This window comes from Anabrus simplex, chromosome 1 (assembly GCF_040414725.1).
Source record: "Anabrus simplex isolate iqAnaSimp1 chromosome 1, ASM4041472v1, whole genome shotgun sequence".
Lineage (NCBI taxonomy): Eukaryota > Metazoa > Arthropoda > Insecta > Orthoptera > Tettigoniidae > Anabrus > Anabrus simplex.
Genome location: NC_090265.1, coordinates 1,158,994,521 through 1,159,138,699, shown reverse-complemented (window position 1 = coordinate 1,159,138,699; position 144,179 = coordinate 1,158,994,521). Strand labels below are relative to the sequence as shown.

The 144,179-nt window shown below is 40.4% G+C and overlaps 1 protein-coding gene across 2 annotated transcripts; it reads left to right on the top strand.

Annotated features, from left to right (window-relative positions):
* The first annotated feature begins 65,395 nt into the window (after positions 1-65,395).
* LOC136877044 (kielin/chordin-like protein) lies at positions 65,396-136,004 on the top strand. Of its 2 annotated transcripts, none has more exons than XM_067150851.2 (8): positions 65,396-65,476; positions 76,165-76,263; positions 82,786-82,927; positions 86,315-86,427; positions 98,299-98,418; positions 114,183-114,335; positions 114,425-114,466; positions 135,668-136,002. In XM_067150851.2, the coding sequence occupies exons 1-8, from the start codon at positions 65,428-65,430 to the stop codon at positions 135,793-135,795; spliced, it is 846 nt and encodes a 281-aa protein (XP_067006952.2). In that variant the 5' UTR covers positions 65,396-65,427; the 3' UTR covers positions 135,796-136,002. The 2 variants fall into 2 exon arrangements, with proteins under 2 accessions (XP_067006952.2, XP_067006960.2); XM_067150859.2 differs by having other exon boundaries at positions 65,411-65,476; positions 76,168-76,263; positions 135,668-136,004.
* The last annotated feature ends 8,175 nt before the right edge of the window (positions 136,005-144,179 follow it).

Here is a 144,179-nt window from a genome sequence, read left to right as displayed (position 1 = left end):
AAGGATTTGTCGATATTGCGATGTACGGCACAGTGGCGTTTCCTGAATCGGAAGTTCAGGCGTTGTTATATATGAAATTAATGGTTTATATATAAGCCCGTACACTTCATCTCCTCTAGCCCCCCTCCCCCGGCCACGCTATTCCTTCAGATTATTCAGATCACGAAATGAATTTAATAGAAAGACATGGTGAAAAAAGATATAGTTCGCAGAGAATTTTCTTTCAAAAGTGAAATACGTACTTTGACATGTTCAGTTACTTCACCATTGTTAAATACTGTAATAATATAGGCCTAATATTCTAAAGTAAAGTACATAAAATTAACAAACCACCGTCAGCAGCTCTGAAAATGACTGAACATGGTCGCCACTGTCAATCATTTGTTTCTTTTCACTATAAGAGAGTGATGAAAAACTAGTGTTTAATAATAGTTTTACTATGCATTCACTACCCATATTAAAACATTACGACTTGGTTGCTTAAGCAAATATTAATACACTCGTGCGGAACTCGAAAACAAAAATCAAACTGAAACAACGCCTCGGTCGGGTTTAAGAAGCACAAGGCAATGAGAGTGAGAACATATGCGTGCATGCATGATTCTAAAGAGTGAAGCTGCCGTGTCGTTGGAAACAGAACCAATGCCTTGTCAGTGTGGCAGACTGGTAGACAGTTGCGGACGATGTTGAGAGTATATATAATTTCGTGTGGCTATATCTAGCCGAGTGCAGCCCTTGTAAGGCAGACCCTCCGATGAGGGTGCGCGGCATCTGCCATGTGTAGGTGATTGCGTGTTATTGTGGTGGAGGATAGTGTTATGTGTGGTGTGTGAGTTGCAGGGATGTTGGGGACAGCACAAATACCCAGCCCCCGAGCCATTGGAATTAACCAATGAAGGTTAAAATCCCAGACCCGGCCGGGAATCGAACCCAGGACCCTCTGAACCGAAGGCCAGTACGCTGACCATTCAGCCAACGAGTCGAACGATCTTGAGAGTAACTGCAGTATATTGAGCGGAACAGCGAACGATAATGAAGATTGAACACACTATAATGTAACATTGCATTTAAATAAATGAAATAATTTATTATTTTTCTTTCGATTTGGGTGTTGACATACAACTTACACACCCTGAGGAAACGCTACTGGTACGGACAAACTTTCAGATGATGACACTCACTGATGGAATTGTGCATAGGCTTTCCATTAGTCGGGTGCCAGACTACAGTGCTTTCCGTTTGATTTTTGGTTCCCACTCTAACAATATCGGACAACAAGTTTGGCTGTGATTTTACTCGAGATATTCTTGTACTGCGCCTAAGAGGTCCATTTGATCTTGCTCGAGCCGTCCTACCTGAGGATATATATTATTGTCTTCAATTTGGTGTAGTGCAATTACTTCTGTTTTCGTGAGGAACACACCAGAAATCTTTCACTACTTGTGCCTTCATCGATATCACCGACTAAGGAACCGTACTGCTACTTGTTCGAACTATTTTATTATTTGTATGAAACAGCCACCTACCGGGCGAGTTGACCATGCGGTAAGGGGCGCACAGCTATAAGCTTGCATGCGGGAGATAGTGGGTTCGAACCCCCACTGTCGGCAGCCCTGGTTTTCCGTGGTTTCCCATTTTCACACCAGGCAAATGCTGGGGCTGTACCTTAATTATGGCCACGGCCACTTACTTCCCATTCCTAAGCCTTTCCTGTCCCATCATCGCCATAAGACCTATATCTGTCGGTACGACGTAAAACAAATAGAAAAATAAAACAGCCACCCAGCCAGTAATTCAGAGCTTGAAGCTTATGAAGCTAACGTTAACTTCGGTCACTATTCCTTCCTTTACTACTTCCTTCCTGTACATTAATGCCAGTACTAGTAGAGAAAGTAACCTTTATACCCACAAGTTCGTTATCTGTCAATAGGCTAAGTGAAACGACATAAGGGGCCACGTACGAACAATTACATATGTATAGGTATGGCAGGGAAAATACAGGGACTGTATAACTAGTACAGATGAAAATATATGTCAGACTAGCAATCCATATCCGAGAAATAATAATAGTTAAAATTTAATTTGACCCCCAAGGGAATCTTACGTCGCAAGCTCAAGTTGATAGATTCGAACCATTCAATGTGATATGGAGATAACTTTGCACTTTGGTGGTAATAATAATTTCGTGTGGCTATTTCTAGCCGAGTGCAGCCCTTGTAAGGCAGACCCTCCGATGAGGGTGGGCGGCGTCTGCCATGTAGGTAACTGCGTGTTAGTGTGGTGGAGGATAGTGTTATGTGTGGTGTGTGAGTTGCAGGGATGTTGGGGACAGCACAGACACCCAGCCCCCGGGCCACTGGAATTAACCAATGAAGGTTAAAATCCCCGACCCGGCCGGGAATCGAACCCGGGACCCTCTGAACCGAAGGCCAGTACGCTGATCATTCAGCCAGCGAGTCGGACACTTTGGTGGTACTGGTGTCGGACTAGTTATGTTGTTGATAACGAAGTGTTATCCTGAAACCATTAAATTAACCAATATTCTGAATAACAGTTAATCTTTGAACAATTTCAAAGGGAATTCTCTTTACTCACCGACTTGGAAGTCATAGGAATAAATAATCGAAAGCAAGCGTATAGTTCCAAGACCGGGTCACATTACTAGACCCAATGATGATCCCCCAACAAATCTGAAATGGAAATGTTCCCTCTAGGGCTCGGGACGGCTTGGGAGAGATTGGTCAGTGAGAACACTCCAAGGTTCAGTTACCTCAGCTCAACTCAGGTAGTAGAGCGCTGATCTTCGAAGCTCAAGTTGATGGATTCGAACCTTTCTCAGTTCGATGGTATTTGAAGGTGCTCAAATACGCCAGCTTCTCATCTATAGATATATCGGAATGTAAAGGCATATTGATCGTCTTGCAGTGTTACCAGATCCTCCGACATTTCGGAAGATCTTCCGATTTTTACACTCCAGAAAATACGAAATTAGATGGAAATCTTCCGATTTTTACGTTCTTACTAACAAATACAAGCTACTAGGCAGGAGTAGTTTACATGGCTACATATCAATGCAGTAAAACATGCCAATGATACGGGTCATTCACACATAAGCAGTCTTAAATGGCAGCCGACTGAGTTGGGATATCAGGACATGACCTACCACATAATTCCTAGGGGTAATCGAAGAGAAGAAACCTGATAAGGTTCCGACCTTGATACGTCTGACGAACAGCTACATCTATGAGCGCAAAGAGAAAGAAGAAGGGGATCCTGGATGACACGATCCTTTAAACCACAATAATCATCGTCATAAGAAAGAGAAAGATACTTAGAAGAATGGCTCACAGTTATTCACTTCTATCGCTCGATTTTAATAAACTGTATGATCACACTTACTTTTTAGTCAATTAATTGAAACATTTCTTAACATCTTCCAAAATGGTGACTAAATATATCGAGATATATTTTAGATCTGGCAACACTAGCAGGGCTCGGCATGGCTTGCGAGGGATCGGGTAGTGGGAACACCCACAGGCTCAGTTATTTACCTCACCAGCCGCGCTGAGTAGTTCAGGCAGTAGAGCGCTGACCTAAGCTCAAGTCCATGGATTCGAACCTGGGTCAGTCCACAAGGTGTTCAAATACATCAACCTCGTGTCGGTAGATTTATAGGCATATAAGATAAATCCTGTGGGACAAAATTCCTGCACCTCAGCTTCTACGAAACCGTAAAAGTGGATAGTGGTAGGTAAAACCAAAAATATTTTTATTACTTCAAATACTCAGAACGTTTGTCAGCCACTGTGATGCATTATCGGAATGAAGTGTTCATCTTCTTCAAGGTATCCCAAAACGCGCACGGGGGGTATGCGGAAATATTGATGGATTCCGCTTCGACATCTACCAGTTTTCCCTACAGTGTGAAATTCTCCTCATTATTTTCGTTTTCTTAAACTGTTATGTAGTCAAAACCGTGGTGGTGTCCACTTTCTATTCCGTTCTCCTCTTTTCTCAAAATGAGTACATTTTTTGTTAAGCTGCCACGACTAATATGAATGTGTAGGTCCCGGACATGAACTTGATCAGCACGGCACGATAAACACAACGTGCTCGCACTTTCCGTGATCTTAGGCATGCAACCTCCAGTTGTACGTAGATTCAAAACCAGAAGGACGTGAATATTCACTTCCCAATCCCACATACATTGGCCACGTTTTAAACCGCAGACAACTTCATAACGATGCTACCTGGCTATTGGTTTGCTAATAATGTATAAAAATAGCATTACCTAAACTATGCACTTTTGGAGTAAATTGTCGCTTTATTAAATGACTGTCTAACTTCCGCTCATATGAACTAAATCATAATATGACCTAATTTCTAATATTTAGTGAGTAATTTTCGACCATTCTGTAAAACTTAATTCTGTTTCAATAATTTCCGAACTTCATCAACGGAACGATGATGACCTTTTAGAACGCTATCACATATCCCCGCACTGTTTGATGAGGGCACTCATAAAAGCAACTAAGTAGATTTTAAGTACTTTTCATGAAATTTATTCCCAAGTTATCTCAATAAGAAAAGTATGATTTGTGCGATATTATGAAGCGTAAAATATTACTGTTATCAATTAAGTTACTGTAAGAAACATTCTTTAAATTTAATATACAAACTAAAGTTTCAGATGAGAATACATGGATGCGTTCTTGGTGACAAAGCGTGACCAACAGAATTCTATCTGGTGCTGTACAGTGTTATTCAGGAGGCAGCATGCAGCTCACAATCAGTAAAGTAACAGGTGCTTCGAGAAGTAGATTTTCAGTCTAAACTCCCGATGTAAGTTCGATACCTCTTTGCTTTATCAATGCAGTTAACTCTGAAGGAGAAAGCATCGTGTAATGGAATGAAGAAAACCTTAAATTAACAGTGCCATTTGGTTACTGTGCGAAAACACTTTATTTAAAAATTATGTTTAAAATTCCCACCTTCTTGTTTTGCCTCATAACGTTTTCTTGCAGCGTCGACAGCATGAAGGTTGTAACATTTTCGCTTACTGTCCTAATCCTCCTCACTATATCATCCTTGTTAGCAGGTAATGTTGCATAATTATGTCACGCATGTAACCCCATCAAGAGAAATCCATTGTTTTCATCTTCCCCGTACACAAACAGCATATTTACCAACTCATTGTTACTCTCCTGCACTGTTCAATAACATACAACATGAAAAGGATCTCTTACTAACGTCCTATTGTGAGCAGAGCTACGACGTCGACAATATTCCTCTCACCTCTTGCGCAATGCGTTAATCCATTATACAGTGAGCGTTTGTTACTAAGTCTAGGTTTGCTACTAACATGAACCTTCAGTATTCGCCTTTAGTAAGAGAAGACCGTCCCCCTGCACAAGTAAAACTGATAAACTGCCAACAAATCTGGAGTTTGACATGAAAATCTACACGACGGTTATCAGGTAAAATACTGTACCCCTCATTTATGGCATTTTTGAGAGGAAACACAAAAAATTATTACACACTTACGAAACTTATACACAGATTGAAACTTTGTAGGGTGTTATTTGTTATTCTTCCACATATACATAGCAAGTTATTCGGCACAAACAACACGATTGAAGCATCTAAAAATTGTTAACAATCACACAAAATATGGGTTACCGCATTTTACTGATCAGTAAATCCGATGCATTTCAGGCGTAACCCACTTCACAATATTTTTTCTTAACACAGATAGCACACACTTAACCAAATTCTCACGTACGAATGCTCTGGATACTCGATATTTGTGGTGGAAAATATAACGAGGAATTTCAGTGAAGCGTTTCTTCCAATTAGGCGATAGATTTAGTGAAATAACAGTTACTTCATTAATGGGTTAAAACATTAAACACATTTTTACATCACGTGAGTCTCTCTGCAGTGGAAGTTCGTTAGGAAAATATTTAGGACAGTAGTCCACAAAGATTTGTGCTAATAATATGTCATCAAAATGTGCTGGTTTATAATCAGTGACTGACACGTTTACCGAACGTGCTGTTAATTTCAGATAGTAACAGACAGTTCATAATGTACTCGAACCCTCAGCGGTCACTGTCATTGATGTGGCCTCATTTCTACTTACTAATTCTTTGACACAATACAACATTCCCTCAAAATCTTGAAATCTTAAAGAAAAATATTCATCGAATGATTTAAAGTTTGCTTACATTACTTTAAAAACACATCTTCACTGTAATGATATGTAATGATTTACGTCGGTAATTCTTTTTTGTTGTTGTATACAGAGACCTATATCTGATCTAATTTACTGACACGACTGGATCCAACTAAAAATTCAATCACATAAACAAACACAACTAGCTGTCTAATTACTATATTCCACCAACAAGGTAATTCACGTTAACAAAATCACGTTAATAATAACTCTGTATCGAAGGATCCTACGTGATATAAACAGACAAAATCCACCAAAAACTTATAACTACATTGGCTTTACTGCAGTGGGAATGAAACCCCTGCCTCAAACACATAGCAACCATATGGAACTGTGTCCACAAGCAAGAAATTACCACAATCACAAAACAGAACTTGTGTTGTCAAATACACATACACGAAATGTAAACCACACATGTAAACAGATAAATCCACGATGACAACCATCAATGAAAACCCAAGTCCAGTAACCTGATCGAGAATCGAAACGATGTCCCTCAAGAATCATGGCTCTCCAGACTCTGTAAGCCCATTTGCACCACAATTTCTTGTGATGGAGGATTGTTTAACTCCTGGAGTATTATAATGTCCGTTGGTGTTTGCCACTACGTCCTAAAGTTGAAATTATAATGGAAGAAGGTATAATCCTCTTCGATATTACGTCTATGATCGAATCGCTAGATGGATCATAATAGACCACCCAATATGGGCACAGACACCTTTGATAACCGCTCCTAACATGGGGAACAGACGCTTTCAGTTTCATCAAAACAATTTATTCGAATCACTGGGCTGTTTCTTCCACCACCCATGTTATACCGAAGGCTACCCTCTCCACCACAGTTGGCATTGAGGACTTCGCCGTAACACTGGCAAAGGGCTCTTACATGGAACTGCCAGCCGGGCCACCTGGACCAAGGTTTTTTTTAATGAGGTGCTACTCCTCTATCACTCACCCTATGTCCTGGCTTGTGAAAGGCATTGCCTGGCTACCCAGACATTGGGTCCAGGTTGACGGTATTATTATTATTATTATTATTATTATTATTATTATTATTATTATTATTATTATTATTATTATTATTATTATTATTATTATTATTATTATTATTATTATTATTATTATTACACACGTTGGGAAAAACCTAGAAAGAAGAAATGCTCTGATTGATAAAATTGGAGGGAGAAATAGGCTTAAGATTTATAATTTTCTTTACTATAGCTTTAGACCAAAGGGCGAAGATATTTTGTTATTCAGGTGTGACGTAACTTTCGATGTAAGTCAAAATAAAATACTCCCCGGTGAGGTTTACAGAAAGGAACTTTGGAACAGCGACGAAGGAAACGTATTGTAGAATACATATATACAACATGGTGTCATGTAGCAAAACCTGCACTAAGCATATACTGTATTATTGTGTTCGCGTTATGCGCGGAAAGCAATATCCCGAAATCAGAAGAAATAGATGTAGTTTTGTTGTCGCTCGAGACTGGGAGCAATATTCGTTGGACACAGACCGTTAGGGACCTCTGGACACAATAATTACTCACTGCACTTCCACTAGACTATCACATACACGTCTCCATACACACATAGGCTTAAACACGAACATGAAGGAAAAATCATCCTCCTCACTTTGCTATCCTTAGTATTTTCTAAATAAACCGAAATTATAATGCTGTTTCACATGAAATAACTGTGTTATCATTGTAATAATAATAATAATAATAATAATAATAATAATAATAATAATAATAATAATAATAATAATAATAATAATAATAATAGTCCTCTCGCTCTATCTACCATATGCAAGTATTTTAATTTGATGCCATTTAGGCTACCTTCATGTCATATTCGACGTTCCATTTTGTTCTACGAGATGGAAGAGAAACCAGTTTTTTCCTGGGCGGTCTAAGGCGGAGTTGATTATGTTGGTTAAAACACCACATATATCAATCGAGATGGAGTCGGACTTCTTTCGACCTTCAAAATTTCGATTATCTCTGCTAGATTTGAAACCACGATCATGGGATCCAGAGGCCGACACTCTACCACTGATCAACAATATAATTATTAATAATATTTATTATTATTATTATTATTATTATTATTATTATTATTATTATTATTATTATTATTATTATTATTATTATTATTATTATTACTTCTTTGCTAGTGGTTTTACATCGCACCGACACAGATAGGTCTTATAGCGACGATGGGAGAGGAAAGGCCTAGGAGTTTGAAGGAAGAGGCCTTGACACTAATTACGGTACAGCCCCAGCATTTGTCCCCCTGTGGGTGGGGGCGGTAGAATAACACCCACGGTATCCCCTGCCTGTCGTAAGAGGCGACTAAAAGGGGCCTCAGGGGCTCTGAACTTCGGTGCGTGGGTTGGCGACCACGGGGCCCTTAGCTGAGTCCTGGTATTTCTTCCACTTACTTGTGCCAGGCTCCTCACTTTCATCTATCCCATCCGACCTCCCTTGGTCAACTCATGTTCTTTTCCGACCCCGACGCCATTAGATTTGCGAGGGCTAGGGAGTCTTTCATTTTCACGCCCTTCGTGGCCCTTGTCTTCCTTTGGCCGATATCTTCATTTTTCGAAGTGTCGGATCCTTTCCATTTTTCTCTCCGATTAGTGTTATATGGAGGATGGTTGCCTAGTTGTACTTCCTCTTAAAACAATAATCACCACCAGCACCACCCCGGCATTTGCCTGGTGTGAAAATGGGAAACCATGGAAAACCATTTTCCGGGCTTCCGACAGTGGGTTTCAAACACACTATCTCCCGGATACAAGCTCACTGCTACACGCCCCTAACCGCACGGCAATATTAATAATAATAATAATAATAATTTTACGGAGAATTTGTGTCGAATCTCGGGGATAGATAATGAAAGTTTCGAGTTATAATTGATCGAGTTCATTTCTCATGATTGACATTAAACTGTACAATAGGTCATTCAGTTTGTTTATCAATGAATTTTTTTTCTACCATCATCTGAAATAATAATTAACAAGCAATAATTACACCTTCCATGATTTCTGTTTAATTCGTTACAAATTTCTCTAATGTAGATTATTTAGAATTAGTTTTCTGAATGAATACGAGCAAGATATAAAGATTCACTACTTTACTACAATTCGAATTTTCATAACTCACAACCTTTAAATACAACTTAACATCAATTTTTAGGCATTTCAGCTACCATTCAAAAATTAATAAACTTGAGAGTTTTTTAAAACCTCGCTATTATATGCATATTTTATTACATTGTAATATAATTTCTTGTGTATAAAAAGGATTTGCACTACAAACAAAATTCATCGATTTTACGTGGTATTTTTGCTGAAATTATTTAAGGAGTTAGGTACGCAACATGTTCTTGAATCTTTAAGATATTCCTTTAGTATTTTTTCGTACCTATCGTGTCAAATTTTCCAGATTTTGCAGAACATATTATTTTTTAAACTTAAATTGCCTGTTCCAAAGAAAGGATCCTAGAATGTCTTGTTTACATAAAAGAAATTTTATTACCATGCAAAATGTCAATATTTCTTCATTTATGGTGAAACTATGTGTAAAAACGAACTTTATGGGCACGAACAACAAACATGCAATAGAGTGCTACACATTAAGTGGCATACATGGACATTTACAAGCATATTATAGGCTGGTAGGTAGCAAGTGATATACATTGACATTCATAAAAGAATTACAAGATATTACATAGCAAGTTATAATGCATGGGTGTTTACGCAGCAAGTGTTGTAGATGAGCATTTACAAACATTTGACGGAATTTTACGTAGCAAGAGATATAAAAGGCATTTACAAACATACTACAGAATAGTACGTAGCAAGAGATATACACGGCATTTTTAAACATATTAGGGTGGATGGTAAGTAGCAAATGATATACATGAGCATTTACAAACATAATACCGGGCGATACGTAACAAGTGATATTCATGGATATTTACTAACATGGACGGAGTGGTACGTACCGAGTGACATACATGGATATTTACATTTTGATTTAGAGAAGTTAAGTTTCAAAAATCACCAGATTTAAAGGGAAAACGTATTCTACAAAAATTTGCAAAATTCTCTTCTTAGTGGCATTAGTCGGCACTTGGCAACGCATAGCATTACAACACAATTCTACCCCGAAGTACTTCGGAGTCACTCTGAACCGTGCCTTAACCTACAGAAAACACTGTTTGAACATCAAGCAGAAAGTGGCTGCTAGAAACAATATTGTGCGGAAGCTAACTGGAAGATCTTGGGGAGCAAAACCAGACACAGACACCAAAACCAGACGCTCTGCTATTCCGCAGCTGAATACGCATGCCCAGTGTGGTACAAATCTTGCCATACCAAAGCAGTTGATGTAGCACTCAACGAAACCTGCCGCATTATTACTGGATGTTTGAGACCTACACCTGCCTTGCAGGGATAGCACCTCCCGATATTCGCCGTGAAGTGGCAGCCAAGAAAAAAAGAGAAAGGTGTTGTCATCGGAAGCCCACCCTTTGTTTGGATATGAGCCACCACGCCAGCGGCTATTTCTAGGAAAAGCTTCTTAAGAGTAACCGAAGCACTTGCAGGAACAGCGCAGCAAGCAAGAATTCAAGAATGGCGCGTCAGGAGTCACATACGAGGATCAGTCAATGGATGACCCCAAAAGATGAACTCCCTTCTGGCCATGTCACAGATTTGGTGAATTGGAGAGCACTGAATAGACTGCGCTCTGGTGTTAGCGGTGCAGGGTAAACCAGAAGAAATGGGGTTTCGAAGTGGACAGTACCTTGTGTGTATTTGGAGAAGAGCAGACCACAGCCCATTTGCTGCAATGTAGTTCATGCCCATTCAGCTGCACAACAGAAGACCTGGTTAAAGCGAAGCCAAATGCACTTGATGTTGCAAGGTTTTGGGCTCACATAGTTTAATGTGGCTCTTCGCCATTGAAGTATTTATATTATGTTTTATGTTTTTTCCTTATCTTTAATTTTAAACTTATGTATGCTTCTGACACGATATAAATAAATAAATCAAAGACGATGATAATATGTAGCTTTTAGAAAGAGTTTATTAACAACTTAATTATTACCTTTCATTTATATATTCCCACAAATGTATTACAACATTTTGAGGCACTCTGCAGTGGATGTTCGTTAGGAAAATATTTAAGAACGTAGTCCACAAAGATTTGTCCTAGAAATATCTCATCCAAATGTGCTGGTTTATAATCAGTGACTGACACTTTTACCGAACGTGCAGATAAGGGAGAAGAACGCTGTTAATTTCAGATAGTGACAGACAGTTCATAATGTACTCGAACCCTCAGCGGTCACTGTCACTGATGTGGTAGGATATCAACCGCACTCACCACATCTCTCCAACCTCTTTACTTAATTTCCTCAGAGACAAGGAAGTCCATTATGGAAATTGTTTCACCCAGTGGCAAGTTTTCGTGCTTGGGAATTCCACGATCCTCTTGAAACTCGCACCACGGGTGGACACGTACGCAGAAGACTTCGACTCACATACAGCACTGCTTCTAGTAATAATGATATTAGATCCTGTAGTAGTAGTTCACTTTATAACTACAGACTTAAAATACATAGATAACCCAGCTTAACGATGAATGTATGTGTTTTATAAGACTATTCCAAGGTAAGTTGGCTCGTCGCAAATATCGCTTAACCACATACGTCACAAGAAATGTTTTCATACTATGATGGTAGTAATTATTATACATGCACACATCATCATTATAGACCGTTAAGCCTTTCATCGTTCAGTCTGCAAGCCTTTGTGAATATACAAAATGTCGCCACAATTCTCTATTAGCAACTAGTGCTGTGGCCTCATTTAGTTCTATACCTCTTACCCTTAATTCGTTAGAAACTGAGTCTAACCATCGTCGTCTTGGTCTCCCTATACTTCTCTTACCCTCCATAACAGAATCAATTAATATCCTAGGTAACCTATCCTCCTCCATTCGCCTCACATAACCCCACCACCGAAGCCGATTTATGCGTATAGCTTCATCCATCGAGTTCATTCCTAACTTAACCCTTATCTCTTAATTCCTAGTATCCTTTTGCCATTGTTAGCTCCTGTTTATACCAGCAATAATTCTTGTTACTTTCATGTCTGTTACTTCCAACTTATGAATAAGATATCCTGAGTCCACCCAGCTTTCGCTCTCGCAAAGAAAAGTTGGTCTGAAAACAGACCGATGTATATAAAGATAGTTTCGTCCGGGTGCTGTTTTCCTTCTTACAGTATACTACTGATCGCGACTGCGAGCTCACTGCAATAGCTTTACTGCACCTTAATTCGATCTCACTTACTATATTACCATCCTGCGAGAACACACATCCTAAATAATCGAAATTATCTACCTTCCACGTTTGTATCACCAATCTGACATTCATTTATCTTCGATTTCTTACCTACTGGCATCAATTTAGCCTTCGAAAAGCTAATTTCCATATCATACTCATTGCACCTGTTTTCAGGTTCCAAGATATTAGACTACAGGCTTTCGGTACAATCTGCCATTAACACCAAGTCGTCAGCATAGGCCAGACTACTTACTACATTTGCACCTAATTAAATCCGTCCCTTCCTCCTCATACCTTTCAGCAGATGATCCATGTAAACTACAAACAACAAAGGTGAAAGATTACAGCCTTGTCCAATCCCCGTAGGTACCCAGAAACATGAACTCATTCTACCATCAATTCTCACTGCAGCGACATTCTGAACACAAATACCTTTGACTGATTCTAATAATATACGATTAATCCCATAGTCCCCCAGTACGGCGAACAGCTTTTCCCTCGGTACCATGTCATATGCTTTCTCTAGACCCACAAAGTATAAAACCAACTGTCTATTCCTCTCGTAGCATTTTTCAATTACCTGGCGCATACTGAAAATCTGATCCTGAAACCACAATGGTTTCCATTCAACTACCTTTCAACCACTGATCGCACCCTTCCTTCCGAGATGCCAGTGAATACCTTGCCTGGTATACTAATCAATGAGATACGTCAATGGTTGTTGCAATCCTCCCTGTTCCCTTGCTTATAGATAGGTGCAATTACTGATCTTGTTCAATCCGGAGGTACCTTACCAACACTCCACACCAATCTTATTTCTCTACTAGCTGATGTACCCGTGCTTGGCTACGGAATTCTACATTATATACAGTATTCTAGGTTAGGTAATGTACACCTTGTGAGCAAGATTGTATTATATTGCATAGCTCTTAACGTTACCCTAGACGGGGAAGTCACCAAACGTATTTTCTCATATGACTGGGTTAGGAAATTTTCATTGTAATGGTAGGCCTGCTTGCCTACCATCAATCACAATCAGGTTGGGGAGTTTTCATTATAATGGCAGACGCTCACTCTCCACCTGCTTTTTTACATCCTCAGAAAGACTGTCTTAGTGGTTTTCCCAAGTGAAATGAACACAGGTCATTACAATGACGTCAGTAGGAATGGCGCGATTAAACGCAATACGAAATACTCGATCAAATGAAAAACCACGCATTTTCTCACTTTTAACGAACAGTACTACGCTGCCGATCAACAGTCCAAAGTTCCAGAGCTGGAATGACCAAGCCGCAGACAGCCGTGATTCGTGAACACTTTTTTCTTCGGGCGGGGGTTGGGTCTAATAGTGGAGAGTCCCAGAGCAAATCTGTGCCCTTTTACTAACCTGTTTCCTAGGAGTATCCTACCGAGCTCGATAGCTGTAGTCGCTTAAATGCGGCCAGTATCCAGTATTCGGGAGATAGTAGGTTCGAACCCCACTGTCGGCAGCCCTGAAAATGGTTTTCCGTGGTTTCCCATTTTCACACCAGGCAAATGCTGCGGCTGTACCTTAATTAAGGCCACGGCCGCTTCCTTCCCACTCCTAGCCCTTTCCTGCCCCATCGTCGCCATAAGACCTATCTGTGTCGGTGCGACGTAAAGCAACTAGAAAAAAAAAAAAGGAGTATCCTATGAGTCGGAAAATCTTACTTCACTACACTGGCGGCGGATAAATCTATCTGACTTGGAGGCAAATTTTCCTCTAAGCCAGAGGAGAAAACCCCTCTTCACAGCTAATTTGGAATAAAATGAATGTAGAATTTAAAAAGTGAAGAGGAAGACGTTCTTCTTAAGAAACGGCTCTTTTTAGGGTTGAATTTTGGATTGTTTAGTGAATTGTAGTGCTATAATTTGGAATAGGCCTAAATTGTAATTCTAGACAGGTCATACTACCATTACTAAGTGAGTCTCTGCCAAATGTGCACACTGCTCATTCAAAATAGCGCGTCAGAGTAGGGATCGAATAGCTGGAATACTATGATGAACCAGTGTGTTACGTACCAGCAGTATCAGACAATGTACGAACCAGAGGAATGACATGCTAAAGCCCCAGCTATTTCCCGCCAATATTCAGTCAGGCTGTTATACTCGGTACGCAACAGTATTCCCATCTATCGGAGTTGAAGGCACAATAAGAGGCAAAGAACATCACAACAAACAATGGTCAATGAAATGTTATTGTTGATCAATGTTATGCGCTTTCGATATTGTAGACCTTCACATTTAGTTTTCTTCTGACTCTGAAATACTACCCTTACCATAGTCCGTACGGTAAAACTGAATAAAACATAAATGATCGGAAATTGTATTCTCTATAACTTTTGTTTAGTACTTTTCTATAGGACCTATAGGCATTTAAAAATTAAATATTAGGCGCCTACCCCTAAATTACCATTTCATCTAGGGTCAGTAAAATTGTTTATATCTTAGACTATAGTTTCTTCTTCTCCGACTCTACATATGATTTTCATTAAATTCTGTTCACCCATATTCTCGTGGCTCGGCGTTGATGTGGACTTAGCAACAACAATCGTAATTCATGAATATCTGTATTATCATAGCCGGTACAGTAAAAAAAAAGTAACTTATAAGACATAAATAATCGGAAATTTAATTATATGTAACTTTAGTTACGTAGTATTTATCGATAGGACCACTAATAACATATATATTTGAGAATTGAATTTTAGGCATTCCTCTAAACTATTATTTCACTCAGAGTGAATAAAATGATTTACACCCTAGATTGCAGTGTCTCATCCCCCGACTTTACATGTGGATTTTCATGAAATTCTCTTCAGCCGTTTTCTCGGATGCGTGTACAGACAGACAGACAGACAGACAGACAGACAGACAGACAGACAGACAGGCAGGCAGACATTTACTGTGGACATGACCGATACAGAAATACCATTTTTTTCAAATTCTGAGCAATGTACAGACTTAACTCTTATTTTATATATAGCCTATAGATGAATCAAGTTCATCCCTGCCTTCCCACTATACTTCTCCATTTCAGGTCTAATTTCATCTATTCCTGCTGCTTTGTGACAACGGAGTTTACTTACCACCTTTTCCACTTCCTCAAGCGTAATTTCACCAACATCGTTTTCCTCCTCCCCATGAGCTTGGCTGTTCGCAACACCACCAGGAAAATTTCCTTTTACGTTGAGAAGATTTTCAAAATATTCTTTCCACCTGTCCAGTGATTTCCTGGGGTCTATTATGAGTTCGCCTGAATTATCCAATACACTGTTCATTTCCTTTTTTCCCCTCCCTTCCTAATAATCATCGTTACTGTGCAGAAATATTTCCCTCCTGCTTGACCTAGCCTTTCCAGATTATTACCAAAATCTTTCCACGACTTAATTTTGGATTCAACAAGAAGTATTTATTTTGCTCTGTTTCTTTCACCTACGTATAATTCCCTATCTGCATCAGCCCTTGTTGGAGCCTTTTTCTGATAGCCTACTTTTTACTTTTACAAGCTGCTCTCGTTTTATCATTCCACCAAGTTCACTTCCCTTCTTTACACGCAGTTGTTCCTAGGCATTCCCTTGCTGTTTCTACTACAGAATTCCTGTATGCCACCCATTCTCTTTATATATCCTGAACCTGCTTACTGTCCAATGTTCGGAACATCTTACTATAATATCCGTGTACCTCTATCTAATTTCCTCGTCCTAAAGATTTTCTACCCTTATTCGTTTGCAGACAGGTTTCACTTCCTCTACCCTAGGTCTAGAGATACTTAGTTCACTATAGATCAGATAGTTGTCCGTATCATCGAAAAATCCTCGGAAAACCCGTACATTCCTAACAGATTTCCTGAATTCGAAGTTGGTTAAGATGTAGTCTGTTATGGTTCTGGTACCCCTACCCTCCCATGTGTAGCGCTGAATAGCCTTATGCTTGAAGAATGTATCCGTAACTGTTAAACCCGTACTAGCACAGAAGTCCAGAAAACGTTTCCCATTCCTATTAGCTTTCATATCTTCTCCACATTTACCAATCACCCTCTCGTATCCTTCAGTTCTCTTTCCAACTCTCGCATTGAAATCGCTCATTAGCACTATCCCATCCGTGCTGATGACCCTGACTACGATGTCCTTCAATTCTTCATAAAACTTGTTAACTTCATTCTCATCTACACCCTTACATGGTGAATACACTGGGACAATTCTTGTCCTAATTCCATCAACTGCCAAATCCACCCGCATAATTCGCTCATTTACGTGCCTAACAGAAACTATGTTGCGTGCAATAGTATTCCTGATGAACAGTCCTCGCCCCACTCGGCCCTTCCGTTTTTAACACCAGTCAAGTATACTTTATAATCTGCTATATCTTCCTCGTTATCTCCCCTAACCCGAATATCACTTACTCCTAGCATATCCCGACGCATCCTCCTTGCTGACTCAGCCAGTTCTACTTTCTTTCTTCCATAAGCCCCATTAATATTGATAGCTCCCCATGAAATTCCATTTCACTTGCCAAGTTGTTTCCAAGGAGTCCGTCGCCTGTCAAAAGGGAGTGGGACTCCATTCCTCCCATAGGTCCGAGGCTTGCTTAAAATATTCTGAACTCGGTAAATTCGTGAAGCACGATGCTACCCTACTTACACATAGTCCAAGTGAGGATCTATCATCTAAAGGGGTTAGGGACCACCTGTGGATCGTATAGTCATAGCCGCCAGGGCACAAGGAGGGCCATGACTCAGAATATGTCAGGGATGCCCACTCCCATTCCGTGGCAACTGGTATTCCGACTGTCAGGACCATTTTCTGGGCCACTTAGCCGTTGCCCATGGTTCACGCACTAGGACATCATTACAGTAACCCACACAATCAATCATATTATTTATTTATTTATTTATTTATTTATTTATTTATTTATTTATTTATTTATTTATTTATTTATTTATTTATTTATTTATTTATTTATTTACTGTATTTATTTATTTATTTGCTAGGGCCATCGACGACCACGTTGTCTTGTTACATTTGGCAGTGAACTTTACTTTCGTTTGAGCTCAGAATTCCCTCATTCTTTGTGAGTGATTCTCCTTGCGTCCCTCTGTTCAACGGACACCGTGTCCTCTTTAGGCTGTTCGTCTCGGTTTATCCCGTTCGTTTGTGGGTTTTTTTTTTTTTTTTTTTTTTTTTGGTCATTGTCACTACATTATTTTTTTTCTTTTTTGGAAGAGATCCGTGTCAAAGGTGTTTTCAGGTTTGATTTGTAGCAAACCAAGGCATCGTGGTTTTAGGTTTTGAATCAATTACTAGCGACCATTTTGGAAATCTGAGCCTGCCTAGCCGACCTGGTAGTATATGGGAAAACATTTCCTCTCAGAAAGTTCAGATCTACAGTAGGAACAAGACAATCATTTCTGGTGAAATACATAGCCTGTTCATGTTACATCAGAAATAAGTTATTTTTGGTCAGTCTGTTTCCGTTTATTTGTAGCAAACCAGCTAGCTTACGGTGACTTCTTTTACCCTGTGGCCCCTGGTTAGATTCCTGGCCGTTCTAGGGATTCTAATTTTAGACTGAGGGATGGAATGGGACTCAGCCTCATGAGACCAACTGAGGGGCTATCTGATAATATCTGCAGATCTGATGGGTGGGCAACAATAATCTTGGCAATTCAAGGTTCACATTCTTTTGAAAACTTGCCCCCTATGAACATGTCTGAACTAGAAAGATCGACACACATTCTTATATTTTTCAGCCATATCTTCTAGACTCACGTTTATTTATTCCCCGGAGTGTTAGCTGAAGAAGTCCACGTCATCGCCATGAGGGTTGCTACCACCTAGCGACGAATCGACTAACGAACAAGAAGATATAATTTTATATAGACTATATCCTTAACTGAATTGTCACCATAAGGATTTTAAGTTCAGAAGGTCATAGGTCGAATTCCCTATCAAGTTGGGGATTTCAGACGCGTCTGGTTAATTCATTAAGCTCAGAGACTGAGCAGCTACACGCCCATTCATATGCATACAATACACCACACTAATATCCACATCAGAGACATGTGGTAGTGAACACATCCCTTAATACATCATTGGCATCGAGAAAAGCATCCGGGCGTAAAACTCTGTCACATCCACTTAATGTCTCGACACGAAAACAACTGAGTGAATGCCAGGAATAAAAAGGTGACGATGAAGAAGAAGAATTACTAAGGGGTAAAACTTTCTGCGTACAGGTATATAAAGGCCCATGGAAAAGTTTGACTTAAATGAGTCTGCTATCTGTAATGTCGGCTCTTGTTAGATCTCTTTTGGTGGATGCCATTCTTGTAATTGGATCCCACAATTCCTCTAATGATTCTACCCTCTTTTTTCTCCAGTTCCTCGAGGAGTCCTTTATTGGCATTTAAGGATAGGGCTTCGGCTGCATACATAAAAGTGCTTTCCGAACCGTTTCATAGTTTCGTATCTTAGTGTTTTGAGAAAGGCATTTTTTGTTGTATATCGTATGTGACTTTTGAAAGGCTATTTCAAGTATGCGTATTCGTTCCCTAAGTGCTTTCTTGGCCAGTTCATTTTTCATGATGATCTCAGTCAGGTACTTAAACTTTTCTACTCGACAGAATGAGGATGTCATCGGCAAAAGATAGTCTACGATGGGTTTGGTGCCCATTCTCAGTGAACCCAGTCGGTTTTCACAAATCTCGTTCGCCAGGTCCTAATGTTCTCATGAATGTACTTGAAAATCGCCGGAGATAGCCCACCGCCTTGCCTGACTTCTGTTTTAATCTCAAAGGAATCCAAGAAACATCTTTAGAACATTATCTTCGATTTTATATCCGTCGGGGTGGCTCTAATTAATGCCAGCAGTTTCAGGTCAACCGCGAATTAATTAAGGATTTTTAGCAGGAACTCGTAGTCCATCGAGTCGTACGCTTTCTTGAAGTCGACAAAGACTGACACGTACTGTTTGGACCATAGAGTACAATAGCTGATGAGCGTTTCGAAGTTATAGATCTGTTCGGCTTTTGAGCGACTTTTGCTGAGTTTCTCTTGGTATTCAATTCACCTATTTGATGCTCGACTTGAGCTTCTAAACATTCCAGGATGGCGGTTAAATACAGCAGGAATATTCTTGTATAGTTGTTGATGTTTTTCATGCTGCCTTTCTTGTGCAATGGATGGATCATGGCCGTTTTCTAATCTTCGGGTAGGGGTTCCTCAGTCCAAGTTTTTCTTGCTTTTGCAAGATTTTGACATATTCGTCAGGGGCATATTTCCACAATTCTGCAACTACTAAGTCTTCTCCAGCTGCTTTGTTGCTTTGTGACGGGCAATGTGGTAACTGAATTCATCTTTGTGGGGTGGTCTGTACTCTACGCACTTGAGTCGGATACCGTGGTCTCGACAGGACTTTGGGTTTTAACCCACAATAACAGATTCTTGAAGTAATCTATTATGAAGTCGCCAATGGATGTCCTTTCGCTGAAAACATAGCGACGGCGGCTTATAGCCCGTGAGTGTCCTTCTTTAATTTTCGGTAGTATTCTCAGATTTCATTCCTCTCAAAGTTTTGGCCTATCCTGTCACTAAGTGATTTTTCGTGCTTCATTTTCTTAGTTCAAATCACTAGCTGTTGGGCCTGTTGTATTTTGAAGATTGCCCTAGATTGCCCGGTCAGTTTCTGATTTCGTCGAGTAATAATGTTTCCAAATATCAAACCTCTCCTTGAGAAGTGATTCGCAGGTAAAGCTTATGATATGTCTAAGGATCTTTCTAGGGTTGGCAGGCATCGGTTCCAATTTGGTTGGTGGTCTGAGGCCACGTTTAAGTCTGATCTTATTTTGACGTTCATAATGTCAGGGCTGTTTCTCCTGGAGATCGCGGCGAATCTATTTGCAACCTCAAATGGTTTGGATTGGAGATCATCATTTTGTCTGCTTTCTGCTGTCTGGGAAGATGGAGAAACATAAATTTGATTTTGACGCGTAAGTATCCATGTTAGAACTAGGGTTGTTAGCCCTAGATGTTGCACTAAGATGAAAATGAAATGTCGTATGGCTTTTAGTGCCGGGATATCATAGGACGGGTTCGGCTCGCCAGGCGCAGGTCTTTCTATTTGACATCCCCTACCCGGCCGGGAATCGAACCCGGGGCTCTCTGAACCAAAGGCCAGTATGCTGACCGTTCAGCCAACGAGTCGGACCGCACTTTTTTTGGCTTCTCTATACTACCAAGTTTGTAAAATCCTTGAAGTCCCCCAGCACTGATCGGCTTGTCGACCATTATTGTTATTGTTATCTATATTGAACCCATGACCTTTGTGCCCTAAGAACATTATGCATAATGTAACAATTAAACTAAAAGTTGGATTCTTGATAGCATGGATTTGACACGTGACGAGGGGGTGATTACCTTCGGTCCCACGCTCTGGGGTACGTGACGTCAACCACACGTGTCGACGGCGGAAGAATCTCAAGTCATTTTTATGAACTATTTCAAAGCGCGTGTACATGGCGTGACCACGCCAAGTCAAAAAAATATAGTGCCTATCAAAGGGGGTCAATCATCTCACAAATCGAACCCGTAAAATTTTTAAATGTCCGTGAACACTACCGCCAGAAATGTAGCAAGCATGTAGTCACTTTCAAAACTCTTGAAATTGCAGTTTAGGTAAGTCAGAAAAGTTATAGAAATTTTCTTGGCGGCAAAGGGAGAGATCCGAAGAGAGGGGGTAACTGCTATAAATATGAAGGGACGCCATGACGAAGTCTCCTTCTCCGGCATTTGTGATACAAAGCGGACGAAAAATTGTTGAGCTGCTCTGCGAAATCAAACCAACGAAAGTAGACTGAGTTCAACTGCAGATTTTAGCCATTGCGGCTAAGTCTTGACTACATGAGGAGATAGTTTTCTTGAGTGAAATAATTGTACCAGATAGGACAGTCAAAGTACTGAATAAATTCTAATGTGATTAAGTAATTCGTGTGCGGAAATAATTATAGTCCATCGTGTGCGTTCAACAAACAGGGTTCGGAAGTGATATCACGTCCAATGTAGATCGTCATCCGTGTGAGAGTACTGCCTATATTTTGTGATGTCAAATTAAGATGTTCATTCGACGTAAAATTCTTCTGTCTGCAATTTGGCGTTAATAATAATGATCCATGGTCACTCATTTTCAATTGAGCGGAAGCGCGCTGTCGGGTGAGAACCTAGGGTGATGAATTTGGTCACGGAGAGAAACGTTTTTTTTAATGCCCATTTTAAACTGTGTCTGACTGACAATAAAAGATCTAGTAGAATGTTTCAGTCATTTCTCGTAAAAATCAAGTTATTAAATACGATATCATTTATGCGAAGTTATTCATGATTAATGCATTGTGCGATATTAGATGTCGGGATTTCTAGTGAGGATTTTATTCCAGTTCTTTGTCGATGATAATTGTGGAGCTGGGAAACAGAGGTTAGTTTGTGAATCAGGTTGGACCTGTCATTGAAGCCGGGACCCGGAAGCCCGAGGAATGTTTTATATGAGTTGAGATGAGATGTGCGAATCAGGTTTGAGTCCTGTCATTTGAAGCCGGAACATGATAGCCCGAGGAATATTTTATAATGTTGAGAATGGAAAGAAATTCATAGAAATCCATAGCGATAATAATTGGCGACGCGTATAATTAGTGTGGGCATCTTGAAGCATAACCTGTGCATTTTGTTGGTTAGAATATCGTATTTGTTTAATTATGTCGGCAGAGTTTAAAGGGAGCATTTTGAGAAGTCAGTCAACTGTGAATAAACCAGGTGTTTCCTGTAACTGCCAAGCGAGCTCGGGGGGATGAGAGGCCTCAGCTGACAGCGGGGATATAACGGGACCCGTGTTGAATTGAGATTGTAATTCTCGGCCAGGGAAAACGTTAAAATGCTGGATTTAGTTGAAATTCATAGCCGGTAATGATCTAAGTATTGTGAAATACTGTAATTGGGGACGTAATGAACATTTGAAATCACGAACTTTGAGTATAAGGAACAGAGTAACCCAATTTCAGGGTTGTCCAAAATATAGAGCGATGGTCGTGATGATCGGTTTGTCTGTGAGGGGTGTGCAAAATTCATAATGGTAATGACGAGATATGACATCGTAATTATATGGCGAGTTGTTTGGTTTGTACGTAGATTATTAGGATATCCAAGTGTTAATAACGGTTAGGACTAGATTAGATTTTTAAGCGTGATATCACGAGACAGGATATATATATAGCTGGACATGAATTATGTAAAATTCTTTTCCAGCCAGATAAACATCGCAATATTGAACTCACATCACAGCTGCGTAGAAATTTGTGAAGAAACCAGAGTCCGCGGAGATAAAATTTGTTGTTCGTTAATATTTCGTTAAATCATTTAAATTTATTTAATTATTAAATTCAGTGAAACCACATTTGAAATAACTTTAATCAAGCGAATAACTTGGAGATGCATTCTGGAAATTTTAGTTTGTTTCTGGGGAATATAAAAAAATAAAGTAACGATTAAGGGGACATATCCGAAGGAAATGGATTTTTCTGCCTCTAAGTTTGTGAGCATTGCTATTGTTGTAATTATTGAACTTTGATTGATTTAGCGGTGAATGTGCTGGGGATAGTAAAGTGGAACTTTGGTCATCAACCGATGTAACTTAATTGTGTTTAGCCTTCAGCCTAGAAACTTGGATGGTCAGGGGGTCATCAACCTCAGTGACTTAGATTAGGGCCATATGCCATTGTAGCATCCTTTCCTTGCGGTCATCATCCACAATGACTTTAAAGTAACTTGGAAGATTAGATGTCGGTCCATGACATAGACGCAGGTCACATCGATTCAATTAAGGGTCCATGCCGTAGAACCACTGTGTGGCACACACCGATTGGACGGCCTTAATTATAACCAGAGTCCAGAGTTCGTGTGACGAGAGCTGGACCATAACGAATCACTATGATGGTACATGTGGTCTCACATGGAAGCCGAATTTAAGGATTTCCAGACTTTCCTTTCTTAAATGATTAATAATTGAGACAATGGTTTCTAGTATGAATGCCCGTCAGGCAGTTACGTTAAAGTCTCACACCAGTGTTCTGACGTTTATGTAAAAGTGATTGTGGTGTCCAGTGGACACAATTGACTTCTCTGATACTGTTGACACACCATGATGGCTTCAGAATTTTCCTGAATAAATAGGAATCTTTTAAATAGACCTTTCATTCCAGTAGATAGATTAGAATTAATGAACCCTACCTTTACCTCAGCAAGTGACGAAGAACTCGAAACGACCCAAGAGACAGATCTCATGAACTTTGCTGATAGGTAAGGAAGGTAGGTATCCCTCAATATGGACCTAAAGGGTACAATATATTAAAAGAGCTGCCTCTGTGGATCCGTGGTAGAGTGTCGGCCTCTGGATCCCAAGATAGCGGGTTCAAACCCGGCAGAGGTAGTCGGATTTCTGAAGGGCGGAAAAAAGTCCATTCGATACTCCATGTCGTACGATGTCGGCATGTAAAAGATCTCTGGTGATACATTTGGTGTTTACCCGACAAAATTCATTAAATATCAGCCATACACGCCCAAGAGAGATCCGGTTTACTCTGTCTGCATCCAGTGGGCCTAGAGTAAAACGGAACGTCGAAATTGACGAGCAGACAGCCAGATGGCGTCAAATCGAAATGTCTGCACACGGTAGCTGAGACCATACGATTATTATTATTATTTTATTAAAAGAGTTAACTAAAATAGCTTTGGCAAATCCCTCTACCTGGACCGATTTGCTTCATTTTTCTTTAATTCTCTCTGGAAATACCAGCCGGTGAATCATGAGACATTTATAAATTCAGCCAACTTTCAGTAATCATAAAATCAAATCATTAAATGATCGCTCAAATAATTGCAGGCAAAGGCTTACCCTAACCCGCAATACATTCTGTACTTAGCTGTTGCTAAGCGACTAACACTGTCATTAATATTCTGATATATGTGATTTTCATCCTAAGTAATGCCATTGCATACAGCCACGTTTGGTTACTACCTGTCAAGCCAGGAAGTATACACTTCCTCTGATCACGGACGAATACTATTCTCTGCTTGATACTCTTTGATTCTCTAACCTTTCACAGCTCCCAATAGATGGCAGAGCGTTCCTAACAACTTACATTCTGCTAAGAGAAAAACTTCTACGTACAAACCGACCCCATCATGACATACGCCTCAAGACATTATCTGGGAACACCCATCCAAGGAAATCCTAGCTACACTAGAAAGAGTGAAGGGCGTGTAGCTTAAAAAACTTCTCTGCTTGGCAAGAAATGCTCCTTCGAGACTAACCCATAAGTTTACAAGACAATCGCTCTATATAGAAGATATGCGATTAAGAATACCATTGCCTTCTACTACCCAATACTAAGCTTTACATCAAGAACTGCAGGATGAAAAAGCGAATATATGGATATATTTTTACCAAACAGACGGCGTGATGGCATCAGAATGGATGAATTCTGACTACGAACTGCGGGATACCATAACGCGCTTCTTGTTAAATGTTCATAAAACCATTGAAAACGGCAAGCAAAACAATATGAGTACGACAGGGATGTTAAGACAAGTTATCTGACATATTTATAACGAATGTTGTGGAACAGCACGTTTCCTCTATTTGTTATTATTATTATTAGTAGTAGTAGTAGTAGTAGTAGTAGTAGTTTCAAGCCCCGTTAATTACATTTTTACGGCCTTTGGAGACAACGAGATACTGCAATTTGGTCCTGCGGGAGTTATTATCGTTCCAGTAAATCTATTGAGATGAAGCTGGGATATTTGAGTACCTTAAAATCCAATGGACTTATCTGGGATCTATGATGATGATGATGATAATCCGTCTCTTTTAAGATACCTCATGTCTAAGTGTACCATTCCAGTACCAGTCCGACTGGATGTGATGTGATCTGGAGAGAATTACTAGGGCGGTTTTCGGAGACGCTCGGGTGCAGGAATTTCTGCCCGCAAGATATATTTTACGTCCCCGTCAATCAACGGACACGACGCTGGCGAATTTTTGCACCTAAAAACTATTGGATTCTACCGGAATTGAATTCGTTCAGAAAGCCAGCGCTCTACCTTCCGGGGCACTTAGCTCAGTTCAAATGATATTTTTCGGATTTATTTTACGTTATACCGACTCAGAGAGATGTTATGGGTTAGTGGCATTGGAGAGGGCTAACTGGGAAGGAAGCGACCGTGGCCGCCTTAATGAAAGTAAAGCACCAGCATTCACCTGGTATGAAAATTGTAAACTACGGAAAACCATCTTCAGTGCTGCCGACAGTGGGGTTCAAACCTACTATCTCTTTAACGTAAGCCGACAGCTACACGCCTCGAACCACTTAGCTGACTCGCTCTATGATCAAAGCAGAACGTCAATCAGTATCCGAGAATATTTTGATAGGAGCATGGAAGTTAACCAGAGAATATCCTCAATTATTGCATCTGAATGATAGTACCGAGATTTCATCGTTGAGTGAGAAGTCAAGGATGCTTGTAACCATTTTGTGGTGTACTGCGAAGCAGCCTCCACGAAGGATACTTTCTTACAAGGTTTACCCTAATGTATCGTAAGTTATATCCTTGAGATACCATAGCATATTCGTCCTGGAGCCTAGTCTCTTATAGGGCTGCTAATAGATGTTCTTATCATTTTGGATTTTAAGTGTGTGTTTGAATTTCCCAGTTTTGATCAAAGAGTGTATACGTCATTATTATTATTATTATTATTATTATTATTATTATTATTATTATTATTATTATTATTATTATTATTATACTCATCTTTATGACTATCTCGCTACATGCGTAACGCGTACAACGGTGTATATATATTACCTTACCTTGTTTCATTTGTTACGACTCCACGGTATAGGACTACAGTGCCTGCCTCTTACCCGGAGCCCCGGATTCGATTCCAGGCCAGGTAGGAGAATTTTACCTAGATTTGAGGACTGGTTCCAGGTCCATTCAACCTACGTGATAATTGAGGAACTATCTGACGGTGAGATGGCGACCTCGGTCTAGGAAGCCAAGAATAACGGCGCAGAGGATTTGTCGTGCTGACTACACTACACCTCGTAATATGCAGGCCTTCTAGCTGAGCAGCGGTCGCTTCGTAGGCCGGCTGTTGCGCCATGGGGTCTGGTTTTGTTTGGTTTGTTTCAACTGGGTATTGCTTCCCAATGTACTTCTTCAACCATATACATTTTCGTTTCGAATGCTGTTTTTGCACCAGATGACTACTAAAATGATTTTATTCCGTGCCTTGATGGGATACGATAGGCGTCCTACAGGATGACGACCTCTTTCTGACCAGGTGATATGTTGCGCGGTTATCTAAGTGCAGAGAAGGTGCCAGTAAATCTATCGACACGAAGCTGACGTATTTTTGAACACCTTCAAATACCACCGGACTGAGCCAGGAACGAACCTGCCAAGCTGGGCTCAGACGGCCACAGCCAGGCCGTATTTACTGATTTGATTTCCTCATCTGTCAGCCGTTCTTTCACCATAATCTGGTATCATAACTTCTGGATATTCTTTAGTTCACTCTGCATTTAAACAAACGCTAGTGAGTTCAAGAGATGGACTATTTTCAGCGAAAACATTTATCTCAGATCTTCCGATATAACGGGAAGAAACACAAGAGTCATCTGTTGGCGCTAGCAAGAACGTTTTGCTTCACATCCCTTGTAAAGTCAGGACCCGCATTACGCCGCACGCAGGCCAAGGTACTTTAATTCAATACCACAAAACATTGTTTCTCTCCTCCAGGCACAGTATAGGGACAGCATGGCTGCCCTTCCTGTAAACTGTACTTGACATTATTTTAAATTTCTGGCCTATGTTAAACAACAACGCTTCACGTGGAATCCATGCGTTTGTGAGGTTCAAGTACAGTCAGCTTAGTGAGAAGAAGCAAAAGTATATCATAGAACAATCTCACCTACTACTGTGACTTTAAATCATGCTTAGTAAGCATAAATAATAATAATAATAATAATAATAATAATAATAATAATAATAATAATAATAATAATAATAATAATAATAATAATTCTACGTCCCAGTACCTACTTTTACAGTTTTCGGAGACATAAATTTCTTGGAAATTTGTTCCTTAGGACTTCTTCCACGTGCCGTCAAATCTACTGACAGCAGGCTGACGTACCAGTCCTCACTGATATGCATTTAGAGATGACGCCCAGGTGACAGATATCCTATCTATTGTTTAGTAGCCTTTCCTTAAATTATGTCAATAAAGAATCCCTAATTCCTCTTCTGCAAATGAACATTTGCCCTAAATTTTCCTCTGAAATTCCAATGTTATCTTTATATTATGTGAGCAACGTTCAGTACCATCGGTCGTACTCAGGTTAGAAGCCGGCAACTTGGGCTCAGGAAAATAGCACTCACCCGTAAAGCTGCTAAGCTACGCTTTGGCGTAAGTGGAAATAGTTCATAAAGTTCATGTTTGTTCAGTAAAATTAAAACACTAACTGACTGCCTTATATAATTTTCTCAACAGAACAGGTATGTTGTAAAAAAAAAACACATATCTTGACAGAGTAATTATTACACATGAATAAAATTAGTATCGATATGTAGAGAGTTTCTATTATAATTATTATTAATCTGTTTACCCTCTAGGGTCAGTTCTTCCCTTGGACTCAGCGAGGGATCCCAACTTTACCACCTCAAGGGCAGTGTCCTGGATCGTGAGACTTTGTATCGGGGGATACAACTGGGAAGGAGGACCAGTACCTCGCAAGGCGGCCTCACATGCTATTCTGAACAGGGGCCTTGTGGAGGGATGGGTAGATTGGAAGGGAAAGGCGATGAAGATGGAAGGAAACGGCCGTAGTCTTAAGTTAGGTACCATCCCGGCATTTGCCTGGAGGAGACGTGGAAACCACTTCGAAGATGGCTGACGTGGGAATCGAACCCCCTCTACTCAGTTGACCTCCCGAGGCTGAGCGGACCCCGTTCCAGTCCTCGTACCGCTTGTTCAAATTTCTTGACAGAGCCGGGATCGAACCCGGGTTTCCGGGGGATGGTAGCTAACCACACTCACCACTACAACCACAGAGGCGGACTTATTATTATTATTATTATTATTATTATTATTATTATTATTATTATTATTATTATTAAAACGGACTTTCCGTGTAGCATAGAGGTGTAAAAAGGTGTGGGCGTAAATGGGTGGACAGAGCAAAGATCAAATCTTAACTTAAAACTTTAAAATTTGGTATTTTATTTCCTTCCTTGTTTTAGTTTTTCTCAATTAAAATATAAGTGAACAACACCAAATAACAGTTGGATAGACAAGATGCGAGCTCGTCAGTTCTAGAAGCAATAGTTATTTGAAACCTAAGGACAATCACGTACAATAGACGTAATGATTTTTAAGAGATGAGATGACATGAGTTTGGAATCTACACGTGATTGGCTGACCAGTATGAATCCAGACGGATCATATGAGAGGAAGGGGAAGGCTGAGCTCTATATATGCACGTGTCATACGGCGAGGGAGAACGAGATTGTACAATAATGAAGTAGTGCTGACACACGTCACGGGAGTGGAATTTCACAATACGGTACTGGAGTCACAATGCTGCACTATACTGGACTGGACTACAAACGTTTGTGGAACGTAGTCCTTTTATGTTTGTGGAATGTACAGACCTACAAACTGTGGAGTGCTTAGTCACTTGATATTGTATCAATTGTGGCGGTCTGGTATTATATGTTGGTGAAAGCTGTGAGGTGCTATATCTCAGACTTCCCAGAATTTACGTTTTAGATCGACAATTGTGTGTTGCTCTAGTGAATATATCTTGAAAACAAGTGTTAAAGTCAGTGAACACAGTATTATGAGGAAAAGTATATGTGTGATTATAATAAGTGTCAATTATGAGAATATACAAGTCGTGTTGATACACAGAGACAATGAAGGGTACTTATCTACATATACGTGCATTGTTCAACGGACTAACTGCAAATGGTGGCTTAGTCCTCGCTTTCGTTTTCCCACTGTTTTCATTGTTGTTGTTGTTGTAAATATGGAGTCTTCCAGCAATATTTTGTGTGTATCATATGTATATTTTGGTGTGTTGTTGAGGTGCTCATGCACGGATTTTATTGAGAATATAGTTATTTTAGAATCAGTGGAGTTATTGATGGACCTAGATACGGTTCCTAACTATTTAGTCGTTTTCAGAAGGTTAGGTAAGGCCTGAAGCACATCTACCAGTACGTAGTTTTTATGTACACGCCCTAGGAGAGAAAGAATTATTATCATGCTGTATCAAAATTCGGGGGGATCCATTCTGGTGAACTCTGGCGCCCATACTACGGACATTTCGATCAATTAATTTTATTAATTTGATTTAGTTCAAGTATTTTATTGTTTTTGAGTATTTTATTTTATTCATGTTTTATTATTTCCTGAGATAGTTAGAAATGGCTGCCCAACGTGGAGCTGAATGATTGGTACATCTGTTAGGCTTATAAGCGGTGGTGCACTTGTCAGGTGTGGACGGAATTCTAAAAACTACAGTATGTCAGTAGAGTGTTCTATATGTACGTGATATGTACTTTGGAGTGTGAAGAAAGGTTTTTAGCGAATCGAGTACTATAAAATTCACAAATAGAGAGGTTGTTAAAATTTTTGGTACTATGAATCGGGATAGGAGAGGATAAAAAGTTTCCACCACATCAAGTCTATCTAATTTAAGTGAGAGTATCGAAATGGCTCACAGCAGTGAAGATCAATCGACAAAGATAGGTGAGGAATCGAGTAATCCGGCTCAAACTCAGAATGTAAGGGATCAAGGGGAGGATTAAACTTTTAGTATGATTAAATCGCTATTTAATGACTGTAGGACTGATAGAGTATGGTGTTAAATTCAGTTAGTGTTGAATTTTCTAGTGAAAAAAGGATATGGCGTATGGCTTTTAGTGCCGGAAGTGTCCGACGACAGATGCAGGTCTTTTGATTTGACTCCCGTAGGCGACCTGCGCGTCGTGATGAGGATGAAATGATGATGAAGACGACACATACACCTAGCCCCCGTGCCAACGAAATTAACCAATTAAAGTTAAAATTTCCGACCCTGCCGGGAATCGAACCCGGGACACATGTGACCAAATGCCAGCGTGCTAACCATTTAGCCACGGAGTCGAACAATTGTCTAGTAAAATTGATAGTTTAAGCGGTGCTGTGAATGGTAGAGTAGATTAATTAAACCAGAAGTTTGACCATCAAAACAGGGAAATTCAGGAAGTCAGCAATATGGTAGAAGTTCAATGCTTGGAACTTACTGAGAAAATTGAATGCCGATTTAATGTAGTTAGGAAGAAATTTGTTGAAAAGAGCGAGGAATGTGATAAAAGAATACAAATAGCGAAAGATAATGTCGAAGAACTAGATAGAATTAAAATCAATCAGAACGTTTTAGCGAAGCGAATAGATGAGAAGACTGAGAAATTGGAGGAAGGCCTCAATTCAGTTGAAGGGAATGCCAGAATGGTAGTAGAAGAAGGAATTAAAGCATGTCATGTGAAGTTAAGGCAGGAGATCAGTCAAATCCAAGTAGGTAGCAGTATATGTATAAGGTACGTATCTTATACGAAGGACTGTGAATTACCCAAGTTTAATGGTCGGCAGTTCTTTTTTTTTTTTTTTTTTGCTAGTTCTTTTACGTCGCACCGACACAGATATGTCTTATGGCGACGATGGGAAAGGAAGTGGAAGGAAACAGCCGTGGCCTTGATTAAGGTTCAGCCCCGGCATTTGCCAGGTGTGAAAATGGGAAACCACGGAAGACCATCTTCAGGGCTGCCGACAATGGGGCTCGAACCCACTATCTCCCGATTACTGGATACTGACCGCACTTAAGCGACTGCAGCTATCAAGCTTGGTGGTCGGCAGTTTAATTCGATTGAATTCTTGAAAAAGGTGGAGAAACGGTTTTTCCAAGAATCTTGACGATGGTTTGATTGAGTGGAGTATGGTTTATGAGATGTTGGATGTTGCATTTGTTGAGAAGCGAGATCTTGGTTTCAAGTTTATAGACAGGGTATTTCGAGTTTGGAGGAATTTACGCCACTATAATTGAATCTCTGGGTGCTGAATGGTTTGAGAATAGACAAGAAATTTTCACGAATATTCCTGTGTGTAGCGTAAAACTTTTGTCAGGTAAATTAGAAGGACGGTGCGTTGTATGCAGCTCTCCGCAACAGAGGAAGAGGTCGCGAACTGTGTGCATGAAGTGCGATAAGGGCCCACATGCTAAATGTGCAGCTCTTCATAAGTGCCCTAAATAAACAAAACATATTTAAAGTTCTACTTCAACAAAACACACAGATTTTTTAAATAAAGATGCGCTACTCTTAAATATTTTATTTTATTGTTCCTATTAGTTAGTGATAAGTGATTAGTGTTAGTGTATATATACGACTATACTCCCAAGTGCATCAACAATAGTCTCAAACTTTGAACAACATTATATAGCTGGTGATAAGTCTTCTTCAGACTGCCTCTGTGGTGTAGTGGTTAGTGTGATTAGCTGCCACCCCCGGAGGCCCGGGTTCGATTCCCGACTCTACCACGAAATTTGAAAATTGGTACGAGGGCTGGAACGGGGTTCACTCAGCCTCGGGAGGTCAACTGAGTAGAGGTTGGTTCAATTCCCACCTCAGCCATCCTGGAAGTGGTTTTCCGTGGTTTCCCACTTCTTCTCCAGGCAAATGCCAGGATGGTACCTAATTTAAGGCCACGGCCGCTTCCTTCCCTCTTCCTTGTCTATCCCTTCCAATCTTCCCATCCCCCGAAAGGCCCCTGTTCAGCAAAACAGGTGAGGGCGCCTAGGTGAGGTACTGGTCATCTTCTCCAGTTGTATCTCCCGACCCAGAGTCCGAAGCTTCAGGACACTGCCCTTGAGGCGGTAGAGGTGGGATCCCTCGCTGAATCCGAGGGAAAAACAGACCCTGAAGGGTAAAGATAAACAAGAAGGAGAACAGTTTTCGGTGAGTAAATTTATTGTGTCAGTTTCTTTCTTTTTACTAGTGACATACTCAATTTGAATTCGTATTTTTATTGTTTTTCTTTTTCTCGTTCAGAGTAATTATTATAATTCTGTTCAGAAATAAATTCTCTATCATTACGTAAATGCCGGTCCCCGCGGATCAAGTGTAGTGTGCCTGACTCTCACCCGAAGTTCATGGCTTCGATTCCCGGCCAGTTCAAGCATTTTTACCTGGGCCTCAGGGTTGGTTCGATGTCCACTCAAACTAAGTGATTACAATTGAGGAGATATCTGAGGGTGAGAGGGCGACCTTGGTCTAGAAAACCAAGAATAATGAACGAGAGAATTCGTCTCACTGACCATGCGTCACCTCATAAACTGCAGGTCTTTGGACTAAGCAGCAGTCGCTCGGTATACCAAGGCCCATCAGGGCTTTGGCACCATAGATTTCTTAATTACGTATATTCTATTGTATTGTAAAATGTTTTTTTTTAATAGATACTGAAGCCGAAAACGAGAAAAGGTTTCCCGTGAAAATAAAAACTATAATATCAACTATTATTTTTAATAACTCAGGATTATTTTTATACAACCTAGTCCCCGCATATAAAATTTATTGTCAGTATTTACCATGCGTCGATATTGTAACTGTTCGCTCTCCTACTCTTCTCATTAGAGGAGACAAAAGTTAGTAGCTGGGACACATGAATATAAAATAAACTAAATGTGGCTTTCCCCTCAAATTGCCACGCAAATAGAATCAATATCATTCCATGGTTTCCCATTTCTCTATGTGCTGTTTGGGCGCCATCGGTACAGTTTTAAACAAAACAGTACAGCAAAATTTATATTTACTAGCATAGAGACTTATACTTAAATCACAGGGGTAGGATTTTAAATAATTAACCATTAAGTATCGCTTGAGAAAGAAAATTAACGCAATATTAAAAAATGAATTTATACAAAAATGAGATGAATCATAAAAGTTCCTTAAAGCTTGGAGGGATTTTAGAATTTACGTTACTGAAATTAACTGTTGCTTGCTTTATCTAATTGAGGCTCACCAATTACAGCTTCCGTTGAGGTCGTCTGAATTCCGTGGTTACTCGTTCCCCTCTTCTCTTTGTAGAATTGGCTCCATAGACATCCTTCCTTCCTTGTGTGATATGGTTTGCGCTATCTGGACTAGCACTCCCTAACTGCCTAGTCTTTAAATTAGACATTGGCCCTATACTTGTGAAAATTGATCAGCGTTGATCATAAGAGGAAAAAATTCAGAGTTATGAATTTTTTCATGTTAAAAGAAATCTCAATCCAACTTAGTTATTCTACTGATACAATACAGACTTGTACCAAATTCCGTGGACTTGAACTAAACGTAGTTCTTCGTCCAGAATAATTACTGAATATATCACAAGCCGTAAGCTTGTTTCGTCTCACCCTGATCCGACAGCATCACAGCAGCTAAGTACTGTGTCGAAGCAACAACACACTGTACGAAAAATAGCTATGTCTCGAAGCGGCCACTTACTGTCTCAAAAATAATAAAGTAGTTGTTGTTGCGTGTGTCCGCGCTAGATAACATACCCGGGCTTTCCCCACTCATGGTAACAGCTCGATACCAAATATCAATGCAACGAAGCATCTGATTCATAGATCGCATTGTCATCTCCCTCTCTTCATTCTTCACAAGTAACCAGTAGGCGTGGCGATAATGTAGTATTCTAGCTTGCTAGCCTTGCACGCGGGTCGCTGTGTAATACCTTTTTCTCATGAATTAAACCCGCGAGTCATCTAACTTCCCCGCTTCAAGAATAACGTTTCCGTGTACACAAATATGAGATGAAATGACACCAATTCTGTCTCAACATTGACCATATTTACAGTACATAATGAATTCCTATCCTACATAATATAATAATTTAAATAATAAATGATGTTCTAAAATATACAACATGATTCCAAATGCCTTATTTAGAAATGATTGAAGTTGAATTAATATGTCATTATGAATAATTGCCGATAGCGGATAATCTTGATATCGAGTGATATCGCGTAAAAGGATTGTATACTAAATTAGTATGGGTGGAAAAGCCTGGACGGTTACAATATATATGCGTTATCGGTGAATAAAATTGTCTTAATTTTATTAGTGATATACGTTTGAAATTTTTATTTTTATTTTTTTATTTTCTCCTTCAAAGTAATTATTTTTTAGAATTATATTTAGAAATACAATGTCCATCATTCTGTATATTATTTTGTATTGTAAATGATATTTTTCAAAGTAGATTTTGAGAGAGTAAATGCACAAATGTTTTTCGCTTCCTAAATCTAAACGTTATCGACAACCATATTATCAACAATAAAAGGTTTTGATTCTCCATATCACTCTGAATCAGTTGTTTATTTTATGTAGTCGACGTGTAGAAGTGTTATTTCCGATATTTGCCATTGGGCCCACACCGGTAGATATACGCGAATGTTAAAATACATGTATTTCCACTAAAAATGGCTTGGCACGTTACAGTAGCTGTGGCTTCTTCCAGCTGATGGTGAACGGCCGACCAGATCGGCTCCTGGTTCCAAGAGGGTTAAACAATATCCCAAAGGAGTGTGACAGGCTTCGGCAGCCGACACAATTCCTATCCTCGCTGCTAGATGACGGCTTCGTTCATTCTATTCCTGACCCGGTCGAATGGTTTTCCATATTTCCATATAGCTCAAGTCTCTGAGTTTCTTCTTGAAACCCAGTCAAACAACTGTACACCTAACTGTAGAAGTATCAGTCAACCGTTCACAACATCTCAAGCTGTTAATCATGTGATCTTGCTCCTTAAATTATCAGTATCAAACAGAATTAATTCAAATATTCGTGTTGCTTTCCATTCTTGATGGTAAGTCCCGATATCAAACTGGTACTCTAAGTAGCCTTGCTACATATTCCTTTCAAAGATATCCATGTCTGTAACATCCAGCATATGGCCTGAATGCTTTGATACACCGAGCACTATCGCTTAAGTGCGGTCAGTGTCCAGTACTCGGGAGATAGTGGGTTCGAACACCACTGTCGGCAGGCCTGAAGATGGTTTCCCGTGGTTTTACATTTTCACACCTTAAGTAAGGCCATGGCCGCTTCCTTGTCACTCCTAGCCCTTTCCTTTCCCATCGTTGCCATAAGACCTCTATGTGTCACTGCAACGTAAAGGTAAGGTAAGGGTTGTTCTGCCCGAAGGCAGGTCCGAACCTCCGCAGAGGCGTTCCTGAGGCGGAGTTTACGTGCGGTAGGGTGGCTAGTTCCTTTCCGCTCCTCCATTCCCTTACCCCCCACCAACAGCGCGTGGCAACCCATCCAACTCCTGACCACGCCCAATGTTGCTTAACTTCGGAGATCTCACGGGATCTGGTGTTTCAACACGGCTACGGCCGTTGGCACTGCAACGTAAAACAACATGTAAATATGTATGTATACTTTGATACAGAAATACCTCGTTTAAGGACCGAAAACCTTATTATATTACTGGTATAAGTGTTGTTAATGGTAGTGAAGCACCTGGCATATTATAGATGCTGTAGTCGCTTTCATTTCTCTAATTAAGGAATGAAAGAGGTGATAGGGTAATTGAGTTATGCAAAAGTCATATAATGGTGACTGCAAATACATGCTCTGAAACCAAAAAGAAGATACACCTGAACCATGCCAGATAATGATGGTAGATAGCGGATAGATAATATGATGATAAATGAGCGCTATCGTAACCAAACTAAATCAGGTGCATATGTGGTCACAGGCCACAATATGATATTAATGAGCAACCAACTGCGTGTTAGAAAGGTTACAAAACAACCATGTAAACGATGAAACATCAGCAAAAAAAATGTACGAGAGAATTAAAGCGAAGGAAGCTTTCTCAAAAAAAAAAAAAATGTGTCTGCTAACAGTTAAGACCATCAGCATGGAGGTACGAAAGCACTAAGTAAAAGGTTTCATATGGAGCGTTGTAAGCTATGAGTGAGAAATATGAACCCTGCGTAAAGCGAAAGTACTGAAATTGAAGGCCTTTGAGATGTGGTGTTGGCATCGTCTCCAAATGATGATGATGATGATGATGATGGCGTATTGCTTTTAGTGCCGGGAGTGTCCGAGGGCAAGTTCGGCTTGCCAGATGCAGGTCTTTTTGATTTGACACCCGTAGGTGACCTGCTCATCGTGATGAGGATGAGATAATGATGAGGACGACACATACACCCAGCCCCCGGGCTAGCGGTATTAACCAATTCTGGTTAAAATTCCTGGCCCTGTCTGGAATCGAACTGGGGACGCCTGTGACTAAAGGCCAGCACGCTAACCATTTAGCCAAGGAGCTGGACATCGACTCCAAAGTATACCTTAGACTGATAATCACAAATAAGAACGTCCTCAAAAGAGCAAATGAGACATGCACCTTACCTGAAACCTTAAACAGGAGGAGAAATAGGTTCGTTTGCAACTGGCTTCGTCCTTCTGACTGGTGCACCACCCTATTTGAAGGGAAAATGGAAGGTAGAAGGACCAAAGAAAGACCAAGAGTGCAACTTATTGATAACATTAAAGGCAATCACACCTATTGCCACTAGAAGCTGTTTGCCAAACAAGAAAACGCTTGGAAAATTTACATGCTTCCCACCAACATTAGGGTTGAGAAGAAGAAGAAGAAGAAGAAGTCATTTGTTTAAATGTTAATGCATTGTTTCAGAAACTACATTAAACTCAACCCCATCCCAAAATGTTGGTCTGTGAAATGGTATTTGTTACTGTCTAAATATTGGTTTCCGTAAAATATTCTGAAAGCTAAGAAATTATGATCAAGTTTGTGCCTTTTTTTAAGACCTGTTCATCTCTGTTTAAAATTTCAGCAATGCTACAGGTTTTCGGCGACGGTCGGTAGTTTGGTAAAGAACTAGAGCGAGAAGGAAGTGACCGTGGCCTTCATTAAGAAATAGGTTCTTTATATGCCGGGTGTGAAAGTGGGAAACCTCAGAAAATCGTCTTCAGGGCAGACGACGATAGGAATCGAACCTGTCACCTCCCGGATGTAAGCTCACCAGCTATACAGTACTGTGTAACAAACTCGCTCCATATATGTCCTGATTCATAGCTACCTGGTTGATCTTTCCCTTCAAACAATAACCACTACCACCACCACCACCACCAGCACATTCTCGCCAAAGGATTGATAAGAAAACAAATGAGCGATTTTGCGACCAAGACTTTGAATTTCTAAAATTGTGATATTCTTCCATAATTAGAGTAAAATTGTACTCTAGATGTATTTCGATGAACAGGAAAGAAATTACGGTTGGTTTGGAGGAACGGATTGACTAGAACTTACTTTCACCAAAGATGTGTAATAAATTTGTCGAAGTGTCCATGGCTACACTTTGAAAAAATTAACTTTCGTATGAAATCATTTATAACGTAATAATATAATACTGAAGTATAAAAAATGCGAATTACAGGACCAAAAAACAATTTCTTTGTACACTTCTGCTGATTTTCTGTCGTCACAAGCAAGCTAAATAACTTGACACTCAGATAGTGGTATACAGTGTTATCCAACAACCCAAGGGCTCTCATTTTTTGGACCATGAGGTGATGATTACTGGACTCCTAGATGAGGCTTGAGTGTCTTCCACGGATTTGTACCAGTACCCTTAATTTCCTATCCGACCTCTCAAATCGACTCTTGTTCTCTTCCGATCCAACAATATTAACAGTATTACCACTCGCGCGGTACTGAAGTGTAACCTAGCAACTCCCAGAGGAGTGCAACAGGTTTCGGCAGTCAGCACAATTCCTATCCTCACCGCTCAATGACTGGAAACCGGCTTTAAATGCATTCGGGGATTTACAATTAGCTAGTAGTTACCTATACCATTTAAAGACGTATATCATTTACATTTTATTTTAGGCTGCATTATGAAACATCACTTATGTCTTTCTTTCTTAATCTGTTTATCGTCCAGGGTAGGCTTTTCCCTCGGACTCAGTGAGGGATCCCACCTCTACCGCCTCAAGGGCAGAGTCCTGGAGCTTCAGACATCGGGTCGGGGGATACAACTGGGGAGAATGCTATGCTCAACAGGGGCCTTGGTGGGGGATGGGAAGATTGGAAGGGATAGACAAGGAAGAGGGAAGGAAGCGGCCGTGGCCTTAAGTTAGGTACCATCCCAGCATTTGCCTGGAGGAGAAGTGGGGAAACCACGGAAAACCACTTCCAGGATGGCTGAGGTGGGAATCGAACCCACCTCTACTCAGTTGACCTCCCGAGGCTGAGTGGACCCCGTCCCAGCCCTCATACCACTTTTCAAATTTCGTGGCAGAGCCGGGAATCGAACCCGGACCTGCGGGGGTGGCAGCTAATCACACTAACCACTACACCACAGAGCCGGACAACATCACTTATGTACTTTATATTATTGTATGACTCTGTACCGCTCGTGCCCACACCACGAGACCGCTAACGAGGCAACGTGATGATTTGAATCGTTTTTTTTTTTTTTTTTTTTTTTTTTTGCTATTGGTTTTACGTCGCACCGACACAGATAGGTCTTATGGCGACGATGGGACAGGAATGGGCTAGGACTGTGAAGGAAGCGGCCGTGGCCTTAATTAAGGTACAGCCCCAGCATTTGCCTGGTGTGAAAATGGGAAACCACGGAAAACCATCTTCAGGGCTGCCGACAGTGGGGTTCGAACCCACTATCTCCCGAATACTGGATACTGGCCGCACTTAAGCGACTGCAGCTATCGAGCTCGGTTGATTTGAATCGTGGAGACTACTGTGAACACATACTAAGATACGGAGTGAATTATTTATTGAAGTTATAAAGCTTTATAGTACACAAGTAGAAAAGCCCACTGCCAAACTAATCCAACGGGTTCTAGAAATATATGGTTCCGCTAATTGTGCTGAAAGCTAAAATTATTTACTGAATACTTTGGATTTTCCTTCTAGGGCAAGAGACATATACCCTCCCTCCTAGTGTTGCCCCATATTTTTAATTACTTTGTTTTTAACTTTGTGTATTTTTACTATTTTGTTTCAACTTTTTATCATCATCATCATCATCATCTGTTTACCCTCCAGGTTCGGTTTTTCCCTCGGACTTAGCGAGGGATCCCACCTCTACCGCCTCAAGGGCAGTGTCCTGGAGCTTCAGACTCTTGGTCGGGGGATACAACTGGGGAGTATGACCAGTACCTCGCCCAGGCGGCCTCACCTGCTATGCTGAACAGGGGCCTTGTGGAGGGATGGGAAGATTGGAAGGGATAGGCAAGGAAGAGGGAAGGAAGCGGCCGTGGCCTTAAGTTAGGTACCATCCCGGCATTCGCCTGGAGGAGAAGTGGGAAACCACGGAAAACCACTTCCAGGATGGCTGAGGTGGGAATCGAACCCACCTCTACTCATTTGACCTCCCGAGGCTGAGTGGACCCCGTTCCAGCCCTCGTACCACTTTTCAAATTTCGTGGCAGAGCCGGGAATCGAACCCGGGCCTCCGGGGGTGGCAGCTAATCACGCTAACCACTACACCACAGAGGCGGACTTCAACTTTTTATTTTATTTAAATTTTTTTTTTTTTTTCTATATTACACAACTGTCCGCGGCTTAACACAGGTTGCAAATATCATTAATGTCGATGCAGCTCCTTGAAAATCATACCTTTAGTGATTATTTTTCCGCAATCCTCTATCAGTTTTCCCTCGTCAGACCTTTGTACAATTTTAAGTTTGTCGTCAAAGCGGCGCACCCTGGAAACACCCTGAGGAACTCATCTGAATAGTAGAGTTATGCAGTATCTTCACTGTCAGGATCAATGTTATCCGAGATTATGAACACTATTAAGTACATCGACATCATTATTGACATAAATATGCCTTAATAGCTGAAGATCATCTGTAAAATTACCGTCACAAAATGTGTCATGGAAGTGTAACTTAGCAACCGTGCAGGCTGTGATGTACGGATGGAGGGCAAGGCAATGTTACCTAGCAACCGTGCAGGTTATGTGTTATGGCCGGTGGTCATCTTCTTCTTGACTCGTTATGCCCAACTAAGGAGCACGTTTGAACGTACTAGGCCTAGCACAATTTTTTGTTTTTTCTTCTCTTCCCAATATCTCTTCATCCTCTCGCTGTGTTCCTTTTAACGTTGTTCATCATCTGAAATTAGCGATAGCTAGTTGCTTTACGTCGCACCGACATAAATAGCTCTTATGGCGACCATGGAACAGGAAAGGGCTAGAAGTGGGAGGGAAGCAGTCGTGGCCTTTGCAGCTCCAGCATTTGCCTGGTGTGAAAATGGGAAACTACGGAAAACCATCTTCAGGGCTGCCGACAGTAGGATTCGAACCCACTATCTCCCGGATGTAAGCTCACAGCCACGTGCCCCTGACCGCACGGCCAACTCGCCCGGTGAAATTAGCGATAAAAAATGTGGTTTTCTTAATATATGTCGGAAAGTGTTGATTCTAGGGCCTTAAAATGTGGCTTTTTGGAGTCCCGTAAGAACATTCCCATATGTTACTTTTTTTTCGCATCGAGGGGGCATAAATTGAGCTTTGTACAGTCCCTCTGTGTCAAATTCGATATTTTGCCTATCTTGGCCTATGCCCGAATGCCAAAGGGTTAATATCACCCCCTTAATCATAAATCATCTACTTTTCCTATTATGTTATAAAGAACACATGTATCAAATTTCAGCCACAGGATGAATAGGCCTGCGGAACTTCGTCATCGTTATAGAAATGGCCTCTCTACCAATAGGCCTATTTATAATTCGTCGTAGAAAGCAGTGGGTCCACTTCTGTGGTGTAGTTGCTAGCGTAATTAGCTGCCACCCCCAGAGGATCGGGTTCGATTCCTGGCTCTGCCACAAATTTTGAAAGATGGCACGTGGGATAGAAGGGGGTCCACTCAGACTCGAGGGGTCAACTGAGCAGAGAAGTGTTCGATTCCTACCTCAGCCAACCTCGAAGTGGTTTACCGTGGTTTCCCATTCCTCCTCCAGACAAATTCCGGGATGGTACCTAACTTAAGGCCTTCTTCCTTGTCTACTCCTTCCAATCTTCCCCATCCCCCCACAAGGCCCCTGTTCAGCATAGCAGGTGAGGCCGCCTGGACGAGGTACTCGTCCTCCTCCCCAGTTGTATCCCCTGACCGAAAGTCTCACGCTCCAGGACACTGCCCTTGAGGTGGTAGACGAGGGATCCCTCGCTGAATCCTAGGGAAAAACCAACCCTGGAGGGTAAACAGATTAAGAAAGGAAGAAGGAAAGAGGAGCAAACAATGGATTGAGAAGTATAATTATATAAAATCAATTTTTATCTTTAGGCAACTAAGGAACTAGAGTATAGAACTCTCCTTCACACAATTTCAGTTGTGTCTCTGTGGCTCAGGTGGCAGCTCGCCGGTTTGTCAGCGTTGGGTTTCGTGGTTCAAATCCCGGTCGCTCAATGCGAGATTTGTGCTGGACAAAGCAAAGGCGGGATAGGTTTTTCTCCGGGTACTCCGGTTTTTTCTGTCATCTTTCGTTTCAGCAACACTCTCCAATATCATTTCATTTGATCTGCCAGTCATTAATCATTGTCCCAGAGGAGTGTGACAGGCTTCGGCAGTCAGCACAATTCCTATCCCCACTGCTAAATGGGGCTTCATTCATTCCATTCCTGACCCGGTCTAATGACTGGAAACTGGCTGTGGATACTATTTTAAATGCATTCGTGGATTTACAGTTAGCTAGTAATTAACTACACCGTTTGAAGTGGTATATAATTGATATTTTATTTTAGGCTGCATTATGAAACATGGAAGATTCACTTATGTATTTTATTCTTTCTTTACTTATTTCTTAATCGTTGTACCCTCCAGGGTTGGTTTCTCCCTAGGACTCAGCGAGGAATCCCACCTCTACCGCCTCAAGGACAGTGTCCTGGAGCGGAAGACTTTGGGTTGGGGATACAACTGGGGAGGAGGAGCAATACCTCGCCCAGGTGGCCTCGCCTGCTATGCTGAACAGGGGCCTTGTAAGGAGATGGAAAGATTCGAAGGGATAGGCAAGGAAGAGGGACGGAAGCGGCCGTGGCCTTAAGTTAGTTACCATCCTGACATTTGCCTGGAGGAGAAGTGGGAAACCACGGAAAGTAACTTCGAGGATAGCTGAGGAGGGAATCGAAACCCCACTACTCATTGATCTCCCGAAGCTGAGTGGACCCCGTTCCAGCCCTCGTACCACTTGTTCTAAAGTTTGTGGCAGAGCCGCGAATCGAACCCGGGCCTCCGGGGGGAGGGCAGTTAATCCCACTGACCACTATACCACAGAGGTGGATTTATGTACTTTATATTATTATTATTAACTAATGGTGTAGTAAGGGGGATTATGATTGCTAGGGCTGGGAAGGTAGGGGCTGTGCTCTTTTCTCAAGTTTCGTCCTCGATCACTGCCAGCAGTCACAAAACAAATATAGAACACATAGTCGAAATGACAGGTCATGCACAAGGCCACCTGGGCAAGCAGCGGTAGCGCTGGCGCGCCGGTCGAGTGTAGCGGTATTGCCGCTGTACCTTACTGCTACCGCTATCGCGTACCGCGGCTGTGTATGGGATCCTTTAGGGTTGTGAGGTCTAAGGAGGTCTCCATTTGTACGTCCTACATGTGCCTTCCCCTTTCTTTTGCTAACATTCTGATCCATCCAGAATGCTTCTACTGTATTTTCTCCTCTTGTGAGTCTCTTATGCGAGCAGTTTAACTCACACCAATACAGATTTTCTGGAACAGTGAGAGAGAAAAGGGCTCGGACTGGGAAGGTAGTGGCTGCACTCTTAATTAATGTACAGCGTGTTAAGTGGGGCATTGGTTCAGGAGAGGAAGTCATGTGCGAAGTAAACAGGATGGAGGACAAAGAGGACAGGGGATACTGACTGCCATGAAAATGGAAAACTACGGAAATGTATCTTCAGAACTGCCAACGGTGGGGTTATTATCGACTAATTCTAGAATGTAAAGTTATAGTATAGCCATCTCGTTATACAATCATCAGCACCATGATGTTATAAGCACTTCAATTTAAAGTAACATATCTCACAGCCATTTTTCTCCGTAAGTAATTTTGTACCTTCTTTCATTTGTTTGAAGCTCGCTGATCGAATTAAATTTATTTATTTATTTTAATATCAAAGTACCCGCATGACAATTTTTTCTTGTTCTTAGCTGCTCAACTTCTTCACAGACCACTTAATTAAAAACTGCTTCACGTCAGACCATTGGCCTACTACAGAATGTGCTGATCGAAGCAAGGCATAAGTGGTTAGAAAATGTATCACCATTGGTTTATATAAAGGGATTAGACTTCGTTTACAGTACATGCGTGTGTGTGTAACAATTTATCACCATTGGTTTAGGAGATTTTATTGTGCCTTAGTTGGTAATAAAATCTGTGTTGAATTATGTAAGTGACGTCATTTGTAATAAATTTCAGCTAATGGTCCTAGCTCTTCTGTCGGGATGCATGGAAAATGTCGGAGGATTCGTAAAACTTTGCTACAAAAGCAAGTATATTATTTCTGAGGTGAGATGGCGGGTCTCTAACTTCAGTAATGAACACATCTCTCTCTCTCTCTCCTATATGTTATACCAGGTAATATTTGTAAGATTTGCATTCCTAAAATGTGTACTCAATGCTTTACCTTTACCGAAATACCTGTATCATGATACCTGCTTGTCTTCCATCCTGTTTACTCGCACATGACTTCCTCTCCTCAACCAATGTCCCACTTAACGCTGAAATATTCACATTTTAGTAGGTTATATAGTCCTCCTATGTTAGAGTTATATACCATAAACATTGGATACGAGTAAAATTGATGTGGACTAATCAACAACATAAACAAATATAGAAAGTGCAACGTCCGTTCTATCACACGGAAAACAACACAGTGGGACGTGATCAATACTCGGCCGCTTGTACAGCTTAATTGGTTGGGAGAGAACAGACTTTAAAATGCACACCAATCAATGAAGAACAATATCACATCGCCGTACTTCACGCTTGAGTTCTCTGCGACCATGTGCAATTTATTTGCTTTACTCTGCGAGTCCTACTGCTCGTTTTAAAATAACACAGTCTGGTAAACACTGAATTAACTGTTTTCAGGATTAATGGTCACGATGAGCTGATCAAATGACCAAGCGGTGTAAATTCATTAGTCTTGTCATCAGCCAGGGTAATGACGTCGAGTTTAAAATAACACGGCTATGAATAGCCACGTACGGACGGTTAAATAAAAAGGCTTTAGCACTTTTATCAGTGATCATGATTATCAGAGCAGCCGAGTATTTCGCTGCGAGTGGAGACAGTATACCCTGCCTGTCTTAAGAAGAAAGTAAAGGTCGGATCTTCGTGGTTCCTACAGACGATTAAATAAAAAGTCTTCAGCACTCTGCCACTCAGCTAGAAATAGCCACACGAAATTATTATTAGCACTTTTATCAGTGATCATGATTATAAGAGCAGCCGAGTATTTCCCCGTTAGAGGAGAGGGTATACCCTGTCTGTCTTAAGAAGAAAGTAAAGGTCGGATCTTCGTGGCTCACCAAAAGATGTGCACTAAATAAACCTGAGATCTGCTGTCGTTACTGTCCGTAGCCATAAAGGTAGGTAAATAAGAAAATGTTTCATCATAGTGATACATAGAAGTGTTTACAATATTTAAACTAATAATCTAATATTTACAACTGTAAAGCAGTAATGAAATACTGCTCTTTCTTTCTTTCTTTCTTTCTTTCTTTCTTTCTTACTTTCTTCTTCTTCTTCCCGTTCCTCCATTTTACTTCATCAACTCTTATAATCCAGAATTACAGGTTATATTTTGGTATCGAAAAATTTCAATGTCAGTATTCAGTTAATTATATTATTATTATTATTATTATTATTATTATTATTATTATTATTATTATTATTATTATTATTATTATTATTATTTCCGGGTTGAGGGACTGGCCTTCTGACCCTAATTTAGCAGGTTTGATCCTGGCTCAGTCCGGTGGGATTTGGAGGTGCTCAAATACGTCAGTCTCGTGTGGATAGATTTATTCGCCCGCACGCAAAAGAACTCTCGCGGGACTAAATTCTAGCACCTCGGGGTCTCAGAAAATCGTAAAAGTAGTTAGTTGGACGTCAAAATAATAACATTATTATTGTTATTATTATTATTATTATTATTTTATTTACATAATCGAATAGCACTTTTGCAGAGCACGTTAAATCAATACTTCAATTCTTGCTATGTTCCTTCTTCCTCTCCGCCCACATCTGCTTCCTTCGTTCTGTTCTCCGTTTACGGAGCTGTTCTAAGTTATGTGGCTGTTTTCTTTTTCTTTCTTGTTCATCCCTGAAGATCACTTTTTGAAATTTGTCCCTAAATACCTTCCAATTATGTCTATCCTGTCAATGTTTGCTTTTTTAGATCATTTAATGTCTGTGTAAACCATGCTGGTTTACCTTTAAGCTTTATGATTTTATTAAAAAAATTGTTTTTTTCGGACCGAGCTCGATAGCTGCAGTCGCTTAAGTGCGGCCAGTATCCAGTATTCGGGAGATAGTAGGTTCAAGCCCCACTGTCGGCTGAAGATGGTTTTCCGTGGTTTCCCCATTTTCACACCAGGCAAATGCTGGGACTGTACCTTAATTAAGGCCACGGCCGCTTCCCTCCCACTCCTAGCCCTTTCCTGTCTCATCGTCGCCGTAAGACCTATCTGTGTCGGTGCGACGTAAAGCCAACTGTATAAAAAATGTTTTTTCGGTCTGTCATTATTCATTCTGTTCAAATGTCCGAAATACGATAATCTTATTTTACTCATGGTGTGTAGCCTACTATATTCTTCTCATGAACATAGATTTCTTTATTAGATCGTGGCCTTTTATAATCTGTTTCTGTTGTCCTTGGGCCAAGAATGCTCCTAAGCAGTCTTCTTTCTATGTTCATAAGTTTGTTTATTTCACCTCTCCGCATTAGTTCTAGCGTTTCGGCTCCACTGACAGCCCCAGGCCACACCACTGTATTATAATGTTTAATGTTGGTGTCCCATGACAATGTCTGGTTTTTTGTATACAGTTCTAGTGATCAGGAATGCTACGTTCATCTTCTTTGCTCTTACCTCCTAACTGTGCTTTTCGTTGTTGTTTATGTTCTTCATTTCACCTAAATATTTAAAGGAGTTGATTTTTTTATTTTGTTTTGATTTATGATCATTTTTCCTGCTTGATTTATTAAGTTTTCGATTTGGATTTTGGCGTTCTCTGGTGTGTTCGTAAACAAGGCAATGTCATCCGCGAAAGCCAAGCAATCTATATATATATATATATATATATACTAGCAAGATACCCGTGCTTCGCTACGGTATTATACTGAAATTTATAATTGAATGCTTATTGTTTTAGATATATAATCCGCCGAAATTCGCGATCTGACTCGTTCTCTGCGAGAATCCACCAAAATTCCCGATCTATTATTTTACGGCACGTTTCCTCCCATTTTTAAATCTTCCTTTCCAGCAATCGATTTCGTACTTCCCGGCTTAGGCTCAGGTATTCCTCCATGTCAGTTGGGTCCGTAAATCTTTGCCATCTTTTCCTATAATATTTTTAATACGGATATAATCCTTCAGGAGATCCGGCGTGCTGTCATACTGGGTGCCTTGGCGGCACTGAACCCGCGACCGGACTGCATTCTTAGTCATTACCCGTCCAGGAGCCGTTTCCATCGCGGTCCGCAATTTGACGACGGTCCGGAATATTATTATTATTATTATTATTATTATTATTATTATTATGTGTTGCTGGAATGGCTGATGACAGGGAAAACCGGAGTATCCGGAGAAAAACCTGTCCCGCCTCCGTTTTGTCCAGCACGAATGCCACATGGAGTGACCGGGATTTGAACCACGGAACCCAGCTGTGAGAGGCCGGCGCGCTGCCGCCTGAGCAACGGAGGATCCTTATAAGTACATTAATAACAGTAAAATCAATTGGTCTCACCTCCTTCTACACCCCACCGCCGTTAAGTTTATTTACAGCCACCCCCCCCCCCCACCGAAAAAATTAAAAGGATGCTTGTTTCTTTATGTTTAAGGGAGATTCCAAACATCAATGTTCACGTCTATTACCTTCAGTTTTGAGATATAAGTATCCACATAAAAATAATTTACTTTTTTTCACTTCATTTCACAATAATCTCTCCTCCCCCTAAATGAATTTTCCCGCAAAAAATTACTTGTTTCTTTAATAGTAAAGGATCTTCTAAATACCAATTATCACGACTCTAACTTCTTCAGTTTTTGATTTATGTGTCCTCATGAAAGGAATTCAACTCCTTTACACTCCCGCCCTCCAAGATGGTTTCCCCACCAAAACGCCTTTTTCTTTGTTTTTAAAGGAGATCCAAATACGAATTTTCACGTCTGTTACAATTTTAGTAATAGATGTATGTATTCTCATACAATTAAGTCAACTAATGTTTCAATTCTTTCACACACCCCCCCCCCCCCCCACCTTCATTGGATTTTCCGAGAATACGTGTTTCTTTTCTTTTAAAGCAGATTGCAAAAATCAAATTTCACATCTGTAACATCTTAATTTTTGAGATATCAGTAGCCTAATTAAAAGAATTCATCACCATTTTCAGTCACTTTTACCCCCCCCCCCCCCCGCCCTCCGCCCAAGTGGTATTTCCGAAAACTAAAAATACACTTTTCTTTATGTTTAATAGAGATAAAAAATACCATTTTTCACTTCTGTAACATGTTAAGTTTTTTAGATATCCGTAAAAATTCTCATTTTAAAATTTCACCCCTTTTGGGTTCCCCTTAAGTAGAGTTTCCATAAACAAATCACCCATGTTTATTTACATTTACAGGAGATTCCAAACACCCACTTTTTACGTCTGCAACATTTTACGTTTCCAAGATATTCTGTAGATATAGTCTTTCAAAAAATTCACCCCAATTTGTCACTCCTGTTTAACCGCCATTAGTTGGATTTCCCAAAAACTAAGAATTACGTGTTTCTTTATTTTTAAAGGAGATCCCATATACACATTTTCAGTTCTGTAATATCTTTCGTTTCTGAGATATATGTATCCCCATTAAAGGCATTCAACCCATTTTTCACCCCTTTTAAACCCCTCCTATTAGGATTTACAGGAAATAAAAAAATACGTGTTCCTTTATTTTTAGAGGAGATTCTAACTACCAATTTTTACATCTGTAAATTTTAAAGTTTTAAGATGTAGACGCACTCATTTTAAAAAATTCACCCCCCCCTTTTCACCCCCCAATATTTGGATTGTCCAAAAACGAAAAAAATACGTGTTTCTTTACTTTTAAAGTAGATCCAAAATACCAATTTTCAGGTCTGTAATATCTTCAGGTTCTGAAATATAAGTAGCCTCATTAAAGGCATTCAACCCATTTTTCACCCTTTTACACCCTTCCTATGGGGATTTTCCGAAAACAAAAGAATACGTGTTTCTTTATTTTTAAAGGAGATTCTAATTACCAATTTTTACATCTATAAACTTTAAAAGTTTTGAGATATAGATACACTCATTTAAAAAAATCACCCCCTTTTCACCCCCCCCCCATAATTGGATTTTCCACAAACAAAAAAATACGTGTGTCTTTATTTTTAAAGAAGATCCCAAACACCAATTTTCAGGTCTGTAATATCTTCAGGTTCTGAAATATAAGTAGCCTCATTAAAGGCATTCAACCAATTTTTCACTTCTTTTCACGATTCCTATTGTGATTTTCCGGAAACAAAAAAAATGCGTGTTTCTTTATTTTTAATGAAGATTCTAAATACCAATTTTTACATCTATAACCTTTAAAAGTTTTGAGATATAGATACACTCGTTTTAAAATATTACCCCCCTTTTCACCCCCCCTTAATTGGGTTTTCCAGAAACCAAAAAATAGGTGCTACTTTATTTTTAAAGGAGATCCCAAACACCAATTTTCAGGTCTGTAATATCTTCAGTTTCTGAGATATAAGTATCCTCATTAAAGGCATTCAACCCATTTTCACCCCTTTTCACTCCTCCTATTGCGATTTTCCGAAAACAAAAAAATACGTGTTTCTTTATTTTTAATGAAGATTCTAAATACCAATTTTTACATCAGCAAACTTTAAAAGTTTCGAGATATAGATTCACTCGTTTTAAACATTCACCCCCTTTTCACCCTGCCATTAATTGGATTTTCCAAAAACAAAAAAATACGTGTTTCTTTATTTTTAAAAGAGATCAAAAGTACCAATTTTGAGGTCTGTAATATCTTCGGTTTCTGATATATAAGTACCGGTATCCTGATTAAAGGCATTCAACCCATTTTCCCCCATTTTCACCCTTTTTCACCCCTCCTATTGGGATTTTCTGAAAAAGAAAAAATACGTGTTTCCTTATTTTTAAAGAAGATTCTAAATACCAATTTTCACGTCTATAAACTTTTAAAGTTTTGAGATATAGATACACTCATTTTAAAATTTCACCCCCCTTTTCACCCCCTTGTTGTTGTTTGAGTCATCAGTCCATAGACTGGTTTGATGCAGCTCTCCATGCCACCCTATCATGTGCTAACCTTTTCATTTCTACGTAACTATTGCATCCTACATCTGCTCTAATCTGTTTGTCATATTCATACCTTGGTCTACCCCTACCGTTCTTGCCACCTACACTTCCTTCAAAAACCAACTGAACAAGTCCTGGGTGTCTTAAGATGTGTCCTATCATTCTATCTCTTCTTCTCGTCAAATTTAGCCAAATCGATCTCCTCTCACCAATTCGATTCAGTATCTCTTCATTCGTGATTCGATCTATCCATCTCACCTTCAGCATTCTTCTATAACACCACATTTCAAAAGCTTCTATTCTCTTTCTTTCTGAGCTAGTTATCGTCCATGTTTCACTTCCATACAATGCCACGCTCCACACAAAAGTCTTCAAAAACATCTTTCTAATTCCGATATCAATGTTTGAAGTGAGCAAATTTCTTTTCTTAAGAAAGCTCTTCCTTGCTTGTGCTAGTCTGCATTTTATGTCCTCCTTACTTCTGCCATCGTTGGTTATTTTACTACCCAAGTAACAATATTCATCTACTTCCTTTAAGACTTCGTTTCCTAATCTAATATTTCCTATATCACCTGCCTTCGTTCGACTGCACTCCATTACTTTTGTTTTGGACTTATTTATTTTCATCTTGTACTCCTTACCTAAGACTTCATCCATACCATTCAGCAACTTCTCGAGATCTTCTGCAGTCTCAGATAAAATAACAATATCATCGGCAAATCTCAAGGTTTTGATTTCCTCTCCTTGGACTGTGATTCCCTTTCCAAATTTCTCTTTGATTTCCTTTACAGCCTGTTCTATGTACACATTGAAAAGGAGAGGGGACAAACTGCAGCCTTGCCTCACTCCTTTCTGGATTGCTGCTTCTTTTTCAAAGCCCTCGATTCTTATCACTGCAGACTGATTTTGATACAGGTTGTAGATAATTCTTCGTTCTCGGTATCTGATCCCTATCATCTTCAGAATCATAAATAGCCTGGTCCAATCAACATTATCGAATGCCTTTTCTAGATCTACGAATGCCATGTACGTGGGCTTGTCCTTCTTGATTCGATCCTCTAAGATCAGACGTAAAGTCAGGATTGCTTCACGTGTTCCTACATTTCTTCTGAAGCCAAATTGATCTTCCCCCAACTCAGCTTCAACTTGTTTTTCCATTCTTCTGTAAATAATACGTGTTAAAATTTTGCAGGCATGAGATACTAAACTAATAGTGCGGTAGTTTTCACACCTGTCAGCACCGGCTTTCTTGGGAATAGGTATAACAACATTCTGCCGAAAATCGGATGGGACTTCTCCTGTCTCATACATCTTGCACACTAAATGAAATAACCTTACCATGCTGGTTTCTCCTAAGGCAGTCAGTAATTCAGAGGGAATATCATCAATTCCAGGTGCCTTGTTCCTATTTAGGTCACTCACAGCTCTGTCAAACTCTGACCTCAAAATTGGGTCTCCCATTTCATCAGCATCAACAGCCTCTTCATGTTCCAGAACGAAATTATCTACATCGTTACCTTGATACAACTGTTGGATATGCTCCTGCCATCTTTGTGCTTTGTCTTCTTTCCCTAGAAGTGGCTTTCCATCTGAGCTCTTAATATTCATGCACGTAGATTTCCTTTCTCCAAAGGTTTCCTTGATTTTCCTGTATGCAGCATCTACCTTTCCCAGGACCATACAGCCTTCGACATCCTTGCACTTCTCCTTCAGCCATTCTTCCTTAGCTACCTTGCACTTTCTATCCACTTGATTCTTTAATCGCCTGTATTCTTTTCTGCCCTCTTCATTTCTAGCATTCTTGTATTTTCGTCGTTCATCAATCAGGTCTAGTATCTCCTGAGTTATCCACTGATTCTTAGTTGATCTTTTCTTCCTTCCTAACATTTCTTCAGCAGCCCTACTGACTTCATTTTTCATGACTCTCCACTCTTCCTCTACTGTGTTTCTTTCGGCCTTTTCATTTAGTCCTTGTGCAACACGTTCCTTGAAACGATCCATCACACTCTTTTCTTTCAACTTGTCTAGATCCCATCTTTTTGCATTCTTTCCTTTCTTCAATTTCTTCAACTTCAGATGGCATTTCATGACCAACAAGTTGTGGTCAGAGTCCACGTCTGCTCCTGGGAAAGTTTTGCAATCCAACACCTGGTTTCTGAATCTCTGCCTAATCATAATGAAGTCTATTTGATACCTTCCAGTGTCTCCAGGTCTCGTCCACGTATACAACCGTCGTTTGTGGTGTTTGAACCAAGTATTGGTGAGGACTAAATTATGGTCAGTGCAGAATTCAACCAGCCGACTTCCTCTTTCGTTCCTTTGTCCCAATCCAAATTCTCCTACTGTGCTACCTTCTCTTCCTTGGCCTACCACTGCGTTCCAGTCTCCCATCACAATTAGATTCTCGTCACCTTTGACATATTGTATTAAATCTTCTATCTCCTCATATATTCTTTCAATTTCTTCATCATCCGCTGAACTAGTAGGCATATAGACCTGTACTATTGTGGTGGGCACTGGTTTGGTGTTTATCTTGGCGACAATAATTCTTTCACTATGCTGGTCGTAGTAGCTTATCCGCTGCCCTATTTTCTTATTCATTATTAAACCAACTCCTGCATTACCCCTGTTTGATTTCGTGTTGATAATTCGGTAGTCGCCTGACCAAAAATCCTGTTCTTCCTGCCAACGTACTTCACTTATACCAACTACATCTAACTTTAGCCTATCCATCTCCCTTTTCAGATTCTCTAACCTACCACAACGATTCAAACTCCTAACATTCCACGCTCCGACTCGCAGAATGTCAGTATCCATCTTCCTGATGATCGCCCCCTCTCGTGTAGTCCCCACCCGGAGATCCGAATGGGGGACTAGTTTACCTCCGGAATATTTTACCCGGGAGGAAGCCATCATCAGTACATCTTTCATACAGAGAGAGCTGCATGTCCTCGGGAGGTGGTTACGGCTGTAGTTTCCCCGTTGCTTTCAGCCGTGTAGCAGTATCAACACAGCTAAGCCATGTTGAGTATTATTACAAGGCCGTATCAGTCAATCATCTAGACTGCCGCCCTTGCAACAACCGAAAGGCTGCTACCCCCCTTTCGATGAACCATTCGTTAGTCTGGTCTCTCAACAGATACCCATCCGATATGGTTGCACCTGCGGCTCGGCTATCTGCATCATTGGGACACGCAAGCCTCCCCACCGCGGCAAGGTCACATGGTTCGCAGAGCTTACCGTAGGAATATCCAAAAATCCTCTCTTAGCGAGCACCTGCATCATAATGTGAATATATCCCCAAAATTTCATTTCTTTATGTCCAGTAGTTTTGGCTCGGCGATGATGAATCAGTCAGTCAGTCAGGACAAGCTATTTTATATATATATATATATATATATATATATATATATATATATATATATATATATATGTTATCTTTCTGATTTCGCAATTTAATGCCTTTCGTGTCCAAATGCAAATTTTTTTGTAGAATTCTCCACAGAATCTGACTTTAGATGAGGTGTTTGTTAATATATATTGTATAATGTTTATAGTTTTTGAATCTAAGTTGAATGTTTTCAAAACCTTAATTAGGGATTCTCTATCAATGGAATCATATGCTTTCTTGAAGTCTATAAAAGTAACTGTTGTGTCTTTGTTTCTTAGGTGTCTCATTTGTAGAATAGTTTATAGATTCCAGATCTGTTCAATGCATTATTATTATTATTATTATTATTATTATTATTATTATTATTATTATTATTATTATTATTATTATTATTAATTAGTTCATGCTCTAAAATCTTCCTCCAAAGAGCCTATCTCCGATTAATAAAAAGTCAATCGGTGCGCCTTTGCGGAGATGGAGTTAAATTGCATTTGAATCGGTTATTTTTGAAAACCCGTAAGTCACAAAATGCAAACTGGTGGGAAAACGAAAGAGCTGACTGGTGAATAAACCAGAAACTATTTGTAAACTCTTTTGTCTCTGAGGTTTAATACTTATAGAAAGACATCATGGACGTAGGATATGAAGTTTTATTATTTATTAACTTTGCCTATAGATTAATTTAAAACTCTGTGACTTGTGGGATTTTAAAACTAAATGAACAACATTGTATTACTGACTTAAAGAAAAACCAGAATTCATACTCAAATGATTTACTGATGTGCATATCGGCTTCATTCACGCACAAAAAGCTATAAACATTTACAGTACCAATAAATTCCGACAAAATTGTACAGGAACATGTATAATATTTTACAGCATACAGTAGTGGTACATGGAACATGCTTCTTAAATGAAAATGAAAATTCCCAATTAATTCCTTTTAGTGGTACTCCACTTATATACAGTATTCCAGAAGATAAATTACAATGGTTGGAGAAGTTTTGTCAATTAAATTAAATGTCAAACTACTTCAAGGTACATTAGTATTTCGTGGATACACTTCTTTGTCATTGTAGGCTACATATGAAGTTTGTTTCACTCTTACTGCTTGTATTTTGTTACACTTATATATATATAAATGTGTATATCTAATTCTTTTTTTTCTTTTTGACACTAACATCATTATCGTCTGAAAAAGACATGCTTGCTCAACAATCGGAAACGCTTTGTAACAAACGCAAAACAATGTGCTTCCCACGATTAGTGAAATTCGTGTTACTAACAGCCGATGCTGACAGCACGCACTAGCGGTAAAACCAACGACTTAGAATAACATAGAGGGGCTGTATGCCTGGCACCAGCGCTCCCTGCGGAAGAAAGTTGATAAAAAGCAGCCATTTTAACGGTTGTCAATCAAAGCGAGTTGGCGCGAGAACATTATGTTGAGGTGACAGGAAGATTGTGCGCGGCAGTTTAATTTCGTAAATTTTAAGAAGTGTAAAGATAGATCCTCGCTTTCAAGAATGCCAGCCGTATTCTCAGCGTGTGGTTGGACTAAATGGAGTAATAAAACCAAGGATATATCGTATTTTAAGTAGGTATTACTTAGCGATAACCGAGATCATTTTTGGAATTTCTGTTTGTAATTAAACTCATTTTAATGCTTACACAGCGGAAATACTGACAGCCACGATAATTATTTGTCGGATTATGTTTCAGATTTCGTTTAAAGAACAAGGCATTTACGGGGAAATGGGTTGTGAGGACGAAAAGAGATAAATGGTATCCCACTCAATACAGTCGCTTATGCTCTGTACATTTCGAAGATACGTACATGTATGAAACAAATGACCAACGGCGATTACTGGCAAATGCCGATCCAACCCTTCACATTTACAAACAAAGGAAATGTAGCACCCACCGCCAAGGAAACGTAACCTATTTCGGTCAAACGTACACCAAGCATGGTAAATACAGTATTTAACTGCTATTTGCGAAATTTATGCAGCCTTTATTGTAGATGTCATTTGCATTGGTATTTAAAACTAGGCTACACTTCACAACTTTCAAGGTTACCTTTCAGCTATTAAACGCCCCTTTGCTTGTAATGGCAAAAGAATTATATGTGCCCTATATTATAATAAATAATTACAACGAACAATTATAGTGGTAGAGTACTCATGGGTCGCCTCTGTGGTGTAGTAGTTAGTGTGAGTAGCTACCACCCCCGGAGGCCTTGGTTCGATTCCCGGCTCTGCCACGAAATTTGAAAAGTGGTACGAGGGCTGGAACGGGGTCCACTCAGCCTCGGGAGGTCAACTGGGTAGAGGTGGATTCGATTCCCACCTCCGCCATCCTGGAAGTGGTTTTCCGTAGTTTTCCACTTCTCCTCCAGGCAAATGCCGGGATGGTACCTAATTTAAGGCCACGGCCGCTTCCGTCCCTCTTCCTTGTATATCCCTTCCTCTCCCCCCCCCCCCCCCCGCAAGGCCACTGTTCAGCATAGAGTAGGTGAAGCCACCTAAGCATGGTAATGGTCCTCCTCCTCAGTTGTATCCCCCAACCAAGAGTCTGACGCTGCAGGACACTGCCCTTGAGGCGGTAGATGTGGGATCCCTCGCTGATTCCGAGGGAGAAACCGACCCTGGAGGGTAAACAGATAAAGAAGAAGAAGATATTTTCTGACGAGACTCGGTTACTCTTCCTCGGAACTAACTGACGCTTGGGTAAACACCCTTAATATTGTAAGCCCATTCCCCCGCTGTGCACGGCACGTGACGTATGTATACCTCTACTAGCAAATGTACCCGTACTTCGCTACGGTATTATACATTCTATACGGATATCAAAGTAAATTACTGTACATGAAGTGAATAAGAATTTTTAAATTGCATGTCTCTTAGCGTTATCCGAGAAAAAGCATAATAAGGTCCGCAGACGTTGTTTCCAATGTACAGTGCGAATTGTGGAGTTGTGAATATACCGATAGGTCCACTTGTCTAACGCAATTCACTGTGCGTAACGTCAGTCACATTTTGATGGGTAAATTTGTTTACAATCGGGGGCACCCTTGCAAGAGGGCACCTAAAACTAATGATGATGATTATTATTATATCTCACTCCCCCCTCCACCCACCGTAAAGGGGTCTAAACTTTGAGTTTTAAAAACTCATGAGTATTACTATTCATCTCAGCGACCCCGAAAACTATGGATTCGACACTATTTTCGATTAATTTTATATCTCAATCCCCCCTCGCCCCCACCATGAAGGGGGATGAATTTGGACTTATAAAGTATCCGAAGTCTCACTATTCATCTCAGCGACCCCGACAACTATGGATTCAACACTATTTTTGATTATTTTTATATATCACTCTTCCACTGCCCTCCACCACGAAGGGGGATGAACTTTAGAAAACTCTGGAGTGTCACTATTCATCTCAGTGACCACGAAAAGTATGGATTCGACACTAATTTTGATTATTTTTATATCTCAGCCCCCTCGCCCACCCCGCCCCTAAAGGTTCCTAGGGTGTCCTACCCCCATGTGGTTTGTCTCCTGATACTAAAAATTCGAAGTGTACAATTCACCTCGGCGACCTCGAAAACTATGTATTCGACACTATTTTCGACAAAATTTTATATATCACTCTCCCCTCACCCCCCACCCCAAAGGGGGATTAACTTGGATTTATAAAATATCCGGAGTCTCGCTATTCATCACAGCGACCCCGATAATTAACAAAATATCCGGAGTCTCACTATTCATCGCAGTGACCCTGACAACTATGGATTCGATACTATTTTCGATTATTTTTATATATCACTCTCCCATCGCCGCCGCACGAAGGTGGCTGAACTCGGACTTTAAAAATTTCCGGAGTGCCACTATTCATCTCAGCGACCCCAAAAAGTATGGATTCGATACTACTTTCGATGATTTGTATAACTCACCCCCTCGCCCTTCCACCCCTAAGCGTTCCTGGGGTGTTCTACCCCCACATGGTTTGTCTCCTGATACTAAAAATCTGAAGTGTACAATTCACCTCGGCGACCCCGAAAACCATGAATTCGACTATTTTTTAAAATTTTATTTATCATTCCCCCCTCGCCGCCCACCCAAAAGGGAGCTGAACTTTGACTTCTAAAAGAACGGTAGTGTCACTAATCATCTCAGTGACCCCGAAAACTGTGGATTCGGCACTTTTTTCGATTATTTTTATATCTTGTCCCCCCCTGACTCCCCACCCCTAAGGGAGCTACGGATGGCTTACCCCCACAGTGCTCGTCTCCAGATAGTAAGTCATAGTTATACCAAGTTTGGTTGAAATTGCTCCAGTAGTTTAGGAGGAGATGTGTCATTTACACACATACATCCATCTATATATATATAAAACTAGCTGATGTACCCGTGCTTCGCTACGGAATTCTACATTGTATACAGAATTCTAGGTTAGGTAGTGTACATGTTGTGAGCAGGATTGTCTTAAATTGTATAGCTCTTAACGTTACCCTAGAAACGCGACGGGAGGTCACCAAACATCTTTTCTCATATGAAGACTGAGGAAATTTTTGTCAGGCTGTTATACTCGAAGTTGAGAGGCACCATAAGAGACAAAGAACATCACAATAAACAATGGTCAATGTAATGTTATTGTTGATCAATGTTATGCACTTTCGATATTTTACGCCTTCACATTTCGTTTTCTTCCGACTCTGAAATACCGCTCTTATCATAGTTGGTACGGTAAAACTGAATAAAAAATAAATGAACGGAAATTTTATTCTCTATAACATTTTATATACAGTAGTATTTTTCGATAGGACCAATAACATTGGTATTTAAAAATTACACTTTAGGCACTTTCTCCTAAACTAGCTCACAGCTGCGTGGCTCTAACCACACGGCCAACTCGCCCGGTCGTACCGAGTGTAACAGCCTGCCTGAATATTGGCGGGAAGTAGCTGGGGAGTTAGATAACTTTCTTCTTTAGCATGCCATTCCTCTGGTTCATAAATTTTCTGATACTACTGGTACGTAACACACTGGTTCATCATAGCATTCGAGCAATTCAGTCCCTACTCTGAGGCACTGATTGGAATGAGCAGTGTGCGTATTTAACGGAATAATGGTAGAGGAGTGTTCACGGCAATCTGCGACCTGGTCGTTCCAGCTCTGGATCTTTGAACTGTTAGATCGACACCGTAGTACTGTTCGTTGAAAGTGAGAAAGTGTGCGGTTTTTGATTTGATCGAGTGTTTTATATGATAACATTGCTTTCAATCGCTACATTCCTACTGACGTTTTGTAATGACCCATGTTGAATTCAGTTAGGGAAACCACTAAGTCAGTCTCTCTGAGAATCCCGTAGCGAAGCACGGGTACATCAGCTACTTTTTATATACAGTAAGATAACACTCCTTCAAGACACCAGATAACGAACTATGCGGTTATTGAAAGCATTCTGAGTGTGAATGCAAAGACGGTTACTATAGTGCAGTTAATAGAGTAACAGAGTCCAGTATACAATTTTTTTCAAACCTTACCAGTATTCGAACCCCTGTTCCTCGAGTTGATAACCAAGGAACATTTCCCTACTCTAACACTAACACGCCGTGAAGTGTCTCACATCGAGCTTCACTTGCAGGCATGTTCCTCACCACACATATTTATTTAACCATTATGACAGTTTCTCGTCCATTTCATTGTAATTTTTATGTTATTCTAATATATATATTTGGACAGTTGCATTTCTTCAGGAACGGTCGTTTAACAATAAGCGAGCTGCATCACTTTTTGTTCTAGCTGTGAAGCCTCACCCGAGTACAATACCCTATACAGGACTTGAAACTTTAGATGTGTCAATTTTTTATCGTTCACCTGTACGTATTGAATAAGGAAGGTGAAAGCCAGAACCCCTGTCATACACCTTTCCTTATTTTTCTATTGCTTTGCTTTCGTTCACTTCAGTTTCAGTTTTCTGTGGTTCGTAATTTCATTATCCGTTTAACTTCCAGGGTCGGTTATTCCCCTGGACTCAGCGGGGCATCCCACCCTTACCGATTCAAGGGCAGTATCTTGGAGGGTGAGTATTTGGGTCCGGGATACAACTGGGGAGGAGGACCACAACCTCATTGGGATATCTCACCTGCTATTCTGAACAGGAGCCTTGTCGGGAATGGGAAGATTGGAAGGGATAGACAAGAAAGTGGTAAAGAAGCGGCCGTGACCTTAAGTGAGATACCATTCCGATATTCGCCGAAAGGAGAAGTGGAAAACCACGGAAATCCACTTCGAGGTTCCCTGAGGTGGAAATTGAACCCCTTAATTAATCTGGCGCGATTAAAATCCCCGACGATGCCTGGAATCGAACACGGGAACTTCAGAACCGAAGGCCGCACCGCTGGACATTCAGGCAATGAGTTGGACTAATGGCACCTAGTTAATTTAACGAAATTTCATATGGAAGTTTGTTACAATATAGCCTCTTTCCCGTTTATTCATTTCGTTTGTCCAACTATATACGTATCTTGAAGTGATTTATTAATAAATGGTTTCCATAACCACGGAAATTGCTTGTATTAAGGTGTGACATGTGAGTCATAGTGTCATGGAAATATAAAAAAGTCAGCATTCATTCTGTCAGTTGAAGCGAATATCTTTCACTTTTGTGTGGTAGTATATTTGAAGGTCATCAGCGTATAAAGGTAGCCTAATTGCAATATTTCAAATAATAATAATAATAATAATAATAATAATAATAATAATCACCATTGGATGGTCTCAGCTACCGTGTGCAAGCATTTTTATTTGACGCCATCTGTCTGCTTGCTCGTCAATTTCGACGTTCCGTATTACTCTGGGCGTACTAGATGGCAGAGTAAACCGAATCTCGCTTGGGCGTCTAGAACTGAGTTTTTAATTAATTCTGTCGAGTGAACACCGAATGTGTCATCAGAAATCTTTTATTTGCCAACATCGTACGACATGGAGTGTTGAATGGAATGTTTTCCACACTTCGAAACTCCGAGTAACTCTGCCGGTTTGAACCCGCTATCTTGGGATGGTAAGGCCGACACTCTGCCACCGATCCACACAGGGAATTAGTATTCCAACTGATATGATATGCCATTTATGTACAAAATATAAAATGAAGGTCCAAATACAGAGCCTGGTGGTACTCCTGTTAGTTTGATTGCTCTTTCAGAAGTCTTACTCTTAATACCTACTCGATATCTGCGGTTAAGGAGGTAAGAGGAGTAAAGCAGTCTCATTTAAATGAAGGGATTTTAATTTGACCAGCAATATATCTACATTTACTGTGTCACATCCACTACAAAATCAAGAAGAGTTATTAATATGACCTTCTGTTCACTCATTGCATACGTAATGTCATCTGTAACTTTTAATAGTGGTACTGTGTTCAACTTTGAAGCCTGAATATAAAGGGTCAAACAAGGAGTATGTGTTTAAGATATTCAGTTGGTTGGTGATGGATTATCCGTTCGAAGGTTTTGGAGAGAAGTATATAATATAGGACGATAGTCTGGTAGGTGACGGCTAGGGACGTCTTTGGTGCCGGTTTTATGGCGGCCTCTTTCTATATCCTGGGATATATCCCAGTAATGAGGCAGAAATTATATACGCCATCAATTACTGAGCATATAGTATCTAGGATACTTCTGATGGTGATGATAATGATGATGGGGAGATCATCGATTCCAGCGATATTTGATTTGACCGAAAGCAGTTCAAATTTCACCTCATACTCAATAACATTATGGAATTTGAACATTGGTCTATTTTGTGGCTGTTTTATCAGCAATTTGTTTAGAGTAGGTATTACAATCTGTTATTCGTACTTAATTTTAACGCCAGAGACATGTTCTGTGGTATACCTAGGTCACGGTGACTAGGTTTCCCTATTCGCATGGAGCAAAGCTATCGCCATGTCTTGCCTAGCTTCTGGTAGTTAGAACATTTCTTTTTCGGATTATAACTTTTTTTCTGGGTAGAACCCGATAAAGTTCAAGCACATTAGAAGAACTGGTTCGGATATATAGCCGATATAATGTGTCTCGATAGAATCAGTTAAAGATGGAGAGGAAGGTCGAGATTCTTCAACCCTACGTTTTGATGCATGCTTGTTGAGGAGACCAAGTAAATACATTACATCACTTTTAGGCATTTTAAATCGTGAAATTACCAGCGTTTCGCCCCAGTGTAGCAGTGGGATCGTCAGTTGGATTTCCACACCTTTCCAAGACGCTGGCGGTTAGTATGCCGTTGAGACACACGCAAGTTTTCATTCCGTTCCCTGACAGGGTATGGTGGGCCTCGTGAAGATAACGCTCTCTCTCAGACCAGAAAGAGTTGTGGCGTGGAGAAGGTGAGGGGTTAGGTGGCCGTTGTCTATGAAAGGATCTGTCCCGGCGTTCACCTTAGTGCAGGAGAATAGAAAAACATGGAAAACCATTATCGGGGCAGACGACGATAGGGAACAAAAGCAAAGCAAAGTCATCTCCGTACAGGCCATGAAGGCCCTTGGAAGGGTGGAATGTAACGGCTTTCACTTCTGTAACCTACGCACTTGATGGGCTCGGCCGCCTTTGCCCACAGGAATTAACCTGGTACTCATTTCTGGTGTAGGCTGAGTGAACCTCAGGGTCATGTGCACCTCCGGAAGTGGAAATATCGTTTCCTAAATATGAAGATTTCCTGACGGGGATTCGAACCCACGTCCTTCCGGGCGAACCGAGCACGCCTTTACCGCCTCGGCCAGGCAGCCCCTGACTATAGGGAACAGCCCCTCCGTTTCCCGAATGTAGAGCTGAAAGGCTAGCCACTGTTAAGCCTAGGACTACTCTACTCAGTGATGAGACACTACTACTAAGAAAATTGTTTTCATTCCGTGCACTGAAAGAGTGCGGCGGGCTTCATAGAATGTTATGCCTTCTCTCAGGCCAAGAAGTTTTGAATCGGTGAAGGAGAGGTGACTGGCGACAGTAGTCTGCACTAGGAATTGTCGTGGCATTCGCCTTAGTGCAGGAGAATGGAAAACCACGGAAAATCATTCCCAGGACAGCCAACGGAGGGGACCAGCCCCTCTCAGCCTCCCGAATGCAGAGGTGCAGAACCACGGCAGAGCTGCGGTAGAGCCGTGGCCACCGTTCCCCAGCTCGGTTGGTCTCAGACCAGAGTTTTCGGGCCACGGCTCAGTCTGCATTCCACGGTAAGCAGCCTACGTATGACAATGCAGTGACGGTGCACAAGGGGAGGTTAGTACCTCCACTTATATAAATACCTGGCTTCGGCTTTTATACAAAATAATAATAATAATAATAAAGTAAGTTCTAATAAGTAAACTATTAATTTCATCAATTGCATATGTTTAAAATATCGCTTTAGTGTTGAAAATGCTAATTTTAATATCATACTCGCTGCATCTCCACTCAAGCTACTTTGCAGTTGTAGAATGACGTAAATATTTCTTTTATTATTTATACGAGGTAATTAAGAAGTTCCAGGAAATACACTCAATAGTCTCTCTCACAAGATCACGACCGTCTGTTACAGACCTTGAAAGTTCGTGGAAGAGTTACTCTATCCGTAACCTTCGTACTTAGTGGGATAGAGTGGTTAGCTCCATGCTCGGTAACCTTTGCCTCTAGAAATTAATCTGGTACTCATCTCTGGTGTAGGCTGGCTCCTTGGCTGAATGGTCAGCGGTACTGGCTTTCGGTTGAGGGCTTCGGGTTCGATTCCCCGGCCGAGCCGAGGATTTTAGCTGCGTGTTGTTAATTTATCTGACTCGAAACCCGGGTGATTGTGTTTGTCTCATACACCTCGTTGCATCTACCTGCAACACACTACACTACCAACCATCACAGAAACACACAATAGTGAATACAACCCTTCACAAAGCGTTGGCGTCAGGAAAGGTAGCTGACCGTAAAACTGGGCCAAGTAAGTCACTTTGCCCAACACATTGGGAAAAATGCTAGGAAGATGAAGACTTATCTCTGGTGCAGCTTGAGGAGGCTATGTATCTCACCGGAAATGATAGTCTTGTTTCTAGGTCTGAACTTTCTGAAGGGAAATGTTTTCCCACCGGCTCGGCTAGGCAGGCTCAGTTTTACAAAATGCTCGCTAGTAACTGGGGGCTAGTAACTGATCGATTCTGCGTCAAGAATATGGGAATTTTAAAAACGACAAATGAAACGTGGGTCTGGGAGCATTGCCTGTTCCACACTTCCATGGGTATTTATAGGCCTGTACGGAGACAGTTCTAGTCTGTAGTGATGATTCTTCTTCTTCTTCCCCCATTTTATTCCTGGCATTTACTCAGTCATTTTGGTGTCGACACAGTTAGTAGTTTTGACCCAGTTTACTTCTGGATGCCCTTTCCGATGCCAAAGATATGTTAAGGGATGTATTCACTACTACCTGTTTCTGATGTGGATATTAGTGTGATGTATTGTGTATATATGAAGAGGCGTGAATTAAACGGATCGCAGTTGTCCAGTCCCTGAGCCTAGGTGATTAACCAGACACGGTTAAAATTCCGAACTAGGCAGGGAATCGAACATATGACTCTCTGAAACAAAACCCCTTATGCTGACAATTCAGTTAAGGATATACTCTATATAACAATATCTTCTTCTTCGTTTGTTGAACCGTCACTAGCTGGTAGCTAACCTCGTGGCAATGACATGGACTTCTTTAGCTAACACTCCGGGGGAAATTATTATGATATTTTTTTAAGTGGGCCTAGAATATATGGCTGAAAAATTTAAGAATGTGTTTCGACCCTTCTATTTCCGACATGGAGCAATTGACTGTCCATAGGGAGCAAGTTTTCAAAAGAACCAACCAACCAACCAACCAACCAACCAACCAAACGTGGCCTTGACTTGCCAAGACTACTGTTGTCCATCCATCTGACCGGCAGATATTGGAATGCGTGAATATATCCTGAACCATACTGCTTGGCTATCGTGACAGGGTTCAATGCCTCTCGCATCAGACAGCCTCTGAGTTGGTTTCATGAAGATGAGTCAAACTCCACCCCTCAGTCCAAAATGAAAATCCCTAGACCGGCCAGGAATCGAACTCGGGGCCTCCGGGTAAGAGATAGTCATCGTAATCCAGGTGGTCAGCTCTGTTGCCTGCTTTCACTTTGAGTATTATTATGTCATCTAGGGGCCTCCACAACACTACATCAGTGAAGTCATTTTGACTTGTTTACACCACAATGAATGCTAGCCAGGTAATTTCAACCCGTGAAATAATAATCCCCAACCTGACCTAAGTTATACAGGTATCGAGCCTACCTCAACTCTTCATGTCCCTATCGAAGTGTTGGATTAGACAGGCCAACTTGTACACCAGCTGACAGGTAGTAATTACCATTTAGTCTTATCAGCCATAATACATACACAGAGAAACTCGTATTCGCCCGCATGACATTATCGCTTCGCCGTACTTGTTGCAGATACTGCTGATTTCCTGCACGGCTGACCATGTCTTCCTGGAAACAATAGGTTTACTACACGCCCAGTGACGTCATGTACAACTTACAGTACATATAAGGTGAATCGGACTGAGAACTTCGCAGAGAGGAGAAGAATTAGCAAGTGCGTCAAGATGCTCAGGGCAAGCCTAATTTTTGGATTCTTGATGACTTTGGTAGCAGGTCAGTGTCACATTTCACATTTTGAACAATTTTAATTAAATTGGGGAGATTTTCAAATAAATATTCATAAAGTCGTTCTTCCTGGAGAGCTACAATCATATTCTTTTGTCATGTACTGTATGTATGTATGTATGTATGTATGTACAGTGGTGCGGCCATAATACTCGATCTTTTATTTTTCAAGCATTGAATTCATTTTTTGCGCCTCTGTGGTGTAGTGGTTAATGTGATTAGCTGCCACCCCCGGAGGCCCGGGTTCGATTCCTAGCTCTGCCACGAAATTTGGAAAGTGGTACGAGAGCTGGAACGGGGTCCACTCGGCCTCGGGAGGTCAACTGAGTAGAGGGGGGGGGGGTTCCATTCCCTCCTCAGCCATCCTGTAAGTGGTTTTCCGTGGTTTCTCACTTCTCCTCCAGGCAAATGCCAGGATGGTATCTAACTTCAGGCCACGGCCGCTTCCTTCCCTCTTCCTTGTCTATCCCTTCCAGTCTTCCCATCCCTCCACAAGGCCCCTGTTCAGCATAGCAGGTGAGGCCGCCTGGGCGAGGTACTGGTCAACCTCCCCAGTTGTATCCCCAACCCAGAGTCTGAAGCTCCAGGACACTGCCCTTGAAGCGGAAGAGTCCGATGGAAAAACCAACCCTGGAGGGTAAACAGATTAAGAGGAAGAAGAAGAATTTATTTTGAATTTGATTGTGCAAGGGACACTTAAACACAAAATAACTCATTCTTCAGCGAAACAAGTTTACTTATTTCAAAAGCACTTAAACGTAATGATTATGAAAATACATGTATGTCCTGCTCCTTGGCTTAATGGTCAGCGTACTGGCTGTTGATTCAAAGGTTTCCAAGTTCGATTCCCGGGCGGATTAGGAGTTTCAACTGCGTGCCGAAACACCACACAAATACGCAATGGTGAACACATCGTTCCGCATAACGTTGACGCCAAAAAAAGGCGTCGATCTTAAAACTGGGTTGAATCTGTAGAAGCTGCCGGCCCCAGGTAAGCAGAATTGTGAAAATACATTAAATTTTCACTAAGTTTTTATACAGAGTGGTCCACCAACCTATTAAACTTTATGACGATCCGCAAACCGTTTAATAATTATAGTCCTTAAGATCGATATTGCTCTGCTTGCTATCTGAATACCAGTAATGAAAAACGCCCGGCACCATGGCTAAGTGGTTAGTGTGCTGGCCTTTGGTCACAGAGGTCCCGGGTTCGATTCCCGGCAGGGTCGGGAATTTTATCCATCATTGGTTAATTTCGCTGGCACGAGCACTGACTGTATCTGTCGTCTTCATCGTCATTTCATCCTCATCACAACGCACAGGTCGCCTACGGGCGTCAATTCAAAAGACCTGCACCAGGTGACCCGAACTTGTCCTCGGACACTCCCGGCACTAAAAAGCCATACGCAATTTCAGTAATGTAAAACGAGGCAACTTAACGCACGAAAACCGACATTGTGCAACGCGCCTCAATGAAAAGACCAACCTACAAACATGCTGTTTATTGCATGCCTTTATGATACATGTACCACTAGTATGAACTTTTTAGTTAGGTTGCTCGAAGTACTTTGCTAAATGAACACTGTAAAACTTAAATCTGAACTTAAATATCGTGGAGGATATTAGGAGGGCGTTCCCTGCGGATAAGGTGTACGGTAACATTGTGGATGAATCTGTACTTTTTATGTGATTTGGTGGTAAGCGTTCTTGCCACTTTAACAAGTGTAGAACCTAGGACTCGGTAAAAAGTTCACAGTCTACACAATACGTGTTCATTGGCTTAATGTACTCTTATTTTATTCTAACGTATTATTCGTTTCATTAATTCAGTACAGTTTCTATCATTGAATTACCATTGGCACAATAATAATTTCGTCAGTATTGTCGACCTTAAATCCTAATATATCGTTGTACTAGTCTTGTATAGGAACTAAATTTTAATGGGCTGGTGGACCTTTCTGTGCCATGTGTTTTGCATTCACTACGTAGCAAGATATAGTAGTACTTCATTGAATAACCTGTACTTTTAATCACAGCATTTATTCTGAGGGGAATAGAGTTCACAAAACGTTGTATATTTTCCTTGCAAATAATCCGAAACCAGTTGTTGACAATAGCCTCAATTTTCTTGCCGGAATGTCTTTTGAACACAAATATTTTCAAGCTAGGCAACATATTTTCATTAGGATTAATGTCTCAGCTGTTTCCTACCACTTAAATATCGTTATGTTATTCTCTACTAATAATTGCATAACACTTTTGATGGTATAGCATGATATTCTACCCTACTGAAATACTACGTGATAAGCTAAGAAATAATTAAATAATATTATGATGTTTACTTGATGTATTACACTCTCATATTATCAGTGTAAATGACGAAAAATTCTCTGTGACCCAGTGCACGTAGTGTTACCCGATTCTAGTGAAAATGAAAGCGCAGGAGATGTTATTGGTAGTGAATCTGATTATATTAGCAAAAAGAATGATCTGTGCGTTGACTAGAATTGGGTACATGAAGAGAATGATCTGATAATTGAAAACTTTCCAAAGCGAAGCAGAGTGAATGCTGACAGTGGTATTTGTGAAGACCGTGATTATAACGACATTTCATTTCCGAAATCCCACATAATTACATCGTTCAGGATCCGAGCTGTGTCCATCTTGGTGAAACAATATCATGTGTTTGAATGCCACTGTCGGCAGCCCTGAAGATGGTTTTCCGTGGTTTCTCATTTTCGCACCAGGCCGATCCTGGGGCTGTACCTTAATTAAGGCAACGGCAGCTTCATTCCCACTTCTGGCCTTGTCCTATCCCGTCGTCACCGTTAGACCTATCTGTGCGGGTGCGACGTAAAGCAACTTGTAAATAAAATTAATGCTGTTATCACACTTCATGATCAGAGGCATGGATCGCGATGTGCCAACTCATATCAGCTCATTTCTGATGAGTTGATTCGTGTCAAGCGAGCTAGCGGATTGGCTTAGATAATTCAACACACCTCGCGGAGCACAGATCGCCGAAATGGAATAGAGCGGCGAGCTAGCGTATTGGCTTTGACTAGCCTTCAGTCTGATCCACAAAGTACTAATACTTGGTGTAACACATATTCAGTTTCAAACGTCATGTTAATGACGCAAATAATATACGGCAGAAGAACTGCCTATTAGATGTCGATATGCAAAATACATTTCTTCTTGAATACTCGATAATGCTTAAATTTACTGAATAGGAAACGCATTTTACATTAAAATGCGATCATGCTCTGACACATATGTATGTATGTATGTATGTATGTATGTATGTCTAACCCTTGAGCCATTTCTCTGCGGGGGGGCGGGTATGAACTGAGGTGAATATTGTTACCAATAGCTAGGTTTTACGAGCGGATGCCCTTCCTGACGTCAACCTCATCAGACGAGTTAAAATGAAAATCTACAACCTGCTTTCCAGTCAATGACAGGGTCAAGGATGGAATGAATTAAGCCCCCATCTAGCGGTGAGGATAGGAATTGTGCCGGCTACCGAGGCCTGTTGCACACTTCTGAGGCAATGATTAATGACTGACAGATGAAATGAAATGATAGAGGAGAGTGTTGCTGGAATGAAGGATGACAGGGAAAACCGGAGTACTCGGAGAAAAACATGTCCTGCCTCCGCTTTGTCCAGCACAAGACTCACATGGAGTGACAGTGATTTGAACCACGGAACCCAGTGGTGAGAGGCCGAAGCACTGCCGCGTGAGCCATGGAGGCTTCCTCGCCAGATGAGTTAATGAGATATTAATGATGTCACATATGACAGTAGTAAGGGAGAGGGTTGCACACGGCCTACGCCTGTCGAATAGCACGAAGGGTTCTGCTCAACGCTTAACGTCGCCACCCGACGAATCACCATCAACAGCGTCATGTGCCCTCACTCCATATGAGCACTGCGGAGAGGTTTGGAATTTAATCCAGGCTTTTGGCACGCAATCTAGTGATTATAATTTGTATACCACCACCTCTCCTACCCTGCCGTCCAACATTCTGATGGTGAAAATGGTTCGACCAACGGGGCTCGAAGTGGCTAACCACGGTGGTAGACCATATAGAGTTCACGCCTTAATGATTATGGCCACCAGGCGTGCTTGATATTGCTGTAGCATAATACAACAAAACTGGGATGAGTTATAGGTTGTCAGTCACTTATTGAATCCATCGTTATTCGGAATATAATTCATCAAAATATGTATAACATAACACAGACACGCGTGAGTTACAGCACAAAAGGAGCACACGTATGGACTAGTAAGTAATTTACATTCTTAGGGACAATTGTACCAGCTTTTCGGTGTTGAATGGTTTTACATTGCTGAACTTTTTTTTTTTTCTTCGGTAGAAGCACTCATTGCAGGGACTACTAAAATTTGGCGGTATCGATGACATGCCCGTTGTCCTACAACTACCGAAGCTGTAGTTTGGTGATCTCAACCCGTCGCGAAGTTTTGTGCGTGGCGCTTTCAGTGTCATGATTACAAGCAAGGCAGTTCGAGTAAGAGGTAGGTATCACGCGCAGGTTTCCCCACTACGCTTGGCCGTCTCTGACGTCATCTGAACCCAGGTATCTCAGTGCTTGTCCTCTGTATGAGGTAATACACAGCTGTCAGCGATTCTGTTTCTAGCCACAAGTTAGAGAGGAGTGAACTTTATTGAGATTTGAACACCACCTCGGACAAGACTTTCCACTCTGAAATGCATCTTACAATAAGGGCATTTGATACATTATTCTGACGACATGGAGTATTCTCCTCTAATTAATGCTTGTTGCTGACAAGTAGAGAACATGTTTAATTTCCTTGTAGCGATTTTCGCGTGTAGTAACATTCTCTCTCTGCGATATTGAAGATCCATCCTCGACACTGTTGATCTCGGGAACCCGAATTGCCATACTTCCCTACGTTGCTCACTGAGAGCTGTGCACGCCTAGCGGTGACAGGCTTTAGTTACGTGTTTTGATCTACAAGTTGTCCGACTCGTTGGCTGAATGGTCAGCATACTGGCCTTTGGTTCAGAGGGTCGCGGTTTCGATTCCAATGGCTCGGGGGCTGGATGTGTGTGGCGTATTCAACATTAGAAATCATCCTAGGTAGGGCCCTCATCTTCATCTTCACAGACATGCAGGTCGCCTAATAGGCCGTCTACTAGAAAAAGACCTGCACCAGGCCTCTCCTAAGGCCATACGCCATTATTATTATTATTATTATTATTATTATTATTATTATTATTATTATTATTATTATTATTATTACTATTATTATATCTACAAGCAATGGTTGAAACCAGTGGCGTATACTGAGGGCTACCAAGGCTATCAGTGAAGCCCAAATCTCAAATGCGAGCGATGGAAATCTAAAGCACATTATATTGTAAGCATCTGACACATTGTTCCATTTGCAAACCTTGAAAGCAATGAGAAAACACGTCGCACGTATTTCTGAGAACAAGGCTTCGGAGACTAATATTGCAGCCCAGACTCTCGTCCCTTCCCATCGACTCGCCTCACGCGGCTTGCTGCTGTCTGCCTACAGGTGCGGGGACCGGCGGAGGATAGCTGTGCTAGGCTTCGGTCCGTCAGATCGCCACTGCTAACTATCACCATGCGTTTCTCATCGTATATACTTCCTCACCTCATCCTTCTGTCTTAAATATATAGATAACGGAGTGCTGGGATTTCACTCCCGTTTACTTCTACATCCTTGTAGGAAGACACTGCACTGCAGGGCTGCTGTTATAAGAGTAATATAGTTTTCTTTTTATTGGTAGATCTGCTAAAATGAAACGCAATCTTTCAGGTTTAGTGTTCTCTTTTGTTGGTTGGAATCGAACCCGTGATCATGGGTCGGACACCACCACTGATCTTCCGAGGAAGATAATTAACCATTGAAAGATGGGTACGACCGCTGTAAAATTCAACATTGTTATTTAACGATTATCTTAATAATAATAATAATAATAATAATAATAATAATAATAATAATAATAATGGCGCATGGCATCTACATAAGCTTGGTGGCGACCTAATAAGGATAAAATGAATGGCGAAGACGTCATAAACACCCAGTTCCCAAGCCAGGGGAATTAACAGTATGAGGGGGCTGATCCTGAAAATTGAACCGGGGCCGTCGGACCAAAGGCAAGCATTCTATCCATTTAGCCTCAAAGCTGGACTTCAATTTGCTAAACCTTAGGCTACCAACTCGATTGATCAGGTGTTGAGTATTGGCGGTGGCGGAGGCCAGGGCATTAGCTTGTGAAGCAGCCTTGACAACACAGCGGGCAGCTCCGTTGGCTGTTGGAAGCAGCTCAAAATGCTTAAGGCTTGATGTTCCCTAAACCAACTATCGAAAAGTCTAGTCTAAGTCTAAGTCTAGTGGTAGCCCACATCTTGATACCAGCATACGCCACTGGTTGAAACATTCAGCTGCATAGGCTGTGACATAACGATCGACACAGTAATTTGTTAATGCGCGTTTGGGTACCTTTGTATCAACATGGTTGTTTGCAGAAATACTACTTTTATCATAGCGTATTATTTCGTTTATTTACTTATTTTTATTACATTTTTCTTTACGTCTACTGACACAGATAGCTCTTATGGCTACGATGGGATAGGAAAGGGCTAGGGAGTAAGAAGGGAGAGACTATGGTCCTATTTAAGGTACAGCCCCAGCATTTACCTGGTGTGAAAATGGGAAACCACGGAAAATCATCAACAGAGCTACCAACAGTGGGGTTCGAACCCACTAGCTCCCGAATGCAAGCTCACGGCTACGTGCCCCTAATCGCACGGACAACTCACTCGGCCGTTTAAATTGATAAAAGTAGAACATTTTGCTACAGAAGCGATACACTAGCGACAAAGTATTCGGTATCTTTCTGCTTCATAATTGTTCGTAGGAGAGTTGAGCATGTTAATCCTTTAAAACAATTATTTTATTTTGTACTTCATCGCTTATGGCAACCTTTAAATTAATTTTATATTCTCCTGGTACACGATGATAACAAAGAATGTTGTTTCGTGCATATTATACAAACGCCCTGTTGAATACATGTAATTATGAACATACATATATGAAAGAGTGTATACAGTATATGGATTGTAACGAATAGCATGGTTATATACTGAGCTCGGTAGCTGCAGTCACGTAAGTGCGGCCAGTATCCAGTATTCGAGAGATAGTGGGTTCGAATCCCACTGTCGGCAGCCCTGAAGATGGTTTTCTGTGGTTTCCCATTTTCACACCAGGCAAATACTGGGACTGTACCTTAATTAAGACAACGGCCGCTTCCTTCCCAGTCCTAGCCCTTTCCCATCCCATCGTCGCCATAAGACCTATCTGTGTCGGTGCGACGTAAAGCAACTTGCAGGAAAAAAAGCATAGCTAAGAAAGTATAATAAACACCCCTCCAGTCTGGCGTTTTCTGATTACCTCCTGGGCTTGCGATCGTAACAGCTGTTTCTCGTGCACGCAGAGTTGTCAGTCACCTTGTGACAGCCCTAAGTACAGTACATTGTCCGCGCACAACTGAGTTTCGTGAGGAAATCTGGGAAGATACGTGATATAGAATGCCTAGTCATACGTTCCCATTGTACCCTGAGTAAGCCTACTATCCCAAATAATTCTGCCGTCGGTCTAGAGACACACACCTCGAAAAGGCTCTTATCACACTGATTTCATTGTTCTATTTTTGTCCTTTTCTTATTTACTCAAATTTCTTTTTCTTATTCTTAATCTGCTTACTCCCCAGGGTTGGTTTTTCCCTCGGACTCAGCGAGGGATCCCACCTCTACCGCCTCAAGGGCAGTGTCCTGGAACGTGAGACTTTGGGTCGGGGGATACAACTGGGAGGATGACCAGTACCTCGCCCAGGCGGCCTCACTTGCGATGCTGAACAGGGGCCTTGCGGGGGGATAGGAAGATTGAAAGGGATAGACAAGGAAGGGGAAAGGAAGCGGCCGTGGCCTTAAGTTATGAGAAGTGGGAAACCACGGAAAACCACTTCCAGGATGGCTGAGGTGGGAATGGAACCCCTCTACTCAGTTGACCTCTCGAGGCTGAGTGGACCCCGTTCCAGCCCTCGTATCACTTTTCCAATTTCGTGGCAGAGCCGGGAATCGAACCCGGACCTCCGGGAGTGGCAGCTAATCGCACTAACCACTACAGCACAGAGGCGGACATTTACTCAAATATAACAGTTTATTTATTTACAGATGTTTTCATCTTGAATTTTAATTTGTCATATGAATCTAAAGCGTGGTTCTTTCGGTATGCGTTATCTCACTGACAGCTGCGTAGCATTCTCCACTTCTTTGCTTCAGTCAACCTTATCGTATTACAGTTTGTGAGACGTGGCATTTATTTACGAAAACTCAGCTAAGTCGAGTATTTTTTTCCATTTTCTTGTGTCCAACTGAATTTGGTCAACTGCTGTTCTCTTCTGAGCCCAAGATTTTAGGTATGAGAGGTCCTCTCAGTTTTCCACCTTACATAATGCTTTAATTTCTACAATCATTTCCCTATTACTTGTACCTGTTCATTTTTGAATTACTATTGCGAGGAACTGATCACCTAGTTGTTTTCTCGTTTAAACAGCAATCGCTGCCAACAGTTTAGGCTTATTTTGTGTAATTTGGTTATCGTCGCACATGTATTTCATGATATGAGACAGGTGCTCAGAATAGCCTACATAGTGCGCTATCTTGACTCCCACACCACAGAGACCAGTAAACCCTGGTAAACTCACTTTGTAATAGGTCATGCAGGTGGCAGGGTACTGTGTGTGTCAGCAGTTAACTCCACCCATACCCTAGCCCTACAGTTTCAAAGCTTTGGTGATACACAAAGTCTGTTCAGAGGCTGTTGAATTGATTAAAGGACTTCAGATTATTATAACAGAGCACCATGGTCTGATCAGTTTTCGGTACTAGAAACTGAGGAACATCGTTTAGTGAGAAATGTATATTTCCTCTTTTTCATTATTCTCATTTCATTTGTTCTTACCAGAGGTATATGTATGTTGAGTTCTCAACAAACTTACCATCAACTGTCATAAGTAGCCTAAGGTATCACTGATGAAGCGTACTCGGGAAATTAGGTAGTTTCCCTCACTGGGCCAGAAGATGCTGTTGCATATCAGTCTGTCAAGACCATTGCAATGCGTACTTCAGCTGAACCTATGAGCAACATTTTCACACCATTCATAACTGGGACTGACTGCATAAGGAATGGCATCACTAGCATCACTCCCACCTCAGTCACTTTCATATTGTCAAAGAATAGGATGAGACTGAGACAAAAAATGAAAGAAATAAACTTGATCTAGCCCTTACAAGGAGTCACACAGTACAGCCTACACGTTAGAGATGAATCTGTTCAGACCAGAAGTATACAATGTTTATTTAGGGGAAATTTTATAATAAGAACTCGGTCCGACTCCTTAGTTCAGTGGTTAATGTCGATTCTTTACCGAGCAACGAACGTGGAACTCTTCAGAATGTCGGATGGACGAGTTAATTTTGTTCAGTAACGCTTAGGGTGCCACCATACGTCATTAATATGGCAACAACAATGATATGATGAGTCATGCTTCAAAAATTTAATTTGTCAATTTCAATTCGATCCTTGAACTAGGTCTCATGAGTGGGACACTATCACTGGTCCACTGAGACAGCTACTACGTCATACTATATACTTCATCAACAGTTGGCGAGGGATAAACAGGAAGTTCCGGCAAGTTATCGCTACATTCTTCTGCAAAGTAACCACACATTTGCTTATTAATCCATTGCTTCTCTCTTCCTCTACAGCTCTAAGATTGTAAGCGTTACTTCCTCCTTTACAGAACATACCAAACTTCTAGAACTTTGAAGTTTTTCGTTCTTCAAAGATATTAAGGTATAATTTTCCCTGAGACTGTATTGAATTCGTAATCAGTTAAGTATTTGATTACTTTATCTTTACTGGGGATGCCTGGCCGAGGCAGTAAAGGCGTGCTCGGTTCGCCCGGAAAGACGTGGGTTCTAATCCCCGTCAGGAAGTCGTAAAATTTAAAATACGAGATTTCCACTTCCGGAGGTTCATTCAGCCTACAGTAAAAATGAGTTAATTCCTGGGGGTAAATGCGGCCGGGCGTAGAGCTAACCACTCTACCCCATCACGTGCCGAGGTTAACAATGGTGGAAGCCTTTACCTTCCACTCCTCCAAGGGCCTTCATGGCCTGTACGGAGGTGACTTAGATCTTTACTGGTATGGATTTACTTTCTGTAATATGATATTATATACATTTCATCGCCACTATTCCATTCATTATTCCATCCTCATGAAACCACTCCCATTAATGAACACGTATTAACACTGTAAATGTTATTCAGTCATTGTACTGGAGCTGTTCAGATTGGTACACTGCTCGGTTGAAAATTTCCTTTTATTTCGATGTTCAAGGAACCACTGATCATCTTCCTAAAAGAAAGCATACTAACGTTGTTGTGGTAAGCCATTTGGCCTATGCTGAGTATTGATACGAAACTCCTAAACATGTTATCATAGTGTCATATTATGAATTTCGTCCTCAATTTTTTTCTCAATTCAGTTTCATCATTCTCCGTTAGTGAAATACTTCTCTATTTTTACAGCAGGTTTAACACCTGGCGATGTTGACTACCAGAGGATGAGCAACTTCTATGAGGACCTGGGCTGCTTGGCAGTCTCCGGGCAAGGCTTTTACGACTGTAGTGAGTATAATTATCCAATCTTACTTTTTGTAACACTCCTTATGAAAACATAATCCTCAGATTAGAAACTGGAGTCATTGCTGCATTTAAATTTTGAAAGACAATTTCCATAATCAAACCTATGTGATTTCATGTGTGTTGAAACAAAACAGCCTCGTAACTGAAGACTAAGTATGTCTTCAAGACCAAGTTAACCAGCAGTTTGCTCAGACGCATAGGCAGAGCTCGGGTAGAAAATTTGCTTCGCCAACAATACATCAAACGGAAATGTGTTTGTATTGATCTCAAGATGGGTGTGTTATATTTCTCGCTCTCATGTCCTAGAAGTGGAGTTTTAATTACCCTCTTGAAAATTATAATTTAACCATAGTATAGGACACTAGGGTATGTATCTGTACGTATGTAAGGTTGTTGGAATCTAATAACGGTAGACACACCTTCCTATACTAATCATTAGCTCCTTACACACTTATAATATTATTTCTTCTTTATGTTGCATGTCCATCAATGATCAATTAGAAACATCTTGACCCAAGGAGCAATCATAAATCCAACCTTTCATCAAGGCGACACTTCGGAGAATTTGAAATAGATTTATCCACGAGTCCCAGTTGATAAGGCTCTCGCATTGAGTTTCTTTGCCCTGATAACAACTTTACATTGTTCCTCCACCACATACGTGCAGCCTAATTCTTGTAGGGAAAACAATTATAACGTCAAGAATATTGGTCGCGTGGATATGGAAAATATTATCTCGCTCATACATTCTCAAAGAGCTTTCAAAGACAGAATTTTATGAAGGTCGTTCACAGATACAAGACGAGCGTTTTTATTTCCTACATTGTGAAGATAAGGGACGATTTCCTGGTCCACAGTGTCTATTGTAACCTCACCCACTGACAACTAAATCACGTGAGTTCATTACAATGATCGTATATACTATAGCGTACCATGATGATGCTAATAAAAGTAAAAGATTTCACGAGGTTTCATCTCTACCAGGGGCTGCCTGGCCGAGGCGGTAAAGACGTGCTTGGTTCGCCCGGAAAGACGTGGGTTCGAATCCCCGTCAGGAAATCGTAAAATTTAAGAAACGAGATTTCCACTTCAGGAGGTGCATATGACCCTGAGGTTCACTCAGCCTACACCAAAAATAAGTACCAGGTTAATTCCTGGGGGCAAAGGCGGCCGGGCGTAGAGCTAACCACTCTACCCCGTCACGTGCCGAGGTTTACCTTCCACTCCTCCAAGGGCCTTCATGGCCTGTACGGAGATTGCTTTGACTTTGCTTCATCTCAACGACGAAGCTCCTGCAAGGGTAGTATTTGCATTGAAAACTTCAAGAACCGTCACAGGAAGAAGTCAGAGGAGCAACATACCGCCGATGTATCAAAAATTATGAACTTTATTGCAGAAACTTTCTTCGGACATCACATAAATAATTCTGTATGTACGGAATCAAAAACTGAGTTCAGACTTACAGTAAAGACATTAACTTTTCCTATAGCCATTGTTTTGAAAAATAGTACGTGTATGCTGGAGAGGCTGAAGGGGTGGAATATGGTTTGGAAATCTTGGGTCTTGATCATTTCATGGTATCCAAGGCAAGCTTTATCGTAAAGAAAGATGATACTTTTTAACATACATTCATACATACACACATACATACAAAAAGTGTTGATAAAAGTACAAAATAAAAGAAATGGACTGAATTACAGTTACCTCAGAAATATCGTAATCAATTACAATCACAAATTATTTTTCAACAATAATGGTTACAATTACAATTATAATTACTTCAAAGAATACTAATCTTTAGAAAATCACTAGCTTTTTCACGTGGAGCTGGTATGATATCAAAATTTGCAACGATGAATACATTACTTCATTTTAAGTTGTTGTATTTGTTTTAGCGTAGAGACATTAAGCGGCTGTCATCACTGAGTGAGACTAAATACGAAACCTTGCAAGTGTCAAAGATTGCTCCCAAGCAAAGTTTGCATTTGACACGCATGCTCTTGACTTGAGGGCCATATAATTCAAAATACTGTTTGAAAAGGGGGAATAGAGTTTCGATAATCCCTTCACCGCCTCATGTGTATTCCTTTTCTATTATCGACAACGTGCAAACTCACAGAGTCAAAGTAAACGATTATCTAAATCTCAGTCGGTAACCACAACAAGCTGCAAATCGTAACTTTGAATTTATATCCTTCTTTGAAAGCCCTGAGAGTGCTAGGGCTCCAAATTGGCCAAGCTCCCGATGCGACGTACTGTATATAAATTACGAGAATGTAGCAATTACAGGAATGTAAGGATTACAATTTTACTTCGAGAATTAACTTACGAGTAAAAAGTACATTTTTGAAAAATAACGATTATAAATAAAAAAGCTAAACAATTCGTTTCAAGTAATTCGAGTACTTTTACTCTATTAAGTCCCAACTCTACATACATACTCTACCCTTCCAGCCCATGATTTTGGGCGCCGGCTACAATCCCAGGGTCGTACACGGGTGATCCCCGGTGATATTTTGAAATCGAATGAACCAATCTTAAATTAATAAGCCTGAACGATAAAATAGAAGAAATAAAAAGGTTATGAATGAGAACCTTTTGGCAAACAAATATATTTAAAATCTTTGGCAAAACGATAACGAAAAATTAAAGAAAATTCACAACGCTATAAGAATAAAATTTGTTACTCAACTCTCACTAGGTCAACTGAAACCCAATTATTTATCAGTGTGACAACATCGGTTATATCCTCCGAATATTATCTTCAATAAGCACCAATGCTTCACTTGTCAAATTTAATAAGTCGGCCTGTTTCAAATTTAATTCAATTCCACTCATTAAATTACTGACAGATAACAATACTCTTTCTTAACTTCAAACTTCTTAGGGAAATGCATATTGAGTGGTTAAAACATCATTACATAGTTGAATGGATCGATATTTACGGCTTCGTTATAACAAATTTTTACCGACTTCAATTATTAATCATTCCATTTTAATTACCTCTTATTGGGTTTCATTAATTAAATTACTGAACATTATTTCCAAAAAATCTAAGTTGACCTGTGCTACCTTTACAAGTTAATTTAAGTTACGTTCTTTTAAACAATATTAAGTTACATTATTACAACCAAATCGAATATTATTAAAACGTCGAATTTCTAGATATCAAATTATTGAATTCATTAATATATCAGTTCATTAATTCATCTTCCATGACGTTCTACATCTCCTCTACGATAATTATCACGAAACGATCGCGGACTGACGAGTACATCCGATCTAATTACAACATGAGAAAATCTGATTTTTAAAAAAATATTTCCGTAACTTCACACATACATATAACCAGCTGACTCAAAACTAACTTCCACCAATATGGAAACTACACGTTAATAATAACCACTGAATAAAAGAACACTTGTAGCGAAGGGCTCTACATCAAATTAATGAACAAAACTCTCCCCAAAAATCAATCTTACATCTACACTGATTTTACTGTAGTGGGAATAAAACCCCTGCCACAAATATAACAACCATATGGAACTAAATCCACAATCAATAAAATTGCAACAACCACAAAACAGAATTTGCGTTGCCAAATACACAATAAACATATAATACACACATAACAACAAAATAAATCCTCAATGATGGTCATCAGTGAACTCCAAGTCCATTGACCTGGTCGAGAGTCGAAGATGCGTCCCTTAGGACGTTCAATTACAGTGACCTGAAATTCCGTAATCTTTAACTAAAGTGATACTCAGATGTCGTTAAATACTTAAATAGCTTTGTGCTGTGGTTCTACCTGATCAATTGGAATTATATAAGATAACATCGTAATTAGTCTTCAATGACCCTAACTCAACGAAGTATAATCTTCACATTAGAACGCTGTGCCGTGGAGAAGCTTGACTTGAAATAAACACATCTGTTTTCTTCGCACCCTAGGCTTGATACATCTGTCATCACTCGACGATATCTCCGTACTCAAGGCAAGTTCATTCAGTCTCTTCCAAATACTTCATATAATCCAGCCTCCATTGGGCTTGTAACAAAATATTCCTCGCAATCTACATTCAAGAATACACAATATATTGCCTTCAATTATAACGTCCATTGGTTCAAACCTCACCAGGATTCGCAAAAATTATTCCTCGAGGATACTCAATCTCTGGCATTCAAATATTAACTTCGTCATATTTCATTCAACTTATCGCTGGTTCTCTTCCTCTCACTAGCGTTCTGAATGTTAATGTTTAAGTACCATATCTCAGACAAGGCAAAAAATAAACTCAATAATGAAATATTGGAAAACATTAACTAGCTCACAGCCCATATCGTTAACCTAATAAAAATCAAATCACTTATACATGAACACTGACTTTAAACATAAACTGTAATCCTGACTGATGGTCACTGGTTCAAATCCGTAGCACCAAATTTGTGAATCTCTCTCAAAGAACGAAAATAATCATGCAACATGCTATTACTACTCATATGCCCCATGAACAACTCAAAATGTAGTAAATGCCAACAAAACTTTTAAATATTACATTAACACACGCTTATATTATTATATAACACACGTTTAAGAATAGATTCTGAATTTCAAATTAACACTATAACACGAATATTATATACGCAAATACAAAACCCCCAAGGCATTAGTACTACACATTAACCCCATACAACTAGCTGACCCTTGCTACATATTTAAATCAAACAAATCTTAAACGTTACATGCAAGAAGTTACTATTTACAAATTTACACGGGCAACTGGTCATGCATGTAATAAAGTTAAATAAAATCAGATGTACTCATCCCTGTCCGGTCCGCTCCATGATTCAGCAATGCGCCATCTCAGCCATCGGGTCGGCCCTTCGATGCGGTGCTCACTCCATCATGGTGGAAATACTACCGTCTTTAGGGCTCTTCTCCATAAGTCTCCTCTCGAAGATCATATTCCTGACACAATTTTACGTACGGCACAATTAGTACACTCCTGAGATTCACTGAGCATAAGACATACAAATCAATTATATTACAAATTACACAACACAGTAGATAAATTCCTCCCAAAAACACTTCATCCACGTAACAGTTTAATCGATATACAATTCCCAGCGGAATCTGTTATTCAGTGTTAATTCAAGCTCCATCGTGGTCCGCAACTTCGTCATTAACTGAGTTTAATATTGCTTGAAAAAGTCTCTCGGCACTTTATACGTTGTAATTTAATCTGTAATGATTTAATATTATCAACTCCCTTATGGGAAACTTTCCTGCGGATTAAGTCCAGAATCAGAGGAAGTTATTGTTCCTTTACATTGACAAATTCTCAGTCTCCACGTTTTTGGCGACGATCACAACACTCGTCCGACACATTCAGTCCCGAAGCTGGAATAGAGTGGCTGTCTTCAGCGCTTGGAGTCATCCAGTCCGCGTGCCTGATAGACTAAACGTCTCAGGGTTTCCCCACACAATTTCCTCAAATCCTGTCTGTGGTAACTATAATTCTAATCACAGAAATTTGTCAGGATTTCTTAATTACATTTTATAAATGTATGAAAGTCTTATTTGCTTTTAATAATCACTTCTTCTGGATGTAGACATATTTCACAGTGCTTTCACATTGGTATTTCTGCTGCTACATCAGCTCCTCTTTCCGCGCGCTATCTCGTGATTCGTTGATTTGAAAGTCTTGCCAACCTAATTCAGTATCTCTGTCTCCTATCAATCTCACGTTTCTCTCTCTTCAGAGTGGAAAATTCCATGACCCTTTTTCTGATGCATTTTCCGCTGCTTCTTACACGTGTGCCGTTAAAGATATAACTGAGCAAGCCGGATTGCTACACACATCCTGCTTCAAATATGAACTCAACCTCATTTAATATTACTTTTAACATTATATTATATCTATATGCCAATGACATGAGCCAGTTGGGTTCAATACATCCATGCATGCATACATACAAATATCCATATATGCATTCATTCATTCATAGACCTTTATTACAAACTCTTATACCTTTTAGCGTTCAGTCTGATAGTCTCCGTGAATGAACTAAGTGCCTGTATTTGCAACTAGTTCCGTAGTTTCGTTTAGTTCAATACCTGGTATATTTAAACCATTCAAACCTGATAGCATACTTCTTATGTGTTAATTTCAAAGACATTTTATTTACTTGTGACATTTACTCTCGCGCATCTTTAATGATACGTTTCTCTTCCTCTTCAGTTTTGTACAAGAGAACAAAAATTTCTGCTTTATTTCCATTTTCATGGGAAAGGTTAAATTAAATGTTCTTCATATTGTATTTTTTTAAGAAAACAATCGCAATAATAGGTCAATTTATTAGGAAATATTTTAAAGCATATCCCCGGGGAACACCTTGTAGACTAACATTAAGAATGGTCAAAAATATCCTAGGCTTTCTTCTATTGACCCCAATTCCCATGCACGTACTTCTAAAAGTGAAAAAATTATCATGTTACAGGTAATGTGTTAGACACAGAAACTCCTGGAAAGTGTACGTTCCAAGGACGCCAGTTTGATGACGGAGAATTCTTACCTACTGATGTTCGACTTAGTGGCTGTAAGTTCGGCTGCGTGTGTTATGCATCAAATGATACTCAACCGTAAGTACTCTCTTATATTGTGTTAGTGTAGTCTGTCGTAAAATCTTTAAAACCTTACGAACCTTTGAATATTGCAACAAAAACAAAATCATGGTTTCAAGGTACCTGGGTGAAACTATACTCTGTCTCTGCGATCTGCTTGCTGCAGTTAAAACAATCAGGGCTCAATTTCTCTCAGACGAGACTCTGTATAAACGACAGTATCCATACGGACGCCCCTTAGTAGACATGGTAGGTTTAATAAATTTTATATAGCGAAGGGAACTCCTTAGGTTTGTATCAAAAAAAGCTTCAAGCCACAGTAAATTGTATCGTCACGCTACAATCGTGACATTACGCCAACACACTACTGAATGAAACTGGCAAATATCCCGCTGTAGTGCTAGTAACGATGATACCGACTACCATACGGTATGTAGTGGAGGACCTAGGAACTACGTCAGTTACTACATAATGTCTAGCGGAAGACCTTGGAACTACTTGAAGAAACTAAGAAAATTAGAAAGCATGTAGGAAAATTCTACAAAAATGACTATTTCTTGGAAGAAATACGTTTTAAAATGAGGGATCGCTCATCGAAATCTGTTCAGCCTTTTTCTCACAAATCCCATTCCAGAAAGAGACTTGGAAAAACTACACCCTGAGCGCTGCGGCTAGCTGCAGCTTAGCTGAGCAGTCTGCCAGACAGCAGTGTAGTGAAGATGGCAACAAATCGCGACTTAACCGACTTTGAGAGTGAGATTATCATCGGCGCACGACGCATCAGTCATACTATTGTGAAGATTACACGGGAATTCGAGTTCCCGAGGTCAACAGTGTCGAGGGTGGATCTTCAATATCGCAGAGAGAGAATGTTACCACACGCGAAAACCACCGCACGGGAAGACCACGGGTGTTAAAGAACGAACATCACGTCGCCTGTACAAGACCATACTGGGCGCTCAACGGGTTACTGTGAGTCAGATCACCGCCCAGTTGAATGTTGGGAGTCACGAACCCATTTCTATCAGAACTGTAAGGAGGCAACCGCACCGCGTATGCTTCACCAGCCGACGACTTACTGGCACGTAAAATAACTGCCGCGGGGCAAAATTTCGGCACCTCTGCGTCTCCGAAAACCGTAAGTATAGTTGGACTCTAAACGAATAAAATTATTATAATTTCAAAACGATAAAATCTAACAAAAATATAATAATTAAAAAGAGGAAGGACCAAAGAGTCTACGGAAATTTCAACGTCAGATGGCATAATATTGAGCGGTGCGCGCATGCGTCATTTTGTGGTGAAATCAAAGCTCCGAGCGTGCGGTAAAATAGGTATAACAAGGACCCGGAACGCGATGCCAAGTACCGTGATGTATCGTTCGTCTCCTCTACGCGATACTTGTCGGTATCCATAAAATTTGTAATAGAAACTGACTAAGGACGTGCACAATTGTAAAATGTTTTTGAATTTTGTGATGATTTCCAAATACCAAAAATCTTGCTTTAAAGAAGGTTCAAGATACCGTTAATGAAAAATAAGCAGAGGGAGTGAGTCAAAGAGAATCGAGTAAGTTCCAGTTATCGCAGACAGCGCCTATGAGAGCTAATGTACAACGTAACGCGACAAAGCGAGAAGCGGGAAGCGGTGCACTATGGACGTACCCTAAGAAAACCGAGATGGCCTAACGCCATGGGCCGCAACCAAGGAGGTCTTATCCTATGTTTACAGATAAGCTCAAAAAGACCTTGAAGATGTAATCGAGTATACGGAGATTAAAAATAGCGTGATTTCTCAACCTTTGCAAGAGGAGAGTCCAGTCAAGTACTCTGTGCATACGTATATCATGCCAAGAAATCCTGAGACCGTGGCTTTGAAACAGCCTCCGCGTTCGTACCGCCCAGTGGCAGGGGGTTACATTCTCCATTTTCTTCTGTATTGTTAAGGGATGCATTTAAGCTCTTTATGTTGACGTGTTTAGCTTATCAACCATCGTCGCTTAGGTCGCTACTTAGTGTCCTTCTGACGACCTCCAGTGCGTGGCACATCTTTACAGTCCTCTCGGCTTTTGGACGCACCATGTTTATACACCATCGTCATAGGTGGGCTTCTGAGCATTTTATCCTGGATCAGTGGAACACCAGATCATAACTACACCGAAAAAACGATCCACTCCAGTGACTGATGGTCATCTGTCTCCATAGCATATAGCCAACAGCCGGCCAACATTCTGGAATATAGAGTATGTCAGGACGGACAATGGTGCGATAGATCTTCTATCTCAGATGGTTGTTCATAATGCAATCACAGATGATGCCTGTTGTCGTTCAGTAATTTATCCAGGCAGCTTTAATCTTCGTATTCATCTCTTCAATAGAGATCACCATCGTCAGCAACAGTATACCAAACTTCGTCTCTTGTAGCAGGTCCTCGTCATCGACTGATTTATGGAGAGTCCAGCCTCCTTTATATACCGTCCAATGCACTTACTTTAAGTTCAGTGTCCTGAGTTTACTGGCACATGCGTTTAAAGTTTTCGTTTATGTCCATTATAACGGCATGTATGTATCGAAGATGAGCAAGTGCGTAGATGTTTAGTTCGTCTACAAACGTGTACTGGTCGCTGTATTTTATTAGTCGAGATAATCTCGTGATAAACGTAGAAAATTGAAGAGGTCCTAGCACAGGTCCTTGCGGTATTGCTGCCTAAACACCTCGTAATGAAGAGACATTTTCACCAAATGATATGCACTATTGGCGAACTAAGAAGTAGGATTAAAGTAGTGCACTGCTGAATAATTGGGGGTTCATAATTTATTTAGCAGAGTATCTGTATCTTTCACAGTCGAAGGCCTTACTGAGATCTAAGAGAATTAAGACAGTTACATTGTGCTCATTTCAAGTGGATCAAGGACATGTAAAACTGGTTTAATTTTTCCACTACAATAAATCATAATTGCATTCTATCATCATATTCAACATCAAAAACCTTTGTTCGATACCTTTTTAATAAAATCTTGGAAAATACTATAATTCCGTACATCTAGTAAGGTATATAATTTCTGCTGATCTGGTAACATGACACTGCACGTTCGTTTCTGTGTTGCACAGGTGGCGGATTTGGTTAAATTGTTGATTCCTGTTCCAATGTTGCGGGGTCAGTATTGATACCTGGTCATAATTCAGGGGTCTTAAAATTCTAGGTACACGTGTGATTATATTTATGGGCATTAAATGACTCTTTGGCGTCTCCAAAGACCAGCAGCAGTTAAGGGTATTATTGTTCTGATAGACTGTTAGTTTCTCAGGTAAGTGTTTAGTTAGATTTAGGAGGGACAAGGTTATTGTGTTTGCGCAATGTAAACTGACCTCGTAACTTATACAAAACACTTAACGGTGTTCCAGAGGAACATTCAACTGTCCGGAGGTGGACTGCCCACACTACCAACCACTCAAACCAGGCTGTATCAGAGCCTTCTCCTCTCTAGATACGTGCTGTCCGACTCAAATAGTGTGCGGTAAGTATTAATCTTCTTCCACAATACTATATTCTAAGTGAAATATGATTGGCCAAGAGAACCCTTGTTCGTTAACCTCATGCACTTGTGTGTGTTAGACATGTTTGATAACCTGTGCTGTTATTGTAGTGGCCTTGCGGATGTGAGTGGATACGATTATTGTTGTTATTTTCATATAGAATGTTTGTAGGGTGGTGGTAGGTATTATTGTTTTAATAGGCGACACAAATGGGCTCTTAAAATAATCAGAAAAGGGAAGAGGTAGAAACCGTTGAAGAATGAAGGTATTGACAAAAGCATTAGAAGGAGCATGAAGGGCATGGAAATGAGAGAATCGCTAGGCCCCGCAAACCTACTACTGACGGGATCAGAAGAGAACAAGAGTTGACTTAGGGAGGTCGGATAGGTAAGATATATGTGAGGAGTCCACCGTAAGTAAAAGGAAGCAGTTTCAAACTCATCTTGGAGCTTAGCGGCCTCTAACCCACTCTCTTAAATTGAAAGACCCTGGGGGGGGGGGCACTTTTGGTCTCCCCTTACGACTGGCAAGGGTTGCTGTGAAAGTAACCTATTGCCCACCCGCTGAGAGATATAAATGTGTAGATGTGCCAAGTCAAACTGCTGGTATAAAACTGGAAAGTTTTGCCATCAGCATGTTAGACAATTAGCTGTTTTTATTATTATTATTATTATTATTATTATTATTATTATTATTATTATTATTATTATTCATACGCCGGCCCCGTGGTGTAGGGGTAGCGTGCCTGCCTCTCACCCGGAGGCCCCAGGTTTGATTCCCGGCCAGGTCAGGGATTTTTACCTGGGCCTGCGGGCTGATTCGAGGTCCACTCAGCCTACGTGATTATAATTGAGGAGGTATCTGACGGTGAAATAGCGGCCCCGGTCTAGGAAACCAATAATAACGGCCGAGAGGATTCGTCGTGCTGACCACACGACACCTCATAATCTGCAGGCCTTCGGGCTGAGCAGCGGTCGCTTGGTAGGCCAAGGCCCTTCAAGGGCTGTAGTGCCATGGGTTTTTTTTTTATTATTCATACACTTCTCCACAGGAAATATGAGTAGTAACGGGGCACGGGATGCACCAAGTCCCTTACAATAATTGAAGTATTTACACATTATAACACAAATATTGATGTACAGGTATATACAAAACTGTAGATCACGGAATCCTCATTCTTCCGAGAGGAACGATCGCACAATGTTGCATATTGACAGGACGACAGAATGTTGCATAATTCTGTAGATGGTCGGTGGAAGACCCAGTTCTCGCAGACTCTTGTGAAGTGTGTGTGGAATGAGGCCGTTGACTGACAGAATCACAGGGACTATCCGTACCAGTTTCATCTTCCGGATCCTCTTGACTTCTTCTGCAAGTTCTTTGTACTTGGAGATTTTTTCATGGTACTTCCTGTCAACGTTGGTGTCATTGGGGATAGCGATTTCAATAATGTAAGTTTTCCCAGTTTTCTTGTTTACCAGTATGATGTCTGGTCTGTTATGGTTGACTGTTTTGTCTGTCACTACAGCAGTGTCCCAATAAAGCTTTATCGACTCGTTCTCCAGGAGTGGTGTTGGATGGTACTTGTAATAAGGGATACGCTCCTGAATTAATTGGTTTTCCTGAGCAAGTGCCTGGTGTATGATTCCCGTGATATGATTGTGTCGTCTCGTGTATTCCACAGGGGCAAGTACTGGGCAGCCCGCAGTGATACGGTCGATGGTCTCGAGATGAACGGAGCATCGTCTGCATTTGTCGGAGAGTACTCTGGTGTCTTTGATGATGTACATTTTGTAATTGTTTTTAGCTATTAGTTGGTCCTGTATAGTAACTGCAAATCCCTCTGTCTCCTCAAATAAGCGCCCACTTTGTAACCACATACACGACGCATTCTTGTCTATGCTCTGTTGGTTTAGATTGCTGTAGTATTTTCCGTGGAGGGTCTTTTCTCGCCAGTTCCTTTCTTTCTCTTGCAGGGATACTTGGTAATTTGTATGTGGGTCAGAGGCATTGTATGTGTACAGAACAGTGTACTTGATAGCAAGTACTACAGCTTTATGGAGAAGGCTTTTTTCTTGCGTTTTATGGAAGTATCTCCTTGGGTTCTTTATCTAATTCAGGAGCATAACTTGAAGATCCAGTACTCCTCGGCCTCCCAATTTTCGTGGGAGAGTGACCCTTTCCATGCATGAATTTGGATTATGTAATCTACAGGTGGTGAGCAAAGTTCTCGTTTTTCTTTGTATGCTGTCTATTTCTGTAGCAGACCATTTCAGAATTCCGAATGAATAAACAAGAGTTGGAATAGCGTACGTGTTTATTGCTTTAATTTTTTTCTTGGCATTTAGGTAGCTGCGCAATATCTGATGCAACCTCGATGTACATTTATCAATGAGTTCCTGTTTGATTTTCTTGTGCTCCAGAGTTGCATTCTGAGCAAATCTAAGGTACATGAATGTCTCTGTTTGTGTCATTCCCTCAATTAAAGATCCGGTATGGAGCTCATATGGTTGGGAGTTTGTGTACCGACCACGTTCAATTGTTAGCAGCTTACATTTCTTTACTCCCAACGTCATTCCCACATCAGATGAGTAGGAGTCTATTATATTCAGCATGGAGCTTATTTGTGTTTCGTTGTGGGCATACACTTTCAGATCATCCATATAAAACAAATGAGATATTCTGTGTTTCCTATTGTTATATTTAATATCAAATCCAAAACCAGTAGCTTTTAGAAGATTGGATAGGGGATTCATTGCAGGGCAAAACGACAGAGGACTTAATGAATTTCCTTGAAATATACCACGTTCAATTTTAATTGTGTCGGACATGATACATTTATTTTCTGTCTTACTGCAGAGCACTGTCTTCCAATTGTTCATAGTAACCTCAAGAAAATGAATTATGGCAGGATTGATCTTGTACCAATGAAGTACTTCTTTTAACCATGAATGGGGAACCGAGTCAAATGCTTTCTGATAATCTATATATGCTGTGTACAGGTTCGTTTGTGAGTGTATTGCCTGTTGTGTTACAACGGAGTCTATGATTATTTGTTCTTTGCATCCTAGTGATGACTTTTTGCATCCTTTCTGGTCCTCAGTCAGAATGTTATGGTTGCTGATATGTTTATACATTTCTTCTGTGAGCATGGATGTAAAAAGTTTGTAGATCGTTTGTAGACAAGTGATTGGCCTGTAAGCTGATGGATCTTTAGCATTTCCACCTTCCTTAGGGAGGAGGTATGTAATTCCTGATGTAAGAAATTCAGGACACTCTTGAGGATGATGCATGATATAAGTGAATTATTGGGCTATTTTCTTGTGGACGCAAGTGAAATGTTTATACCAAACATTTTGTATTTTGTCTGTACCTGGTGCTTTCCAACTTTGAGTTCTCCTGGCAGCATTACTCACATGGCTGTTGGAAGACTCGGTCAGCTGACCAATGGCTCGCCACTCGGACATACGTCCATTGTAGGGACTGCTATAGTTAGCTTTTGTGTTTGTTGGTTTTTTGCCTTGTTTGCCGTGTTGCCGAAGACCTATTCAATAGGGTATTTTTATTTACATCTTGTTTTGATTGTATTGTGGGTTGCTTTCTATATGTTTTCCTTTTGGATTGTTCTTTCTTTTATTTCTCCGTAAAGATTAATTTGGTTGAAAAACTGTACAATCTGGAGAAATAAATCTACTACATTACTCACATGGCTTTCTTCTATGGTATTAAAACTCACTTCTGCATAACCATTGTTGTTTTTCTCTTCCTTAATCCTTGTTTGTATTGTGGACTGTGTTGGTACACCAAGTACGTTTCCAAACGTCTTCCGTGTCCTGCATACTTGGAGGTTCTTCTGCCATAGTTTGCCGGTTTTGCTTGAGCGTTCTGTAGGATTGGCCCGCATTCTTGGAGAAAAGTTTGTTTTGCATTTTCCTAGCTCGAGACTCTTTGTACCTCCTGAGCCTTGTTGCTTTTGCACACAACTTTTGTTTTTGGGCGTCAATGTATTCTTTGACCTTTTCTCTGTGCTTGGGTTCATTTGTGTGGGTGTTGATTTTCCTGAACACATTCCTCAAGTTTCTGTTAGTTTTCGTTTTAGTTTTGTTACAGAGGTATGCAGAAAGTTGACCAATGGTTTTTTTAGCTCTTGGATATCACTTTGTAATCGACGTTGCCATGGTGGAATGTATTCTGAATCTGCGTTCTTACAAGAGCTTCTGGAGATGGCTTTTAGATTTTGGTTGTTCAGCCTAACCACAGTCATTGCTGCGCAATAAACGAGGGCGTTTGTTTCCTCTATGCTACTGGATTATTATATATACTGCTGTAGGATGTTATTTACAGTACTTATGAGGGTTTTGCTCATTGGTGTTCCTCGAATTTTGGGCAGTTTTGGTCTATAGTTCACTTTCAGACCCACGAACTCTACCATTGCCTCTTTAAACATGTCTTCAGCACGACGTGCTTCCTCAGCACCTGAGAAATCACCAGTTTCTCTTATTTCCACAGATTTGTCTTCTTGCGGTTCTTTTCTTTCAGGATCGTCCTGCCAAATTTGAGACATTGAGATGGAGTTGCCTTCACTGCTCGGCCTCGTTGCTAGAATTTTAGCAGCTTCTTCCTTAAGATTTTGAATTACTGTGGCAGGAAGTCTGTTGCTGGTTGCTATTGCACGTCTTTGGTCTGCAACTCTTTGTTCTGTGACAAAGGAGTACTGGGGGAATTTGTCCACAAACAACCTGTGCATATCTTTCTTGTACGTTGTAAGGTCTTTCTCTAAGTTCGTAGTTATAAAGTAGGAGCGCATTATGTATTTATTCACATCATCTGTCCATTTCAAGCGCTGCCTCGGTTTACCTGGCTTGGTGATCAGCTGAACTTCTGAAACCTCTTTGCCAGGAGGAGTAGGTAGCTGTTGAATTCTCCTAGCTGAATTGTCGGCTGTAGAATTTTCGGGTGACCAGACATGTACCCGCCTGATCAGCATCATGTCACTGGTGGCTTGCCTGCTGTCACGCTCAGCACCAGCTCCAAGCGTGCCCCGGCGACCCTCGAGTAGCGTCCTTTTCCGAGGCTCATTTCTATTATCCATTTCCCCCATCAATGATGGGTTACATTTTATACCTACTGCCAGGATTTTAATGAGGCCGCTCCTAACATGGGGTACAGACGCCTTTCACAGCCGCCCCTAACATGGGGTACAGACGCTGCTAGATGGTTTGTGTTCAGTGAGTTCATCCACCCTCTCCGCCATTGGGATATATCTTCTTCTGCCGTCGAGGCCGTTGACCATATTCGCATTCCCTCAGTTGATCCGCGGGTGCTTATTTGGCTAGGCCTTATTCACACCTGTCCTGCATATCTGCAGGAACTTTCCCTATCAGCCATTGGGACGCGCCGTGTCGGGGTTGAGGTCCCCCGCCCCAGTGTCTCGTGTAGAGTTATGCCTAACCCGTACTCAGTTCAGGGCTAGACCGCTACGCAAGCTGACAGGGCACGATTATTATTATTATTATTATTATTATTATTATTATTATTATTATTATTATTATTATTATTATTATTATTATTATTATTTCTGGAGTAATAGAAATAAAGCCTTCAAGTTTCAAAAGAGGTCACTGAAAACCGAAAGGAAGTAAAACAACACGTAGGCCACCTGCTGAGACACGATATGTTCCTGACAAATATTTTAGAAGAAAAATTGCTGGGAAGGAGAGGCAGAAGAAGACCCTGAAAATTATATTCCGAGGTCCTGATGAACATGGCGAAGTACAGGGACTACAAGGAAGTGAAGAGAGCGGCAGAGGAGAGAGAAGAAGAAGAATTTTATTAGCGTTACGTCCCTCTAAGTACTTTTTTGGTTTTCGGAGACGCCGAGGTGGCGGAATGTTGTCCGGCAGAAGTTCTTTTACGTGGCATTAAATCTACCGACAGGGGGCTGACGTATTTTAGTACCTTCAAATACCACCGGACTGAGCCAGAATCGAACCTCCCAACTTGGGGTCAGCAGACCAGCGCCTAAACCATCTGAGCAGCTCAACCCGGCTAGTAAATAAATATTATTATGATTATTATTGATTATTATTAGCTCTCAGTAAGTGTAAGATTGGGAAGTCAGCAGGACTCGATGACCTTCGAATAGAACAAATTAACAACTTTGGTCCTACTGCGAAGTGCTGGTTGCTAGAACTCATGGATAACTGCGTTCAGTCTTCCATGATACCTAAAATATGGAGGAAGGCTAGGGTCATAGCCATTCTAAAACCAGGCAAAGATAAAAATGACCCTAGGAGCTACAGACCAATCTCCTTATTATGCCATCTTTTTAAGATTCTGGAGATACTAATCCTCAATAGGTTGACTGATAAAATCGAGCCACTTCTGATTCCACAGCAAGCTGGTTTCAGGAGAGGGAAATGCTGCACATCGCAGGTGTTGAAATTTAGTCAACACATAGAAGATGGTTTTGAAAGCCGGAAAATCACAGGAGCTGCATTTATAGATCTCTCGGCAGCATATGATACTGTTAATCACCGAATTCTCCTAGGAAAGGTATACAGCATGACAAAGGGCTTCCATCTGACATGTGCCATTAGAAACCTACTTCAAAATCGAAGTTTCTTCGTTGAGTTCCAGAGAAAAGGAAGCAGGTGGAGGATACAGAAGAACGGACTACCTCAGGGAAGCGTGTTGGCACCAATGCTTTTCAATATTTACACAAATGATCAGCCTCTTCCTGCTGGGACGAATAGTTTCATCTATGCTGATGATTGTGTCATCACTTCTCAATGGGATAACTTCGAGGCGATTGAACAAACATTGTCCACAGTTCTAGACACTCTTGCTGGCTATTACAAGAAGAATCAACTAACACCAAACCCAACTAAGTCGCAAACCTGTGTTTTCCATCTAAACAACAGAGAAGCTTGGAAGGCATAGCATTGCAAAACAATCCTACCCCGAAGTACCTCGGAGTCACTCTGGACCGTGCCTTAACCTATAGAAAACACTGTTTGAACATCAAACAGAAAGTGGCTGCTAGAAACAATATTGTGCGGAAGCTAACTGGAACATCTTGGGGAGCACAACCAGACACAGTGAAGACATCTGCCCTTTCGCTCTGCTATTCCGCAGCTGAATACGCATGCCCGGTGTGGTACAAATCTTGCAATACCAAAGCAGTTGATGTAGCACTCAACGAAACCTGCCACATTATTACTGGATGTTTAAGACCTACGCCTTTGGAAAAAGTGTAGTGCCTTGCAGGGATAGCACCTCCCGATATTCGCCGTGAAGTGGCAGCCAAGAAAGAAAAGAGAAAGGTGTTGACATCGGAAGCCCACCCTTTGTTTGGATATGAGCCACCACGCCAGCGGCTTCAGTCTAGGAAAAGCTTCTTGAGAGTAACCGAAGCACTTGCAGGAACAGCGCAGCAAGCAAGAATTCAAGAATGGAGCGTCAGCAGTCAACATACGACGATCAGTCAATGGATGAGGAACTCCCTCCTGGCCATGTCACAGATTGGGTGAATTGGAGAGCACTGAATAGACTGCGCTCTGGTGTTACGCAGTGCAGGGTAAACCAGAAGAAATAGGGCTTCGAAGTGGACAGTACCTTGTGTGTATGTGGAGAAGAGCAGACCACAGCCCATTTGCTGCAATGTAGTTCATGCCCATTCAGCTGCACAACAGAAGACCTGGTTAAAGCGAAGCCAAATGCACTTGATGTTGCAAGGTTTTGGGCTCACATAGTTTAATGTGTCCCTTCGCCATTGAAGTATTTATGTTATGTTTTATGTTTTTTCCTTATCTTTAATTTTAAACTTATGTATGCTTCTGACACGATATAAATAAATTATTAATGTTGTTGTAGTTCTTGTTGTTGTTATACGACGACATAGCAGAGTTGGTTTACATCTGTGACTATTTATCAAATTATATTCCTCAATTAAAAGGTTCAATAGATTTGCTTCCCCGAGGTTCTCCGGCATTGGAGAGTGAAGTGGTGACCATGGGACCTCGAGGAAAGTCTGCCATTGCTTCTTCTTGGCCTTGTCAATCCTTCTTCTCTTTCTACCTCGACGGTATTAAGTTTTCAAGGATTAGGAGGACTATTATTATTATTATTATTATTATTATTATTATTATTATTATTATTATTATTATTATTATTATTATTATTATTATTATTCTCATTTTTAATGACCCTTCCCGTCGTCTTAGCCCCCCTTGGATGAATGGTTAGCTCATCAACCTTCATTTCGGAGGAAGGGCTAAGAAATCTAGCCACATCTTGTTAATTTCTATGGTTCGGGAGCTGGGTGTGTGTGTATTCCTCTTACAATAACCTATTACGTTATACATGAAACATCGCGCTATTAACCATCAAATGAGAACGCAATGTTGCCTTCAGTATATTTGGTGTTAATTTTTTTCAAAGGTTAAACATGTTCTATTTTTTATTTGTAAGATTGTATTTTTCATTTTTCATTTACTTTCTAGTTGGCATAGAAACACGTGATATATTGCCAGGGACGTGATAGCCGAGTAACAACGACACTGGCTTCTCATTAGGGTGACCACAGTTCAAATCGCAGCCAAAACATGTGGAACTTTTAATGATAAGTCTCGTCCTTGTCTTTTGATTTTCACGTAACACCGTCAACAGTCACATAAAACTACAAGTTTATATTTTGTTGCAGCGATGGAATGTCACACTAAATCAGTATTCCGGTGACGATGGCATGAAAGTGAAATGGTCCTGCTCTTAACTGAGGAACGGACGCAATATGTAACTGGGAAGCAATGGAGAAAACATATTGAGGGCTGCCGACAGTTAGGTTCCTACCCGCTATCTCCTGAAAGAAAGCTTAGAGCTACATGGCACATGCCGCACAGCAAACTCGCTCGGCAATTACAAGTTTGCTTGCATTCCGCGCGGTGTTTGTCGTATAAGTACAAAATTACGGCAAATAACACATGAAACTTTTCTTTGTTTATTGTATTTCGGAGTTGTTCTGCTATATATGTTTATATCTCAAGTGGCGTCTGATTATTCGAGAAACCGAAAGCTTTGCCTGTCTTAAAAAGGACACCATTCGTAGAGTCAATCCTTATGTATGGATTCAAAACTTTCGTGCAGTGAGTTGTTTTGAAACACACTTTCTCTCAGAAGAGAAGATATAAACTCTCCTTCATTCTATATAATTCGCGTATTGTTGAGTTAAAACTTCATATTACTCGTGCATGTTTTAATGCATTTACAATTACAGTCCAACTTCGATATCTCGAAGTGCTTGCGGAGGCTGAAATAGCCTATACTTCAAGCTATCGAAAATTCCAGTTATGGAAATACTTTCATATTACTTTGGCTCGACAAAACTGTAATAACTGTACCGTTATTTACTTCCTAATTTTTATCGCTGGTGCCACTATTTATTTTCTACATCTACAGTTTTAATATTATTAGATGTACCGAAAGCCGGTGTTTTAAAAACCAGTTTTATTGTTTTTAATAAGGAACGACAGTTGCAAATTTTTATCTTTAAAACAAGTCTGTGGTTTTCCTATGCCCGTTTCCTCTGTAATACTATGCTGAGAGTTGCATGGTAGCCTAAGTAGTGTTTAAGCTGCTATGGTATGCGGCTAGTCAAACAATGCACTCTGACTAAAATGTAGAGAATGAGAGAAGAGGAGTCTTAAGTTTCAGGTTCCTACTAGGAATTAGCGGATAATGAAGTACGCAAAAGCGTAATGTTCTGCATAGCTTCGAGTTTCAGAAAAATGTTTCACATCTAGGCTTGAAATATCCTTCGAGATATCGAAAGATTCCAGTAATATATTTCTGAGTGAAAGGAAATATATAACACGTAGACGAAAAATACAAGATTCCTTCGGCGAATAAAAAATCCTTCAATTTGTTGATAATTCGAGTTACAGACTTTCGAGTTATAGAAGTTTGACTGTAATGGAATTAATTTATTTTTGCCTGAAACACGAATGTCATCGATTCACCGAATACTCTGTGTGTAGTGGTTTGCACAGATCTCTATAAAAACAATCTCGGTGTATTATCGGTCCGGAAATGGACATAGCTGGGTTTCCATCGTACGGGTGGTGCCAGGAACAGTTGTGAGATAACACGTAGAAAGTTGTTCACCAACACAGATAGTATGAACTACGCCAGTCACGTTGTTTTGAATGTGTTAAATTACATTATGATAACGGTTCTTACTTCAATATTATCATAAATCAACACTCCTGATGGTCATTCTCCCATTCACGCTCTAGGACACTCCAACAAATACTGGAAACAAAATCGAGCATTATACCAATTTTCTGATGGTCACTGAGATTTGATGATGTGATCATGCATCGGAGCATAAAGGCAAACTGTACATGATGGTGGTGAGATCTGTATTGACCTATGCTTCAAAGTGCTGAATATTTTATAAACAACACAAGCGTCAGCTCAATGTCACACCGGACGAGTTGGCCGTGCGGTTAGGAGCGCGCAATTGTGTGCTCGCATCCGGGAGATAGTGGGTTCGAATCCCACTGTCGGTAGCCCTGAAGATAGTTTTCCGTGGTTACTCATTTTCACACCAGGCAAATGCTGGTCGCTTCCTTCCCATCCCTAGGCCTTTTCTGTCCCGTCGTCGCCGTAAGACCTAGCTGTGTCGGTGCGACGTAAATCAAATAGCTCAATGTCACGAGATGAAGATCCTCACACTGACAGTAAAAGTTTGGAAAAAGGATTGCATCCTAAACTAGTGCAGCAATCGAGAGAGAGTAGTATGGCTCTAGAATTGGATGAAAAGTACAAAATCTATGTAGCCAAAGGAACTGTTGATCTTCCAGTACCCTCGGCGTGAAGAACAAAATGATCTAGAAACAACTGAGCCCAACACATGGAGTAACAAGAACAATTCGGCTGCCCTGATGTTGGACTGGATGTTACCAACAAAGCGTATTTCACTAACACTGTAGGATCTACAGCGGCTCAACAGCCATAACGAGATAAGTGAAAACTTCATAGATGACGAAGGTGGCTTAAAAAGGAAATCGTTGAAATTCTCCACTTCACAGGAAAGGACTAATATGATATCTAACTTCCAATACCGACATATGTGTCCAAACAAGGGTCAGTTCGGTGCTTTTAAGGGATAATGGAAACAGTATGCATGCAAAACATATACCTTTCTTAAAGCATAAAATCTCTGCCTTGAAGCTTGTGTCCACAGCTACAGACGTCTAAATAGATACAATTAAACTAGTAAACATTGTAATTGCCTATTAAATTACAGTAATGTGACAAAGCTTCAGTAGGAAGATGACTTTGAATATGACATCGGTTTCGCTAAATTACATTATATCCTTTACTCCATCACAGTCAAAAAGTATGTATAGATTGTCCTAAATACAAAATTAAGAATGTAAATATCGAAATTTTTGTCTGTAGTACACAACCAGAAATTCAAAAACAATAATAATGGAAACAAGCCAGCAAACAAGCGTGTAGCTTTAAATGACTGTTGATATCGGGGGCATTGTCATGGGTCCCTCCATTTTTAAATAGAATCCAAACTATACGGGCGAGCCCTTTCATTTCAAGAACCCCACATGTATTAGCTTGAATAGTTCATCGTGCGACATTAACCTCTGGGAGTGCTTGTGCAAATGTTAATGAAATTCCACCGAGCAACTTACAAAATTCATTAGTATTAGCTTTAGTGTGTTATGAGTGAAGCATATATTCGCAATATACTGTATTACTATGAGCAATTTCAATGTGCTTTACTTGTGCCAAATTGAACAATATAATAATGATCTTTATTTTTCCCTTAACAGAGAATGAAGTGAACATCACTTGCAGCTATGGAGGGAAAACTTTCCTGGAAGGTGAAATCTTCCATCCTGAGTCACAAAGATGCCTGATGTGTCGTTGTCAAGACAACTTTGGGTTAACTGGTAAGGTAAAAATAACCTATGTGTGAGAAAGCAACAAGTACACTAAAGCAGAGATGCACTAAACTTGACGCTGACTTCATGTCCACTGTCCACTGTCCTTTCACACTCACACACTCCTCATTCTACTGCTTGTTTTTCATCGTTTTTGTTTTGTTTCATTTCATTAGCGGTAACTGAGCATTTCGTATTAATTTATTGGCTGATGACTGCACGTCCTTTATGTAATGATATATTTCCAAATTTGCCCTTTATTGCCGTTGAACTTTGGAATCTACCTATAGTTAGAACCTAACATCGTGTACATGGAAATGTATCATAGCTTTAGCATTATTTTTATACACTAACACCGCATATGACCGTTACAAACTCCCGCTGCCCAGCCCTTTGTACTACAGTGGCCTTGGCAATGATCAACTAGCCAGTTTTTCAGATAATGCAGCTCCGCACCGTGCCTATTTGCTATTTGTTTTACGTCGCACCGACACAGATAGGTCTTATGGCTACGATGGGATAGAAAAGGCCTAAGAATGGGAAGGAAGCGGCGGTGAAGTTAATTAAGGAACAGCCCCAGCATTTGCCTGGTGTGGAAATGAGAAACCACGGAAAACCGTCTTCAGGGTTGCCGACAGTGGGGTTCGATCTCAATATCTCCCGGATGCAAGGTCACAGCTGCGCGCTCCTAACCGCAGGGCCAACTCGCCCGGTGCGGAACCATTAACTATATATACACAACTAACAAGCAAATATGTGGGTTTTTTAATCTTTCAACTTCGCATCATTCATTTCATCTCATTAGCTCCTCTGATGAGACTGACATCAGAAAGAGCTCTCGGTTGTAAAAATTAGCTACGAAGATTCATCTCGCTTCATACCCGATCCGTGGAGAAACGAGAAAAGGGCTGGACACACACTTTTTCTCTTTCAACTTCAAGTTGCACTGCTTTAACTTAGCCAAGTATAAACCAGCTTAGGGATAAGTCTCTTAGTACACCACACACATACTTTACTGGCGCGTAAAGTGCTGTCCAGATAGGTTCGAGTTTGAATACTGAACAATTCCTTCACTTTTAGTCCTGAAATTTTATATTAACTAGCATAACGTATCCATTGTTGACAGGCCAATAGTTGGCGATATCTCTGACAGCAACCTTTGCGCACTCTGGTATCAAGTCTGAATTAGCAGAACCTGCCAAGTACCGGTCAAATATTCAACTAAACAGCGCTCGGCTGGGAAGTGCTCTGAAACGCGTGCTTTAATGCATAAAGCCTGAATTTCTTGGAGAACCATTAGTCACAGATACAATTCATATGGCCTTTGTTGTATGAAAATGAATTTTAATTCCACACGATGGGCTTTATTTGGCGTTAAGACTAAGGAATTGTCCATTATGTTGGGTGTTAGTGATGAATTGTCGGCAAGCTCCGTAATTACGTACATACTGGCGACTGCTATTTAGAAAAGGTCAATTATGAGAAAATACAGTAGAATAGACTATTAGAACTGAATTGAGGTATAGCCTACCAAATTTCATCCCATTAGGTCCTGTAGTTCAGGTGCTATTGAACGGAGAGGCAATATCGCATTCTAAACTATTATGCATTTTAAAAATTATTTCGCAAATATTATATTTTCAGGGCAGAATCTCAAAACATATAAAAGCCGAATGTATCCGTCGTTTAGTTCCACACCTCTTATAATTAAATCATTAAAAGTGAATCTAACTGTCGTCGCCTTGATCTCCCTCTACTTCTCTTACCCTATATTATCTTAGGTATCCTATCTTCCTCCATTCGCCTCACATGATCCCTCTCTAGCTGAATCCGGTCGACATATACAGCTTCATTGAAAGAGTTTAATTGTAACAAGCCTTGTAAAAAATCTGAGGTCAATTAGGAAAGATAATTTGCCGAGGACTATTTATCTCATGACTCCGGTGACTGGTGTGTTGTGTAAGAATATCAGGAAATTCGTCCAGTTAACAGGTATGTGTCGCTACATTATTATCGTTTTCGTGTTATGATTTTCGAATTATTGCACCTACGTGCACTTGATTTTACATAAATTCATCACAATAGTGCTCTGAAACTTCTTCACCGAGCTCGATAGCTGCAGTCGCTTAAGTGCGGCCAGTATCCAGTATTCGGGAGAAAGTAGGTTCGAACCCCACTGTCGGCAGCCCTGAAAATGGTTTTCCGTGGTTTCCCATTTTCACACTAGCCAAATGCTGGGGTTGTTCCTTAATTAAGGCCACGGCCGCTTCCTTCCCGCTCCTAGCCCTTCCAACTTCTTCAATAATACATTTGACCACAGACCTCACAATCAACAGAATGTAAGCCTTATTCTGATGAAGCTGATACCCGATATTGTGGGAGACTGGAGCCCACAAAGTTGAAATTAAAAATAGAATATATTTCTGTACTGAAAGTTTTTTCTCTGCATAGGTTACGAATACCTATATATTTGACTTGCTTCATATGTGTGCACTTTTATTATCATTACCTGCCACTACTCGATCCAGAAAGGGGTCCGGCATCTGTTATACTGTCACCCACGCTCTTCAATATTGTTGCGAATAAAACTCCTTCTGTTTCATTACTCTAATCTATTTCAGGATGACCCAGTACATGCACGCACACACACACACACACACACACACACACACACACACACACACACACACACACACACACACACACACACACACAAGTCTATTCAGCTATGAATGGCCACACTTACTAATTGTTTATTTACAAGTCCCTCTTCCTTACAACACAGCAGATAATCCAGCCCGTTTCTATACCTGCGGACGGTTAATCCTTACTTTCACTTCTCCCAAGTCCAGTCACCTCATACATCAGGGGTGTATAGACCGCTGAATCTGAACACAGAGCTGTGGGCCACTCAACACACGACAAATAGTCGTTGGTTCGACTCTAGCGTCTCACGACACAGTTAAAATAAATAGGCAAGAGTGTTAGCACGACCTGGGATGATAACAAGCAAATAAGAAATAATAATAACCAGTATACATACCAGATATACCAAGGTAAAGGCCGTCGCGATTTGCAGAAGCTAGGGCACAAGAGGCCAAGTGAATCAATTAAAACTAAGTTTAATTAAGTAATTGGCTGAAATAATAAACCCTCAATTAAATTTTTGAAAGAAAACTTTAATAAGGCAAAATCATTTAAAAGAATTTCCGGTCTCCAAAAACTACAATTCAGATTCAGAGCAATTAATAAGTGGAAGGTAAATTCAAAATTAAAATGTTAAAACAACTATTACAGTATGAACGCTGAAAACTTCTCTAATGGACTATCTCGGTTACCCAAATGGTGCATGAAAACTGTCATAACCCACAACAACACGCAACTTCAGTAATCAGGAAGAAATAATCCAATGAACATGCAATTAAATCCGCAATGAGGGTAAATAATAAAATATCGCACTAGCGACCGAAACTTTAATTAAGTGAGTAACTCAACACTGCAGAAAAGTCATCAACACGCACGAAAAAATGATCTCCATATCAGATGAATGTCAAGACATCAATCATTAGCTGATACTCATATGTCAAATACAACAGAGGAACGCCCCCCTACCGTTTGCATTCTATTACACGGCTGTGTAACACATGACTACCACCATGATCAAAATGGCTACTCGAAGGTACCGAGGAATTCATTAGAAAAGCTTTCATCTAAACCTTCTTTTTTTTGCTCTTAATGGCTTGAAAATATTTAAATAATTAATATGACTATTATGATAAATAAGAGAAAATGAAAATTAAACCACCATCGAGGTTATACAGAGACTTCGTACAAAATAGCTTAGTTAGGAGCTCCTCAACATAAATTATTCATAACGTGCCTGAAACATCAATAACTGTATCAAGAAGTTAAAACTAATATCATCCTTACAATTTAAAATTGAAACCCCAAACAGATGAACATTACATAGTTATGATGAAGACCAGTCTTTTAAATATTTTTTTTTAACCTCAAAAGTCCGAAGATTAGATGCAGAATTTTCCACATATAGTAGGCCTGAAAGGGTCTGCACATCTCTTAACACGGTGAAATAGTAGTTTTCGTTGGCTAGGTTAACCCAGTACAGAAGTGCTTGAAGTCTACTTACGAGGTCGGAGGCATAGAGGATTAATTTTTTTTTAAACAAACCAAAACTTTGGGCCTTATGCCCAGATGGAGAATCCATCAACCAGGATCAAATCCTATGACCATCTTCACGTTCTGAAGTGATAATTTACTCCTTAATGCACAACCAGGAGCTTAGCTTCCAAGGCGTCTTCTTCAAATTCAGAATCAAGAATCAAAACAACTGCTTGTCGCTTACATTGTCGAGCCACGGTTCATCGCATAGCAAGCTTATCTTCTCGCGGCCAGAGAGCAGCATCAACAAACCACCTCGTAATACTAGTACCAAGTCGACCGCTAGATGGCTCACCATCACCAAATCAGAGGAAAGGCTATACAATCTCAATATTAGAACTCACGGTGACGTTGACAATCATATGAACGCATGAATGAGATATAAAATACATCGTACCAAGGCGAGGAGTAATTCTAAATCCATTACAAGCGACAGTCGAGTAATTCACATATTCACATGCAGTGAACAACCAAACAGCAACAGCTCAACAGTATTGGAAAGCAGGACGATACTCACAACAGCGAATATTAATACAGATCCATTTACCCTCACACTCACGGTAGCGAGTTCCCTTGCTGACTCACGGCGATCCTCACTCCACAGAAATACACAAACCTACAGTACTCTCAGGTAGTACATGTCTTCCATTCCGTCGTCTCCAGCCCACCTACTCACTGGATTCTCCGACACCACAACAACAGCTTCTCGTTCAGACCTCAGTGAGACTCCAGCGACAGCCAACACGTCTGTCGCCTTCAGCCCGGCCACCGAACCCCAACACACTGAGTATCACACAGACTCCACCACGGAGCCCAACACTGACTCCACCACGGAGCCCTCTGACCCAGAAACCAGCAGCAACACTGACTCCGCCAGGGAGCCCAACTCTGACTTGCTGTCCGCGGCTAGCCTCCATTTTAATAGCTCGTGTGAAGTGAACCAGAACCTTCACGAAATTGCTAGAGGCGGAATATTCACGTCGAATCTCCAAGAAACTCACAGGTAAGCCACCCTATGAGAACGATACACGGAAAGGCTGGCCCCACCCAACAAGCCGACTGAGTGATCCCCGGTCGTCTGAATCACTAGCCCCTTCCTAAAAGTACCGAAAGGGTCTACCGCGGGGCTGCCACGTAACATTATCTATGGCGAGTACATTATGAGAGCTGCAGTTGAGGAATGGGATGGCGGATTTCCTGTTGGTAGTAAGGAAACATGCCACCTCCGTTTTATAGGTGATACTGCGCTCATTGCTAGTGATGAGAAGGCAGAGCTCATTTCTCGTGTCAAAATTGTCAGTGCTAAAGTGGAAAATAACATCAAGACCAAAATAATGATGGCGACTGCGCAGGATACAGGAGAGCGTATCTACACGACGCCACAGAAGATGACTACCGCAGCAGTAGTCGAAACGTCTGGAAGAAGCGAGAGGAGTGGACCACGGCATAATAGCCCGGAAGATCTTTATTATATTGACACCGGCCGTGAAAGTCTTCATACTTGAAAATAATGATTGTTGATAGAGCCGAGAAATTAGCCAGCAGAGACATCGTCAAGGATTTGGGGAACGTCTCATATATGCTACACCTTACCCAGTCATTTTCAGTTCAGGTAGCTGTGCTCCTATGATTATAAGAAGGAAAGCTATGGCTAAGAATGTAATGACGAATTTGCCCCATTTATGGAAGGATCGCTCTATCCCTTTACTACAGAAAATGAGAGTAGTATCCAGTCTGGTACATTCAATTCTCTCCATGGAGCCTAGACATGGACTCTTCGTGCTACAGACCTGAAGAAAATAGATTATTTTGAAATGTGGTGCTGGCGAAGAATGTTACACATACCATTTCGCACAAATGATTCCATTGTAAATCAGCTAAATCTCAGAATCAGATTATCATCAATATGTAAACAAAGAGTTTTACAAATTGTTGGGCACACTATGCGAAGTCGGAATGGCAGCATAGAAAAACTTATCATTTTTGGAAATATTCCCGGCAAGAGAGATCATGCACGAATTCCCACTCGACGGTCAAACTTTATCAAGAGTATAACTGGATTGAACATTTTTGGTGCAGCACGTCAGGCAGAGGACTGCGAGAGATGGAGACAACTGGCCAATAGCCTCCTCAGAGATCAAGATCCTCAGAATTGAGGGAACGATGAGAGAGAGACTTCATTTTATAGCTCTTCGTTAAATATTCAAAATAAATACAACTCAAGCTCCGGATTCTCCCTAGATAAATTATAGCTTTCTCGTTACAATACCACAGAATATGTATTTGAGGTAGGAAACTTCTTCACGACCCTACGTACTTCCACCACGCTCAGCAAATGACAGACTATTAATGTCAGCTATTGCTTTCATGTGCCCGGCTCCATGGCTAAATGGCTAGCGTGCTGGCCTTTGGTCACAGAGGTCCCGGGTTCGATTCCCGGGAGGGTCGGGAATTTTAACTATCTCTGACACGAGGGCTGGGTGTATATGTCGTCTTCATCATCATTTCATCCTCATTACGACGCGCAGGTCGCCTACGGGAGTCAAATCAAAAGACCTGCATCTGGCGAGCCGAACTTGTCCTCGGACACTCCCAGCACTAAAAGCCATACGCCATTTCATTTCATGTCAATAAACTTATGTCACTGCTGTTCGAATACTGCTCTTCAACTTGGTTTATCAGCGCTCACACGAAAATGATGATCGTTAACTACAAAGACCTACACCAACACAGTATCATCACCATCTCTCTAGATAAATTATATTGTTCTCGTTACAATACCACACAATATATGTATTTGAGGTAGGAAACCTTTGCACGAGCCTACGTACTTGCACCACGGTCGGCAAATGACAGACTATTAATGTCAGCTATTGCTTGCATGTCAATAAACTTATGTCACTGCTGTTCGAATACTGCTCTTCAACTTGGTTTAACAAAAGTGATGAGCGTCAACTACAAAGACCTACACCAACACAGCATCAGCATTATCACCAACATCATCATCAGTGTTGAGATACAAAATTGAAGCAGTGCGACTTAGTACAGACCAGCACTTGTCACCAAATTCGTAATAGAGAAATAAATTTGGCACATATGTATTTACTTGAATCTACAGTATATTGACAACGCAGGACTATCGAAAGGAGATTCAACTGAACATTTCGTTTGCACAAACATGACTACTAGTTCGATGTAGAATATAAAGGTGACCTGCTTGTTCGTGAACGTTTCTTCACGCTGTATGAAGAAAAAGCAACAGAAGACAAGGTGTGGTCCTCCTGTTTCCTCTATTACAGTTGCCTGCGACTGTTGGAAATACTAGCCCGCTATAGACTGGAAATGCAATTCGTAGGTTATTATTCAACGTGTGGACCGGTATTTTGTCCATATCGTGGAGGCTTTATGACCACTCTATAGCTACTGAAGTGCGTTTCCCGATGACCTTTATACCGTTAATTGTTAGTTCAAATGGCCCTCAACTAAACAGAGAAGCAGCAAGTTTGAAATTACAAAAGAAATCACATTTAATGCATCAGTAAAAAACCAATATAAAACAAACAGACCGATGTAATTGGTTTAGATTCTCTCGGAAGCTATGTCCGGCAAAACATCTGTGAAGTCAATTTCAATGCAATTTACGTTGTTCCCTTTAATATAACCACTGTACCAAGTATAATATTAGCTAAATTACTCTATTTGGTGTCCGATTCTTCACCATGCTACATGCATGTATTCTGTACCAGCTGTATAACAACATATTTTTTTAAGTTTGTCTCCTGCGTAGCTCACTGTTTTAACTGATAAAAGGAAAAACTCTTTCTTCAGCTTTCTGTTTGAAATTCTGGTTCTTTTAGTGCCACTAAAGACCACCATTTCCATTAACAAACACACAACATTTAGTATTTACTCGGTGGACACAGGACTTCCGAGGAGTGGAATTCTTTCATTTACTTGAATCTAGCACCCTACTTTTCAACCTTTCTATCCAATCTCTCATGGTTAACACGTGATCTTTGACAACACAGACTGTCTTATATTAAGTAATTAGACAGCCTGATTGAGTGGTTAAAATTTTATTTTTTTTAGCAGTGAGAATGTGGAGGAACTTCCAAGTTGGTCGAAGAGAATTTGTAATATAAACGAAATATTACAGCATAAGAGCTGAGATAAAAGAAATTATTAAACACAGAACGACTCGTTTCTTCCAAAAATTAACCATCCTAAAATTTCTCAAACTATAACCTCTGTAAAGGGGCTGCCTGGCCGAGGCGGTAAAGGCGTGCTCAGTTCGCCCGGAAGGACGTGGGTTCGAATCCCCGTCAGGAAGTTGTGAAATTTAAGAAACGATACTTTCACTTCGGGAGGTGCATATGGCCCTGAGGTTCACTCAGCCTACATCAAAAACGAGTACCAGGTTAATTCGTGGGGGCAAAGGCGGCCGGGCGTAGAGCTAACCACTCTACCCCATCACGTGCCGCGGTTAACAATGGTGGAAGCCTTTACTTTCTGCTCCTCCAAGGGCCTTCATGGCCTGTACGGAGGTGTCTTTGTCTTTGTCTATAACCTCTGTAAATACAATTTGCGCTCTGTCTGTCCGTTATGAAAAATTATAATTTTGTTTGACTAGAAAACCTTTCCGCGTCGTATGGAGTTCTTAAAGACCACCGGTTCCGTTTCTGTCCCTCTGTGTGTGTGTGTGTGTGTGTGTGTGTGTGTGTGTGTGTGTGTTGACGCCTTTCATTTACAGGAACAAATATGGCGATATCCTCATGGAGGATGAAAGTGACATTGTCATACATGAAGCATATTATGACGGAAATATCATGACGTATATATGATGAACAAGTAGGCTTAGATGTTTATTAATATTGAGCAAGCAAAGCAAGCAAAGTCACCTCCGTATAGGCCATGAAGGCCCTTGGAGGAGTGGAAGGTAAAAGCTTCCACCATTGTTGACCTCGGCACGTGATGGGGTAGAGTGGTTAGCTCTACGCCCGGCCGCCTTTGCCCCCAGGAATTAACCTGGTACTCATTTTTGGTGTAGGCTGAGTGAACCTCAGGGCCATATGCACCTCCGGAAGTAGAAATCTCGTTTCTTAAATTATACGACTTCCTGACGGGGATTCGAACCCACGTCCTTCCGGGCGAACCGAGTACGCCTTTACCGCCTCGGCCAGGCAGCCCCTTTATTAATATTAAGAATAAGATTTTTTAAAATTGGCAATAATCGAATTTCTAATCTTAGAAGGGATGAATCCAGAATGTAAAGCTGGGCTAAGGAAAAGGATTAAATACAGTAATAAGCAGAGAGTATCATTAAGTCGACTACTCTATTTAAGAGTATTTAAATATTTAAATCAGGGAAAAGTATCATTTAAGAACGAGGAAGTAACATTTAAATTGCAGAACTAATACAAATAAGGAAAATAATGGCACCCTATGAAGACAAGACAAATATAATGGAGCTCTAAAGGAAGTGGAGGAGTTGGTGACCTAAATCCAATATCACGAGGCCTAAATGTAATCCAGATGGTTAGGTAAGTTACAGGTTGATTCGCACTGTTTCTAGTTCTTTGCTATTTTAAAATGCTTATCTGGTAGGGTATTTTCTGTATTTTGATTTTTTCTTAGTATTTTTCAAAAATTATACTTGCATTTCCTTGATTGTTATTAATTATTATTTAAAAGGGAATGATTTATAACGAGTAGATTCATTTATGTTTTACCATATTAACACCGTGACCAGAAGAATTACTTTGTATGTACCAAAGAGTAAATTTTAATATAAGTCACTACGACGTTTGTGGCCAAGTTAAATCTGCTTTAATGTCATCTTGACAGATAGTCAGCTGTAACTACAAAAATTAACGTCATATTTGGATCTTCAATGATGTGCAAATGTGTTGAAAAAATATGTTAAGATCTTTGTAAAGAACATTCCATTTAATTAGATTTGGAAATAAAATTGAATATTTACTTCATTAATGCAGCGGTAGGACATAGGTAATACATTTCATATTATTCCGTAATGAGGAACAATATAATGTAAAACAAAATCTAAAGGTTCTCACCTACCCAATGCTATTGATTATAAACTTAAATATCAAATATCAAATAAATGTAACGTTTCTAAGGATACAATAAATAGTATTGAATATGTGGAAACCTTTAGCTTTTCCTTTACATTAACTATTTGGAGTTCTTTGCCGTTAAGATATGTTTCACTGTCGTCGGATATAGTTAATAAAATGAGCAATAAGAATTGTGTGATACTGAAATTAAATAAATGAATGACTTCGATGAATAATTAATAATTAATAGCCACACGAAATTATTATTATTATTATTATTATTATTATTATTATTATTATTATTATTATTATTATTATTATTATTATTATTGTTTTAAACACCGCATTTATACATGTTATTAGTTCATGGTTGTAGAAAATGTTTGCTGTTTAAGGCTTATTTAGTGCAAGATTATAAAGTTACGAATAATTAATAATTAATGAATAATTAATGATATTAATTAATGTGCCATGATATTTTCAAAATAATAATCCAGGTTAGAACATGTAATATACATCGATCAATAAGATGAAGGTAGTGTTTGTCTTCCATGATATGCAGTAAACTATTGTTTCTTTGAAACACAGTCCGACTCGTTGTCTGAAATGGTCAGCGTACTGGCCTCCGGTTCAGAGGGTCCCGGGTTCGATTCCCGGCCGGGTTGGGGATTTTAACCTTAATTGGTTAATTCCAATGGCTCGGGGGCTGGGTGTTTGTGTTGTCCCCAACATCCCTGCAACTCACACACCACACACAACACTATCCTCCACCACAATAAGACGCAGTTACCTACACATGGCAGATGCCGCTCACCCTCATCGGAGGGTCTGCCTTACAAGGGCTGCACTCGGTCAGAAATAGCCACACGAAATTATTATTATTATTATTATTATTATTATTATTATTATTATTTTAAACACCGCATTTATGCATGTTATTAGCTCATGGTTGTAGAAAATGTTTGCTGTTTAAGGCTTATTTAGTGCAAAATTATAAAGTTACGACCTTGTTTCTGGTAATAAAGTCTTCATATGAACCTATTGCTTGTAGAGATTTAGTAAAGCCAATATTCCCGATTATATGTTGCTACGTAGACTAGATAAGTAGTTAGCACATTCTTTCTGGCGGGAGGTGAATACCACCTCTCAACCAGATCATTTTTCCTCCGCCAGTGCAAAACCAGAGATGTTTTAGAATCATCGGCATTTGTCGAAAACAAATGATTAAAGGGGTATATTTTACCTCCCTGGAACTCTCAGGTCCACGCCCTCAACAAAAAATCTTGATATATTTTATTGAATTTATAGTACAAACATGATAAGTGATTTTTGACAATTCTTCGTCGATATTCGAGTTAGGTTATGCCCATGTAAATTATAAACAACGTTGAGAACAAATATTGAAGTTTGTTGGATTATGTACAGAATATTGAGTTTAATTTCATTTCACATAGATCTTCTTCTGCTACCGCTTTTCCCACGCCTGTGGGGTCGCGGGTGCGAATTGTGTCGCACATGTGGATTTGGGTCTGTTTACGGCCGGATGCCCTTCCTGACGCCAACCTTATATGGAAGGATGTAATCACTATTGCGTATTTGTTTCTGTGGTGGTTGGCAGTGTAGTGTGTTGTCTGAATATAAAGAGGAAAGTGTTGGAAGAAACACAAAGTCCCAGTCCCCGAGTCAGAAGAATTAATAAAACACGATTAAAATCCCAGACATGGCCGGAAATCGAACTCGGAACCCTCTGAACCGAAAGCCTCAACATTGACCATTCAGCCAAGGAGTCGGACATTTCATTTCACGTAGATCATAGGACGTGAATTATTTCCTTTTACATGTTTGTATGAGTAAATATTATTCAAATACGGAATAAAATGGAAGCCCAAAACATTAATTTCGTACGAGATGAAATTATTCCAATGTTGTGACGGTGCGAATAGACGATTTTAAAGATGCCATGCTAAAATATTAAGATGTGACATTATTATTTTAAGAGTGAACTGTATTTAGTTTATATTTAATCAAATATTCAATTATAGATATAGTTAATAGTGGTAACAATAGAATCTACGTATCTCATTATGTCAAAGGGAGCAGATAATATCTCAAAAAGGGAAGTTTTTTTAGATGAATGTGGTACAACAGGGATTCTTGAATTAATTTAGATATTGTTTTATAGAAATGGCCGATTTCACTGTTTATTCGGGGATGTGTAATTTTACCTTATAACATGAAATTTAGACACGGTAATGATGAAATCATTTTAAAATTCTTTAATTACCTGTCACGAAAATACTGAAGTGCCTATTACCTTCACGTCCGGCATAGACAGAGTCTATGCTCCTGCATATTTTAATATAGCAGCCGCGTAAATTTCACTTTAATACCAGGTATTTTCATCCGTGTTTTCCCACTGAAAGCACTGAGATGAGTATGTATGTGTGTATGTATGTATGTATGTATGTATGTATGTATGTATGTATGTATGTATGTATGTATGTATGTATGTATGTATGTATGTATGTATGTTCTAGTATTACGTGAAAATAACAGGGCATACTTTCATGATACTTGGGGTATACCTAGGTATTTTAATAGTATTGAAGTGTTTAGTGGATGGAAATGCTACGTTATAATTTAGTGAAACAGAGGAAAATCAACTCTAAAGTTTTTTCGCATGCTCTCCTTTCGTTAATTCACTCAATCTATGTTTTTCCTGCACTCTTTTGTAGGCTTAGTATTCAAAACGTTGGGGTTTTATTGACACTGCTGTAGCTAGTTAGATAAAGGGGAATTTTCAAAATTAATCACATATGAGATTTTCATCCATTGGCATGTTTAGAGGATAGCTTTTCCTATTCGCCTAAAATCCAATTATGTGCAAGTTCACTGTCCACATTACTTGGTTTGTTATTTAGTTCCTTGATGAAATTTACACATCATCATCATCATCTAGGTATTCTGCCTTATGGCAGGTCTTTTCATGGGATGAACCTCTTCCACTGTTGCCTGTCCTGCGCCAAGTTTTTCATGTCCGAATATTTATTTCTTTGGATATTGTCCAACATTTTATACTTTTTCCTTCCTCTTCCTCGTTTGCCTTTCACCATTCCTTCTATTCCTTCTTTCAGTAAACAGTCCCTCCTCAAACAATGTCCGATCCAGTTCATTTTTCTCCTTCTAATGATTTGTAACATACTTCGTTCTTCTCCAACTCTTCGTAATACCTCCTCATTCCTTACCCGGTCTTCCCATTTCACTCGTTCTATTCTCCTCCATACCCCCATCTCTAGTGCCTCCAGTCTTCTCTCATCTTTCTTTCTCAATGTCCAAGTCTCTGCGCCATACAGCGCTATGCTCCACATGTAACACTTAGCAAGTCTTTTCCTCAGATCTTTGTTTAGTGGTCCACGAAATAATTTTGATTTTTTCTTAAAGCCTTCTTTTGCTATGGCAATTCTTTTCTTAATTTCTGTTGTGCAATGCATATCATCTCTGATCATACTTCCCAAATACTTGAAGTTACCGACTCGCTCTATTTCTTCTCCCCCTATACTAATATGACAACTTCTACCTTTTCCTCCAATTATCATACTTTTTGTCTTCTTATTAATTCTCATTCCATATTCTTCTAGTTTCATGTTGAGTTTATCTAACATTTGTATCATTTCACGTTCGCTTTCTCCCATCACAACCATATCACCTGCAAATCTTATACATTCTACTCTCCTACCTCCAACACAAACTCTACTATTTCCATTAAAACTTTCATTGATTATTTATTCGAGGTAGATGTTGAACAGTGTCGTTGATAAAGAGCAGCCCTGTCTTACACCTCTTCCTAATTCAATTTCTTCACTCCACTCATCTCCTATTCTCACTCTTGCTCTCTGGTTTAAATACAAATTCTTTATTAGCCTTCTATCCCTCCGATCAACTCCATGTTTCTTCAGGATTGTTATCAGTTTGCCCCATCTGACACAGTCAAAAGCCTTCTCAAGGTCAATAAATACAGCATAAACATAAGGCACTGAAATCATATACGTATAAGCCACATGTGTTTACTTGTTGTCGGAGAGAGAAGCGAAGATATTGAATAATATGTTTCGAATAATATATATGAAACAGCTTTGTTACCTACTAAACCATTTATAAGAGTACAAACAAAAGAAATTAGTGAAACATGAATGCTGTTTCATTTTAACGTGTTCTTTAAATGATTCGTTAAAAGTCTTCTCATTCTTCCTAAATTTCTATAGCTACCCAAATAAGCATATCCCACCTACAAACATGTCAATAACTTCGAAATATCCCTTAAGAATTAGATATTGGTAAAGGAATGACGTTACTGAATTCTTCTTCCAACCTGATCAAGAGTCCGACCAGATAATGAGGTGAATTCTAATCGTCAAAGACTCGTCGAATTTTAGAAACTTCAACAGAGAGTTAGCCATCTCCTTATTTCCCCGACACTCATTTTCCGTCCATGTGAAGAAAAGAGTAGCGTCCTTCGAGTAATGATGTGTTCGTCGAGGTTATTAAACCACAGTTGTCCGAGATAGTGAGTCGTACTAGCATTCAACTCTTAGGTTTTGAGAGTGGCATGGTCTCCTTTAAATCAACGGTTAAACAAGGGCCTCCCTTGCTCCGCCTTGATCATTTCCGGTCGAATAATTTGTCTGCCTATCGATTCTATGGTAATCGAACAGATCTAATCAATATTTTCGTTTGTGAAAGAACCGTTCACAGGTTAGCTACATGTTGACAACCTGATTTGGGTAATAAAATCGTTATCACTCTATCTACAACGCTAATACCGAGGCATGCTAGTGTAAGAACACGCCATGTTAATCAAGGTTGACACATGTTAAGTGAATGAATAAGCCCTATTCCCCTTACACATTCTCCCTTTAATGAAATAACATCATGCCGTGTACATATCATCTTACTCTAATGAAATCGGCGGTCATGCTATATTTAAAGGAGAGCATACTGCAGAGAAATGTTCTTTTTTTTTATTATCACTTAACATGTTTCAATAAAGTTCTAGTTAACATTACGATATTCAAAAGAGGAAGTGGATCAAGAGGGAGGTTGAAATGGTTTCCTGCTGACATTCTGAATTGGTATTCTTTATTTAAAATCTTGTCAAGTAAAACTAACTTTAAAATAAAATTTGAACATTCTCTATCAATCGAAATAATGGCAAATTACTTATGAAAAGTGTTTGCTATACCTTACTACAGTCAGTCAATAATAACATTACACTGACTGTTGTTAATTGCGTTATAATGTGTGTTCGACGAATTCGAAAGGATTTTTCACATTCACTAGGAGGAGTAAAATATAAGGCAAGAGGAAAGCCATACCACTATAAATAGAGGCAAGACATACTTATCTGGATCAACTAAATGGAAGCAAAACAGGACTCAGATGAGATGGACTACATTTTGTTATTTTTGTATCTGAAAACGTAACGTAACTCCTTCATCACATGGTACAAAATTTGTCTGGCAGGAGAACGTGACGGTCGGCCGAAGACTCTCTCCGAGGGTGGATCCTGCCAGCCTATACCCTGTAACATAGGCGTGGTGAAGATGGAGGAGGTGAACCAGCGTTGTGCTCCTATATTCATGACGCACGCTTGTTGCCCCTGGGAGTTCTATTGCCGTGAGTACCTCTTGGCAACCTCCTTTGCTTTATACTAGTTATCATCTGTACAAACGGCTGTTAATTAATTTTTTTCCTTTCAATTCCAGCCAGTGGAGAGGAGCGCGTCATCGCGTCTGACAAAGAGCCAGGTGAGTAAACTACATTATGTACACATCATCCCGGTAGCAAAACTTCAAATACAGCCACATAAATAATCACGTCAAATTAATAAAAGAATATGTCTCGCTTACCAAGCGAATTGGCTGAGTAGTACGGGATACGTAGTTGTAAGTTCGTATTCGGGAGATGATGGGTTTTAATCCCAACATCTGCAGCCCAGAAGATGGTTTTCCATGGTTTCCCCTTTCCATACCAGGCAAATACTGGTACTGAACCTGGATTAAGGTCACGGCTGCTTCCTTCCCAGTCTTAATCCTTTCCTGTCCCGTCGTTGTCAAAAACAGGAAGCAGATGCATATTGTTATCAGGGTAGTAAAGTAACTAACGATGGAAGAAGTAAGGAGGATATAAAATGCAGACTAGCACAAGCAAGAAAGGCTTTCCTTAAGAAAAGAAATTTGCTCACTTCGAACATTGATACAGGGATTAGAAAGATATTTTTGAATACTGGAGCGTGGCATTGTATGGAAGTGAAACATGGACGACAACTAGCTCATAAAGAGAATAGAAGCTTTTGAAATGTGGTGTTACGAAATAATGCTGAAAGTAACATGGGTAGATCGAATCATGAATGAAGAAATACTTAAGTGAATTGGTGAGAGTTGATCGATTTGGCTAAATTTGGCCAGAAGAAGAGATAGGACACATCTTAAGACACCCAGGACTTCGTACAGTTGGTTTTTGAGGGAAGTGTAGGCGGTAAGAGCGGTAGGGGGTAGACCGAGGTATGAATATGTCAAGCAGGCTAGAGCAGATGTAGGATGAAGCAGTTACGTAGAAATGAAAGGTTAGCACATGATAAGGCTGTATCAAACCATTCTTTGGACTTATGACTCAACAACAACAGGAACATTTACATTCATCGCCTGCAATTCACATAACGCAAATGGAATCTACTTTCAAGTGATTAATAGCCGAAGTCTTAATTAAAGTTCAACTCCGGCATAAGCTTGGCATGAAAATACTAAATTCGTTGCCCTTTCGTTCTGAAGATAGTGGTTTCAATCCGTTTCGGCCTGAGATCAGAACCAAACGAGGGTGTTTAAATGATGATACAAGAATTCCTTTGAGACAAACTTCCAACACCTTGCCATCCCCTGAATTTTATAGCAATTGAAGGGACGTTATATTTTTTCTAACGGCATATCTCGCAAACCACGCCTGTTTATTAATTCAAAATTCCTGTTCTCTGTTTGTATACTTTAGAAAACTGCAAATTTTCGCGTGGTGAAATAATTCTTAGCACTCTACGTACATTCATGGATGAATTGGGGCATGTAGCATATGTTGATTGAAGTTTTATTCCGTTTTATAGGCTTGAGAATCTGAGCACTCCACCTGAGAAGGAGGTTCAACTGAAAGTTTCCTAAAAATGAAATTTAAATATTGTAACATATTTTAAGGTGGCGGGGGTGCGCTTGTCTACTCAGGCTAAGTCAGTCGTGCTCGTTGTTCATTCCATCACTTACAAACCGTAACAATCATGGCACAGAACACATTACACACAGTTCAATTACTGGCACTTATACTATAATACAATTTCACAATTATACTGCATGTACACTAACACAGCCACACATTTCACAGCTTGCGCACCACACAGTCTCACAATCCTGTACGTGGCAAACTACCCACCACAAAAGCCACTAGCACTCATCTGTTGGTCGTATTCATTCACTGACTCCTGCTGATCCCTAGTCGAACACTTCCATACTGCACCAGAGACAAAACGCTCACTCCACAACAGCTGGACATGAGAGGCTCAACTCCTCGACGACAAACAAAACAGAACGATACACTCAACTCCATCTAAGAACACTCACTTCGCAACACTGACTGCACTGCACACCTGACTCCAGCACTCCATTAACTATGCTTCAGCTCGCCTGGCCCGCCTTAAATAGGGAAGTCGCCTCCTCGAGATACTTCCCAAAAGAACTAGTCTCCAGAGTTCTTCCGATTCGAAATGATCTGAGTTTATATTCCAGGTCTTTCGAGTGCCGTCGGGAGGCCTCCAGTTAGAGACCAGAGCGATGGCAGAGAAGGGCTCGCCTTGCGTTCCTGACACGATCATGATCAGTTATTCGTGAGGGATGCAAGGGCGAGGATCAATATCAGGGTAGGAACGTCAGCAGTTCCCAAGGCGAAGCTGATCATTCTCGTTCCTCCCCAAGATCTTACAACAAAATGGTGGCCACTGACATAGTATCATCAAATACTTCAAAAGCTTCGACAAAACATATCTTCCGTATTGATTTCCTTCGGTCATTCATGTTCGTACTTCAATCTATGTATTTGCTCTTACACCTTAATTATAAAAGAGCTCCGAATTTCACTCATCAAATATCTAGATATTTCCCCTACGAGATCCTTATCCATAACCTCCAAGTAAGATGTGATCTTTCTAAATAAAGTCTAAATAAGCTACTGGAGACTACTTCTTTTGGGAAGTATCTCGAGGAGGCGACTTCCCTATTTAAGGCGGGCCAGGCGAGCTCAAGCAGAGTTAATGGAGTGTCTGTACATTGACTATTTTGGCGAAAGTTTCGTTCAGATATCCATATCTGTTTCAGGTCTAACAGCGACCAGCTGCATATGTTTTTGCTTTGGTTTCTGTTTGTCTGAGTTCTTATGACTTGAAGCCAACGGCCGTAGCCGTGTTGAAACACCGGATCCCGTGAGATCTCCGAAGTTAAGCAACATTGGGCGTAGTGAGGAGTTGGATGGGTTGCCACGCGCTGTTGGTGGGGGGTAAGGGAATGGAGGAGCGGAAAGAAACTGGCCACCCTACCGCACGTAAACTCCGACTCAGGAATACCTCTGCGGAGGTTCGGCCCAGTCTTCGGGGAGAATAACCCTTACCTTACCTTATGACTTGAAAACTGCTGGATATATTTCTACCAAATTTCATATTTAGAATTCACCTGTCCTTAGGTAGGTTTTAGGGTCAATATCGTTTATAAATTACTGAATTGACTAGGGGTTTATACGAAACCGAAATCGTGATTTTTCACTCTCACAAAATATGCACAACCAAACTTAATAGATATCTACCTGCCTTAATGGAAATCAATTTCTAAAACGTTTTGCTCACGTGCATCATTTCAATACGAGAATTAATAAGGGAGATAACATTAATAGACCGTTTTTCAGTTAATATGCGTGTAAAGCATACTTCTTATAACTGTAAAACTACTATAAATATTTTAACAAAACTTCATAATTTGCCTCCCTTTGTCCAAAGGCAGGTTTTAAGATCCATAGCATTTCATATTCCCGGAGGGGCTAGGGTTTTATAAGAAACGGAAACAGTGATTTTACTTTCCCAAAAAATATACCAAACCAACCTGGATGGGAATCGACCAACTTTCATGGAAATCAATTTTTAAAACATCTTCCTCGTGTGCACTTTTTCGATAGAATGATTAATAAGGGACATATTATTAACGGACGGTTTTACAGGTTAAGTCCAGTGGACATAGATCGAAAGGTGTTGTACGTGGAGCAGTTTCTTGATCTATCTAGATAAATAAAATCATAACGACCGTGTGTCTGTACATTGACTATTTTGGCGAAATATTCTTTCATTTACCCGTTTCATGTTTAATAATGACCATCTGCACATTTTTAATCTTTGGTGTCTCTTTGTCTGTTTGTCGATTTGTCCGTTTGTTGAGTTCTTATATCTGGGAAACTAACTGGATATATTTTTACCAAACTTTATATTCAGAATCAACTTGTTTTGGGGTAAGATTTTTTTTTGCTAGGGGCTTTACGTCGCACCGACACAGATAGGTCTTATGGCGACGATGGGATAGGAAATGTCTAGGAGTTGGAAGGAAGCGGCCGTGGCCTTAATTAAGGTACAGCCCCAGCATTTGCCTGGTGTGAAAATGGGAAACCACGAAAACCATTTTCAGGGCTGCCGATAGTGGGATTCGAACCTACTATCTCCCGGATGCAAGCTCACAGCCGCGCGCCTCTACGCGCACGGCCAATTCGCCCGGTGGGGTAAGATTTAGGGCCAATATTATTTCTAAATCCAGGATTTGTTTGGCGGCTTATAGAACGTCGAAACAGTGATTTTACCGTCCCCCAAAATATACATAACTAAATTTAATGGAAAACTAATCAATTTCTATTACTTTCTTCTCACGTGCACCTTTTCGATAGGAAGAAAACAAGGGAGATATTATTAATGGGCGGTTTTACAGGCTGTCATATCATTTCAAGTTGGGTTAAAGGGTTTAACTAAAGAGCCATTTTACTCTTTCGATAGAGTAGATAATAAGAGAGGTTATCGTCAACCATTGGTTTCATGAGTTGTGAGCCACAGCATCACTCCCGGTTTCAGATTATCAACAATATATAACTGATAAGTATAACAACTTAAAACCAGGAACTGTACCGTTCAATAAACACTGTAATCATCCTCACTCTGTCTCCACTTTGTTCAACTTTATCGTCCCTCACGTTACTTCCACGTGCTTTCGTAGAAGAACATCAGTTTAACATGCCGAATTAAACGTTTGAATACAGGCATGTAACTTCGCATAAATTCATGAAGATATCGTGAAATCGACTACTAATTCCCGTGCGAATAACGGGTACATATGCTAATATTAAGATAAAATCCGTAAATAAATAGCATACAAGGTATACTTGTTCAATAAATATTTCATAAGAAAGAAATTACAATGACAATAATAACGTTCAGGTTTACCTCAGGGCCAAAGTATTTATAGAGTGGTGATTGGTGCGATGAGTCTGCTGATGATTTGGTTCCCGCCATAGGGATCATTTCGTCATGTTCTGTGCCAGATTTCTATCACAACAGCACAGTGCATCGTATAAAATGAAAATATTCATGTAAATTTCACCATGAACTAAAAATACAATTTGTGGTTTATGTGTGTTCGAATAAGGCTAGAAACCACACTTTAGAAAATCATTTGTAGATTATGTTCAACACTGTACTAACTTATGGAATTATAAATTTAAATGGCCATTTCTAGTTAGGAACCAACAATCTTGTAATTTAACGAATAAAATCATAGTAGTAATAATAATAATAATAATAATAATAATAATAATAATAATAATAATAATAATAATAATAATAATAATAATAATAATAATAATAATAATAATAATAATAATAATAATAATAATAATAATAATTTTGGTCTTTTCAGTACGATAGGTCTTGATAGACGCTAATATGTCTTAAAAAATGTATTCTTTAACATTCAAATAAACCTACTGAAATGGTGGCCTGACATATCGACCACGAAGAGGTATTCGTGATTTTTGAGCTCAGACACGTCTACGATCATAGAAGTGTCAGAAAGAATTATTTAAATATTGAGAGTATGTTACATATACAGTATATCCATTCAACAAGCACGGATCAAAGAGACTCTCATTTTGGTGTTCAAATACCATATTTATCAATTCTTTATTTTGAAATTTGTAAAATCCTACTAATGCGGAAAAATAATATTATTCAATGTTCAATGCAGCATAGCAGCTCATCTACTGTAGTAAAATTTCCGTGAGTACAAGGAGCATTTTATTGTAATTAGACTATCGCATTGTAATCAACGTCAAGCTTGTCATAACAGAGAAACTGTTATGACGTGTTTTGTGAGCTGCTTGCTCTTGTATCGCTGGTTTTATCATACACCAGATGGTGCGCACACTAATCCGTAATTTGCATCGTAACAGATTACTCGCAAAATGTTGTGAACGTTACTAATGATTCTCCACAAAACCGTAACGCATCTAAATTAGCAACACCTTAAATGTTAGTGAACTGTCTCAGTCGATTGATATTTATAATACTCAACGAGATTTGTACTGTACTTTAATATAGAATAGATCCTTACATCCATGCATCACTACTACAACCCCTAAATACCCTCATAACCATGTACAGAGATCTGTACACTTGTTCCAGTGTACGGGACCCTCACCAGGATTACTTTATTTAAGAACTGGAAAAAAATCGAAAGTAAAGCAGCTCGATTTGTTCTGGGTGATTCCCGACAAAAGAGTTGCGTTACAAAAATGTTGCAAAGTTTGCACTGGGGAAACTTGGGAGAAAGGAGACGAGCTGCTCGACTAAGTGAAGATGGCGTGGAATGACATTAGTAGACGAATAAGTTTGAGTAATGTCTTTAAAAGTAGGAAAGATCACAATATGAAGATAAAGTTAGAATTTAAGAGGACAAATTGGGGCAAATTCATTTATAGTAAGAGGAGTTAGGAGTTGTAATAACTTACCAAGGGAGATGTTCAATAAATTTCCAGTTTCATTGCAATCATTTCGAAAAGGGTAGGAAAGCAACAGATAGGGAGCTTGCCACCTGGGCGACTGCTCTAAATGCAGGATTGATTGATTGATTGATTGATTGATTGATTGATTGATTGATTGATTGATTGATTGATTGATTGATTGATTGATTGATTGATTGATTGATTGATTGATTGATTGATTGATTGATTGATTGATTGATTGATTGATTGATTGATTGATTGATTGATTGATTGATTGATTGATTGATTGATTGATTGATTGATTGATTGATTGATTGATTGATTGATTGATTGATTGATTGATTGATTGATTGATTGATTGATTGATTGATTGATAATGTGGCCAGATCAATGATAGCTAGCGCTTTGAAAGGACGAGGTTAGAATGTCTATTAAGAAGTACATGGTCTCTCCAACAGAGGAAGCAATCCACGCATTGACGTTATTGCTTTTAAGCTATCCCGTTCTGAAGGTTTCCTCATTGATCCAACAAGTAGATTCGAGACAAACGAAAACAAGCCGGAAGACGTCGGTGCGGAAAAAAAGATTTTATGAAGAAACGGTGGACTTCTATAAGCAGAAGTATAAGCTCTGATCCATCTCTGTAATCGGCTTGATGTTATTGTGCTCGAGAAACCATTCCTACATTTTTTCAACTTTTGCAATACTTTTGGGCTGAATAGATATTTTATCTATAACATCGCCATTACTACTCTCAAGACGCCCATCATGATCTTCAAGAACAATGTTTGCGGACCTCAGATAAATGTTTGAAGCGCCTCACTATTTTGCCTACGCTTAACTTCATACTATCTTTTGCTGTTCACGTACTCTTCGTCCTCCGTAAACCTGTAACTGTTGCAAGAAGATTGTGTAAAATTGGTACCAAATATGGTACAATATTTAGCATAGGAAGTTCCCCCCGAATGGCATCAGTTCGATTCCTGGCAGCGACATGAATTTAAGGTTGATTTCTAGGATTGGAATAGGGTATATTAAGGGACTTTATCGTGGCGAAGTTAGGGATCCCGGCCCTTTCTTACACTTAACCACTTGATGTATATAAATTAGTACTAATTTACAATATCATTTTTACAATTTTACAATATAAGAATTTCAACAATTTTCATTTTAATACATGGTACCAGTATAAAAACTGAAATGACCTGATTTTAACATATTAAATCTTTACAACCTACATCCCATTCACACTCAAGATAAACTGGATGTGCTTATAAGATGACGCTGGCAAAGAATTTTAAACTTTGTCTTAGATTTAGCTTCACTGATATCATTGGGAAGTTCATTCCACCAGCTCGTGTAGCTATTTCTAGCCGAGTGCAGACTTTGTAAGGCAGAGCCTCCGATGAGGGTGGGTGGCATCTGCCATGTGTAGGTCACTGCGTGTTATTGTGTTGCAGTATAGTGTTATGTGTTGCGTGTGAGTTGCAGGGATGTTGGAGACGGCATAAACACCCAGCCCCCGGGCCACTGAAATTAACCAAAGAAGGTTAAAATCCCCAACCCGGCCGGGAATCGAATCCACTGCCCTCTCTAAACCGAAGACCAGTACGCTGACCATTCAGCCGACGAGTCGGACAGCTCGTGGCAGTGATCGTGAACGATTTATTGTATGTTGCCGTTCGATGTACAGGAATTTCTAGAGTACAGCTTGACCGTCTATTGAACGGGAGTAGTGAACTAAGGTAGCGAAATCTGGTGGATAGGTAAGGAGGAGTGTTTTCAGAAAGTACTTGATACACTAAAGTAGTTGCATAGAGACTACGTCTGTCATTCAGTCGTAACCAAGATAACTGTCTATAGTGTGGGGATACGTGGACATATGGTCGTATGTCGAATGCATACCTGATGCATATATTTTGGGCACGTTGTAGTCTCATGCCTTGCTCAGTGTTGATATCAGTAAAAACTATATCACAGCATTCGAGAATTGGAAACAAAAGTGACTGAATGAGATTCATTTTCAGGGACCAAGAAAATATATTTTTAAACCGCTTCGGGCGCTGCAGGCTTTCATATATTATATCTTGGCACACTTTCGTCACATGTTGCGACCAGTTCAGTGTTTCGCTTATAGCAACACCAAGATTCGTAACTGTTTCACAATATGGAATAATGGTATTTTTTATTTCTACAGGAGGAATTTCATATTGTTTTAATATGTGTAAGTGTTTCGAGGTGCCGTTTATTAATGCTTGCCTTTTGAAAGGATTAATTTTGAGATTGTTACTCAATGCAAAATTACTTATGAGACTTAAATCTGCGATAATTTGGCGTACAGCACTCCGAATTTTTCAGTTCTTGAGTGGTAGTAGATCTGCAGAACATCAGTATAAAGATGACACTTGCAGTGTATAATCGATTTGGCAACATCGTGTAAATTGCAAACAGCAATGGTCCAACTACACAGCCGGGTAAAATATTCCGGAGGTAAAATAGTCCCCCATTCGAAACCTCCGTGTGAGGACTACACGAGAGGGATCAATAATCAGGAAGATGGATACTGACATTCTGGGAGTCGGAGCGTGGAATGTTAGAAGTTTGAATCGTTGTGGTAGATTAGAGAATCTGAAAAGGGAGATGGATAGACTAAAGTTAGATGTAGTTGGTATAAGTGAAGTACGTTGGCAAGAAGAAGAGGATTTTTGGTCAGGCGACTACCGAATTATCAACACAAAATCAAACGGGGGAAATGCAAGAGTTGGTTTAATAATGAATAAGAAAATAGGGCAGCGGGTAAGCTCCTACGACCAGCATAGTGAAAGAATTATTGTCGTCAAGATAGACACCAAACCAATGCAAACCACAATAGCTCAGCGGATGACGAGGAAATCGAAAGAATGTATGAAGAGATAGAAGATTTAATATTATATGTAAAAGGTGACGAGAATCTAATTGTGAAGGGAGACTGGAATGCAGTGGTAGGCCAAGGAAGATGAGGTAATACAGTAGGAGAGTTTGGGTTGGGACAAAGGAACGAAAGAGGAAGTCGGCTGCAAGACTTTCCCAGGAGAAAACGTGGACTCTGACCACAATCTGTTGGTCATGAAATGCCTTCTGAAGTTAAATCAATTGAAGAAAGGAATGAATGCAAGAATATGGGATCTAGACAAGTTGAAAGAAAATAGTGTGAGGGCTTGTTTCAAGGAATATGTAACACAGGAACTAAATTTAAAGGCTGAAGGAAACACAGTAGAAGAAGATTGGACAGTCATGAAGAATGATATCAGTAAGGCTGCTGAAGAAAATTTAGTAAGAAAGGAAAGATTGCCTAATAAATAATGGATCACTCAAGAGATACTAGACCTGATTGACGAACGACGAACGTACAATTATGCAAAAAAAAATGAGGAGGGCAGAAAAGAATACAGGCGAATGAAGAATGAAGTAGATAGAAAGTGCAGGACAGCTAAGGAAGAATGGCTGAAAGAGAAGTGCATGGATGTTGAAGCTTGTATGTCCCTAGGAAAGGTAGATGCTGCATGCATGAAAATCAAGGAAACCTTTGGAGAAAGGAAAAGTAGGTGTATGAATATTAAAAGTTCAGATGGAAAACCACTTGCTAGACAAGTCAGAAAGGTGGCAGGAACATATCCAACAGTTGTATTAAGGTAAAGTAGATGACAGTGTTCTGGAACAAGAAGAGGCTCTTGAGGCTGATGACATGAGAGAGCCAATTTTCAGGTCAGAATTCGACAGAGCTTTGAGAGACCTAAGTAGGAACAAGGCACCGAGAATCGATGACATACCCTCAGAATTACTGATTTCCTTATGAGAAACCAACATGGAGAGGTTGTTCCGTTTAGTGTGTAAGATATATGATATAGGAGAAGTGCCATCTGATTTTCGGCAGAATGTTGTTATACCTATTCCCAAGAAAGCCGGTGCTGACAAGTGCGAAAACTACCGCACTATTAGTTTAGTATCTCACGCTTACAAAATTTTAACACGTACTGTTTACAGAAGAACGGAAAAACAAATTGAAACTGAGTTGGGAGAAGATCAATTTGGCTTCAGAAGGAATGTGGGAACACGTCAAGCAATTCTGACTTTTGTCTGATCTTAGAGGACCGAATTATGAAAGACAAGCCCACGTACATGGCGTTCGTAGACCTTGAAGAGGCATTCGATAATGTTGATTGTACCAAGCTGTTTGAGATTCTCAAGATGATCGGGATCAGATGCCAAGAAGGGAGAATTATCTACAATTTATACAAAAATCAATCTGCAGTGATAAGAATTGAGGGCTTTGAAAAAGAGGCAGCAATTCATAGAGGAATGAGGCAATGCTGCAGTTTGTCCCCTCTCCTTTTCAATCGTTATATATTTACATGTTGATATGCTTCATTTCGTATGACCTCAGTGTCAAAATGCTTGAAGTCCCTTCGAATTATGTACCTGGATTTGTACTTTGGTACCATGTGAGAGTAACATAACTAGATGAGATCGTGGGTCGAAATACCTGGTACAGCAAGCTGTCCTTGTTTTGCCACTTTCTGCGGATTGTTAGTTATAATAAGGTCGATCAGTGTGTGCGACGTGTGGTTTATTGTATGAACATGGCTAGTCATGTCTAGTGTCAGTATATTGTAATCCATGCCGAGGAGTAAGTTTTGTAAGGATGTTGTGGAATAAATTTTGTAAGGATGTAGATTCGTTACTTTTAACTAGGAGATTAGTATTGAAGTCACCAAGAATGATTATGTTTCGGATAACTATTTTACTATTTAAGCTATCTAGGCGATGTAAAGCATGTTATTTATTTTAACGAGATAAAAAATGTGAGAGATTGTTCAATCTTGGTTGTAATTTCGTGGTCTTTGGGCCACTCTAGAAATAACATTCATCAGTCATGGAAGTGTGTCAAAGTCCTTAATGGCAACTTCGGCGGAGATGGAGACCATCGGTCCAGTGCAGTTGGCAGATGAGGCACTCTATCTTTCTGGGAGTTAATGCAGAGAGGAACGTAGCGTTTGTTCTCCAGGGAAGCGGCTACAAAAGGCGACTGTTCTCCGGGTCAGGAGCGGACTAACTACCTGCTGCCAGCAGCTGTAAAATACTTGGCGACAGGCTCCGTGACAAGTCGGCTGTAAAATCATACTGTCACATCCTTATGGAAATGTCTCATGAAATCGGAACCACGGCTAGGGCGGCGACGACTAAACAAGCGAGCCCCCACATTCTGCATAGCATCACTGAACGTCAGGACTATCTCTGGTCGAATCAGCGAATTGTGCCACAGTACTTGAAAGAAGGCATATAGACATAGATGCGGTGCAGGAAACAAGATGGAGCGGAGAAAAGCGATGTGGCATTGGATGTGGATACAAACTCATATACAACGGAACCGGAGGAACAACTAATAGTGTTGGCATTGTTATATTAGCAAAATTTGATGGTTCTGTCTGTCAGGTGCAACGTTATGACGGTCTTTTTTTTTTTTTTTTGATGCAGAAACTCTTGATCTGATCATCATGAACACCTGGTTCAAAAAGCGTGATACTCATCTAATCATGTACTACTCACATTGAGTACATCCTTATGAGACGACGGAATTTCAAAGATGTTCTAGATACGAACGTTGTTCCTTGCCTTCGCGATGCAACATCGACCAATCATCTGTAAGCTACAGATAAAGTCGCCAAGAGCCGTATACTTACCCATAAATGGACCTAAAAGAATCAAATGGTGGCTCTTCAAGGAGGAGGCCGACGTTATTACACCACCAATCATCATAGTTGAAGAGAACTTGACTAAACTGAAAGACGCTGTTCATGAATCCGCACGCTCTATTCGTGGAACAACTAAACCAGGACGACGAAGGATTGACAAGAACACGTGGCTTTGGAATGAAGATGTTAAAGGTGCAATGTGGAAGAAAAAACAGCTGTACCATGAGTTTTTCAGATAAAACACCATCTCGTTGGAATGCCTACAAAGCAGCCCGCAGTGAAGCGCAGAAGGTTATTACCGTAAAAAAAGTAAACCGATATGCTGACCTATATGCAAAACTTGACACGTGCGAAGGCGAGGAGCACATTTACCGACTACTCAGAGCAAGGCACCGCAAAACGGAAGACGTCCAACGTTTTTATGGCATCAATGACGAAACAGGTGACCTGTTGGTCGACTGGAAGAAAGCGCGAGAACGCTGGCGGAGCTATTTTGTGAAACTTTCAACCGAAGAATTTCCCCACCCATCAATCCCAACCACCTACGCTATTGACGGCCCAGCGAAGGAAATTGACGTCACCGAAGACCATGCTGTTCTGAAGGAGATGAAACCAGGGAAAGCCACCGGCCCCGATGATCTTCCGGCAGAGTTCTGATGCTCTCAACGGTGGGATGCGGCAATATAGCTAACATAACTTTACAACCAGATCATCAAACAAGGTCAAATACATCAGATTGGCGATGGAGCATTACCATACCAATCTTCAAGAAGAAGGTAAGTCCTGCCGATTATTCTAACTATCGCCCGATCAGACTTCTTAACCACGTGATGAAGGTCTTCGAACTTATTCTCGACAAAAGGATTCGCAAGATAGCCAAACTTACAACGAAACAAGCTGGATTTTTGAAAAATTGTGGCACAACAGATGCAATCCACGCTGCACGGCTGTTAGTTGAGAAACACCGCGAAAAAAATAAGCCGCTTCATCTCGCTTTCCTGGATCTTGAGGAGACCTTTGATCGGGTGCCACATGACCTAATCTGGTTAGCGCTACGAGAACATAGCATTCCAGAGCATTGTTAAGTGGGTACAGATGCTCTACATAGAACCAAGGAGTAATGTTCAAGCTGCCGCAGGAGCGTCCGATGATTTCCGCATCACTGAGGAGTCCATCAAGGCTCTGTCTTATCACCACTGCTGTTCATTTTTGTGATGGACACTGTTATTTCAGACCTGCACAAGCCAATACCATGGACACTTCTCTATGCTGATGATGTCATGTTGGCTACTGAGAATAAGCTTGATCTCCAGCGCCAAATAGAAGAGTGGAACAACCGATTAGTACAATAAGGCCTCCGCCTCAACAAAAATAAGACAGAATATATGGCATTAGATCCACGAGAAGTTGGAACCATCCACGTTGACGGTGAAGATCTACCACGAGTGGAGAAATTTAAATATCTTGGCTCCACAATCTCTGACGATGGCCGACTTACTGACGAGGTCAACACAAGGATACACGCAGCCTGGCTGAAGTGGGGAATGACAACGGACGTCAGCCACGACCGTCGGATGAAGGACCATTTGAAATCTAAGATCTACCGGACTGTCGCTCTCTACGGCACCGAGTGTTGGCCAGTTACAAAGGAGGTAGAACGTCTACTAAGCGTCACGGAGACGAAGATGTTTAGATGAACAGCTGGCATCACTAGACGGGATCCTATTTCAAACAACGATATTAGGAAACGTTTCGGCGTTGCACCGATCCAGAAGAAAATGTAGGTAAACCGTCTGTGCTTGTTTGGGCATGTGTTGCGTGCAGAAGACAATACGTTCGCAAAGTCAGCGTAGTCACTGGAATGAGGTCCAAGAGACGACCAAGACAGCGATAGACTGATACAATGCACAATGACCTGAAAGCTGTAAGACTACTGTACATCCAGACATGGCCCGAGACACAATTAAATGGAGACAACGAATCCACACAGCGGATCCTGTCACAAGGCTAAACAAGAAGAAGAAGATGTGATTGACTGCTGTAATCATGTCTCTGTTATACAAATACAATGGAAGTTACTGTTTCTAATTAGCGCCGGTATTTCATCAAAATGGCAAACAAGCGACTGTACATTGATGTGACAACATTGAAAATATTGTTAGTGGGAACTAACCTTTAATTAAGAATGTCTCCTGCTACAGCTGGTGAGGGAGAAGGTAGGGGGGAAGGCGGTCGACCATAAGAGGGACAGGGTCAACGACATCACTGACTCATTTACGTTAGCCGCAGTCAACAGAAAAAATCAGACTTATCACCCTAGTTGTTTCATAAGCACCTCCAGAAATATTCACAGAATCAATACCACTTCTACATACAAAAACTTTACATGCTATTATAAAACTCATTGTTATTTTCCCAGTCAATCTCTTCTCGCTCACATAAGACTTAATAATTGTCCCTTGCTGCTATCAAATGCTTTCTGTCCATTGTCCTTGAAAACAACAATGCGGCCGTCCTGTGTTTACACCCGTCTGAACCCGAAGTGATCACGCATCCTATTTAAAATAGGTTTTCTGATATCTGTCAGGGATTCTGTCAGTAAAAGGCCAGTTCCTTTTAACAGCCGCTTAGCCCTCCAAACACTGTCCCGGTCGTGATAACGCACGAACTTTATGATTATAGGGCGCTTACCCGTAGCAACAACCTGAGTTGTGGTTCGTTTTAGAATCCGTAATCGGTGGCAGCGATCTATATCAGGCATAGTTATATCTACATTTAACTTGCCCTTCACCGTGCCGATTACTTTATCGTAAACGTTCTCTGCTGGCTCCTCTAGAATATCATGCAGCACTAAACGGTTCCACCGGCTGTACTGTTCAGCTTCATCAAGCAGTTCAGTCTGTTCCTCGAGGCGCTATTCAATATATTCCATTTTTTTATGTCTTTCAGCTCACTAGACACCCTTTCTTGGAACTGGGAAAACTCAGCCTTCAGCTCATGCAGCTCTTCCTCGTGGCAGGTGCAGCTTGCAACGTGTTCCAAGCGGCGTTGGAAGTCCTTCATAACATCTTCAATAGACGCTACACGACGAATAGCTTCTTTAGCAGATATACTGAAAGATGCTTCAGGTCAATGACAGATCAGTTACACTACGAATGTATATTCTGCCATAGGTTCCTCAATAAAGACGCCAAAAATTTCACACTCGGTCATCCTAAGGTGGATTTCTATGGTTTCTTCACTTCAATTTCAATACAAGCTCTCACCTTTGGACCTATTTAAATCGAGACAGCCCTAAGCCTGGTTTTGATCTCCGAAGAGAAACATGGATTACTATTAACAGGATTCTGACCAGTCAGTCAAACAGTGCTGAATCCCTTTAAGATTGAGGCAAAATTCCATCTCGTCAGTGTACTGCGATAATCCCACACCGAGTATTCAGTACAGTGTGCTGAATGCAAAATGTGAAAGGGCATGTCAAAGAGGCAAGTCCGATTTTCCCTGCGCAACACCTGCAGCTCCAGAGTGGAAAAAGCTATAAACCATTCCTCTCATTTATGACAACGTAAATATTTCGCACATTTCGATTGTTCCGGGGTTTTTGGGTAGCCGCTGTGGATGTTCCCTGACTGTTGCTTGGTGACACGTGTTGAAGATTCCTTTTGTGAAAGGAATGTTCATTGGTAATTAATTAAGAAGGTTGAACTTTTCCCATGTGAAACGCAATCGCTATTCAGTATGGAGCCGTGCATTGCTAGTGAAGTTATTTTAACAGAACAATAGCAACGCTGTATTGTGAGAATATTGCTGATAGAAATAGCTGAGAAGAAATCCCATGTCAATTAATGGGCTAAAGAACATGTTACAGAAATTCGAGGAAACAAGATAATTAGTGTTCGCGCAAGGGAGAGGACGGTGGCCCATTGCCATTGAAGTTTTTGATGAAGTTTCTGTAGCTCTCCGAGCTGCACATGTCTCAAGTTCTGCACGCAGAGTAACGCTTAGTGTTATCACATGCCGTCCTCTGAGACATATGGGTCAGGTGAATTGTCTATCCTTGGTCAAAGTACGCAAGTTTTTGTGGTGTAATTTACGCTTGTGTCCCTTCACAATTCATACTCTGCACCCCTAGATATTTCGCAATGCCGCGAATTTGCCCTTCAGGTTTTGGCACGCATGGAAGTGGATTACATATGCCCGGGAATATGTGCACTGACTAGGAGCATTTTACTCTGGACCACGCAGTATACACAGAACTGTCGTATACGAGGTTCGGCTCATCCACTTGTTGTGCAGGAGCAAACATTGCAGTCAGCTTACGTGGCTCTTTGATTTGGTTTCACAAGCTCCTACATTTTTGGCCCGTGTTTCTTTGAGAAATGAAAATCCACAGCCTGTTTCCAGTCATTCGACTGGGCAGGAATGGAATGAATGAAGCCCCTATCTAGCGGAGAGGATAGGAATTGTGCCGGCTGCCGAAGCCTGTCGCACTCCTCTGAGGCAATGATTAGGCTAATGACTGACAGATGAAGTGAAATTATATTGGAGAGTGTTGCTGGAATAAAAGAAAACTGCTATCATTGTTCATATCACGATTATACCGATAAGAATTTTTATTATGATAAAGGCAATTGTTATGATTGAAATAACAACGATGACAATGAAATGACATGTCGTATGGCTTTTAGTGCCGGGATATCCCAGGTCGGGTTTGGCTCGCGAGATGCAGGTCTTTCTATTTGACTCCCGTAGGCGACCTGCGCGTCGTGATGAGGATGAAATGATGATGAAGACAACGCATACACCCATCCCCCGTGCCATTGAAATTAACCAATTAAGGTTAAAATCACCCGGCCGGGAATCGAACCCGGGACCCTCTGAACCAAAGGCCAGTACGCTGACCGTTCAGCCAACGAGTCGGACAACGATGACAATAGTGCAGGATTTCACTAGAGTTAAATAATAATGAAAGTTTGTTGGAAAGTACAAGTGGACATGTTCAGTAATGGAACAAACAACAATTGACTATGGTTTGGAATAGATTATGAAGGAAATTGCCGACTGAATGCAACTAAACGTTCTAATTTTCACGTTAAGTTCAAGATAGCTCTTATATGATACAACGCTGCATTTTACAATGGGGAACATGGGAAAATTTTCATCTTCAATGATTACTTCAGCATTAAGAATAAATTAATATTTTTTTCCTTGGAGAACACTTTCACCGCTGTCAATCATTGACTCATCTTCCTCCTGTTTTTCTTCTGCTCTCGAAAGTTCAATTGTCTTAAATTCGCCAGTTCCTTGTAGAAGATGAGATCTGGATTAGATTCCCATTCACTACCATAATGTTTTTTGAGGAGATTTAGAACGTCATTGACTGTTGTAACTTTACGTAAAACACTAAGCTGATCGTTTCATCAAATATTTAGTTTATGTTATTGCCTCCTCTGCAAATACCTTTCGGCTCCCCCAGGTTTGTGAAGTTGCTTTGCTTTGAATGGTTACTGTGGTTTTGTTCCTTTGTATCATGAATTCTTTCGTGGGAGCAAATTTGAAATGCCATTCAGCAGGTGGTTTAAAAAAATCACTGACTGCTTTCTTCCAGTTAGAAAACTTATCGGGACAAATTACAGTTTCATATTTCTGAAAAATATTTCTATATTCCTCTGGCTTTGGAATTATTTCCCGTCTTCAGATTTATTTTCCAATGCGACCACATATTCTGTCTGGTGGTACAGAATGTCCTGGTACCGTAAAAACTACAAGTATGTTTTTATGTGATTTGGAGCGTCACTTTTCAACCACCCATCATAATTTGATTTTTGTTTTGTCCCCCGGAACAATTGGCAAAAAAGGCGAATAGTGCGCACTGTCGCAGGGAAGACCGTGTTATTTAACCTGTGTTGAACACAAGAAGGTATTTCGTTGGAGTTCTTAAAACCGTCACCTTCTGTCCAGCAATAAATAAATGTGTTTTCTTTCGACTGTTCTGTCGTAGATGTTTCTTCGCAAAATGTAAAATTATACATGTTAAGATGGCGACTGTAGTAGATAGCTTGGTCGGGAATCTTTGGCAACAGCGCGTTCTTCTGACAGTTTTAAAATTTCTTTGCACGTAGGTTGTGATAACAACGTTCAGCAAGAAACTTATCTTCCAATCAGTTTTAGCTCCCTCAACACTTTGAACATTTGTCTCTTGCCGGAGTCTTGAAATTATGTTATACTTGGTTGTATAAATGTGATAAAAGAAGATATATTTGACTCTCAGTTCCGTATTTTTATTCCTGTATTATAAGTTCGCAATAGCTGTTTAATAGGTCAGATCACATGACTGATATTGATTAAGTAGGAATCAAAGATTCAATGAACTTCCTCACATTTTCAGCACGTGCCCCGAACGTTCTTGAACGAGTATCACCTCCTCTTCTTTCCTTTGGCGAGAGACATATCTTCAGATGTTCCCTTCCAAGTCTCTGAACACGCAACTTCGAAATTCCCAAAATTGAAGGCCTTTTTGGCATATACGAACTAACAGACATTTTTCAGAAATATTTAGGAATATAGTTCTTAAAAGTCACTTGTTTACATGTATTGTTCGTACTTACTCATGGTCCATTATTCTGGAGAGATTCTTATGTCACATACCGGAGAATGAATGAATCTTGATACATTTTATTGTGAGAATCTTAAAATGACTGGTGGAAACGTCTGACAACCTGCATCCCAAAATTATTACAATTGAAACCGAATATGGATGGATGGGTGCAGTTTGGTTCTCAGGAAGAGATTTTGATGAATGCCTGAAATAAATAAAAATTGTGATAATTTGGATACAATAAGGAAATGGTTTGGTTTGATTTTTTCATGATTTTAAGTTTAACCTCAGGCTTTGATAGTTTAAAAACGAAATATTGTAGACACAATGCTCAACTTGCTCGTTTATCTATATTTTTCTTCAATGAACCGACATCTCTTGATCTTTACCTACTACGTCCTGGTTCGGCAGTTATTATGCTGTTTTTATAGACTCTAAATTCTTGTTCATCCATTTCGTTCGTTCGTTCGTAATCTGTTTACCCTCCAGGGTCGGTTTTTCCCTCGGACTCAGCGAGGGATCCCACCTCTACCGCCTCAAGGGCAGTGTCCTGGAGATTCAGACTTTGGGTCGGGGATACAACTGGGGAGAATGACCAGTAACTCGCCCAGGCGGCCTCACGTGCTATGCTGAACAGGGGCCTAGTGGAGGGAAGGGAAGACTGGATGGGACAGGCAAGGAAGAGGGAAGGAAGCGGCCGTGGCCTTCAGTTAGGTACCATCCCGGCATTTGCCTGGAGGAGAAGTGGGAAACCACGGAAAACCATTTCCAGGATGGCTGAGGTGGGAATCGAACCCACCTCTACTCAGTTGACCTCCCGAGGCTGAGTGGACCTCGTTCCAGCCCTCGTACCACTTTTCAAATTTCGTGGCAGAGCCGGGAATCGAGCCCGGACCTCTGGGGATGGCAGCTAATCACGCTAACCACTACACCACAGAGGCGGACTTCATCCATTTCACTGGTTATAAAAGCTACGTGATTGTGCACACTGGCGTCTCTATAATGAAAGGAGTCACTGTCGATACACTGAAACTAAGCATTATTAACAGCAAACCTTTCTTACAAAAATAAGTTTCCTTCTGTTACCATGTTACTTTGGACATGTCAAGGTGTGGAACGGAACATTTTGTGGGCATACTCAGTTTTGAAACAGAACTGAAACTTGAAAGTTTAATATTCAATGAATTAAAAGAGTTATGATACAAAACCTGATCACCTATTAAGCAGAGAATCCCAAGCATTATGAAACATATAGGCCTAATATCTCATTTTTTAAAATTTGTGTGGACATGTTGAGTTTTGGAACTAACCGACTCACTTTTCCTATGATGAAACGCACAACCTGAACTTTCCTCCCAGTTTCTATCACACCATCTCACAACATAGATGAAGTCTTTTTGCAGTCACTCACAATTCTGTAACTTGTGCATTACTGTGTACAGTAAAAAGCCGTATCTGTAATTCCAATTCTCTACTCATATTATATATATATAAATAAAACAAGAGCCTCCGTGGCTTAGGCGGCAGCGCGCCGGTCTCTCACCGCTGGGTTCCGTGGTTCAAATCCTGGTCATTCCATGTGATATTTGTGCTGGACAAAGCGGAGGCGGGACAGGTTTTTCTCCGGGTACTCCTGCTTTCCCTGTCATCTTTCATTCCAGCAACACTCTCTAATATCATTTCATTTCATTAATCATTCAGTAATCATTGCCCCAGAGGAGTGCGACAGGCTTCGGCAGCCGGCACAATTCCCATCCTCGCCGCTAGAAGGGGGCTTCATTCATTCCATTCCTGACCGGTAAAATGACTGGAAACAGGCTGTGGATTTTCATATAAACACAAAAGTTCAATAATACTGCCTCGCGCCACCACTCTCTTAATCACTACAGGATCAGGTAATGCTTCACCTACTCTAACTTTTTGAGTTCTATTTTCTAGAAATTTAGCAACTCATATATCACATACAGTACTAAGCTACACCACAATAACACGCAGTTTCCCATACACAGCAGATGCCACTCACCCTCGCCGCAGGGTCTGTCTTACAAGGACCGGGCTGAGTGGCTCAGACGGTTGAGGCGCTGGCCTTCTGACCCCAACTTGGCAGGTTCGATCCTGGCTCAGTCCGGTGGTATTTGAAGGTGCTCAAATACGTCAGCCTCGTGTCGGTAGATTTACTGGCACGTAAAAGAACTCCCGCGGGACTAAATTCCGGCACCTCGGCGTCTCCGAAGACCTTAAAAGTAGTTAGTGGGACGTAAAGCAAATAACATTATTATTATTGTCTTACAAGGGCTGCACCAGGCTAGGAATAGCCACATTAAATTAAATTATTGTTGGAGCAATTTAATTAACATTATCAATAACAAGTCCATTCAATGGAAGGCAAATGAGAGATGGATGTTATAGTTATTACCACAACTGTGAGTACACTGAAATCCTACACTTCGATAAACCTAACTGCCCTATTTCCATTTCCCACTGTTGTTGTAGCAGTTGTAAATATTATCCTGAACTTTCCACTAACAGTACCGTAAATTTATTTCACTGTATTTTCACAGGTAAACAGCAGTGCCGACTGGGCAGCCTCCAACTTAACATAGGGGACGAGATAGAGACGAAGGACAGCTCTCTCAAGTGTTTCTGCTACATGCCACCTTTCGTCACCTGCCACAGGACCGGCTTCTGAGAAGATATATTTCTAGTCCATATTTCCTGTAAAAAAAAGTACTTATTTATACTCTTAAATCTATAATAAACCAATATTTTCTTTCAATATAAAAAGGAACCTTTGAATGTCAGTACAAAATACAGAATGTCATTTGGTTTATATACTGTATATACCTTACGATATACTCAGCACCACAACCGGTCGTGTTCTATTGGATCCCCAGCGTTGTGGACTATCATCTGTCTTCAAAGTTTCCTTTGAAACAAATTCGAGTGAAACATAGGCATGAGACTTCTGTCCCGTACCTCCCTGTAAACTTTCCATAGATCAAATTTGTGCTGTGGGCGCCCGCTTAGACAAGTCTAGTGCGGCGGGGCTGGCTTGACTGAAATACGGGCGACAGATCGAACGCACTCGGCACGGCACAGGAGCAGTGACGTTCAATTGTGACTGCGAAGCTTTACTCGCACCATCTTCAACGAAATGCTGACTGGAGTGCAAGACCTATATTATTTTAAATATTGATGTTTGGTTTATTCAGTATATTAACAGGCATGGTTTAATTGTCCTATATTTACACATTCATGAAACTGAGACGTCACAATTTTCTGGTTATATTTTACAGTGATACAGGGTTTAAGCAGCCCGCCTGGTGGCCATGATCGTTAAGGCGCTGAAGTCTAAAAACGGTCTAACACCGAGGTTAGCCGGTTCGAGTCCCGTTGGTCGAAAAAAATTTCACCATCAGAATGTTGGCCGGCAGGGTAGGGGAGGTGGTGGTATACAATTTCTAATCACTAGATTGCGTGCCAAAAGCCTGGATTAAATTCCAAACCTCTCCGCAGTGCTCATATGGAGTGAGGGCATATGACGCTGTTGATGGTGATTCGTCCGTCGGATGGAGACGTTAAGCCTTGAGCAGACCCCTTGGTGCTATTAGACAGGAGTAGGCTATGTGCCGGCACTGGGTTTCACCCTCTCCCTACTATCATATATCACGTCATTCATTTCATCTCTCATTAACTCCTCTGATGAGGTTGACGTCAGGAAGGGCATCCGGTCATAAAAAACCGCCACGACAAATTCATCTCACCTCATACCCGACCCCGTAGGGAAACGGGACAAGGGTTGGACAAACAGGGTTTAAGCGTGCAAGCTACGATTTAAAATCTCTTGGATGGGAAAGACAGAATTTCCGCTAAAAAAGTAAAATTCCTGTTATTCGTTCAGCAAATGTAGCACGTCATTCAGCAAGGTTTATCTGTGAATTTTCAGTGTTGTACTGCCGTTTGATTTTCTCTCTTCATTGGGTGTCTGCAAATAGTATTAAAACTTATCATCAGACGTCAGATGGCGAGTGAGTTTCGTCATGAGTAAAGACTTACTACTCAAGATTAAAGTACAACAACACTGCAAATTCATTATCAAGTAGATAAGCACTATTTCTTCAAATAAATAATCTAAGTAATATTATACTCAAAGAACATGATTGTATTGTTGGTGAGTGTATCTGATCAGATTAGATCAGATCAACTGCTTATTAACTGCTTATTATGTTTGGAATGTTTGAAAATAATACCTATTTTATTTCCTTCCTAGCTTCCTCCCAATCATTTGGGGTCGAAACTAATGTGGATAGAGCCTAGTTTACGGTCGGATGCCCTTCGTGGCGCTAACCCTACATAGAGGGATGTATTCACTACTGCGTGTTCCTGTGGTGGTTGGTGGTGTGAAGTGTATGTAGATGGTGTATTAAGATGATCACAAACACACATCCCCGAAGCAAAGAAATTAATTACACGCAGTTAAAATCCCCGACCCGGCCGGGAATCGAATCCGGGGCCCTCTGACCCAAAGATCAGTACGCTGAACATGCAGCCAAGACGACAGACATTTATTTTTATAGCATACCCCTCTTAAAATACAATAGTCAAATTATAATTTTTTTTTTTTTGCTAGGGGCTTCACGTCGCACCGACACAGATACAGTAGGTCTTATGGCGACGATGGGATAGGAAAGGCCTAGGAGTTGGAAGGAAGCGGCCATGGCCTTAATTAAGGTACAGCCTCAGCATTTGCCTGGTGTGAAAATGGTAAACCACGGAAAACCATTTTCAGGGCTGCCGATAGTGGGATTCGAACCTACTATCTCCCGGATGCAAGCTCACAGCCGCGCGCCTCTACACGCACGGCCAACTCGCCCGGTTTACAAGTCTTTACTACATAACTAAACTTATATATAATTAAATTTTCGATGATTTATGTCTTAAACATTTTTACCGTACCGGCTGTGATAATAGCGATAGGCATATTCATTAATTTGTATTTTCGTTGCTAAGTCCATACGAACGCCGAGCCACAAGCAAATGGGTAAACAGAATTAAATGAAAATCGGTATGTAGAGTCGCGGAATTGGAAACTACAATTTATGCCATAATTAATTTCATTCACTCTGGATGAAATGGCAGTTTAGGGGAAGGCACCTAAAATTTAATTTTTAAATACCTATGTTATTGGTCCTATCGAAAAGTGCTACATAACAAAAGTAATAGGGAATACAATTTCCGATCATGTATGTTTTATTCAGTTTCACCGTACCGACTATGGTAAGAGTGGTTTTTCGGAGTCGGAAGGGAACTAAATGTGAAGGCCTACAATGTCGAAAGCTCATAAAATTGATCAACAATAACATTACATTGGCCATTGTTTCTTGTTATGTTCTTTGTCTCTTATGCTGCCACTCATCTCCGATAGATGGGATTACTGCTGCGTGTCGAATACAACAGCCTGCCTGAATATTGGCGGGAAATAGCCGGGGCGTTAGATAACTTTCTTCTTTAACATGTCCTTCCTCTCGTTCATAAAGTTTCTGATACTATTGGTACATAACACACTGGTTATTCATAGTATTCCAGCAATTCGATCCCTACTCTGACGCACTGATTTGAATGGACAGTATGCCAAATTTAACGGAATACGGCAGAGGAGTGTTCATAGCTGTCTGTGGCCTGGTCATTCCAGTTCTGGAACTTTGGACTGTTCGTTAAAAGTGAGGAAATGTGTGGTTTTTCATTTGATCGAGTATTTCATATGATAACATTGCTTTTAATCGCAACATTGAAATGACCTGTGTTGATTTCTGTTGAGAAAACCACGAAAAGAGTCCTTCTGAGGATGTAAAAATGCAGGTGGCGAGTGAGTGTCTGCTATTATAATGAAAATTCCCCAACTTGATTGTGACTGATTGTAGGCAAAAGGGCCTGAAATGAATATTCCCTGAAATGAAATGTCGTATGGCTTTTAGTGCCGGGATATCCCAGGAAGGATTCGGCTCGCCAGATGCAGGTCTTTCTATTTGACTTCCGTAGGCGACCTGCGCGTCGTAATGAGGATGAAATGATGATGAAGACAACACATACACCCAGCCCCCGTGCCGTAGGAATTAACCAATTACGGTTAAAATTCCCGACCCGGCTGGGAATCGAACCCGGGACCCTCTGAACTGAAGGCCAGTACGCTGACCGTTCAGCCAACGAGTCGGACGATGAATATTCCCTAACCCAGTCTTTGTATGAGAAAAGATGTTTGGTGACTTACCCATCGTGTTTCTGGGGCAACTGTAAGAGCTATGCAATTTAGTATAAACACTATCTAACCTAGAATTCTGTGTACCACGTAGAGTTCCGTAGCGAAGCACGGGTACATCAGCTAGTACACTATGAAATACAAGCGAATTACCGCAAATCTATCAACTCCTAATAACAAACATTTCATTATGAACCCGTTGGTAACACTATCAGCAAGAAAACAATATATATGAATTTTGAAATACGATATTTACTGTATGACAAACAGCTTTCAGTCAGTGCCATGGGTTGCCAGCACCCCGGCGACATTATGGAAAAATTTTCCATTTACAGTTTGATGCTAAGTTTCACAACCAATTGCCAAGGCCGGTAAAGGGGCTGGCTAGAGCGACGCATCAGGTCGGCAGTGAACATCACACTTCCTCTTTTCTATACCTTACAGCCATAACTTTACTTTGATAATGTCTTTGCGTAACTCAGATACAGATTCTGGCCACATCTTACAACTCTAGCTCCCCCGTGTCCCATGAAGAGGCAATTCCCGGCACCTGAAAATTATCGGTAACCCTTGAAGTTTCCAAAATCGTTGTTGCTACGCCCCTCCACCAGCTGTACGTTGTGTCGATCCAACGAGTAGATCCATACTGACTACAGGCCATGCTGACTGGGGATTGTTGCCTAGCTGTATTTCCCATTGAACAATAATCACCACCATGCCGCCGCTTAGTGGCTAGTTGATGTCTGTAAGCAAACTATCAGAAATCTCCCCAGTGTCGGTTCTGGAAACCCATTGTGATATGCAATGTGTAATTAGTAGGCACCCAATATATTAGTAGTTTAACAAGGTCATCTATATAAATAAAGTTCTAGGGGGTCCGCTGTCTGTAATTTCATTTGTTTTGACACTTTTTCAGATTTTTATCCGTTTTAGGTCAACTCAAGACCGTACCGGTGGTTTTTAGCTTTTTTGTCTGTTTGTCCGTCTGTTCCACCATCACGGCGAAACGGCTGGTTAGATCTCGACTAAACATATATAGAGCACACTCTTCCAGGGAAACGTTCGAATAAGCATATGATTTAAAAATCGCTGAATAGAATGGGGGTTTATAGGGAAACCAGAACTGTTTTCTTCCATTTTCTCTTATACTATTGATTTTCTGTAAAATCCATGGACTACATGTGAAATGTCCATTTACTTTAAACATTTTTTGTTATGAGCATAATTTCGCTTACTCTTCAAATGACGGAGAAAATTACTACTTTCTGCGGATTTCATGCTCTTCATTGAGTGACCGACAGACCGACAACGAACCTACTGGTTACCATGGCAACGTCTCTGGCTGCTTGCCAGCAAGGGAGTAACATGAGGTATTTGCGGAATCCCTTTGGAAGTTACAATCATCGTCGAATAGCTCTAAAGGGGCTGTTAATATTTGAACATTACCGCGGAATGTAGCCCATGATTTCACACCGTAAGATGTTTTCTGGCATTTGTCATAAATTTTACTTCATTTCTCTTCTACTTCTGTTCTCCGCTTTAATTTCTTGCCTCTCTCTTGCCTCATTAGGCTTAAGTAACAACACCATGTCACCTTCTTCTCTGTTTACCTAATAATTACTGCGCCTAAATTTCTCCTCTGTTGCTGCCTTCCTATATCCTAACGCATATCAACACCATCTAGTGAGGGACATTTCATTTTACAACAAATCCAGTTGAAATTTACATAATTTGTCCCTTCCGGCTGTCTTCAGTTTTCTATGAATTTTCTATTAATTCCAACTCTCTTAACTGTAATGCTTTCTTCCTAAATTATTCCGTATGTATGCGAGTGCTAATCCAGAAATCCGGATACTTTTTCCTTTGAGGAAAAATCCCAAGCTCTTCAAATGCATAACTTTTTGGCTCCGGAACATACCGAAAGATAGAGGCAATTTCAATGAGGTTTCAGACCTTCTTTTCAGATTAATTAGTGGCTAAATGGTAAGTCGTATCACAAAACAGAAAGCACAATCGCATTTCAATTTCGAGAGAACTACAACTTTGGTCTTATGACATATTGTCGTATCTCGATCCCTTATACGTTAGATACAGTACCGGTCAAAAGTTTAGGACCACATGAAAAAATCATGAAGTTCCATCTACAACCTCAAATTTTGCTACTAGACCTCTGTATTTTTTTTCCTGAGCTCTCGCATCTAATATGATACACGTCGCCTGATTTCAGTGATTTACCCCAAGTAGTGTATAAGTTATACATTTTTAACTGTTGGAAGGTCACGTCAGAAAGTCAACATTTTTGGAAATATTATGTACTATATACTCTAATCGGCTTCAAGTATCACCAACAAGATTCTTTTATAGACTTAGCAATAGTTGGGGATTATTTTAGTGTAAATAGAAAAATTCCGAAAAAATGCGGCACTGACTTTTGTGCTTTTATTTTTTGTTTCAAATCAGCTCTAAAATGGTCAGTTTTTCCTTGTTCTTGTCATACGTCTCAATGTGAGCTATCGTCATCAGAAATGTGTTCTTGGTTGCCATCCACAAAGTGCAAATGGAACTATCAGAGCAGATAAGTTTCATGCCGATAGCTCGTCTTGAGACCTTGGGCCATACATGAGAAAGGCAAAGAAAAATAAACCATTTTGGCCCTGGTTCGAAAAAAATTAAACACGCTGAAAAAAGGTGCCGCATATTTTCGGAAGTTTTATATTTATACTAGGCCCCCACCTATCTCTAAGTCTACAAAAATATCTTGGCGGTGATACTTGCAACCAATTAGAGTGTACAGTACATTATATAACCAAAATTGTTGATCTTTTGTTGTGACCGTCCAAGAATTAAAAATTCATAACTTCCACATTATTTGGACTAACTCAATGAAATTAGGCGACATATATCCTATTAGATGTGAAAGCTCAGAAAGAAAATTACAGATGTCTCGTGGCACAATTTTAGGTTCTAGACGACATTTCGTGATTTCTTTACGTGGTCCTAAACTTCTGACCGTTACTGTAGAGCTACATTTCTCGGTTTTAAGTTAGTTATGTAGGTTTTACACGTATATCTTATCGTTTGGCACACCTATAGAAAATATAGAAACATCAAAATTTGGTACGCACATTGACACGACCAGTCGTCATATGTTAGCCCAATTTTTTTATTCCAGCTGCCACATAAGTATCCGAAAAATAATGTGTGAAAACTGTATCCAAATTTCACCCTATTTAATGTTTCTAACTTAATATTAATCTAAACCATAAATATACGATATACGAGAAAATGGCATACAAACAACCATGTAGAACACTAAAAGGGGCGTCTGATGGCGGAATCCGTGTGTTGATAAGTCCTACCATTTAAAAACAGTAAATCTCGAAATGAGGGTCTGCATTTAGAAACGTGCCCTATATAAGTAAAGTTGTAGGGATCCGCTGTCTGTAATTTCGTTTGCTTTGCCAATTTTTAAGATATTTCTCCGATTTAGATCATCTCGAGACTGTATCAGCTGCTTTTAGCGTTCGTATCTGTTTGTCCATCTGTCTTTTTTTTCGTCTGTTCCATCCTCAAGGCGAAATGGCCGGATAGATTTCGACCAAACTTCATATATAGAGTATACTCGTCCACGGGAAGGTTTATATATGCACATAGTTTAAAAATCACTGAATAGAATGGGGATTTATAGGGAAACCACAACAGTTTTTTCCATTTTCTCTCATACTATTGCTTTCTGTAGAATCCGTGGACTAATGCGAAACGTCCCTTATACTTTACGTCCCTTTGTTATGTACACAATTTCGCTTGGTCACTGGACACTCTTTCCTTTGAGGGAATATTCCAGACTGTTCAAATGTATTACATTTAGGCCCCAGAACATATCGAAATATGGAGGCAGTTTCAATGACGGTGCAGACCTTCGTTTCGTGGTAACTGCTTTCTAAACGGTAAGTCATTTCACAAAGCAGATTACACAATCGCAGTTTAATTTGGAGAGATCTTCAACTTTGGCCTTATGCCTTATTGTCGTATCTCGATTCTTTATACTTTAGATAGCGCAGCATTTCTCGGTTACAATCAAATCCTTTGCGACTGGCATTAGAAAAGGTTGTCTGTCATTATAATGAAAACTATCCATCTCTATTGCGAATGGCAGCTGGCAAGTGATCCTGCTGTTATTGTCGAAACTCCCGAACTCGATTGCGAATGGGAGTAAGAAATGTGGGCTCCCATTATCATCTAAATTTTCCCATCGTGCACCTTCCCCGATTTGTTTCTCAGATAGCGCTATGAGATTGCAACTTAATATAATCTTACTCGCTGCGTGTGCAGTAAGTTACGTAGAACTCCGTATACAAGGTATAATACCGTAGCGAAGCACAGGTACATCCGGTAGTTTTGTATAAAAGGCGATGCTGTGCGATTCATGGAATCCTGTATGTATTTTTCACTTTGAACTGTGCTCAGTAAATAACGCCTCTATTACATCCATTACGAGATCAGGTTGACGAATTTTCTTAAATTACACCATCAATTTTAACAACGTATAAACTGCAGCAAGAAAATAGTCCAGCAGGTTGAGCCAATACAATAAGAAGAAGCTCCAGAAATGACGTGGAATCAAAGGTCTACTTCTCTTAGAATACAGCCAAAATGTCGCAAGTTCTTACTTCTTCCTCTTCGAGAAAGATAATTTAAAGATCATACATATGCGTAGAGTCTTTTCCTCCAAATGCCAGAATTGATACAGCCATCAAGTTCGGGTTCTACAGAAAGATGAATGAAAGTCACAAACACTGGTGCACCTTATTTTCAAA

Bases quoted from the DNA above. Each gene is read 5' to 3' on its own strand.
- LOC136877044 (XM_067150851.2), top strand. From the start codon at position 65,428: ATGCTCAGGGCAAGCCTAATTTTTGGATTCTTGATGACTTTGGTAGCA. The intron at 65,477-76,164 runs GTCAGTGTCACA...CTATTTTTACAG, and splicing joins CTTGATGACTTTGGTAGCAG to CAGGTTTAACACCTGGCGAT. The intron at 86,428-98,298 runs GTAAGTATTAAT...TTCCCTTAACAG, and splicing joins TCCGACTCAAATAGTGTGCG to AGAATGAAGTGAACATCACT.